Below are 117,908 nucleotides of genomic sequence, written 5' to 3' on the forward strand. Positions count from 1 at the left end.
GAATTCCATGACAGAGGAGCCTGGTGGGCTACAGTCCATGGGGTCACACAGAGTTGGACACGACTGAGCGACTATCACTCACTGAGGAACACAGTGTGTTTCTGGGACAAAGGGTCAATGCCAGGGTTTTGTTTCTGGCTGTGTTGTGCTTTTGCCTAAGCCGTCCCTCCCTCAAACAACACCTGCCTCCTCCTTGCTTATCCCTCAAGTCCTAATTTCAGCCCCTGCCTCCTCCACCAGGAAGCCTCCCCCAACATCCAACTCCCACCGGTCTTGAAGACTGTAGTTGGAACCTGAGCATGTATGTATCCGATCTATCCCCCCAAGATGAGTGTTTCCTGCTGCCCAGCCCCATCTTCTACTCACACTATTTCCTCCGTCTGGAGTCCTTCCTCGCTTTCTACTTGCCAAATGCTCCCAGGTGCCCCCTGCCATCACCGTCCCCCCACCCCCTGCTGCCTCAGCTCAGCTCTGAGCTCCTGCAAAGCAGAGCCTCCCTTGTCTCCCACTGGCCTCAGATGGAGCCCAAAGAGGCACCCCAGATCTGCTGTCTCCTTGATCTTGCCCAGGTCCTACAGCATCTGAGGTTTGTGAATGTCTGGTGGCTTCCTGTCAGGTTCAGAGCACTGGGTGGGAGTCAGGACACAGATCCAAGCCCTGATCCTGCCACCCAGTTACTGTGTGACCTCAGGCAAGTCTCTTGCCCTCCCTGAGCCTCAGTGTTTTCATCTGTAAAATGACAGGGCTGAAAAAGACACTGTCTGGGGAGAGGCCCACAGGTAGAGCCTGTCCTTACCTTGCCGAGCCTGGGGATGTCCTGCTGATGACTGGCCCCTGGCTCCCCACCCTGGGATGAGGAAGCCCTTATATTTGGGAGCCTGATTAGCTGCTTGGATAATTAAGGGTTTAATAAGGCCCAGATAATTATCTAGAGGCCCAGAGAACAGGAGCCCCAATGCTCACGTGACGATTCAGCCTGTTCCAACATAAATAGCACAGAGGACATGGATGGCTGCCCCAGGGCGGGCACTGGGGAGGAGATGCGGTCGCCAGAGAGGCCATCGGGGCTCACACTTCCCCTCCCTGAGACTCAGTGCCTCCCACAAGGCTGGACACACTGTTGGCACTCATTCCATTCATGTTTACCTAGGACCCACTGTGTGCCAGGCCCGTGCGGGGGCAAGAGATGCCACACCAAGCAAAGGAGCTGCATTTCCTATCCTAAGGGGGCTCCTGGAGCCCAGGGGGACAGGCCATCTGCAAGTGGACAGCACAGAGCCAGGTCAGTCCTGGGGAGCTGAGGGTGGTGGAAGCCAGTGAACTGGTGGGTGGGGCAGGGAGAAAAGAGGGGGTTATTCCAGAACAGAAGAGCCCTGAAGCAGAGGGTGTCGGAGCTGATACCTGAGGGGCAAGCAGAGCCAGGGCTGCAAGGCAGGGGAAGGTGTTGCAGGCAAGGAGTCAGTGGGTGCAAAGGCCTGGGACATGTGGGCTAGATCATCACGACTGGGCCCCCTGACACTCACAGGGGGCAAAGAGCTATGGCCCAGTGGTGTGTCTTCAAGGGAGACCCTCTTGGAGGGGATGCCAGGAGGTGGTGAATGCTGGCATGAAGGCTTTCTCCAAATCTGGAAGGCAATGAAGGCAAGTTGACCCCAGGGCCACAAGACTAGCTGGCCACAGAGCTGGAGTTAGACCTGGGGCCTCAGGGTGCCCAGCCTCTGCTCTGCTCCTGGCGAGACCCTTGAGGGGCATGACTGGGGGCATCTTGAAGGTGATGAAGAGTCCCAGGGGGCTGCTGGAGAAATGGGGTTTTCATCCTCCAACCTAAAGGGAGCTCACAGGTGTGGAAGATCAAGGAAGCTTCTGTGCCCATTGTGCACAGGGGGCTGCTGAGGCCAGAGAGGGGTGAAGGCCTGCCTGAAGTCCGCCGGCCAAACCAGATTGGAGTGAGGGAGAGAAGGACCCAGGTCCGCATAGCCAGTCTCCATCCTGATGTGGGCCCTGTGCTGGAGGAGCCAAACTACAGATAGCATGACTTTATCCCTGCAGATCCACCCTCTACAGACAGAGGCGCCAGCAGGCTCCGCCTCCTCCTTGCATGTAAATCCACCCGGGTGTGCCTCTCTGATCACCCCGCCCTCCCTGCCTCCCCCAGGGTGGTCCTGGGTATTGGGGGGAAGGCAGAGGCAGGAAAGACATGGGATGGTTGGGGTGGGGGAGGCTGAAGAAACCCCTTTGCATGGGTTTGGGGATCTGGGCTTCAGTCCCAGCCTCTGCGCTCACAAGTTGTGTGTCCTTGGGTAGCACCCTCAGCCTCCGTAGGCCACAGGTTTATCCTCTTTATAATGTGGGGGCATAAATAACGAAAGCATTGCTCAGAGGGAAAAGGACAGTCATGCCATCCTCTCTTTCTCTAAGTTCAAAGTGGCCAGAGAGGAGGCAATATCCCTAAAAATAAATTCCTTTAGGGACACACTGAATCTTTCCTGGGGCCCTGGGTCATCCCATGGCTTCAGGGTCCCCGGGGAAGCCTGGTTCAGCCAACCTGTGGCTAGAGCCTCTGGAAGCACCTCCGACTCAGCTCTGACGATGGTGGTAGTAATAGCAACAAGAGGGCCCCTTCACTGTGCCCCTGACCTGTGCCAGGCAGTGTGCCCAGTGTTTGATTGCACCAGTCCACTTAAGGCAGTGGCACCCACTCCAGTACTCTAGCCTGGAAAATCCCATGGGTGGAGGAGCCTGGTAGGCTGCAGTCCATGGGGTCTCGAAGAGTCAGACACGACTGAGCGACTTCACTTTCACTTTCCACTTTCATGCATTGGAGAAGGAAATGGCACCCCACTGCAGTGTTCTTGCCTGGAGAACCCCAGGGATCGGGGAGCCCCGTGGGCTGCCGTCTATGGGGTTGCACAGAGTCGGACATGACTGAAGCGACTTAGCAGCAGCAGCAGTCCATTTAATCCTGAGGACCACCCTATGAGGTGGGCACTCTGACAATTTTTTCCATTTTACAGACAGAAACAGAAGCTCAGAGAGATCAAGCCACTTGCCCAAGTTACAGCAAGTGATGGCAGAGCCAGGAGCTCCAGAGCCCAGGCCAGACATGCTAAGGCATACCCAAGGGCACACTGCCTACCTGCCGATCTCCTTTCCCTGCCCCATGCCCCAGCATCACCCTGCCTGGTCCCTACCAAAGCTCCAAATCCTGCCATCCTTCCAGGACCAGCTGCAGCTTCTTCCTCCAGGGAAACTTCCTCTGCCTCCTCCCCCCCACCCACACCCCTCAGATACTGGAGACCAGGCCAATCCTGAAGATTAGCAAGGGTGACTCCCAGTTCAGACACCCAGCCTACAGAGACTGGACTCCACACGGCTTCCCAAGCTCAGAGCTGGGTAAGCCTGGGCCAGAGCTCCGGCATATACAGAGTACAAGCATCTCACTCACCACATGCTTATTACGCACTTGCTGTATGCAGGGCTCTGGAAAGGTCAGAGAGGGGTGGTGAGGAGAGAAGCCGCAGACACTAGCCACAGTCGTCAGAAACTGAAGGGCATCAGAGTCACCAGGGCACAGGGGTTTGCACATGGCCAGGGAGACCGCCTGTGAGCTGATGGGCAGGGTGAACCAGGGCAGGTTAAGGTGGCCCAGGCAGAGCACAGAGCCCGAGGCCTAGAGGGAAAGTGCGCAAGGTGCAGGGTCGAGGTGAAAGGTGGGCCTCGAGAAGGTTCGTGAAGGAGCCAGACCTGAGAACGCACCCTTCAGTATGGGTCTGTATACAGGACTCAATTCTGAATTCTTTTCAGCACGTCTCCTTTAGCATGAAGCTAACCAGAGGACGCATGGCGGGGAGGCATGAGAGAGGAAGGGGCTTCCTGTGATTTCCGGTTGGGTCGAGGTGAGCCGTGTGGGGAGGAGACCATCCAGCAAAGCTTGTCTCAGCCACCCGCCCAGACTCGACCCCTCTGGCTCAGCCTGGGGGCAGCTTTTCTGCAGCCCTTTCCAAATAAGCCAAGGCCCTCCCCAAACCCGCACCCTCCCGCTGTCCACTCACTCTGAAAGCCACTGGCCCATGACAGTGCCCGCAGTCCCTCAGGCAGCTGCTCTGTGTGTGGCTGCCACGTCTGCAACTCACAACCACCACCTCTCCTTGCACACCCTCCCCTCCCCCGTGTGGCTTGCCCAGGGGGCTCTCGAGGTCTTTGTGACCACGCCACAGCTTGTGGGATCTTAGTTCCCCGACGAGGGATTGAACCCAGGTCCTTGGTAGTGAGAGCATGGAGTCCTAACCACAGAACCGCCAGGGAATTCCTCGAGGTCTTCGTTGCCATTGTTTGCCCAGCAACCCCAGGCCAGCTCCGACCTGGTAGCCAACCCCCCTGCTCCCCAGTACACTGAACAGCACCCTCCCCATCGAGGTCTGAGCCCTTCCAAGTCTTTCCTTCCGGGCACTCTCCCTCAGCCCTAGTGAACTGCATAGTTTCCTTCAGCTTGCAGTTACTCTTTTACCATAGTTAATAGCCCTTCAGAGTGAGAGTCCCCTGTTTTAGATATTATGCGGTTTCTACCTTCTGATTGGACCCAGGTTGCCGTGCTCATCTGTGTCCCCCAGTAGCCAGGGCCCAGCAGGCTCCTTACTGAAAGGCTGAATGGGGTCCCTCAGGGACTAGGCTGGTTCTCTTCAGACAGACCACGGCTTCCTTTTGGGCAGAGAGCTTGACTCAGCTGTTTCATCCCCCTCGTCTTAAAAGAATGTATATTATTGAACCAGGAGCATCATGGGTACAAATAAGATCTAAACCACATCACTGGATAAATGGGTAGATGTGTGGATGACAGGATGGATGGATGGATGGATGGACAGATGGGTGGGTGGAAGGAAGAAAGAACAGGAGGAAGAAAGGAATAATAGCTGGACCACTGGACTGATGGCTTAATGAATATATCTCACATATTGATCTTTTTCTAGGTATTAAATTTATGGGCTGAGTCTGTGTCTCAAAATTTTTGTCTCTCCCATATTCCATACCACCTAGCCTTGGGCTGAGCCTGTGTAAAGACCTGCTAAAGTAGGATTCATGAATTAATTCACCAGACAACCAGATTAAATAAAAGCCATGCTGTCCTGGGCGAAATCATGAGGTGGAATTTTATAGCTTGGCCCTTTCCAGCTTTCAGGACCACCCCCACCTCCTCCCACTAACACTCCGGGCTTGTTCCAGGCCCCTCGGCCTGTCACTCAGGGCCTTTAGAGTTGAACTTATAACCATTACAGGGGGAAGGTTAGTGTACCGCTGTCCCAAGGGCTTTGCTTACTGATGCTGGAAATCTGGACACCTTTACTCCCCAGAGAAACATAAACATAACCTGAATCCAGTGTATCTGGGAAGGAAGGAATATGATCTCTGGCTAAAAGATTAGCTTATCAGAAAGAGAAAAATCACATGGCTTCATCCTGCCAGCGTTTGCACCCCTCAGCCTCCCCTAGGTCATCTTGTCACCTGTGACCTACTGGGTTTGAAGAGGTTTCACAGGGAAAAGGAATAAGACATGGTCAGTGTCTGACACAGGCCCAGGAAGCAGATCCTGCCTCCGTTGAACAAAAACTCGCCTGTGAGCTGCATAAACCAAGATGGAGAAGCTGCTGGAGAAGACAGTGAGTGTCTGTCACCTGAGGCTCATGACCTAAGGTCCAACCCCAAGTGGGAATGCTGGTGATGGAAGAGAGGACTGGGCATCCTAGGTCTGAATCTTAGGAAGGTGGCAGTCCTGGGAATCTGCCATCCCCCAGCTCGGAGACTCTGGGCACACTCCCATCCTTGCTGGGCCTAATCTCTGCCTCTGTGAGATGGGACTGCATGCTCTGTCCACAGAACTCTCAGGGCTCATGAGGTTCTAGGAGAAGGATGGGATGTGACTCTGAGAGGAGAAATGCACCAGGTGAGGGCACACGCCTGAAGCACCATTGTGGCATTCGCAACTTCAGCTCGTCCACGTTGCTCCCCTGGGCTAGGAGGTGATGCTGTCAACAGATATGGTCAGCAGGGACATGGCCACATCCTCTCTCTTTCCCAGGCCAGCTTTGGGGGCTCCAGGGGCAGACAGGACCAGGCCCTGCATGTAGGGAACTGGCCTCCAGTATGCAAAGAGTTTGCCGAGCCTGGCTGGAAGTTGCAGCTCAAGAGAAGGTGTTTAATGCAAGATCTATACAGCCTGGAGGAGCTATCTGCTCCCCACAAGGACGGGATGAAGGAAGGAAGGGGGTTTGGAGGGAAGGGTCAGCATGGGATGAAGCAGCCTGGCTGGGCCAACCAACTTGCTGGTGATGACTAAGTGTGGTGATGAAAGTGTGGCTTTGACTCAGTTTCTCGAGTGGCTTGAGGCCAAAGGGTCCCCGGAGCAGCTCTCCCAGTGGTCCCACATCAGCGCTGGTACAACAGTCCACTGGACACCACGACATAGCCCTGAAAGACAGAGACAGCCATGGGCCAGGTGAGAAGCTGCGCAGGGGCGGTAGGGCCCCAGTTGCCCAGCAGCCTGGCTCTAGCTCAGGCTCTGCCGCTCTTGCTGCGTGTCCCGAGCGCAGCTACTGTCTCTCCAGCCTCGGTTTCCTGCTGACTCTCGTGGACGGTAAAGCATCCACTTTGCAAGGCTGCTACTGATAGCTGGATGCAGCCAGATCACACAGGCAGAACAGTCAGTGTGGAGCTGAGCTTGATTTGGTCTTCATACGTGGTCAGGACTGCCTCTGCTTTATGACCTGGAGTTCAGACCACTCTTCTCCAAGTCCAAGCCTCTCTAGCAAAATCAGGCATATCCCCCCCAAATGTCCCCTACTGTCTACACTGCACTGCAGAAACTTCCTGGGGGCCTGCTGACCTTTCCTTCCTTCCTTCCTCCCTCCCTCCCTTCTTTTTTCTTCCTTCCTCTTCCTCTTTCTCTTTCTTTCTTCAATCTTCATTGAGCCTCTACTACGACCCAAGCCTTGTGCCAGGTGTTGGGAACCCAGCAGAAAAATAACCAGAACCAGTCCTTGTCTTTGCGTAACTTGTACATGGTCCAATAGGGTAGCCATTAACACCTGGCTAATTACAGTTACCCTCTCTTATCCACGGTTTTATTTACCCAAGTATAACTATGGTCCAAAAATATCAAATGGAAAATTCTAGAAATAAATAATTCATAGGCTTTAAATTCCATGCCGTTCTGAGTCACATAATGAAATCCCATGCCATCCTACTCATCCCGTCCTGGATGTGAGTCATTCCTTTGCCCAGTGGATCTACGCTGTATGTGATTCCTACCCATTAGTACTATCTATCCGCAGTTTCAGGCATACACTGGGCATCTCGGAATGTGTCTCCCCCTAGATAGGTGAGACTACTGTACATTTACATTAAGCAAAATTAAGTAAGATTTAGAATTCACCTTCTCAGTTACACTGGTCATATGTTGAGGGCCCAAAAGTCACCTGCGCCCAGTGGCTGACAGTGGCCACTGCCTCGGACGGTGCAGACCTCTGTCCTTGCAGGAAGTTCTATTGGGCAGTGCTGGTCTAGGGACCTTTGACTTCAGTCCCAAGTGGCTGGATTTGGGAATGCCAAGGTGAGTCAGCCACTGACCTTGCCCGATAAAGGAAGTCTTGGGGAAATTCCCACTAAAAGCCCTGCTCCCCCGTGTGCTGATGGTTATTTCTTGGGGAGCAAGTTATTACCTGCCAATTGCCTTGGGACCATAGTTCTCAAGCAAGGAGGCCATCCTCTCTGAAAGCCCTTAGCCAGTCCCTCTTAGGGAGTGTGAATGGCACAGATGTTGGGCTTGAAGGACCTTGGTTACGTTTTCTGTCCCATGCACATCTTATTTAATTAATTAGGAAGAACGTTGTCCTTTTGTAGCTCAGGTGAAGCAGAAAGAAATGGTAGGATGTCACCCTGGGCCCACAATGTCTGATCCCGACATTGCATCATTTTAAAAGGGTCAGGATCCTCTCGTACCATCTGGCCTGTGGAAGTTTGTGACAAACCCTGGAAAGACTCCCTCTCTCATCCTCCCCCAGACTCCAGAGGGGTTGTGCCTATCCAAGGGCACAGTCACGGCACAGTTGGTCTGAATCCACTGAGTGTGACCTGGTGTGACATTTGATGAGGATGAGTGAAACCTTTGCTCCAATGTCTCCGTACATTTAGAATTTTCCATCTAATTGCAGCTGATTCATGGCATGGTCTGGGCAGGGGGGCATTCCTAGGCCTGGCTGACCATGGACCCCACTGTGTGCTCTAGTAGGAAGAGAGGGAGAGGAGTGACCCCCAACCTCCCCAAGCCCAGCCTCCCTCCAAAGATGAAGGAGGCCCCTCTGGTCACACTGAAAGGCTCTCACCTCCTGGATAAAAATCTCAGGGTTGACGTACTGGAGATTGACCACATGGGGGAGGGCAATCCCCATGCCCAAGAGAGCTGCAGGAGAGAAAAGAGAAATCAAGGTCAGCCGGTAACGAAGTGCCACCTGAAGACAGCCCTGCGCTGAGGTCTTCACATGCATCATGACACCGAGGTCCACAGATACTCAGGAGGTGGGAACTGCTATTACTATACCCACTTTATAGAAGGGAAAACTGAGGTTAGGGGAGGAAACAGAACTTAGCTAAGATCACACAGCTGCTAAACAGCCAAGCTAAGATGTACACACAGGCAGCAGGACTCTCAAAGCCACCCTCTTAGCCTCTGAGCCTGGGATGTAGGAAGGGGCCAAGATAGAGCCTGGAGCAGCATGCGGGTGGAAGGGGCCAGAGGGGCCACACGGGGCAGAGGGCAGAGCTCACCATTGAGGTGGTCCAGCAAGGGCTTCTCAAACACTTCGCCCATGAGTGTCTGGACATGGTTGGTCTGCAGCCATGGAGCCAGGGAGATGGGGACCACGGGCCCGTCCCGGCAAGGGGCCAGGAGAGACACATGAACACAGAGACAGATCAACCGACAGAGGTTTAGCAGGAGGGATGAGGGCAAGTCACCCTAGTCCGGGCTTTAAGCAGAGCCCAGCTGCTCCCAGGGTTGTGTCAGCATCAGGCCCCCAGGAACTGCTGGCCTGAGAGACATGGGCACACACTCCCCTTCCCCGGGCTCAGGGCCTGCGCCACCCAGCGAGGGGGTCTCTGGAGACCCCAGCCCCATACTCACATCAATGAAGCCCAGATTGGAGGAGGCCACAGTGAGCTGGACATCCCTGAAAGGGAAGCCAGAGGGGAGGGGTGGGAATGGGGCCTCTCACCTGTTTAACACACCAGCTGCGTCCCAAGCTCCTCTGACTGACACTGTGACAGGCCATTGCAGCCCCATTGCACAGAGGAGCATACTGAGGCTGCTGGGTCCAAGAGGCCTCACTTACCCCAGCACAGATGTGGTCCCCCGAAGCCTCACCTTGGACACAGAAAGCTGGAGGCTCAGGTTCACTGCCTGGGCACATGGGGAGAGCAGGGTCAAAGGGCACAGAACCATGTGGGAGCTCTCAGCTGGCCACCAGATATCCCAGTCTCCCACCCACACCCCATCCATTCAGGTGTTTGTGGAACACAGGCCACTGGGGAGGTGAACAACAACCAAAGAAATCAGACAAGATTCTTTCAGAGAGTGCTGGGTGTCACAAAGGAAGAGTGGTATGTGGAGGGATGGGGAATCTAGAAGCCTGCCTGGAGGAAGACTGCAGCATTTAAGCTGAGATCTGAATGATGAGGAGAAGCTAGACTTGCCAAGAGTAAGGGGAAGTGTGTCCTAGGCACAGGGTACAGCATGTGCAAAGGTCCCGAGGCAGGAAAGTCTTGGCACATTGATGGAAGCACAAGGAGACCAGTGTGGATAAAAAGAGAAGCGTGTGGGAGGAAGTGAGGCCTCCTTGAGAGTCGCCCACCTCCTGGCCAGCACCATCCAGCCCACCTCACTCACCACATTGAGGGAGAAGAGGTACTGGAAAGCCGAGTTGGAGGCCGGGACCAGGACTTCCACCAAGGGCTGCAGCCGCAGGGTGGCGTTGTCGGTGTGGAACGTGACTGTGGGCGTGGCACCCAGCCTCACCTTGAGCACCAGGGGCATGGGCTCGGGGAATTGACGGGCCACCTGGGGAGCAGAGGGGCGATAGGGAGGAGGACACATGGGGGCGAAGACTGGGTGGGCTCTTCGCTCGTCATTCCTGAGATGCTGATCAAGCTAGCGCTGTGCTATAAGTGCCCAGACCACAGAGGTGGGTCCACCCCTGACTCCCACCCTCGGGGACACCCAGTTGATGGGTGGCCACATGAAGACAGTCACAGCCTGTGATCTGTGCCAGGAGGGAGGGTAGCTCAGGGACGTGGGAGCACAAGGAGGCTCCCGGACCAGACAAGGGGTCTAGTCCTCCCGTGGGAGGTAGCCCCGAGCTTGGACTTGGATGGATCGGGGGAAGGAAGCAGAGGAGACAGTGTAGGCACTTCTTGCCTGCTGCACGGAGAGGAGGAAATGGTGTGATGCCTGGGCTGAAGGAGGGGCCACCCCAAGACAGAGGATGTGCAGATGGAAGGGCAGATGCTGAGCCCCACTAGGAGCAGATATGAGCCAGCAGAGACCCCAGAGCCCAGAGAGCCTCTCACCGCGATCCCAGGTCTCAGCCCCTGGAATGACCAGAAACATCACCCACCTCAGGAATGAACTGGCCCAGCACAGAGGTGTTCAGCGGGTTGTTACTCGAATTCTGAAATCAACTCCCAACACACAACAGGTTTTAGAACAGTCACTCCCCAAGCCAGACCACCTCTTGTCTCCCCACCCCAACTCCTCTGTCTAATCCCCATCCTACCCCTCTGTCTAACCCTTCCAATAGCCACCCTGTGGCCTCAAAGCTTCAACTGCCCCACCGACTCAGGATTTGACCTCAGCAGGGTCTCCCCAAGCTGGGCGACAGGGCACTCCTGCCCCACGTGCCCAGGGCGGCAGGACCAGCTCTCACCAGCTGCGCTGTGACGTCCAGGTTGAGCGCACCAGCCTTCTGCAGCAGCATGATGACAGAGTCAAACAGGTCCTGGGAGAGGCCCACGGTTGCCATGGCACCCTTGGTGCCCATGTGCTGTGGCAGCATGAAGGGCGTAATATCCACAGGCAGGACGATGGGTCTGCCCAGCAGGAAGAGAACAGCCTGTCGAGTTGGGGGTGAGGAGGAGGAGAATAGAAGCAGGGCCTCAATAGGCAGGCGGCTCCATGGCAGATCCTGGGCTGTGAGGTGCCACCCACCCCCGAGATGCCACGCATGCTATCAGCCTCACCCTTTGCCTACGTGCCACGCTCCCTCCTGGAATGCCATCCCAGCTCCTATCCCCTCAACTCTCCTGATGCTTTAGGAATCGTGTAGAACACCAAGGACTCCAGAGGTAACAAGGCCCCAGCTCTGAGTGGAGCAGGAGGCACTTACGTTGATATCCAAGGAAATGTAGTCGTTGGTGATGGTAGGAGTGTCAATCATGGAGTAGCGGACCTGGGACTCTGGACCCACAGGGCTGAGGCCTGAAGGAAACCAGGGTGCAGAGCAAAAGATGGCATACTCAGCATTATCCACCAATGCCTCATTTAGCCAGGCTTCCCAGGTGGCACTATTGGTAAAGAACCCACCTGCAAACGCAGGAGACGTAAGAGATATAGGTTTGATCCCTGGATTGGGAAGATGCCCTGGAGAAGGGAATGGCTACCCCCTTTAGTATTCTCTTTTTTAATATTTATTTATTTTTAATTGAATGATGATTGCTTTACAATATTGGTTTGATTGCTATCATACATCAACATGAATTAACCATAGGTATACATATGCTCCCTTCCTCTTGAATCTCCCTCCCAAGTCCCACCCATTCCCACTCCTCTAGGTTACAGCCCCAGTTTGGGTTCCCTGAGTCATACAGCAAATTCTCATTGGCTATCTGTTTACATATGTTAGTGTATATCCATCAACAGATGAATAGATTAAGAAGTTGTGGTGCATATATACAGGGGAATACTGATGCTGCTGCTGCTGCTGCTGCTAAGTCACGTCAGTTGTGTCCGACTCTGTGCAACCCCATAGACTGCAGCCCACCAGGCTCCCCCGTCCCTGGGATTCTCCAGACAAGAACATTGGAGTGGGTTGCCATTTCCCTCTTCAATGCATGAAAGTGAAAAGTGAAAGTGAAGTCACTCAGCCGTGTCCGACTCTGTGCAACCCCATAGACGGCAGCCCACCAGGCTCCCCCGTCCATGGGATTCTCCAGGCAAGAGTACTGGAGTGGGATGCCATTGCCTTCTCCGAATGGAATACTACTCAGCCATAAAAAGGAACGCATTTGAGTCAGTTCTAATGAGGTGGATGAACCTAGAGCTTATTATACAGAGTAAAGTAAGTCAGAAAGAAAAGTAAATATCGTATATTAACACATGTGTGTGGGATCTAGAAGGATGTTACTGATGAACCTGTTTGCAGAGCAGCAATGGAGACACAGACATAGAGAACAGACTTATGGACAAGGTGGGGGAGAAGAGGGAGAGGGTGAGATGAATGGAGAGAGGAGCTCTCCAATATTCTCGCCTGAAGAATCCCATGGACAGAGGAACCTGGCAGGCTATGGTCCATGGGGTCACGCAGAGTCAGACATGACTGAAGTGACTGAGCACACACATGCCCACACACCTCATTTAGCCAGACCCATACCAAGAAAAGAGGAGCAATAAGGCCCTATGAGTAAGCAAATTTAAGTTGCAAAATGCACACCCAAGAGTCAGCTGCTCACAACCTGCTGATTCTAAGACACCATTCTAATAGTTTGGGTTTCTACTTTCCCAATCGGCAGAAGACTAAAGACCCTAAATCAGAAAGGAGAAGGGTCATTCCAGGCACAAACATCCCCTGACCAAGGCAAGATGGAAGTAAAGACAAGGGCAAGAGTTGATCTTTGGTATGAACCCGGGTCCAAGGCATCTTGATAAAGACAATCCCTCTGAAGGGAGAGGGGAGAGACTAAGGCTTATTGAGTTTATTTCATACCAGACACCTAACCCGTGCTATCTTGTATTATAGCAACACATTGGAAAAGTAGAAATTTTGATTCTTATTTTTGGATGGAATGATTAAGCCCAGAGACATGGAGTGACTGCCCTAAGGTCACACAGCAAATGAGCCAGAATTCATACTCATATCCTTTGATTCCAAGTCCATTTTCCTTGGCCTCTCAGTACCACCTGTTAAGGTAATATTGGGGTTGGGGTCGTGAGGAGAGTGGGGGAGTTCAAGAAATGTTCCCCAGACTTCTTGCTGTGCTGTGAAGTGTGGACAGGATGATAGGTGGACGTGTGAGGAGGAGAAACTCCAGGTGAGCTGATTCACACAGGGTGCTGGTACCATGCTGAGACTTTAAACTCAGAGCTTCTGATTTTCCATCTACAAACTGGGGATAACGACGCAGCCTCGTAAGATTGGTAAAATTTGCCCAAGAAAGCCAAAGAGCTACCCTGGTATAAAAACATTCACTGAAGAAGTCACTACAGATAAACGTGGACCCTGCCCGACATCCTTCCTGGCTTAACGCCAGTACGTCACCCTGCACACTTGTCCCAGGCTCTGTAAGGAGTTAGATACAACCCCCAACTCAAAGGCAAAACCAACTAATGGCCTAGGGCAGCTGCCACTGACAGACAGCTCTGGATTTCGCAAAGTCAGTGATGGCAACACAGGAGAAACTCCAGAGTCCCAGGCAAAGAAAGTCCTCAGGTACAAGAAGGTGCACTTCAAACAGAAGCAGCTTTAAAAACGGGTTTGTGAAAAAAGAGAGGATGCCCTGGATTTACTCGGGGCTCACTGCGCACAGATTTCCTCCCGAGTCACCGAGAGGGTGCATTCTATGATCAGTCTGGGAATGGGTGAGTAATTACCAATGGTTCTTCAATACTGATAAATACCACTAAAAAGATGAAGCTGACCTACTTCTGTCGCTTTTAGTTACATATTGTAAATTGAAGACCTGTCAGGGGCTTTTTTCTGGAGAATGAAATGGCAGCTCACACCAGTATTCTTGCCTGGAAAATTCCATGGACAGAGGAGCCTGGTGGGCTACAGTCCATGGGTTGTAAAGAGTCAGACACCACGGAAGTGACTTAGGCCATGTGCGCATGCGTGCGTGCACACACACACACACACACACACACACACACACACACACAATATTCAAAGACTTGGTTCTACAATTTGGAGAGTTCCAAATTCCACCAATAATTGTCCAGACATCCTATGACTGATCTCCCAGAGGTCAACTCTGATGCAAAGGAGGGGTCTTTGAAGGGTCATGGGGATCCCAGAGGATTTCAGAGGCCCCAGCCCCCTCCGCAGGCTCCCAGGTCTTACCAATTAAAGTGCCCAGGTGGACATTGAGGCCTTGCACCAGGTTGGAGATTCTCAGGCACAGCTGCAGAAAGACAGAGGCGGCTCTCAAGGCTGGAGGGGGTGAGGCTGGGAGGGTCTAGAGGCCCTGGCTGGAAGACTCTCCCAACTTGGACACCAAGGCCTGGGAGCCCTTCCTTCCACCACCAGCCAGTGGGCCTCTTCCAGCACCTCCTCTGGGCCCTGAGGACTCAGAGGAGACACTGGGGCCTGTGAGCACTGAGGAAAGAGCAGGGCGGTGGGGCCCAGCGGGAGTGACCACAGCCAGGCCCAGGAAACGGAGGCAGGCAGCCTGCTGCATACCAGCCCAGAGGCCCAGCTGATAGGATGATGCTCCCTGCAGGGGATGCAGGCTGCAGTCAGCAAGAAGGGCCAGGGAGACTGGAGTCCTCCCAGCCCAGTGTGCCACCAAAAGTGGATTAAGCTGGGGCCAGTGTGACAGAAGGTGAGGCAGAGAAGAGACTGCAAGGCCGGGGGTGGTCATAGCTGATCCAGGGAGGACTTGGTGAGGTGAGGCCAAGAGGCAGTTCAGTTCAGTTCAGTCGCTCAGTTGTGTCCGACTCTTTGCAACCCTACGGACTGCAACACGCCAGGCTTCCCTGTCCATCACCAACTCCTGGAGCTTGCTCAAACTCATGTCCATCAAGTCGGTGATGCCATCCAACCATCTCATCCTCTGTCATCCCCTTCTCCTCCTGCTTTCAATCTCTCCCAGCATCAGGGTCTTTTCCAATGAGTCAGTTCTTCGTACCAGGTGACCAAAGTATTGAAGCTTCAGTTTCAGCATCAGTCCTTCCAAAGAATATTCAGGACAGATTTCCTTCAGGATTGACTGGTTTGATCTCCTTGTAGTCAAAGGGACTCTCAAGAGTCTTCTCCAACACCACAGTTGAAAAGCATCAATTTTTCAGTGCTCAGCCTTTTATACGGCCCAGCCCTCACATCCACGCTTGACTACTGGAGCAGAGGAGAGGAATATACTGGCTTCTGCCTTCCGGCCTCAGTGTTCTCATCTGTAGCGTGGGGGTCCTGAGGCCTGCCTCTTGAGGGTGTGAAATGGCACACAGTGGGTTGACTTGGTCTACATTACTGCCACTACTGGAGGTAGGGTGGGTGGGAAGGGGCAGGGAGGAAGAGTAGGTCCCTGGCCCCTGGGACACCGTTGCTCACCAAGTCAGCCACCCGCAGACAATGACAGGAGCTAACATAGCGGCCTTCACAGCAACACCCACTCTCCCCAAACTGCTGTAAACTGCACAGGTGGTAATGCACTCAGCCCCACAGCCTGCCCACCAGGGGCTGGGTAAGGACAGTGGTTCTCTGTCCTTACAGATGTGGAAGGAGGGGCAGAGGGGGGCCAGGTGACTTGTCCAGGGTCCCAGCTGGGAAGGAGGGGACCAGGATCACATCCACCCCTGGTGCCCAGGCCCTCATCCACTCCCATTGTGTTCCCTTTTCAGAAGCTACGTGGCCCTGAAAGCACTCCACTCCACATGGCACTGGGGTGGTCTGAGTGGAGGAGCCTCCCTCCCTTGCAGCCCCACAACCGCCAGGTCACTGCACTAGACCGTCAGCCCCGCCTCCTCCCCGCCCTTCTGGGGAAAGTGGAGGAGCCACAGGAGGAGCACTAACAACCCCTGCCTGCGACCCCCCTGTTCACTCGCTGCCGCCCTCCATCCTGCAGGCTCTGGCAGGTCCTTTACCTTGCTCTTCAGCACAGCTGTGATGTGACTCTGCAGCGGGGCCAGCATCGCGGGAGCTGTGCTGAGGAGGAGACAAGAAAGGGCCCCTGAGCCCAGGTCAGCACCATAGGGGCCTGTCTCTCCCCAAAGCCAGGGGTGCCAGAGAAAAGTCTGTGCCCACGCCACACCCTGCCACGTGCCAGGCATGGAACCAGCATGACTGACCCCACAGTGGAAGACACCGAGCCACCAAGAAGGGGCCATTGGTCCCAAGATTTGGAAGTGGCCAAGAATGAGGCCAAGTGGAGTGGGGACACGGAGGGTGTTGTGAAGGCTGGCTTCACAACTGGCTTCAGGGCCACTGGGCCCAGTGAGGCGGGGCTGTGGCTGGCGGGGCCCAGGTCTGCTCCCTGCATGGGCCCCATTTCTCTGTGGCAAACCTACTACAATCCCTTCCTCACTGAGCCGGGGGGCTGAGTCAGTGTTTCAGAATGGGGATCCATGAGAAGTCACGGTTCCTTGGTTCCCTAACACGCTGACATGAGGCATGGCCCAGCCTTGCTGAATGGCCTCTTGGGGAGGCAGGAGGAAGGCACCAATGTTCTCAGTGGCATCAAACTCTGGGCTTCTGTTTTCCCATCAATAAACCATGAGTAGCCCCTGCCCACAAGGACTGTGAGGGACTGTGGGGGATCATGAGTTACACAGGCTAAGCAGGGGGCCCAAGTGGGAATAGATTTATACCCAAGCCTTGTCTGAGGAAAATGTCCAGTCTTTGGGTAAATGTTGCTCCCTTTTAAGATGCTAAAATATTCAACCACCTTGAAGTGAGCCCCCATGGCACAGGAACTCGTAGCAGTGGGGTCGATCAGGCTGCCGAGTTTGAACCTGTGTGCTAGCTGTGTGCCCTCAGGCAAGTCACTTAACCACTCTGTGCCTCCACTTGCTCTCTTGCAAAATGAGGGAAATGCCTCCACTGACCTGGTAGGACTGTGAGATGACTCACAGAAAGGGCCCAGAATGTGTCCAGCACACACTGGTGCTCGGGAGGTGGAGTGGCCGTCAGCCTTAGATGCCAAAACAGGAGCAGCCACCTGACTCACGGGGAGAGCTTGGCGGGTCCCAGCCCCTCCCTGGGCCTCAGACTCCTCATCTCCGCAGGGCGGGGCAGCCCTCTGAGGGTCCCGACTGCGGCTGCCAGCCCAGAGTCCCTCTCCAAATAGGACATTAATGGCCAGTGTGCGTAGTCACATGGTGCGGAGCAGAGGTGGAGCCACGGGCTCTGGCCACACACTCGCTGTGTGACCTTGGGCATGTCCCTTCCCTTATCTGAACTTAAGTGTCTTCAGCCATTAAATAGGTATGATGCTGGTGGCAACGGGGCAGAGCAGGGGCAGGGCCGGCCCTCGGATCCATCATCGGGATTGGATGAAGTAGGAAGTTCAAGAAACAGCACCACAGCCTCCGTGTCTGGGTTCCAGCAGCCCAGCCTCCAGTACCCACCTGTTGCGGCCATCAAACACGATAGCTTTGTCGAAGATGGAAAAGCAGCTGGAGATGCTGACCACGGGGGTCCCGATGGAGCCCTGTTCCACAGAGGTGTCAGCCAGCAGCGCTATGGGGAGCAGCAGGTGCAGGGGCTCCGGGTCACTGTGGGGACACCAGTCCTGAGTCCAAGCGGCACTGCCTAGCAAGCCCACAGTGACAGATGCAAGACCCCCTCCCCCATTCAGCGGTCTGCACCTGCCAGCCCAGAGTCCCTCTCCAAATAGGACGTTAATGGCCAGTGTGCCTTGTCACATGGTGTGGAGCAGTGGTGGAGCCATGGGCTCTGGCCACACACTCGCTATGTGACCTTGGGCGTGTCCTTTCCCTTCTCTGAACTTCAGTGCCTTCAGCCATAAAATAGGTATGATGCTGACCCCTTAACACAGGCGGGGACCCTACTCAGCATGAGATGGTCCCCCCCGGGGCAGGCTGGGCACACCGCCAAACTCCACTCAGGGTCACAGACATTGCATCAGATGGCCGTGAGCTCTGGCTCCCTGTACCCTCTTATGTGAGACCCTGGGCCAGTCATTCCCCATACCAAGCCTTAGATTCTTCGTCTGTAAAAATGGACATCAGATTGGTGGTTCCTATCTCACAAGGTGGCTATGCTGAATTTTCTAGAAAACAATCATGTGAAAACATCCTACTTGAAGGCTGGCCCACTAGCACTCATAAAACGGTAGTATCAGGACAGAGGAGTTAAAATAAGAACACTCAGCCCCCAGTTTGAAAATTAAATGCATATATAGTGACTGATGCACAGAAACAAGTCTAGTATTTTATTGAGCACCAGGTGCCTGGCACGCGAAAGGGGTAATATAATTTTAATCATAGCAGTGAATCCATCCATTCAAACCTCCATTGCTTGCTAAGTCACTTCTGTCGTGTCTGACTCTTTGCGACCCTATGGACTGTAACCCACCAGGCTCCTCTGTCCATGGGATTCTCCAGGCAGGGATACTGGAGTGGGTTGCCATTTCCTTCTCCAGGGGATCTTCCCAACCCAGGGATCGAACCTGTGTCTCTTGTATCTCCTGCACTGGCAGGCAGGTTCTTTACCACTAGTGCCACCTGGGAAGCCCTCCAACCTCTGTAGACATGCTTGTTTTCTTTTGCTTTGGTTTTTTACAAAGGACGAAACAGGGTCAGAGAAGTGAAATGACTCTCTCCATTTGCATAACTGTTGAGCAGGGTCTGGATTCTCAGAAATTCTCTCACTGTCTCACTCCCCGCCCCCCATGGAGGATGGGAGAGAAGGCATTGGAGAGAGAGCATGCTGAACAGAGTTAGAAGGTCTGCGTTGGGATCTTGGAATTTGCTAAATCCCTTTCCTCCGTTTTACCTTCAGAGAGTCCTTGAAAATCCTTCCACTCTCAACAAGGAGACTGACTCACCGGAAGATCTTGAAAGTAAAATTGGTGGCTGCCAACAAGCGTATTCCGAAATTGGCAACAAATGTCAGCTGGAGGTGGGACACATCGACGTTCAGAATCTGAATCCTGCAGGGTAGGAGTCAAAGTGACAGGGCAGTCCCCATTAGACCATGGCATCAGCTCTGGGGTGTGCTCGGAGCCTATCCACACTGTTCGTATTTATAAAGGACCTCTGACAACTAAAACTATGGGATGAGGAAGAGGTAGTGAGTTCACCATCATAGGGGGCATGCAAGCAAGGTTAACCAACCTGCCAGTAGGGAAAAGATGCAAAGGGCATCCCAGCATTAGGCATGAATTAAGTGAGATGATGATTACTCAGGTCTTGGAGGGATTTTAGTTTCTGATGGAGATCTGGAAAACTGGGAAGGTAGGGAAAGAAAAAACTATGGGATCCACAGAAGGCAGAAATCCCCCTCTAGTCAGCAGCTTTGGCTCATAGCACTTTAGCAATAGAAAACTCAACTCCTTTCAAAGCTGCTTGTTCCGATTGCTCAGCACTGTCCAGCTAACCTAAGATTTCTTTTTTCCTGAATAAAAGTCTTCTTTTTTTCTCTCTCTCCGGCACAGTAGCTAGTTGTGGGAGATGGGGCACTACAAAGTGGTATAAATGTTAAAGTGAACGGGTTAGTCACTGGGTTGTGTCCGACTCTTTGCGACCCATGGACTGTAGCCCACCAGGCTCCTCTGTCCGTGGAATTCTCCAGGCAAATGTTAAAAGTCACATCAAAGCACTCTCTGTTAGCACTTGGGTGACATCTTTCCATGACTCTCCTTGGGACACAAGCTGACCTAGAGCCTGCTTCTTTTCACTTGACAACCATTCTGGATGTGTTCCCACATCTACAAACAAGGACTCCTGGCGCTGTTTTCCAACAATCGCGTGATTGAGTTTCTTTGTGGCCAGACTGCAAATTATTTAGGGATCCTTGACCTCGGGACACTGATGCTCGTGGGCCCGACATCATCAGCCCAGCCCTACCCCAGGGTCTCAAACTGGGGGCTTCCACACCAGCTGCATTTTCACCCACCCAGTGGTTGCAAGTTTTAAACGTTTTTAAAAAGAGTTGCCGTCATTCAAAATTTGGTCGATTTTTATATACACAGGTATGGTTCTGGGCTCTCCTGTGACAATGCACAGAGCGGTGGAGCCTGCCATGCTTAGCACTATTTAAAGATCGGAGCAGAAGGAAAGTCCACCGGAAGCAACTGAGAGAATCCTTCAGCAGCCCATGGCATGGGACGTTTAGCGTTCACTCCTTCCCAAGTAAATCCTTTACTAAATATTTGAGTTTGTGTGTTGTTTCTAAATCTCTTCATTGGGGAGGATGGGGGGTGGAGAGGGAGGTTCGAGAGGGAGGTTCAAGGGGGAGGGGATATATGTATACATATAGCTGATCCACTTTGTTGTTCAGCAGAAACCGACACAACACTGTGATGCCACTATACTCCAATTTTTAAAAATTAATTAAAAATAATAACAAATGTAAAAATAAAATCAGAAGAAAAAAAGCAAAACTACATAAATAAATCTCTTCATCAATTCTCTCAACACCCCAGATCAGGTTTAATTATCTCCAAGAAGTTGTTATTAAGCTCTTTTTAATGGCTTCAACTTTGTATCAGCATACCACATTTATACACTTTGTACCACAGACAGAGAGTGTAGCACCCATTTTTACAATGCAACGTACACAGAAGGAAGAAAGTACCTGTTTGTTGTTGATGACGATGATGACGGTGATGAAGAAATAAAACTGCTGCTAGCAACAGTCAAAAAATGTACATGGCTTTTTGTAAGAATATACGTATATACATACATATATGAGTTCCTATACGTGTATAGTATATATACATGCATATACATGTGGACTTTCTTGGAAATTCAGAGTCTTGGCTATAGTGAGTCTGTTTCCCACTGGGTGGGGACAATTAGCCCAGTTCCTAAAAGTGTGAGTCTGAGGTGTTCCCACCTGCCTCTGCCTTTGAGTCTCTGTTTTATGGAGAGGGGTATATTAGACTCACATTTGTGTCTAGATTCAGTGTTAGGCTTTTGGAAGAAGTAGCCAAGGTCCTGTCAGCCCTGGGGACCTAGGAGCCAGAGTCTTAGGCTCTGTACATAGAAATCTACTAATTAAGAGGCATCAGACCCCCTTGGCTGGTCCCAGCTCCTGCAGCCTCTTGTGCCCAGTCACCTGGCAGGTGGGAGTATCTAATCTGGTGAGGGAAACACTCATCTAGCTGGTGGGGGGGAAGCACTCACCTGGTGGGCTGGAAGACCCCTCCACTCCGGTCCAGGAAAAGCGGCACTGTGACCTGCAGGGCCCTCTGGAGCGGGGCTTTCCCGGCTTCAGCCGCTGAGGGGCCAGAGCAGGGTGAGGTCAGGCCGTCCTCAGGAGCCGCCAAGAGAGACCGCACCGCCCACCATCTGCCTCACACCTTGGGCGAGGAGAACTCAGAGATTGGAAGGGGCAGGCTTGTCCACAGGCGCACAGGGGGCCACCTGGGGGGCACAAACCCACCAGGCCCTACCAGACACGTCTTTCCTCTTTGCCCTTCCAAATCCCATGTATCTACTCTCTCCTCAAAAACAGTAACACCCTTTGCCCTTTTGCAAGGCCTTGATCAGTTTCCACCTCCTTGGGAGCTTCTACAAGGCCCCAAGCAGAAGGAGCAGTTCCCAGCCCTGTGGGGAGAGGATGGAAGCAGTCTCTCCTGCAGGCTGAGGGCTCAGGAGCCCCTCAAAATCTAGGTGCAAATCCACCTCTGCTACTCACTACCTGTGCGGCTTCCCCGTGCCTCAGTTTCCCTGCAAATCAATCTATGATGCTTAGAACGATAGCTGTCAGCTTTCTCAGGATCTGGCACCTCCCCACCCCCTGCACTTTCTCCAGAGCTTGACTTGGGCAACTGTGATGTATGCTGGAGACATCATGGACCTGTTGCCAGCCTAGGTCGCCGCTCCCCATATCCTTTCTTTAGGCCCACCAGGTACCTACTGGGAGCCGGCTGCTCAGCTTTTATCTCAGGCACCAGTCGAGAGCTATATTGGCCCAAGACACACACAAAAGTGCACTAGACTCCTGCAGAGGACAGTTTCTTAACTCCATTGGCAGCCAGCAGTTTTCCTTGGCACCGAGCAAGTTCCAGGGTTTGACATCGCACTGTGAATTGCTACTTCCAAGTCCCTGAAGGATTGTTGTTGTGGTTCAATCGCTCAGTCGTGTCCAACTCTTTGCGACCCCATGGACCGCAGCACGCCAGCCTACCCCGTCCTTCACTATCTCCCGGAGCTTGCTCAGATTCATGTCCATTGAGTTGGTGAGGCCATCCAACCATTTCATCTTTTGCTGCCGCCTTCTCTTTTTGCCTTCAATCTTTCCCAGCATCAGGGTCTTTTCTAGAGAGTGCATCCCCAGTGAAACATCCCTGTGACCCTTGCAACAACAGGGAGCCAATCCTCTGCCATCTCCATTAAGATCTCTGGATCTCTGCCCTCATGATGGGATGGTTCTTCTTGGACCTTCATCTCAGCCTTAGGGGTACTGGTATTCCCTTATATCTATTACTCTTGTGTTCTTTGTTCACTGACTCAAGGGACATGAGTTTGAGCAAGCTCTGGGAGATGGTGAAGGACAGGGAAGTCTGACATGCTGCAGTCCATGGAGTCGCCAAGAGTCTGACACGACTGAGCGACTGAACAACAACAGCTTGTGTTCTTTAAATTCTTCTTAACTCTTACTAGCCAACTCCCTGCTACTCCAGTTCTCTCTCAATATAGATTAAACTTTCCTTGTTCAAATCACGCACTCAAAAAAAAAACAGTGCCTGTCACATGGGGTCCTTGGAAAGACCCACTCAGTTCACAATAAATATTAGCTCACGTGGCTATTTGTAATTATAATGGCTAGCACTCCTATCATGCTCCCTTTGTCCCAGGCATTGTTCTGAGTGCCTTAGCTTTCCTCAAAATTCTATGATGTCGGTGCAATATTATACCCAGTTTACCAAGAGGTTGAGGACCCAGGCAAGAAGAAGCTGGATCTGGGCCAAGATACCCAGCCCTCAAGGCCCTGGACTTTCTCCCACACCTGGGGGGCTGGGCTGACAGAGGTGCTAATTCAACAATCAAACCTGAGTAGAATTAAAAGGAGAGGTTGGGGTGCAGGAAGGATGCATCAGAGGAGGAGCCCAGTCTGAACTTCCCTCTGAATTGGCAGAGGACCTGGGGAGTCCCTGTGTCCCTTGAGGCCTCAGTTTCCACAGACCCTGGAGCCTAAAGGTGTTCCCGAGGCCCTCTCTGGCCTGACTGTGGCTGAACTGGACTCACACCCGGGCTTCTGGACTCCGTCCACAGTGCTGCCCTGACATGGGCTTGAACACTGGGGCTTGCAGGAGGGGATGGGGAGGATATCGCAGTATTATGAAAAAGCCTCTAGCCTTGCCATGGAGGAGGTGTACAGCAGTGTGTTCTTGGCAGTTTGTTTCCACCGAGAACAAACAGGCAGCTTCAGCTGGGAGGGCTGTCTGGGGACAAAGGAGGCTCGCACAGCACGGGGAGGGGAGCGGGCCTGCGGTCATCCTCATGCCACTCTGACACGGATCACTGACCGCTTTCACTGTCTGCCCATCTGTCCGGATACAATGTTCCGGAAAGCTTCGTGCGCCCCAGGGGGGACCCTGCTGCTTCCCTGAGCCACCTGCATCCACAACCATTTGTGTTCCAGAACCCTTGAAAGTCCCCTCCACTGTCTGACCTGAGTTCCTCATGTTATCTGAGTGTGGTCTGGCCTTGGGGTAAAGAGCTTCTGATCTCTCACCTCTGACCTCTCACCAACCTTGGTGGGATCCCAAAAGCCTCCCCAGGGGCAGTTGCAGGGCAGTTTTTGTCTCACCCTGGCCTGGATGTCCTCATTTTGGCCCCCTCTCCGGGATCACACAGGACTTGGAAGGAGGGAACAGAGACACGGGGTAGACGCCTTGCCAAGAAGGGCCCAGAGAGGGGCTGCTGCTTCTCCCTGGGAGCCCAGCAGGGAGGGCTCAGCTCCTGGACGTTCCCGAGTGCAGTGCTAGGTGTGCGTCTCCCCAGCACACATGTGCACACAGCCCGCCACACACATCCCAGGATGCAGACCCACAGAGCTACACACCCTGAGGCGTGCGCCGTGGCCTTGCACACGTGCCAGTGGTTAGGCACCCTCCCGACCCTCAAGTACGCAGGTGGGCACATCATATCTCCATGGATTTTCAAACTCATACCAGACACATATAAGCAAAAGGAGCCACTCAAACTGACCCATCCTCACATCGCTTGGGCATGGCAGCCACGTGCACATGGGCATGGCCTGTACCTCCGCTCATGCAGCCACTGAATAAACATTTGTTGAGCAGCGCTTTCTGGGGCCCAGGGACACAATGGCAGAAGAGAAATCCAGGTCCCCATGGGGTTTGAGTTCATAGATACACATGTACATTTAGGATTGTACACCCACCTACAGGCATGGACGCCCAAGCTCACCCTCTCACACACACACATGGCCGACAACCTGACAACACACCTCTTACCATAGCTCAGCACTTCCTTGTTGAGTCTGAACACGGTGCCCGGCCTGGAGGCGCTGACCACGGGCAGCAGCATCAGCGCCAGCAGCAGGCCCAGCCCACACGGCCCAGGCATGGTGGCCCTGGCCCTTTCCCCCCAGGATCTGTGGGCTGGAGTGGGGACAAGCATCAGGGAACTGGTCCAGAATGGCCCCAGCCGGGGTGGCTAACCCCATCCCAACCCGGAGGTCGCAAACCATGAGCAGCAATCCCAGCCCTGCCCGTGACCCCTCACCCCAGCACATTAGGTTTTGCATCTCTGCTCTGAGAAGAATCCCCATCCCAGCCTGCTTCTTCAGCAACCGTGGTGGCATCTGGTCTGGACATGGTCCCAAGGCCCAGAGAAGACATGGCCTTGCCTAGGACCACGCAGCAAATTGGGAGCAGGTGCAGGACCCAAGTTGTGCCAGAGGAGGATGGGGGGACGCCCAGATGGGGAGACTGAGGGCAGCGTCCCATCCCCAGGAGGGAGCCTAGGCCCAGTGCCCCAAGGCCAGTGCTGTGTCGCCTGATGCCAGGGATCCAGCCTGGCCTTGTGTCTGAAGCCTCCAGGGAAGGATCCAGGATGCTTCCCATCCTCCTCTTATCCTGTGCCAGGTGAAGAAATGTCCTAAGTGTAGGCCTCTCACACGGTCCCCAGCCCCTCCCCACTCAGCCCAGCTCAGTGGACTTAGGGAGGAGGAGTCATGCGGGACCAGGGTGGGGGGCTGCTGCTCAGATAGACAACTAAGGCCCAGTGAGGTGGCACTTGTCCAGGGTCCCACAGCAAGATAAGGGATGGACCCTTCTGCAAAAGGCTTTTGGAAGTAGCATCCCCATTGAACAGATGGAAAAATCGAGGCTCCTCCCTGGAAGAGCACAAGCCCCATCTCTGTTCCTACCTCAGGCAGTTCCCAGGGCAGGTAGACTCTCAGCCCCAGCCAAGCCCTCTGCAGCCCCAAGCAGATGTGGAAACTGCTTTATGAGGCTCCCCGGTGCACAGGGTCCACCAGGGAGGGACCCAGGGAGGGGCAGGTTTGCTTGTGGTTGCAAGTGTTTTCCCTGCAAACACGACCTTTGCCAAAGTATCTCACCCTACGTGTGCAGGGGGGTTGCCACGTAGCAAGCTTGCTGCCAGCCACTGTTAGACCCTGGGGCTGGGCAGCTTTGGAACCTCAAAGACCAGCAGACTTATAGAAGGATGTCTGCCCCAAGAGGCAGGCCCAGGAGGAAGGAGGTGCCCAGAATCAAGGAGATAATCACTTATAGGTGGAATCTAAAATAAATAAACTTTTATTTCCAATATTCTGGGAAGTGGGTCATAGAGGATCCTGCTGTGATGTATGTCGGAGTGTGTTTTGCCTATGTTCTCCTCCAGGAGTTTTATAGTTTCTGGTCTTACGTTTAGATCTTTAATCCATTTTGAGTTTATTTTTGTGTATGGTGTTAGAAAGTGCTCTAGTTTCATTCTTTTACAAGTGGTTGACCAGTTTTCCCAGCACCACTTGTTAAAGAGATTGTCTTTAATCCATTGTATATTATTGCCTCCTTTGTCAAAGATAAGGTGTCCATATGTGCGTGGATTTATCTCTGGGCTTTCTATTTTGTTCCATTGATCTATATTTCTGTCTTTGTGCCAGTACCATACTGTCTTGATGACTGTGGCTTTGTAGTAGAGCCTGAGGTCAGGTAGGTTGATTCCTCCAGTTCCATTCTTCTTTCTCAAGATAGCTTTGGCTATTCGAGGTTTTTTGTATTTCCATACAAATTGGGAAATTATTTGTTCTAGCTCTGTGAAGAATACTGTTGGTAGCTTGATAGGGATTGCATTGAATCTATAAATTGCTTTGGGTAGTATACTCATTTTCACTATATTGATTCTTCCAATCCATGAACATGGTATATTTCTCCATCTATTAGTGTCCTCTTTGATTTCTTTCACAAGTGTTTTATAGTTTTCTATATATAGGTCTTTAGTTTCTTTAGGTAGATATATTCCTAAGTATTTTATTCTTTTCATTGCAATGGTGAATGGAATTGTTTCCTTAATTTCTCTTTCTGTTTTCTCATTATTAGTGTATAGGAATGCAAGGGATTTCTGTGTGTTGATTTTATATCCTGCAACTTTACTATAATCATTGATTAGTTCTAGTAATTTTCTGGTAGAGTCTTTAGGGTTTTCTATGTAGAGGATCATGTCATCTGCAAACAGTGAGAGTTAAAAGCAAAAATAAACAAATGGGACCTAATTAAACTTAAAAGCTTCTGCACAACAAAGGAAACTATAAGCAAGGTGAAAAGACAACCTTCAGAATGGGAGAAAATAATAGCAAATGAAGCAACTGATAAACAACTCATCTCAAAAATAAACAAGCAACTTCTACAGCACAATTCCAGAAAAATAAATGACCCAATCAAAAAATGGGCCAAAGAACTAAATAGACATTTCTCCAAAGAAGACATACAGATGGCTAACAAACACATGAAAAGATGCTCAACATCACTCATTATCAGAGAAATGCAAATCAAAACCACTATGAGGTACCATTTCACGCCAGTCAGAATGGCTGCGAACCAAAAGTCTATAAGCAATAAATGCTGGAGAGGGTGTGGAGAAAAGGGAACCCTCTTACACTGTTGGTGGGAATGCAAACTAATACAGCCACTATGGAGAACAGTGTGGAGATTCCTTAAAAAACTGGAAATAGAACTGCCTTATAATCCAGCAATCCCACTGCTGGGCATACACACTGAGGAAACCAGAATTGAAAGAGACACAGGTACCCCAATGTTCATCGCAGCACTGTTTATAATAGCCAGGACATGGAAGCAACCTAGATGTCCATCAGCAGATGAATGGATAAGAAAGCTGTGGTACATATACACAATGGAGTATTACTCAGCCATTAAAAAGAATACATTTGAATCAGTTCTAATGAGGTGGATGAAACTGGAGCCTATTACACAGAGTGAAGTAAGCCAGAAAGAAAAACACCAATACAGTATACTAACGCATATATATGGAATTTAGAAAGATGGTAACAATAACCCTGTATACGAGACAGCAAAAGAGACACTGATGTACAGAACAGTCTTTTGGACTCTGTGGGAGAGGGAGAGGGTGGGATGATTTGGGAGAATGGCATTGAAATACGTATAATATCATATATAGAATGACTCGCCAGTCCAGGTTCGATGCACGATACTGGATGCTTGGGGCTGGTGCACTGGGATGACCCAGAGGGATGGTATGGGGAGGGAGGAGGGAGGAGGGTTCAGGATGGGGAACACATGTATACCTGTGGCGGATTCATTTCGATGTTTGGCAAAACCAATACAATATTGTAAAGTCTAAAAATAAAATAAAATTTTAAAAAATAATAAAATAAAATAAATAAACTTATCTATGAAGCAGAAACAGATTCACAGAGGGAACAGACTTGTGGTTGCCAAGGCAGTAGGGAGGGAGGGAGGGACTGGGAGTTTGGGGTTGGTAAATGCAAACTAGTACATTTAGAATGGACAAGCAACAAGGTTCTAATGTACAGCACCGGGAACCACCTTCCCCATCCTGTGATAAACCGTAATGGGAAAGAATATTTACAAAGAACGTGTAATATGTCAGTCCCAATCTCCCATTCTCCCCTCCCCGTTATGTCCACACATTCGTTCTCTACATCTGTGTCTCTATTCCTGCCTTGGAAACAGATTCATCTGTACCATTTTTCTAGATTCCACATATATGCGTTAATATATGATATTTGTTTTTCTTTTTCTAACTTACTTCACTCTGTATGACAGATTGAGTGGGAAGCTGCTATAAAGCTCTGTGATGATGGGGGTGGGGGGGAGCTGAGGTGGTGGGGTGGGAGGCAGGTCCAAGAGGGAAGGGATATATGCATACATATAGCTGATTCACTTCATTGTACAGTGGAAACTAACATCACATCATAAAGCAATTATATTCCAATAAAAAAAGAATGTTTATATGTTTATATTGAGGCTTTCCTGATGGCTCAGACAGTGAAGAATCTGCCTGCAGTGCAGGAGACCCAGGTTTGATCCCTGGGTCAAGACGATCCCCTGGAGGAGGAAATGAAAACCCACTTCAGTATTCTTGCCTGGGAAATCCCATGGGACAGAGGAGCCTGGCAGTCTACAGACCATGGGCTCACAAAGAGTCAGACACAATTGAGCAACTAACACACACACATATTTCGGGAGCACACACATATGTGTATAACTGAGTAACTTTGCTGTACAGCAGAAATTGTCACGACATGGTAAGCCAACTACGTTTCAATAAAAAGATACAAACAGAAGCAAAGACATAGGTCAGGAGGATGGCTGACCTCCCGCCTGTACCTCCACGTGGAAACACGGCTCTTCTAGTAGGAGCAGGAGGCGATCTGAGTCCCATCCCCATCATTGGCTGAGCCCCGTTCCTGGTCACATACTTCCCCCTCATCATACATGGAGCCAAAACTCAAAGGGCAACAGAGAAGAGGGTGTGGAGGACCCAGTCCTGCTACTTAACACTCAGCTTCTCTCCAAAGGTGCATCCCAGTCATGGAGGACTGAGCCCGTCAGCAGTGTCCACATTACAAACTACAGCCTCCACCTTGGCTGCACAGGCCCTGAAGAACTGAGTGCTCCTGAAGGGGTTTGTCTATATGTGCGTGTCTCAGGGGTATATGTGTGCTTATGTGTGCATGTTTATGTGTGTAGTCATGCATACACACTGCACTAGGTCATAATTACTGATGTCAGAGGCAAGTGTGTGTTTGTGTGTGGGTGTGCACATGAAGCGAGGGTGTTACCATCTTGGTTTGTGGTGTCACTTGCCTGTTTATATGAACCTACATGAGTGCAGGTGTGGGGAGTTCTGTGTCCAATATGTTTAAGTGGACTTAGTATACTGAGTGTGTCTGTGAGGTTGAACATGTATGTGTAGGTGGATCTGGTGGTCTGTGTCCTGACATTAGGGGTGTGCATATATGTTTGTGTGTGTCCATGCATGTGTGCATAGGAGGTGATGGCAGAACTACAGGGAAGTCCCCTCCATTCCTCTGCATGGCTCTCCTGGGGTATAGGCACAAAGGGCCCAGGGCCTTCCCCAGCTCCAGAGTTCTCCATGGCTCCCACTGACTCCACACCAGCCCTTATTTCAGGCCCAGAGGCCAGGCCTACCTGTGCTGGGTCCTCTCCTAGGGCCCACAGAGCAACAGGAAGTGTAGAAATTATCAGGCCCTTCCCTCAGAGGCCAGAGTTCCCCTGGACCAGTCCTGCCTTTGAGCCCATGCTCCCCCGCCTCATTCTTGAGGCATAAAAGAATGAGAGGAGCTGGCTGCATGCTCCCTAACATCCTTCTCCTGGCCCCCACTTACCCACTAATGCATAAGACCAGCCCTCCTGGTCCTCACAGGAGCTGAGCCAAAGATCAGATTCAGCGGACAATGGCACAAATATTGACCAAAGCCACTCTCGGTGTTTGCTCTTGTCATGAACACTTCCTCTTCCTCCACATTTCAAGCACCAGGGGGTATTGGGTGATGGCCAGTAGACACAAAGGCAGGGGGTTCTCACCAGCCCCTCCTCCCTGCAGTGCCCCTCTGTGAGCACCCGCTACATGGAGGCTGGTCTGCAGCTACATCACCCTCCACCCCAGGGATAAAAGCTGGTTCTGCTCACACCTGTGCTTAATAAATACCGGTGTTTCATAAAAACTTGTTCAATGGATAAAGAATGTACCATTGAATGGCCCCTGTAATAATGACTGGCAGCATTTCAGAGCTGCTCCTTCACTGAATATTCTTCTGGGCACTGTCTTAGCTTCCTATCACTGCTATAACAAATTACCACCAACTTAGTGACTGGCAAACACAAATGTATTATCTTAACCACTTTGGATGTCGGAAGTCCTAGATGGATCTCCCTGGGCTAAAATCAGGGTACTGGCAGGACTTTGTTCCCTTCTAGAAACTATAGAAGAGAATCCACTTCCTGGCCTTCATTCCTTGGCTCATGATCCCTTCTTCCATCTTCAGAACCAATAAATTAGGATCATTATGCTGCCATCTCTCTCCTGGTCTGCCTACACTTTTAAGGGCCTCTATCATTAAGGGCCCACCTGGGCCCACCTGGATAATCTACCATATTCTCTGATTTCAAGGTTAGCTGATTAGCAACCTCAATCTCATTCGCAAGTGTTAGTTCCCCTTTGTTACGTCATCTGATGTGAAGAACTGACTCATTGGAAAACAGCCTGAAACTGGGAAAGATTGAAGGCAGGAGGAGAAAGCGACGACAGAGGACGAGATGGTTGGATGGCATCACCAACTCAATGGATATGAGTTTGACAACCTCCGGGAATCGATGATGGACAGGGAAGCCTGGCGTGCTACAGTCCATAGGGGTCGCAAAGAGTCGGACGCAACTGAGCAACAGAAGTGAACTCTTACATTACCTAACATATTTTCACGTTCAGGTTTTAGCACATGAGCCTCTTTAAAGGACAGTTACTCTGTTTACAAGTACTGAGCCTACAATTTGAGCAACTGCCATGTCCATGTGAAGTCGCTCAGTCGTATCCAACTCTTTGCAACCCCATAGACTATAACCTACCAGGCTCCTCTGTCCATGGGATTTTACAGGCAAGAGTACTGAGGTGGGTTGCCATTCCCTTCACCAGGGCATCTTCCTGACCCAGGGATCGAACCCAGGTCTCCTGCATTGCAGGCAGACGCTTTACCGTCTAGGCCACCAGGGAAGCCAACTGCCACCAGGGGGCAAAAGCGAATTAATTTTAGTTCCACAATCCAAGTAGAAAAACCATAACCAGACATTCCCACTCTGCATGCTTTTATTTTTCACTGGTAAAATGTAGAACTTTACTAAGACAACAACACACAAACATTGTTTTGTATTATGTCAAACGTCCACCAGTGAGAAGCTTGGCATTACAGAATAAATCTGTATATAGCCTAAGAAGGTAAGGAAGCCTGGGGCAGAAAGGGTCTGAGAGCAAGAAAAAGTATGGCCTGGATCTTGGAGCCCCAAGTCTTGCCCCTGTCCAGCCCCTGAGTGCCTGGCATGGCCCTTCAAGGCCACCATAAAAGTGGAAAGTTGGACAGAATGGGTTCCTCTGAGGGAGAAGTTCCAGAGCCAAACTGGGGACTGGGAAGACCACCTGCACCTGCTCTGTGAGGTCACAGTGCCAACAGTTCCACTTGACCTGGGAAAGCTTCCACACGGCACCTTTCAGGGCACACTAGGTGGGAGCAGCAGCAGCAGCCACTTCCTCCTCACCGACTCCCAGAGATCCCCACCTCCAATCCCCCGTCCTAGAGAAGGACATCGATGCCCCGGTCCTCAAGGAGCCCCGAGAACTCGTGTGACCCACCCGAAAATGTGGCCCACGTCCCCAGGGAGGTCAGGCCCAGGAGGTGAGAACGGCAGCCCTCCCTCTGCACAGCCCTTACGAAACACCGCCCCTCAGCCCTTTCTTGGAAGCCAGCTGGCGTTAGCGGCTGCGCCTACAGACGCAGCACCTGAAGTCAGAGAGACGACAGTGGCTTTCAGCCAGGGAGCGCAGGAGCGGTCATCCATTGAGCCCGTGTTTATTGAGCACCTGCTCTGTGCCAGCACTGGGCAGAGTGCTGGGACGGTGGTGTTGCACCAGATGGCCGTGCTCCCTGCCCCCGTGGAGCTCACGTGAGGGAGACATCATAAACGAGAAAGCACGCCTCTCTGCCATCTTTATCTGTAGGAGGCCTCTGCTTGCAGGTGGTAGCAGTTCCAACTCAAAACAGTACCTAACTCTGGGCCCCAGAACAGCTGTCTATCCCTAGAGGAGGGCATACAGAACAACCATACGGGGTAAGGAGAATGCTATTATAACTTCAGTATGTATTTTCTTTAGCTCATCCTCTTTTAATTTATATTCCTCAGGAAGTTGTGAATAAAGCCTATACATTTGATAGGGTAAATAATATATTAGTCCACATGGAGAAATATATACATATATATACACACATATATAAGATGTTGGGAGTATAAAAGTTTAGAAACCATTGACATGGACATGACGTGAAAGTCACTCAGTCATGTCTGACTCTCTGCGACCCCGTGGACTGTAGTCCATGGGGTTCTCCAGGCCAGAATACTGGAGTGGGTAGCCTTTCCCTTCTCCAGGCGATCTTCCCAACCCCGGGGTCGAGCCCAGGTCTCCCACATTACAGGCGAATTCTTTACCAGCTGAGCCACAAGGGAAGCCCAAGAATACTGGAGTGGGTAGCCTATCCCTTCTCTAGCGGATCTTCCCGACCCAGGGATCAAACCAGGGTCTCCTGCATTCCAGTCAGGTTCTTTACCAACTGGGCTATTAGAGACCATTACCTTAGAAATAAAGAAAAATGTACATGGCAGGGAATATAGCTAATATTTTATAATAACTATAAATGGAATATAATAAAGTTATTAATCACTATATCATATACCTGTAACATAAAATATTGTACAACTATACTTCAATTTTAAAAAATTTTTTAATTAAAGAAAATTCATCTCACATGCCAAAAGATCCCAAGATATGGATGGCTCCCAGAGAATGTTAACTCTGAGGTTCTGCAGTGCCAGCCACTCCCCAGGTTCCTGCCATCTTTTTTGCTCTCCCTTTTGGCCTCCTCTCATGGTCACAAGGTGGCTACCACCATCCCTGGGGTTGCACAGAAGCATGGCCATATGCGAACAGAGAGGAGGGTGTTGCCTCTTGTGGGTCTCAGTTTAGCAATGAGAAAATCTTCTCCCCAAGTCCCATACCCCTTTATCTACCCTACAGCTCACCCCTGCAGACTTTCCCATCCTTGAACCAACGGCAAGGGGACTGAGACAGAAACAATCAGAAACCAACCAGATCCATCTAAATCACTCGGGGGAGAAAGGGACAAGGGACCAAAATCAGTCTTCTGCCAGTAAGAGGAAGGAGTGGCTTTTGGATGACAACCAACCCTGACTGCCACAGCAAACTGAGTCCTTTCCTCTGAAGAGGCGTGCACTGAGGGTCAGCCGCACCTCAGTCTATCCCTGATTCTCAGCCTTGTGGTCTTGAGCAAACTTTTCAGCAATTCAGTTTCTCCATCTGGAACATGGGGACGCCATGCTCCTTGTGAACTGTAAAATACAATTGTGAATCTTGTCGTTGCCAGGATCATCCAACGAGGCCGGAACATCTGCAGTATGACAGAGGCGCCTTTGTCAAACGCAAGTGAGAAGGGAGGGCAGAGGGGAGCCCTGGGGTCTTTGTGGGCAGTGAGCGGCTGAAGCTCAGAGATGTCAAGTGGGCAACCCAGGGTCCCCCAGCAAGGGGCAGAGGGGAGGGGGTAGGGATGCTCCTGCGGTGTCTGCAAGCACCTTGTCCCAGAGGCTGGCACTGACATGACAGCCCTGTGCTTTCTGCAGGTGACGCCTTCCAGTTGCCTGTCCGCATCAATGCCCCAGGCCTGACCCAGTGCATGCTGGAATGTATGTGTACGTATACACTGAAGAGCCGCCTTGGCCGTCAGCGTGGTCCTGGGAAGAGGGCCCAGCCTCAAGCTGGGCTGCAGGTGGAGCTCTGGAGGTCTTCCCTTCAGAGGCGTCAGGGGTGTCATTCCAGCGAGGAATGAGGGTTGGCAAGAGGGACCGGGAGGGAGATCTGCTGTTTGGTGGAGCAGCTAACTGCCAGCACTCCCCCACTCTGCCACCGGCCTGGCCCCTGAACTCACGCGAATGGCTCCATGCAACTCACCCTCACTTTGAGGACATGGTTCTGACCACACCCTAAAGATCAGTCTTCTGTGTTCCTCCTGCCACACCTCCACTATTCATCCACTCAGTCATTTATCCAACCATCTGTCTGTTATCCATCTGTTGGAATATCCATACACCCTATTAGTTCATCCATCCATCCATCCAAGCCCTTCACTGAGTCATCCATCAATACACCCGTACTTTTGTTACCATTCATATCCATTCAGTCATCAGCCCATCCACCCTCCATCCCCCCTCTCATTCTCCCATCCTCTCATCCATCTTCCTAATCACCTCTTTTCCAAGCCATTCTCTTAACCATTCTTCCATGTATCAATGCCTCCTCCCACCTACGCACCCATTCTGAGCCCATATTTTTTGCCTAGCTTCATGCACCGCAATAGTAGGCACTCAGGAATGAACCAGACAAGCACTCTTCTACTGAGAAGCTTTCAGTGTCTGGGAATAGACATTGGCAGGGACATCTCAAACTTTTCTTGCTCCTGAGTCACTTTTAAGTATTCAGTACCTGCCAGTCACTAGTGGTTTTGTAGTTCTAGTACTCAGTCCAAGCTGATGCTTACCTATAAGTAGCTCAAAGAACTGTCCTGGGCTCAACTAGCAAATTGAGAGGGTCTCCCAGCAACAGGGTCTCTCCCTGTGAGTTGTCATAGGATAAGGAGGAGGATACAGCTGCTCACTGCTCTCCTGTCTCCTCCACAGCCTGGATCACCTGCCTGGCCTGCTTCCTGAGGACTCGGGCTCACCAGGTTCTGTTCAACACTTGCAGGTGAGCTGGGGCAGGAAGCAGGAGGGTTATGGGGACGGGAACTGTGTGCTGGTGACCATGGCAACTCCATCACTGGCTTAGACCTCTCCTCAGATAATCTATATCAAATCTGGTTTATATCAGACCCCTCACCTCAGAATCCACTGTGGCTCCCCATCAGTCCAGCACCTCAGGCTATAGCCCTCTGAAATCTTGCCTCACCCTTCCTTTCCCAGCTCCCCTTTTTCTGCTTTCTGCAATAGATCCATTGGGCCAGCATGGCTAGGATTCTTACTCCCTGGACCCACTATACCTCTTCCCACCTGCATAGGTTTGCACAGGCTGTTCCTGCCTGAAATGTCTGCTCCATTCTTTCCCTTTTCATTTCCTGCCCATGCAAAATGCCTCTGAATTCCTGCAGACTTTGCACCTCATTTGTGCATTTAAAGCTTACATTCTAAGCATTTCTTATTTCTGGCCATGCTGTGTCTTTGCTCTGTGTGTGGGCTTTATCTAATTGTGGTGAGGGTGGGCTACTCTCTAGTTGGGGTTCATGAGCTTCTCGTTGCACTGGCTTATTTTGTTGCAGAACTTGGGTTTTAGGGCTCAAGGGTTTCAGTAGCTGTGGTGCAAGGGCTCAGTTGCCCCGTGGCATGTGGAATCTTCCTGGACCAGGGATCAAACCTGTGTCCCTCGCACTGGACCTCCAGGGAAGTCTGAAACATCTCTATAATGTCTTCTCTGGGCCCAGCCTTGGCTCCACCACACATGAGCTCCCATGTGCAGAGAAGCAGACACCAAACTGTGAAATATTCTTAATGAGATAGGAATACCAGACCACATTCCCTGCTCCTGAGAAACCTGTATGGAGGACAAAAAGCAACAGTTAGAACTGGACATGGAACAACAGACAGGTTCAAAATTGGGAAAGGAATACATCAAGGCTGTATATTGTCACCCTGCTTATTTAACTTTCATGCAGAGTACATCATGCGAAATGCCAGATGGATGAATCACAAGCTGAAATCAAGATTGCTGGGAGAAATATCAACAGTCTCAAATGTGCAGATGATACCACTTTAATGGCAGAGTGAAGAGGAACTAAAGAGCCTCTTAATGAAGGTGAAAGAAGGGAGTGAAAAAGCTGGCTTTCAAACTCAACATTCAAACAACGAAGATCATGGCATCTGGTCCTATCACTTCATGGCAAATAGATGGGGAAACAGTGGAAACAGTAAGAGAATTCATTTTCTTGGTCTCCAAAATCAGTGCCGATGGTGACTGCAGCCATGAAATTAAAAGGCCCTTGCTCCTTGAAAGAATAGCTATGGCAAACCTAGACAGTATACTAAAAAGCAGAGATGTCACTTTGCCAACAAAGGTCCATCTAGTCAAAGTCACGAATGGATGTGAGAGTTGGACCGTGAAAAAGCCTGCGCATCAAAGAATTGATGCTTTCAGACTGTGGTGCTAGAGAAGACTTCTGAGAGTTCCTTGGACAGCAAGGAAATCATCCCTGAATATTCACTGGAAGGACTGATGCTGAAGCTGAAACTCTAATACTTTGGCCACCTGATGCAAAGTGCTGACTCATTGGAAAAGACCCCGATGCTGGGAAAGATTGAAGGCAGGAGGAGAAGGGGGTGACAGAGGATGAGATGGTTGGATGGCATCACTGACTAGTGGACATGAGTTGAGCAAACTCAAGGAGGTAGTGAAGGACAGAGAAGCCTGGCATGCTGCAGTTCATGGGGTCGCAAAGAGTTAGACACAACTTAGCAACTGTAACAACAGCAACAAAGCTGGGGGTGTTGAGTCTGGAGCTTGTAGGCAGAGAGCACATTTAAACTAAGCCCTGAAGGATGCATTTACTGGGGGAGAAGCTGGAAAGGGGCAAACAGTATGTAAATGGAGGGAGAGAGTGAGGAGGATGTGGGTGAACACTATGAGTTGATCTCTGATGGCCAGAGATATTGGGCTAAGGGCTTTCTTTCCTCAGAGATGCTGTGGAGCCACAGGACATGGCCAGCATCTTGGAGAGAGTGTCATGGCCCAGATAGGAATGTGCTTCTCGGGGTGCGTTCAGGGCAAGGGCCAGGCTGAGACTGTCCAGCCTGTGCAAAGCCCTGCCTCACCTTTACCATCACTTCTCTGTCTTGCAGATACAAGCTGTTCATCCACAAGCTGATAGAAAAAGCAGGCGTTCTGATCCTCTGTGCTTTTGGTACGTGTCCAGGGCCCTGTCCCATTCCAGGTGGAGGTACCTAACCCTGGGCTCGTGCCCATCCTGGGGAGGGAAAGAGCTGTGGCACCAACTATGTGACACTGTGCCCGACACTGTCCCTCTGGGAACCCCAGTATCCTCATCTGTCTAATGAGTGTTGCTGTGAGGATAAAATGATGTCCAAGGAAAATGTTTGAAAGCTAAGAAAAACTTTGAAAACTGTAAGGTTCTCCCCAAACTGTATTATATAATATTCTTATTCTTCCTCTTCTTCTTTTCCCTCTCCCTCCCTCCCTCTTTCTCCCTCTGTCTTTCTCTCTCAGTTTTTGTGGCTTCCTTCCAGCCAACACCACCACCTCTCACATTACAGCTTTGCTTTCTCAAGCAAAGAAATCTCCTCCTTCTACTTAAATACACCACCAGGTGGGGGCTGAGGGAAAGGGAAGGAAGAGAATTTCCTAAGAAATTAGAAATTCCTGGACAACATAATCCAACAGATAAGACTTTTTAAAATAATGTCTAAGGTCAATTGTACAACTGACTTTTGTGTACTGATCTTGTATCCTGCAACCTTGCTGAACTCATGTGTTACTGCTAACAGTAGGCAAGACACCCAGTCTTGAATACTTAAAGATTTCTATATGCAACATCATGTCATCTGCCTTTTCTTTCTTTTTCTTAACTAATTGACCTGGCTCAAATCCCCAGAATAATGTTAAATAGAAATAGCAAGAGCAGGGAATTCTTTGGTGGTCCAGTGGTTAGGACTTGGTGCTTTTGCTGCCAGGGCCTGGGTTCAATCCCTGGTCAGGGAACTAAGATCCTGCAAGCTTCATAGGATCAAAAAAAAGAAAAGAAATTTTAAGAGCAGACACCTTGTCTTACTCCTGATCTTAGGAAGAAAACCTCCAGTATTTCATCATTAAGCATGATGTTAGCTGTGGCTCATAAACAACTTTTATCAGATTGAGGAAGTTCCATTCTTTTCTTTGAAGTTCCATTCTGTTCTATTTAAAAACAACAAATATATTTTAAAGGTATTTAATAATGACTTGAATAATGAGATTTCAGACAGCACAGAAATCATAAAATGCAAGGAGGACCACCCCTTTTCCTTCTTTTTGCCAATTATCCCCAGCGGGATTAAGACTGGAGAGGAAGAGGAAACATAGATTACTTGGTTTATGTGAGCTGATTTGCATATATGATATCATTGGATCATAAAGTGGATTTTACTGTTATTCCCATTTTACAGAGGAGTAAACTAATGCATAGAGGGATTAAGTAACTTCTCCCAAAACTGCACAGTGCTAGGAAGTGGCAAGGCTTGGATTTGAATCTAGAAGTCTTAACTCCAAAGCCTAAGATGTAAGCTCATAAGCTTTCATCCTAAATGCTCATTCTTGTTCCCCCATGCCCACAGGATTTTGGATGTTTTCTGTGCACTTACCGTCCAAAATGGACATCTGGCAGGTAAGTGCATACTCTCTTCAGGCCCCACCCCTGACTGGCCTCACCCTAACCGGTCAATGTCACCTTCATAAGTTCCTTTCCCTCTTACCACTTCTGGACCCTACTCAGTTGCTGACTTATTCCAGATACAAATCTCTGCCTTTGTCTTGTTCCCCACCTGGAACCATCTCTCCTGTCAAAATGTGACTTTCAAGGACCAGATGCATAGTTCCTCCTCCAGGATCCTCTCCTGTCACTGTTTCCCAGAGATGACCCATCTTTCCTTTATCAAGGCCCCCACCTACAATGGGATGGTGTGGCCAAAGAACACATTTATCTCTCTATTCAAGGCAGTTAGTTCTTTTGCTCAAATGAGATGAGACCTTTACTTTGTGGTTCCTGGAGAAGAAGGAGGAGAAATCAGTGGCCAGAGCTCCCTGTCTGAGGAAAGCAGAGTCTCAGAAGGCCTCGAGAGAAGGGATCTGATGAACCTGTCCTTCCCTCACTTCTTCTCCCCTTATGAACTCCATCATATGCTTCCCTCTCCTCCAGAAATACCTAAGCAGAGGTAGTCACATTCCCCTCTATTCTTCCACAATTTTCTGTAATCATAACTGCTTTCCCAACTGTATTGAGAGTCCTTGAAGACAGAGTCAGATCTGATTCACTCCAGCAATGTCCACCTCAACACCTGGTACAAGGTGAACATGATCAATTCTGGACATTTAGATGGCCAGACGGGGTGTGATTGGAGGCAGGATGGAAGTGATGGATGTAAGGATGTGGGAAATGGATAGTGGGATAGATGGATGAATGAATGGAAGAAGGTACAGATGAGAGAGTGGATGGATGGGAGGGCAGATGGGATAAGGGTGAGTAAATGGATGGATGGATAGATAGATGAATGGATAGCTGAGTGGGACAGTGGATAGATAGGAGGGTAGATGGATGCATGCATGCATGGACTGATGAAAGGGTCGATGGATAAGGTAAGGTGGATGGATAAGAAAGATTGGATAAATGAAGGAGCAGACGGATGGGAAAGGGGGATGAATAGGATGGTAGATGGGTGGGAGGTTTGATGGAAGTGTATGCAGATGAATGAACAAAAAGGAGGGTAAATTGGATTTTGAATGGATGGCAGGTGGGAAAAAATAGGAAAGTGGATGAATGGCTGGATTTATGATTGTGGGAGAATGGATTGATGAAATTCTACTGGGCCCAGATTAGGCCATCTGAAGGAGATCCCTTGCTTTCCTCAATATCCCACCAGGAAGACAGCATAGATAGTCCACTGCAGAGCTTGAGGTAAGAAGAATCTGCTAAATAGTCCTATTGTTACCTAAAAACCAGAGCTATAGCCAAGATCTACTGGCTAAGAATATGGGGTCTGCCAGAACAACTTGGGCTTAAATCCCAGCTCCCATACCTCCTACCTGGCTAAACTTATGCAAGTCACTTCACTTCTCCTCCTTTATGAAATAAAGCATAACACCCAGCTTGTTCTTGGTAATTATGGATATTAAAGAAAATGTCATGAATAGTTCCTGACCCATAGTTAGTGTTCAGCAGATGGTTTTGGTTGTTATTGTTGTTTAGTAATAAGTCCTGTCCAGCTCTTTGCAACCTCATGGACTATAACCTGCCTCTGTCCATTGGATTTCCCAAGCAAGAGCACTGGAGTGAGTTGCCATTTCCTTCTCCAGGGGATCTTCCCAATCCAGGGAAAGAACTCGTGTCTCCTGCTTGGCAGCTGGATTCTTTACCACTGAGCCACTTGGGAAAGCCCCAGCAAATGGTAGCTGAGAAGAAATTTTAACCAAGATACACCCATGGCAGCATCCTTAAATGAAAAAAAAAAAATACTCAAATATTCAGAAGGAATGAGTTGGGTTTAAGGATAGTCAGACAGTCCATGCAGAAGTAAGGGCATGAGTAATGCTCATTGCTCTAAATTCTTAGAGATAGGAATCTGGGGGGTAGGTCCAGGGATGGGCCCATGAGAGTGGGAAGATGAGAAGCTAGCTCTCTGTGTGCTGACTGGCAGAGGTAGACGCTGACGGTGATAGTAGCAGCATCACAAGTCAGTCGCTCTCTGTTCTCACTCCTTCCCCATAAGGATGTACCAAGAGAAGGTGCGGCATCATACTGGGGAAATCCAGGACCTCCGAGGCCACTTGAACCAGCTCATTGCCAAGCTCCAAGAGATGGAAGCCATGTCTGATGAGGTGAGTTGCTAGCCATCCTGCCCCGAAACACCTGACTTCTTTGTTTGATGTCCAGCTCCTCATATCCCAAGTTTTAGTGGAACATATGCCCAAATAACTTCCTGGGAAAAAGTAAAATAAGAGGTATATATTAATTTTTTTTTAGAACATGTATGTTTGAAAACATCTTTATTCTACCCTTGCACTTGTTGATCGTTTAGTTGGGTATAGAATTATAGACAGGAAAAATTTCCCCTGAGGATTTTGAAAGAATTCCACTCTTGTGTTCTAGTTTATACTGTTGCTTTAGAGAAGTCTAATATCACTCTTATTATTTGTCCTTTGAGTGTGGTCTGTTTCCATCCCTAAGTCTGCAGGATATTCTTTTTATCTCCAGTGTTCTATATTTAATCTGCTTGGGGGATTCCTGAACTTACTGACTCTATGAGTTGATCTTTTTCAGTAGTTTCAGAAAATTATTAGCTATTATTCCTTAAAGCATTGTTTTTAACCCATTATCTATCACCTCTCCTGAGACACCAATTATAACTATCCTAATCTCTGGAGTGTTTTCCATATTATTCTTGTATTTTTTCTTTGTTTACTTGTTTTTTCATTCTTTTTCTCTATGTGCTTAAGTTGTGATGCTTTCTCTTCATATTTCTTCAGGTTCACTAATAATCCTATAGTCTGCTCTATCCAATCTACTGCTAAGCATTTCCATTAAGTTCTTAATTTCATATATTGCATTGTCCAGTTCTAGAATATACATTTGATTATTTTTCATAGATTTTAATTCTATAGTGGAATTCTCCAACATTTCATCTATATTGTCCATCTTTTCCTTTATTTTATTTAAAATATTGGTCACAGTTATTTTTAAATCCTTGTCTGCTAAATCTAATACTTGGATCGTTTATGATCTCCTATTGCCTGGTTTTTCTTTGGTGTATCAATCTTATAGTTTTGTCTTTTCATATCTGGTAATTTTTTAGTGTTTTCTGGACAATCTTTTACCAAAAAACTAGATGTTCCAGTTGAAATTATAATTTCAACTAGGTAGAGTTCTCCCTTTTCTTTGTAAGGAAGATGAAGTATACTGATCACTTCTATGCAAACATGCATTGAACTGGTTCAGACCTAGATTGTAATTTTTATAGGATTTATTCAAAGGTTTTTGGCTTAGCCTTCTAGCCTCCTGCCCATGCAGTTTCAAAAATTGATAAATGTCTTGATGGGAAAGACTGAACATATGTTTGAGGCCTCTTGAGTTTTCAAATTTTTATTGAGGTATAGTTGATGTACAATGTTGTGTTAATTTCTACTCTACAAGAAAGTGATTCAGTTGCACATATATACACTCTTTTCAAACTTTCCCAGTATGTTTGTCAGAAAATATTGAATATAGTTTCCTGTGCTTTACAGTAGGAACTCATTGTTTATCCATTTTATATATAACGGTTTGCATTCACTAATCCCAAACTCCTTCCCCAACTCCCCCACCCGCTTAGCAACCACAGTCTGTTCTTTATGTCTGTGAGTCTGCTTCTGTTTTGTAGATAAGTTCATCTGTGTCATACTTTAGATTCAACATATAAATGACATTATATGGTATTTGTCTTTCTGACTTCACTTAGTATGATAATCTCTAGGTCCATCCATGTTGCTGCAAATGGCATAGTTTCATCCTTTTATGGTTGAGTAGTATTCCATTGTATATACTTACCACATTTATTTATCCATTTATCTGCCAATGGACATTTAGCTTGATTCCATGTCTTGGCTATTATAAACAGTGCTTCAACGAATGTTGGAGTGCATGTTTCTTTTTGAATTATAGTTTTGCCAGATATATGCCCAGGATTGGGATTGTAGGATCCTATGGCAACTCTATTTTTAGTTTTTTGAGGAACTTTTTTTCCATAAAAGTTGCACCAGTTTACATTCCCATGAATGTGTAAGAAGATCCCCTTTTCTTCACACCTTCACCAGCATTTGTTGTTTATAGACTTTTTACTTTTTGATGATGGTCATTCTGACTGGTGTGAGGTGGTACCTCATTGTAGTTTTGATTTGCATTTCTCTAATAATTAGTGATGCTGAGCATAATTTCATGAGTCTGTTGGTCATCTGTATGTCCTCTTCGAAGAAATGCCTCTTTAGGCCTTCTGCTCATTTTCCAATTGGGTTGTTTTTTGTTGTTGAGTTGTATGTGCTATTTGCATATTTTGGAAAGTAAGACCTTCTCGGTCATATTATTTACAAATATTTTCTCCCAACCTGTAGGTTGTTTTTTCATTTTGTATGTGGTTTCTTTTGATGTACAGAAGCTCATAAATTTGATTAGGTTCTATTTGCTTTGAGGGGATTTTCTTTTGGGTTTTGTGGGGTTTTGGTTTTTTGTGGTTTTTTTTTTTTTTTTCCTTTTTATTTCTATTGCCTTGGGAGACTGATCTAAGGAAATGATTGGTATGATTTATGTCAAAGAATGTTTTGCCTATGTTCTCTCCTAAGAGTTTTATGGTGTCATGTCTTAGATTTAAGTCTAAACCATCTTGACTTTATTTTTGTGTGGTGTGAAAGTGTGTTCTAATTTCATTGATTTAATGAGGCTTCTCCAAAATCACTTGCTGAAGAGACCTCTTTTCTCTATTGTATATCCTTGCCTACTTTGTCAAAGATTAATTGACTGTGGGCATATGGATTTATTTCTGGACTTTGAATTTCCAATTTTGGGTACAAAATCTCTGACCCCATTGGCAGTCTTCTCTGCCGGGGGCAAGCTTGGATTCTCAGTCTCTCATTGTAATTGTAATTGGTTTAGTGCCCTCGAGTGAAGAGCAGATATAGCTACTCAGTACTGACTCAGCATTTCCTCTAGGACAGCAGTTCTCAAAGTGTGGCCTCCATTTCAGTAGCATCAGCATTACCTGAAAAAATGTTAGAAATTCAAATTAATGGACCCCACCCAGGCCTACTGAATCACATACTCTAAGGATGGGAACCAACTTTTCTGTGTTTCAACAAGTCCTTCAGTGATTCTGACAAATAATAAGGAGAATCACTGTGCTGAGTCTTTAATCTCTTGCTTGCTTTGTTTTGGCGTCTCCTTCCTCAGAGGGACTTTGTTTATTAAGCGCTGTGAGACTGGGAAATTTTATTCTGCTTTTCAGAAGCTTTTAAAGCAGCCCTTTAGTTTCTTACATAGTCTTGGATTTCAGTTAACATCTAATGAGGGAAATAAGCCATGGTCAAGGCTCCTTAAGTGTCCAATTCTGTCCTACCTGCTCTATGTAAATGCTAACAACTTTGCTGCTTTCTCTTTTGTCAGTAGCAGCCCCTGCCCCCAGATCCTCAACCCATGCACAGAATCATCAAATGCCCCACAGATTAAGAATGTCAGCATATTTCAGATTGGTTGTCCCCTGTCTAGAATTTTAGTCCATCTGGTCCTGTTTCTTTCATAGCTCAATGATGGTATTAAAACATGATTTAGCAAAGCATCTGGCTTTTTCTAGTTGTTTTTAGTGGGACCATCGGTTCTCGGTAACTTACTACATCTAACCTAGAAGCCCTACATCATCTTACCTTACATCTAAAATGTCATAATAATGTATCTATGAGTTAGCCACACTTGGCTTTCAATGTGGAAACCCTTTCAATGTGGAAACGTGTTCTTTAAGAACACATTTAAGAAATGTTCTTTAAGAAAGATAAATATCATATGATATCACTTATATGTAGAATTTTCTTAGCTTTTCTTAGTCTTTTCTTAGCTTTAGGAGCTCAGTTCTTACCTCTCTGAGTCTGTTTCCACATCAACAAATAGAGTATAATTACTGCCCTGTAACACTCTATCTGGAGAAGGCAATGGCACCCCACTCCAGTACTCTTGCCTGGAAAATCCCATGGATGGAGGAGCCTGGTAGGCTGCAGTCCATGGGGTCGCGAAGAGTTGGACACGACTGAGCGACTTCCCTTTCACTTTTCACTTTCATGCATTGGAGAAGGAAATGGCAACCCACTCCAGTGTTCTTGCCTGGAAAATCCCAGGGACGGGGGAGCCTGGTGGGCTGCCGTCTATGGGGTCACACAGAGTCGGACACGACTGAAGCAACTTAGCAGCAGCAGCAGCAGCAACACTCTATCTACTATGCTAGTTACCCAGTTACCATCCTAAAACTTAGTAGTGCAGAACAACCATTTTATTATGTCCAAAAATTCTGTGACTCAAGAATTCAGACAGAATGCAGTGGAGATGGTTTGTCACTGCTTCATGACATCAGGGGCCTCAGCTGGGAAGACATGAAGGCTGGAGATGACCCAATATCTGGGTCTGGAATCATCTAGAGGAATCTTTATTCACTTGTATGGAGGTTGATGCTGGCTGTCAGCTGGGAACTGAGGGCTGTTGACTAAAGTGCCCATAGGTGATCCCTTTGTATGGCATGGCCTTCCTTACAACATGGCAACTGGCTTCAGAAGGTGAACATCCCCCCAAAAGCAGATGGTTCACCTTTTAGGACTGAGCCCACAGGTCATATAGCATCACTCCCATCAGTCACAGGCTCATCCAGATGGATAGGGAGGGAACTGAAGTCCCATGTGTCCATGAGAAGGGTGTCAAAGTCACACAGAAGGAAGAGACAGGAACAAGAGACCTGTGTGCAATCATTTTAAGAAAATACAATCTGCTACTCTGTGAAACTTTATTTTCTTGGGCTCCAAAATCACTGCAAATTGTGACTACAGCCATGAAATTAAAAGACGTTTGCTCCTTGGAAGAAAGGTTATGACCAACCTAGACAGCATATTAAAAAGCAGAGACATCATTACTTTGCCAACAAAGGTCCGTCTAGTCAAAGCTATGGTTTTTCCAGTATTCATGTATGGATGTGAGAGTTGGACCATAAAGAAGGCTTAGCACCAAAGAATCAATATTTTCAAATTGTGATGCTGGAGAAGACTCTTGAGAGTCCCCTGGACTACAAGGAAATCCAACCAGTCAATCCTAAAGGAAATCAGTCCTGAATATTCATTGGAAGGACTGATGCTGAAGCTGAAACTCCAATACTTTGGCCACCTGAAGCAAAGAACTGACTCGTTAGAAAAGACCCTGATGCTGGGAAAGATTGAAGGTGGGAGGAGAAGGGGATGGCAGAGGATGAGATGGTTGGATGGCATCACTGACTCGATGGACATGAGTTTGAGTAAGCTCTGGGAGTTGGTAATGTACAAGGAAGCCTGGTGTGCTGCAGCCCATGGGGTCACAAAGAGCTAGACACGACTGAGTGACTGAACTGAACTGAACTCCGTGAAGGCACAGGAACCAAGATCAAATTACCAACGTTCATTAGGTCATAGAGAAAGCAAGGGAATTCCAGAAAAATATCTATTTCTGCTTCATTGACTATGCTAAAGCCTTTGACTATGTGGATCACAAAGTGTGGAAAATTATTAAAGAGATGGTAATACCAGACCACCTTACTTGTTTCCTGAGAAACCTCTACAGAGATAAAGAAGCAACAGTTAGAACTGGACATGGAACAACTGACTGGTTAAAAATTGGGAAAGGAGTATAACAAGGCTGTATATTGTCACCCTGCTTATTTAACTTATATGCAGAGTACATCATGTGCAATGCCAGGCTAGATGAATCCCAAGCTGGATCAAGACTGCCGGCAGAAATATCAGCAGCCTCAGAAATGCAGATGATACCACTGTAATGGCAGAAAGTGAAGACGAACTAAAGAGAATTTGAAGAGGGTGAAAAGAGAAGAGTGAAAAAACTGGCTTGAAACTCAGCATTCAAAAAACTAAGATCACAGCATCTGGTCTTATCCCCTTATGGGAAATAGAAGGGGAAAAAGTGGAAGCAGGCACAGCTTTTATTTTCTTGGGCTCCAAAATCACTGCAGGCAGTGACTGCAACTAGCTCCTTGGCAGGAAAGCTGTGACATACCTAAAATGAAAGTGTGTCAGTTGCTCAGTCGTGTCCTATGGACTATAGCCCACCAGGCTCCTCTGTCCATGGGGATTTTCCAGGCAAGAATACTGGAGTGGGTTGCCAAGCCCTCCTCCAGGGAATGTTTCCAACCCAGGGATCAAACCCATCTCCCACATTGCAGGCAGATCCTTTACCCTCTGAGCCAGCAGGAAAGGCCATGACAAACCAAGACAACATATTAAAAAGTAGAGTCAGCACTATGCTGACAAAGGTCCATCTAGTCAAAGCTATGGTTTTTACAGTAGTCATGTACGGATATGAGAGTTGGACCATAAAGAAAGATAAGCTCTGGAGAATTGATGCTTTCGAATTGTGGTATTGGAGAACTCTTGAGAGTCCCTTAGACTGCAAGGAGATCCAACCAGTCCGTCCTAAAGGAAATCAAACCTGAATATTCATTGGAAGGATTGATGCTGAAGCTGAAACTCCAATACTTTGGCCGCCTGATGCAAAGAACCAACTCATGGAAAAGACCCTGATGCTGGGAAAGATTGAAGGCAAAAGGAGAATGGGGGTAGCAGAGGATGAGATGGTTAAGTAGCAATGTCGAATCAATGGACAAGAATTAGAGCAAACTCGAGGAGATAGTGAAGGACAGAGGAGCCTGGCATGCTGCAGTTCATGTGGTTACAAAGAGTTAGATACAACTTAGTGACTGAGCAACACTCTTGTGAAAAATCTAATCAAATAGTGACCAGTGATTTATTGAGCACCAACTGTGCTCAATGCTTTGCAATCTTTATCTGGCAATGTAGAGGTTAAGAACCTGAACTCTGGAACCAGAGTTTCCGGGTCTGCCTCTCACTAGCTATGTGACCTTGGACAAGTTACCTTTTTGTGCCTCAATATTCTCCTCTTTAAAATGGGGGCAATAATAGTACATACTTCCTAGGGTTGCTGAGAGGGGATAAGTATGAACATACTGAAGACAGTCCTGACATATAGTCACAGCTTTATGAGTCTTAACTCTAATCCTCACAAGAGTAGGGAGTGGATGTGATTATTGTTCCAGCTTCTCTGGTGGCTCACACTGTAAAGAATCTGCCTGCAATGCAGGAGACCGGGGTTCGATCCCTGAGTCGGGAAGATCCCCTGGAAGAGGGAATGGCAACTCACTCCAGTATTCTTGCCTGTAAAATCCCAAGGACAGAGGGGTTTGGCCAGGCTATATGGGGGCACAAAGAGTCAGACAGGACTGAGTGACTAACACGTTAACTTCATAAATTGAGAAAATCAAGATTCGGGGGCAGGGGGGCACACGGGGGCAGTAACTAGCCTAGGGACCATTAGCAGGAAAGGTCTGTCTGACTCCAGGCCCCCTGCCCTGGACTTGACTGAGACTCCTGGTCCTGCATGTATGACAGTGCATCCCAGAGGGTGTGAAAGCACCGAGGAAACCCCATGGATGGGACGGGGGCGGCTCTGGACCTCCTCACAGCACAGCATGTGACAGCCCTGTGTGTGGACCAGGCAGGGGCCAGCAGGCAGGGACGAAAAGGTGTCCTGAGGCCACTCGTCACCTGGTGTGAACAGAGCTGTGGACTGTGATCTGTAAGAACATACCACTGCACAGCTTGGGTTTTCTGCCTTCACAGCAAAAAATGACCCAGAAAATAATAAAGATGATCCAAGGAGATTACATCGAGAAGCCGGACTTTGCCCTGAAGTCGATAGGTGAGTGACTTCCCACCACCTTGCCTCACCAACCAGCCCAGCCCAAGTTTCCTGAGAAACTCTTCAGAGGCTGGATTTCAGCTCTGGTCGGGGGCATATCCTGCTAACCTCACCCGCCTGGCTGGTGCTCTTGTTAGGGTTTTCCATTTTCTCCCACAGAGGCTGAGGTGGGAAGGGGAGGCCATCACCCACCCGTCCCCCTCCAAATGTAGGGGTCCACAGAGTTGTCCCTGTCTGTGCAGGGGAGACTGGCCACAGGCCTAATTACAGTCAGGAATCACGCCTTTGAAAAATTAAGCAGTGGCTGCAATACAGGGGTAGGGAGGAGCACGCTGGGTTGAGGTCTGGTAAGGAGGATAAAGTGTCTTTCGTATCAAACCACAGGAACTGATATGAAAGGTGCCCCTGTGGGGGGCTGCATGGGAGGGGGTGAGGTGGGCAGGCAGGGCGGGCTGCCTGGTGTAGACAGCACCAGCTCACCCCAGCACCCCTAGGCCCAAGGAGACACAGTGTCAGAGGGCTTCGGTCTAAGCTCTCAGACCTGGAGTCTCTTCCTCTGAGAAATGGTTATAATAAGGGCCACAGTGATACTAACTGGGTTATAATAACTAGGCTGACGTAAGTGAGTGAGCGCCTGCATCGCACCAGGCACTGCTGGAAAAAGTTTACTGTATTAACTCCTTTCAACCTCACAACAACGCCATGAAATGGATGCTCTCATTACTACTATTATTATTACTTTTGTTACTCCCATATCCCAGAGGACAACGCTGAGGTCCAGAGAGGACCAGTGACTCTTCTGAAGTGTTCCCCTGGCACCTAGTGAGACTCCCTTCCACCAGGCAGATGCCAGGGCTGCTCAGCTGAGACTCTTCCCCCTCCCCCCATCCTCCGCCCCAACCCCTCAGCTGCCATCACCTCCCACACAGGGGCCTCCATCGACTTTGAGCAGACATCAGCCACATACAACCACGACAAGGCCTGCTCCTACTGGAACTGGATCCGGCTGTGGAACTATGCACAGCCCCCGGACGTGATCCTTGAGGCAGGAGGAATGGCAGGATGGGGGAGAGTGGCAGGGGTGTGGCCAGGGGCCTGGGGGCAGGAGCTGAAGGCAGAGGTTGGGGTGAGAGTGCAGAGGGTGGGGGCCTGGGGCAGAGTAGGAACGAGAGAAAGGGAGGAGCCGAGGCAGAAAAGGGGCACAATTGATGGGGTGGGGGGTAGTAGTCTGGGGAGAAGCTGTGGTGCTGGGCAGGAGTAGGGGACAGGCCCAGGGGCAGGGACAGCCTGCTTTGGCACTGGAGGAGGCCCCTCCCCCGACCCTCAAGTCTTGCATGTCAGGGAACCCTCACTGCGCTGGGCTGAGGGGAGGGGTCATCCTTGCTGCCTACTGTCAGGGAGGCTTCCTGGATGGAGTTGGTGGTACTCGAACCAAGCTTTGTAGACAGGAAGGACTGGGCTTGTCCAGGAAGGCCAATAAGGTCTAGGGAAGCCAGGCTGGGATAAGGAATCTGTTCTTTAACCATCTACCTTCACTACATCTGCCACTTCCAGCCCAATGTGACACCTGGCAACTGCTGGGCCTTCTCGGGTGACCGTGGCCAGGTGACCATCCGACTGGCCCAGAAGGTCTACCTGTCCAACCTGACCCTGCAGCACATCCCAAAGACCATCTCACTGTCAGGCAGCCTGGACACCGCCCCCAAGGACTTCGTCATCTACGTGAGCACGCCCCAGCTGGCAGCAATGCTTAGCTGAGGGGACAGCTCGTAATGGCAGCTTTCGCAGCACTGTGATAAACCATACAATCTACGAAGCCTAGAGGGACTGGATGTTAAGGCTGGGGATCGTCAGGGTCAGGGTCAGATCACAGCCTTCTGGGATTAAGGGGTAAACGGCACTCTATTACAACCCAAGTTTTTCAGAGCCAATTGAGTCTTCAAAGATAATTGAGCCCCCATTTTACTGAAAAGGAAACAGGTTCAGAGAAAGGGCAGGGATACATCAAACCGTAGAGTCAACAGCAGTGTTAGAAGTGGACCCTTAACCTTCTGGCTTCCAGTCCAATGCTCTTTCCTATCCTTTACCTGTGCTGCAATGGAACAGTGCCCAAAGAGGTAGACAGCTCCTCATCCTGAGAGGTGTGCAAGTCTCGACTGGAAAAGGCAGCACCTCCTGGAGTTCCTGCCTGTACCTGATGCTTTATTCTTGGTTCTGATTCTCCAGGGCATGGAAGGCTCCCCCAAGGAGGAGGTGTTCCTGGGGGCATTTCAGTTTCAGCCAGAAAATATCATTCAGACGTTCCAGCTCCAGGTACGTGAGAAACCCTGCCCATGTTGGGCACCTACTGAACACACACGGTGGGCAGGGCTTTACAGGGGACCCCACTTCATGCCCCAGCAGCCCGAGATGGCACACAGTTGTCACTAACTGACTTGACAGATGAGGAAACTGAGGCCAGAGTGATGGAGCCACTGCCTAGGGCCTAGAGTGAAACCCTGAGGAGACTCATCTACCTCCATTTCCCTGACCCACTGAGGAGCCCTCCTGCTGTGGTTCCTCCCATGGACAGCAGGTGGTGAGCTGGTAGGGCCGTCAGGCCAGGGTCACTGGCTTTGAACTTAATGTCTCCATACTTGGAAACCACGTGATCAACACCTGGTCCAACTACAGGTGGGGAAGCTGAGGCCTGGAGGGGAGGGAGTTGGAGACAGAAGCAGGACCAGAAGGTGGCTGCTGGAATGGCCCTGAGACTCGAGAAAATGTTCAGGCTTGGAAATCAGACTGACCCTGGCCCAAATCCTGACCCAACCATAAGTTCTATGTGATCACAGACCATTCTCTTCCTCTCTGGGCCTCAGTTTCCCCTGGTGTAATTTCCTGGGAGGTTGAGACCATCCAGTGAGATCTCACAGGCCACTGGGCTCCATCCCCTCTGGGTTACGGGGAGAAAGGGGAGGGGGCTGCATTTACATACCACCTACTGTATGCCCAGGGCTGGTAAGCCATCTGGCCCCAAGATCTTACTTCAGTGCTCACGGCAACCCTGGGAAGCAGACATTACCCCTCTTCCTCTTATAGACCAGAAACTGAAGCCCAGAGAGGGTGTGGTTTGCCCAGGGTGCCAGAGCACACATGTGCCAGGGCCCCAAGGCTGGGATGCGTTCCCCATCACCGTCGAGCTATCTTCCGGCCTCAGCCCCTTGCATCCCAGCCCCTGAGTGACCTGCCATGTGGTTTTGGGACATTTCCCTCTCAGAGCCTCAGTTTCCCCACCTAAGGAATTGGAGGGTTTCCTTCCACTCCCAAATATTCCTCTGGACAGGCCAGATCAGGGGCTATGAGTGAGATGGCCCCTGTCTGTGGCTCTCCTTCAGAACCAGCCTCCCAGGATTTTTGGGGCCGTCAAGGTGAAGATATCCAGCAACTGGGGGAACCCACGCTTCACCTGCCTGTACCGAGTACGTGTGCATGGCTCTGTGACTCTACCCAGAGAGCAGCCTAACTAGAGCCCCCACCCCAAGAGAGATTAAAGTTTATTCTTCATGTCCAATTCCACGTGTCTTTTGGCCCCCAAAAGTGAGAGTGGCCTAGGGCTTGATGTCTGAAATTCAGTGTAGCAATTATCAATCCCATCCTGGGTACCCAGGCACCCGCACAACAGCCCCATGAGGCCCCATTTCATACATGGGGACAATGAAGTCTCCAGGCAAAAAAACTGACTTGCCAGGAGTCAGTTAGCAAATGGGAGCACCAGGATTCAACTCCAAGCTGCCTGACACCCATACGTGACTCATCTTCTGGTGTCAAGTCAAACTCTGCCACTGACCCGAGTGTGACCCTGGGCAAGACCCAGCCCTTTCAGTTTCCCCGTCTACAACAGAGACAGGATCATGGCTGTTGTATCAGATGAGGTGGGAGATGAGAAATCCTTCCTGTGACCATCACAGAGTGTTTCAACATCACACAGATGATTCAGTGTAACATTAGACAAAACACACATCCTCTCTGGACCTGTTTTTCCAGGTGTGAACATTTCTAGTCCATTGTGTGCATTGAAAGACAATATCAACAAAGTAAAAAAGGCAACCCACAGGATGGGAGAGAGTATTTGCAAATCACATATCTGATAAGAGATTAATATTCAGAATATATGGAGAACTCCTAAAATTCAACCACAAAAAAAAAACTCAATTCAAAAATGGGCAAAGCATTTGAACAGACATTTCTCTGAAAAAGATATACGAATGGTCAATAAGTACATTGACAACTTATTCAACATCACTCATCATTAGGGAAATGCAAATCAAAACTACAATGAGGGATTTCCTCTGTGGTCCAGTGGTTAAGGATCCACCTGCCAATGCAGGGGACATGGGTTCAATCCCTGGTCAGGGAACTAAGCTCCCACATACCATAGGGCAACTAAGCCCATATTCCTCAAAATACAGAGCCCACACACTCTGGAGCCCGCATGCCACAACTAGAGAGAAGCCTAAGCGCCACAAGGGAAGATCCCGTGTGCCATAACTAAGATCCAATGCAGCCAAAAATAAACACCTTTTTAAAAAGACTTTTAAAAAATCTATAATGAAGGGAATCACTGTTAAAAGAGATTGACAAAGAATACGGGATTAAAGAATTTATTAATAAAAAAAAATCTATAATGAGATCTACTACTTCACACCCATTAGGCTATTATAAAAAAAAATAAAAAGTGTGGATGAGGATATAGAGAAATTAGAACTTGTGTACTATCAGTGGGACTTTATGTAGAGCCACTGTGGAAAATAGTAAGGCATTTTACCAAAAAAATAGATTTAAAATAGAAACACCATTTGACTGAACAATCCCACTCTGGATATTTACCAAAAAGAATTAAAAGCAGGGTCTCAAAGAGGTATTTGTACACCCAAATTCATAGCAGCATTATTCGTAACAGCAGGAAGCAACACAAGTTTTCATCAACAGATGAATGAATAAGCCAGATGTGTTCTATACATACAATGGAATACTATTCAGTCTTTAAAAGGAAAAAGTTCTGCAATATGCCGCAACATGGATGAACCTTGAGGACATGATGCTAAATGAAATGAGCCAGTCACAAAAAGACAAATGTGCTATATTCTACTTATATGAGATACTTATTCTGTCAAATGCATAGAGGCAGAAAGTAGATGGGTTGCCAGCAGTTGAGGTATGGGAGAATGGGGAGTCGGTGTTAAATGGGTACACAGCTTCAGTTTTACATGGAAAGAGCTATGAAGATGGATGTTGGTGATGGTTGCAACAATGTTATGAATATATTTAATACCAGTGAACTATACACTTTGAAAAGGTTAAGATGATAAACTTTACATTTTATATATATATTATGTATATATTTGTATATATTATATTATATATAATATATTATCATATATTATATCATCAATATATTATATTATATATTAATATATTATATATATTAATATATTACTATGATTTTGAAAATTGAAAAAAGTTATAAGATATTTTAAATCCCGTAAAGGAGAAACTCTGGGATACTTTGAAAACATTGTAAGGAAATTCTATAAATTCTGATAGCAGGTCATCTCGGTATACTATTAGAAAGGCAGATGTAAATTGCTTTTTGTTTCTGTTCCCTAACCAGTCACTCATAGTTTATGTGTGTAATCTTTGCCATAGCTGAGTCCCACCTGTTCTGGTATTTACTTAAGAGCTGACAGAAGTGCTAAAGCCAGTGTCTACTGTGAGTATCTGTGGAAAAAACGCCATGGACCTCCCACGGAGCTCTCAGCACAGAGTATAGCACACAGTAGGTGCTGGGTGAATGATGGGTAAACGACCACTGTCAACCTCTGGCCCCAGGCAGGTGATAAGAGGCCCAGTCCTTGGGGACAAGGTGATGCTGTCCAAGATGGGGGCAGGCTGGTCCAGTTGGAAAGGGCACAGGAAGTCTTCAAGGGAGGGACTACATAAAGCCAGAGACAGGCAGATGGAGAGGCTGGCAAGGGCTCAACTGGGTGTTAGAAACGTATGTAAATCGGAAACATACTTGTCTCCTGAGAGATCACCCTGGACAAGCCTCTGTCCTGCTGCAGAAGCCGCCCCTCTGGCCATCAGCCAGGCTCCTCACCAGCTCCTGGGGACCCTCCAGCACATGGCCCCAGGGCCTGTCCTTTGATGGTCTCCATGGTCAGAGGGGGCTTCAAGGGGTCACAGCATCCTGACACTCCCTGTCCCTCCCAGGACTCAGTGGACCTGGGAGCCACACATATCCAACCTGGTATTATCCCACAGTTTCTATGAAAATTATTCTTGTTATTAGTAAGAATGTTATTAACACACCATATTAAGGTTTGAGGAAAAGTGAACCCAGAGACACCCCACTCCCTCCCCTAAATGCCTCTCCCAATCTCACTCTTCCAGTCATCCTACAACTTTCTTCCAAAAATTTGTCTTTTAACTTTATTCAAAGTATTTTATTTTTTAGAAAATGTTATGTGCAAAGTCAAATCAGTCTTTTCCTTTGTAGCTTCAAAGATGTATGTGTTGCTAGGAAGGTTCTGCCCAGTTCCAAGATTATGACAATATATTCCTATACTTCCTTCTAGTAATTTTATAATTTATATATGATGTATATACATACCTACACACTGTAGATATAGATATGAGCTCTTTGGTGCACACACATAAGATTTAAATGTGTACAAGCTTTATAATGCATCTGAAATTTATTTTTGTGCCTGGTGTGAGGTAGAGATCTAGTTTAATTTTAAAACTAAATTGCTTCCTAGAAACCACAATACTATATTAAATTATCCATCTTCCATCTGTAGCTTGGAAACAGAGTCAGTGCAGAGCCTCTGGGCTTCATCACTTCATTGGGTTCCCTGCTTTGTCCTGTACGAAACCACACTCTTGAAGTTACTCCAGCTTTGGAATGTCTGTTGGTATGTGCTATACTGAGTGTGTGCACGCATGCTCAGTGGCTCAGTTGTGTCTGACTCTGCAACCCCATGGACTGTCCCCTCCTCTGTCCATGGGATTATCCTGGCAAGAATATTGGACTGGGTTGCCATTTCCTCCTCCAGGAGCTATATTGAGTACCATTCTCTTTATTTCTGCTTTGCATACACTTCTCTTTCAAGGCAAACCTTTTTTTCTTTTTTTGGCAGCAATAGGTTTTAGTTGCAGCCTGCAGACTTCTCTCTAGTTGATGCATGTGGACTCAGTAGTTACGGGATGCAGGCTTGGTTGCCTCTCAGCATGTGAGATCTTAGTTCTCTGGCCAGGGATCGAACCCACATCCCCTCCGTTGGAAGATAGTCCTAACCACTGGACAACCAGGGAAGTCTGTCAAGGCAAACTTTAGAATCAGCTTGTCAAGTTGCATTTTTTTAACAGCTAAACTTGCACTGGTTTTATGAATTCGTGGATGAAAACTAAGTGTCTTGGCCACACGTCAGCTCTTCTCCTTCCGGAACATGGGATCCTACTTCAACACCTTTAGTGAAGTGCCATTGCTTTCTTCATATGAATTCTCTGCCTTTCTGGTCAGATTTTAGTTCCAGATATTTTAATCAGTTTTAGGCTGATTGTAAATGGGATCTTTACCCTCAGGGACATTCTCTATGGTCACAGCTGCTGTGGAAGAAAATCATGCAACCTCACTCTGCCATGGTCCTCTCCCTCTTGAGTTTTCTAGATGGACAAGCATATCGTCCACAAACATTCCATAATGCACAGGTGTGCTCACACTCGTCTCCCCACCTCCTCCTCACCACAGGGACGAAGCCTCCCTACAGACAAGGCAACTGAGGCACCGAGAGGTGGAGTCATTTCCTAAGGTTACGGAAGGGGCCGTGGTGGAGCTGCAACACCAACCCAGACCTTCCTGGCCCAAAGTGCTTGCTCACCCACCCAAGCCCTCTCACGTCATTTCAAATTCTAGTCGGTTCAGGTGGACTGATTATGGAAGCGGAAGGGAGGGCAGGATTCCTGGGTCTGTCCCCACTGTGCCCCAGAGAGCAGCCTGCCTGTCCCGCCCACCCCAGGCTGCTGAGTCGGCGCACAGACTGCAGGGAAGGGCACAGCCAGGGGGCTCTCATCCACGGGGAGGGGGTGGGGCTGCTCTTCACCAGGACCCCTCACTGCAGGCAGCTCAGCCCTTTGCTTTATTCAGGTCCTCCTTACTCACCACTGTCCTCCCTTCACCTGCCCCAGAAGTGTCCCTTCCATGCCCCACCGCACCCGTCCTTCAAAATCACTAGACCCTGGGTTGGGCATTGCAGTCCCCAGAGCCTTTGAACAACCCCACTGCATAGACAAGGAGACGGGCCCCTTGTTGTTCTGTCGCCAAGTTGTGTCTGACACTTTGCAACCACATCGGCTGCAGCATGCCAGGCTCCTCTGTCCCTCACAATCTCCTGGGGTTTGCTCAAACTCATGTGCATTGAATTGGTGATGCCATCCAACCATCTCATCCTCTGTTGTCCCCTTCTTCTCCTGCCCTCAATCTTTCCCAACATCAGGGGCTTTTCCAATGAGTCAGCTCTTCACATTAGGTGGCTAAATTGGACCTTCAGCTTCAACATCAGTCCTTCCAATGAACACCCAGGACTGATCTCCTTTAGGATGAACTGGTTGGATCTCCTTGCAGTGCAAGGGGCTAAGAGTCTTCTCCAACACCGCAATTCGAAAGCATCAATTCTTCAGCACTCAGCCTTCTTTATGGTCCAACTCTCACATCCATACGTGACTACTGGAAAAACCATAGCTTTGACTAGACAGAGCTTTGTCTGCAAAGTGATGTCTCTGCTTTTTAATATGCTAAGTTTGTCATAGCTTTTCTTCCAAGGAGCAAACGTCTTTTAATTTCATGGCTGCAGTCACCATTCACAGTGATTTTGGAGCCCAAGAAAATAAAGTCTGTCACTGTTTCCATTTTTTCCCCATCTATTTGTCATGATGGACCCCTAGAGGGACCCAGAGCCATCCTAGGCCCACAACATAGGCCTGCTCTGGTCAGAAGGGGGTTGGCTCTGGGGCAGCATCCTGCAGGAAAACAAAGGGGTCTCGCGGCCCACCCCCATTCCCCACACCCATTCCAGCCCACAATGCACAAGGCTGGCCGCCCTCCCACCACCTGGCCCACCCACTAGACAGGAACAGAGAAGCAGGCGGCCAGCCAGGGTGGGAGTTAACTCTCTGCAGTGACCAAGACAGAACCGGAGGTACAGAGCGCCAAGTCATCCCCCACGGTCCCCGGAGTGGCGCCTCCGGTAAGCCTAGCTCAAGCCCCAGGATTTTCATTAATCCTACTAATCCGTGAATGCCAGGCCAGGTAGGCCTGGGGCTGATGGGCAGGGCCTCCCTTCTGCAAGACTCAGAGCTGCCTGAACCAGCGATGAGGCAAAATCCTAGGCCCTGCCCCTGCCCTGAGCTCCCTCACCCTACGACCTGGACAAAGTCTCCCTCTTAGCCTTAATTTCCCCATATGCGCCCAGGAGACGCTAGTCCTCACCTCCTCCCAGAGGCCAGAGTGAACTGAGGCCCGCAGATCCTGGCGTGGAAGGCCCTTGTCGATTGTGGTGATGGCTATGAGCCCTTCACACAAGTGGAGGAAGTAATACAGCCTTTACTTCTCCAAACCAGAGCCAGCTCTGAGGAAGCACGCAGCTTGGCCAGTGGAAAGCCCTACAGTGGTCACAGTGGTTTCTCAGGCCACTTTCACCCTCCCAGGGCTCTGGGGATGACTCATCTCTACAGAGGAGGGATTGAGACTGCTGGTTACCATGTGTCATGGTCAAGGTCAGGGAGCATAAACTGGAGTGCCCCTATCCACCCCTCTTCCCCACCATGGGGCCTACAGGCTTATGGGAAGCTCTAGGTAGCCTGGAAGGCTGGCCCAGACTCTGGGGTCCTAGAATCCCCTCCATCCTGGGTGTGTGGACACCACCTGGTCCTGCCTCTCTGGTAAAGAGCCTCCTGCTCTGTTCAGTTCTCAGACACTGGCTCTGGGGCAGTTCCCTGGGGCTGGGCTCCAGGAGGGGTCTGTCCCCAACACTCAGCCCCAAGTCCTTTGAGTCCCTCAGTTTGGGCAGTGGTTCTGGAGTCAGAAAGGGGAGGAAAGGGAGGCCTCGTTCACCGCCAGAGCTCAGAACAGCAGACCTCCCGGCGCCCTCTCCCTTCTTAACCTGCCAGTTTGTCTCCCATCAATGCTACCAACCCACCATGTGGCCAAGTGAGGACATCCCCTCCAGAAAGTCCCTCTGTGACAGGAAGGAAGGTCTCAGGTGACCCTTCAAAAGAGCACAGACACATCAGGCAGCATCCTAGGATACCTGAGACCTGGGCTTCGCAAGGGAGGGGAGAAATAAAAATCACCCTAATAAGCACCCTTCATGGAGGGCTTGCCCTGCTGGACCTGTAGATGGGAACTCACTGTACCGCCCCCTGTCCTCTTCTCCTGGCAGCCCCTAGAAAGAGGCACAACTTTGGGAAACGAGAGGGATGTGGCCTGCATGTGGTCACGCAGCTCAAGAGTTGCAGGGCAGGAATTCCAGCCTGGCTATCTAGCTCTGCAGTCACTGCTGACGGGGTGTCCAGGAAAGGAAGGGCTGGTGATAGGGGTCCGTAGTGGGCACTAGGTCTCTCCTGTGGCCCCTGTGAGAAGCTGGGGGCACACGGTCTGGCATCCCCCCTGCCTCCCTCCTCATCATCTTCCTGGACAGAACTGGGCCAGAGCAGGAAGCAAACATGGATGCCACCCAAGGAAGGATGTTCTAACAGTTCCCAACTCTGCAAGGACTGAGCCCCTTGTCCCAGGAGGTATGCAAGCCAGGTGGGATAGAGTTGAGAGACTAGGATTGAGAGATCTGGATTTTCTGGATTCTCTCACCAGGCTTTAGAGGTATCTCTTTCCTCCTCCACTCTGAGAGGTCTTCAGCCCTAGACTATCTATCCAGTGTCACCCACTGAGAACACTGTCTTTTATTCTAATCTTTTAAATCACCAGGAGGGTCTGCCTAGCTTTCCAGATGGGACTGGGAGAGATTTAGTCCTGGCAGATGGTCACCCAGCCAGTGTGGGGCGAGAACACAAAGGCACCCAGGAGAGGGAAGCCGGGCTCAAGCGTCAGCCTGGCCTGGGTGCGGATCCCACTCTGGCTTCCATGCTGGATGACCCCGGGCAAGTTACTTCCCCTCTCTGAGTCTCTGTTCCCTTCTTTAAAATGGGGAGAAGATGACTACCTTCCTGGGAGTTCAGTAGGACTTGCCGTGTATAGGGCCTCAGGACAAAAACCAGCCAAGTCGGGCAAGACACTCTCTCCCCCACAGTCTGCTCTGCACATTGGCACCCCCCACCTTCACCTCCTGGCCATCCCCCTCGCCCTCTGACCAGCTCCACCATCGCTGCTCAGAGCAGCCTCCTCTCGGCTCCGCTTCAGTCCCATCACGTTGCACTCTGGCTCCAGGCCCTGCAATGGCTCCCGTCTCACTCAGAGTCACTCCAGATGCGTTTTCCTGGTCTTCAAGGTCCCACCCGCCTGGCTGACCTCCCCTCCTCTCCTCCACTGCTTCCCCCTCCCCGCTCACTCGCACCACCCACCACAGCACCTCCAGGGCTTGTGAAGCCCCTGCCCCTGCTTTGGCCTGTCACTTGCCAGCCAGCCACACCAGGTGTCCTGAGAGGAGGGACTCTCCTCCCCACGTCCCCTTGCCTAGGGGAGCACAACCCCGAATCAGAGACACAGGCCGGCGCCTAAGGGGTGAGGGACACACAGCCCAATGCCAAGGCCGGTGGGGCTTCCACATCTGAGAACATTTATTTTTCCTCCCCAGGACTCTGGCGAAGAAGGTTGGCTTCACCAGATGGCAGAGTGGGGAGAGCCAGGGCGAGGTCTGTACCCTCTGGGCCTGGCAGAGGGTAAGCCAGGGACAGACAGGACCTCATGAGCCTGGTGGCCCTGCTGGCGGACTGGAGAGAGGATGGGCCACCTCAGAGCCTAATGTGGGAGGATGGAAGGTGGGCCTTCAGAGGCCTGGAGAGCAGCCTGAGGGAGGGGCCATGGGGCAGGGAAGACACCGGCCTCTGCAGGATGTGCCCGGATACCTGGGACAGGTCCACGGGGGAGGACAGGGTGCAGGGGCGGATGGGGGCTACAAAAAGGATCGGGAGGGCTGGGACCATGAGGAAGGGGCCAGGCCGGACGCCAGGAGCCCGGAGCCCGAGGCTGACAGTGAGGGTGAGGAAGGCGAGGAGGCCGTGGTGGTGGGCGAGCTGGCCGGGTACTCAGGCACGGTCTCCCTGTAGGGACCCAAGTCCTTCCGGATGCGCTGGGTCACCAGGAGGGTGAGCCAGCTCTGCTGGTCCAGGACTTTTTGCGTCTTGAAGGCAGGGTTCTGGGTGGACGCCAGCTCATTGAAGTGCAGGCTCTGGTAGATCTGAGGTGAGATCTGCAGGGAACAGAGCAGGGGAGCGTGGAGAACAGCAGGGGCCAAGAGCAGGTTCCCAGGGAGGACGGACTCTGGGGGCTTCCTCTGAGAGAGGAGCCATCCCCAGAGTTGCACGCCTGTTGCTGATGACCTGGGAGGGACAGGGAGGCCTGGAATGCTGCAGTCACTGGGGCCACAAAGAATAAGACGTGACTTAGCGACTGAACAGCAACATTAGTGATGACCACACTCGGCCGAGCAGTGAGCCCACTGGGCACCAGGCCCAGCCCCCGGCCCTCCTCTTGGTGCTGCCAACAGTCCTGTGAGGTCAGTGCTGGACCGTCCCCATCTCACCATGAGGCCTCGAGCTGGACCCTGAGTAGGGCTCGAATGCAAGGAACTCTCCAGACATGCCCCCACCTCTCCCAGCAGCACTTGCCACACTGTGCTGGGAGGCCCATCTCCAGGAAAGGGCAAGGAAGCCAAGTTCCTTTTTGGCACTGGCCCCTCCCCAGCCTGGGGCCAGGGGGTTGCCTTTGAGTCCACACCCCAGAGGATGGGAGCTCCCCCGAGGAGGAGAAAGAGGTTGAGAGAGGCTGGGATCTGCCCAAGCAAGAGGCAGGATGGGACTCTAGGCTGGTCTGTCCAAAGTCCCTGGTCCCTTTCTCTCCCTAAGGACAGGCCTGTTCCACTCCCTCTGTCTCTTGCTGACTGTGTGCCTAGCACCGTGAGGCCCTGTGTCTGCTCCAGAATGGCACCCATTGCGACCCCATGGACTGCAGCCCACCAGGCTCCTCTGTCCATGGGATTTTCCAGGCGAGAATGCTGGAGTGGGTTGCCATTTCCTTCTCCAGGGGATCTTCCCAACCCAGGGATTGAACTGGGGTCTCCTGCACTGCAGGCAGATTCTTTACCAACTAAGCTACAAGGGAAGCCCAACAAACAAGCAGACTCTGGGAAATGCTTTGAAGGCGATCAACAGGTTTCAGGTCCACAAACAACTTCCTCCCATAGGCTTGATGAGGTTTGTCCTCAAGGACAAAAACTGTGTCCATGGCCTCAAGCAGGGCCTTGGCAAACAAACCAGCCAGACCAGCTTCATCCCAGAGCTGCCTATGGCCCAGAATCCTGTTAAGGAAAGGTGCGCCCCTCACTCCCACTGGAGGGCCATGTGGGCATGATGGAGGTGGGACCCCCAGCCTCTAGGCCCAGCATCAAAGGGAGCTAACCCCACCCTGACTCACCTGGTGCTTCATCCAGCCATACTGCACGTTGGTGAACAGGAGTCCAGGGCTCCGCGACCGCTCCTTGGGCTTGTATGCTGCTCCCAGGACTTTGCTCTCCTGCAGGGGTCCCAGGCAAGGGCGAAGGCTCGGGGCTGAGGGTTGAGGGCTTCCCTACCCACTCAGTGCCCCACCAGCCTCACCTGCTTGCCCTTGGATTCCCACTTGCACCAGGTATCCTCAATGTCTTCCGGGGAGTGCTTTCCAGTCCATGGGGACGTCGGGGTTATCTTTTGCAGCCTGGCCCAGGCTTTAGCCTCCGTGTCTGCTTTCCCATTCAGCAGATCCAAGAGGACTACCTGTTCCCGCTGCTGGTACTTCAGGGCCTCAGCAAGATCTCGCTCCTCCCTGATGTGAGGGGCTTTCCTTCACAAGATGCCCTCTGTACCACGTGGTGGGACATCCCTCCCCAGGCAGGTTTCTCCTTTCTGGGCTGGATCCTCTCCAACCTTCTCATCCCTCCCCTGAGGCTGTACAGCCCAGGCCCATCAGTGGGCAAGTGTTCAGTTAACACTAACAAAGCCCTGCTTATCCTGGTCTCCAACAAGTCCTGCGACACCTCCCACCACCCGACATCCTCTTCTATGGAGGCCTGACACCCCATCCAGACTTCCCCTGGGCCTCCCCTTGCAGAACTCCTAAACTTCCTCTCCTGCAAGGGGAGCCTTGCCTCTGTCTTGTTGATATATCCTGACAGGACTGTAAAAGCCTAAGCCTTGACAGGAGCATAGGAGCCACGAGGACTCTATGGTGCCTGACAAATTCTTACTTACATGTCAAAACCCAACTCCAAAATCTCTCTTCTATGAAGCCTTCCTTACTTGCTCCACCCAGTCAGGTGATTATCCTCTGAGCCAAGCCTCTCTTAATAGTCCTATTGTTTACCACATAGAACTGTAGCCATGGGTTACATATTCATCTCCCTCAGTGGACTGGGAGTTCTCTGAGGCAGGACCTATGTCTGGATAGTTTTGGATGTCCAGACCTAGCACAACCTAGCAGTCAGCAGGACCTCAATAAATATTTTTTGAATGACCCAAAGCTGTGGTTTTTCCAGTAGTCATGTACAGATGTGAGAGTTGGACCATCTCTCAGAAGGCTGAGTGCCAAAGAATTGATGCTTTCAAACTGTGGTGCTGGAGAAGACTCTTGAGAGTCTCTTGGATGCAAGGAGATCAAACCAGTCAATCCTAAAGGAAATCAGCCCTGAATATTCATTGAAGGACTAATACTGAAGCTCAAGCTCCAATATTTTGGCCACTTGATGCAAAGAGCTGACTCATTGGAAAAGACCCTGATGCTGGGAAAGATGGAAGGCAGGAGGAGAAATGGACAACAGAGGATGAGATGGTTGGATGGCATCACTGACTCAATGGACATGAGTTTGAGCAAACTCTGGAAGATAGTGAAGAACTGGGAAGCCTGGTGTGCTTCAGTTCATGGGGTTGCAAAGAGTTGGACATGACTTAGCAACTGAACAACAAAAAATTCATCTGAGACTTGGTCAGGAATAGGGATAGAGCACAGGTGGAGGAGGAACCTGTAGAGGAAAGAACACGTAGCAAGCAACCTGCCTCCCCCAACTCAGAGACATAACACATATGTCAAGACCAGAACCCTGGGCTCTCCCAGCAGGGGCCCTGATTCTGGAGCAGGGTCCCCATCTAAGGACTTGGGGTTTTATATTTTCTGGTTTTCACTGCTCAATCTTACAGCTGATCTGGGCTAGAACGGAGCCTCGGGCTCTGAGGCCACAGCCACCACCTGTAGAGTCAAGTTACCTGCAATTCCCATGCCTGAGACATTCTGAAGGCCCTGCCTGAATATGCCCTGCACTACCCTACAAGGGAGGGCTCCTGGGATCCAGACCAGAGTTAACCAGTTGACCAATGACCAATGACCATTGTGATAACTCACTGCAGCTCTAGATGGAAGGTCTTCTCATTGGGGTCGAAGAAGTCACCCTCCTTCTTTAATCTTTCATTTAGTTCGCCATCAGTCATCATTGGGGTATCCTGCAGCCTTTTCCAAACACTCAGGCCAAACGTCCCTGTGATTTAACCAGACCCAGTTCAGTAGCAAGGACTGGCCAGCCACTCCCTCCTCTAAACACTCTGTCCCTCACCATCCACCCTCAAGAGGCAGCCAGCAATCCCTTATTCCTGGCCTACACCTGACTATGCCCAACACATCCCAGGCATTATGCTAGCTACTTGGCAAATATCTGGAGGAGTCAGACCCTAACCCTAGGATATACTTGGAGTTCAGGCCTAAAAAAGCATCCTGCCCTACATATAGGCTAAGATGGAGAAGGTTCTATGGCAATGACTGAATAGTCCTCAGACAGGCTTTAAGTGGCTCACACATAAAATGGCAATGGTACAAGATTACAGGCATCTATCAGCCACCTATCAGATGTGAGATTAGGAATGGGTCTGTGGAGGATCAGGGCTGGGGTAGAAAGTAGGTAGTAAGAATAGAGAAATATGAGTCCTACTTCTGGGCAGGGTATAGTGAGTTGTAGGCCATTTTCATGCTGCAGAATTCTTTTTAATTAAGAAAACCAAAGCAGATGTGTTACAAAGTCATATTTTTACAAATCACTGGAGAAGAATAAGATATCACCTCACACCATTGAGAATGGCGATCATCAAAAAGAACACAGATAATGAATGTTGGTGAGCATCTGGAACAAAAGGAACCATGTACACTATTTGTGGGAATGTAAATGAGTGCAGCCGCTGTGAAAAACAGCATAGGGGGTTCTCCAAAACTAAAAATAGGACTACCATACAATCCAACAACTCCACTCCTGGGTATACATGCAAAAAAAAATAAAAAAGATACAGCCCAATGCTCATAGCAGCTTTATTTATAATTGCCAAGATACAGAATCAACCTAAGAAGATGTGGTATGTATATCAATACATATAATTGATATGTAAAAAGCTACTTTATGACTGAAAGCTACTCAGTCATAAAGAAAAAACAAAATTTCACCATTTGTGGCAACAAGAATGAACCTTGAAGGCTATATGCTAAGTGAAATAAATCAGTCAAAGACAAACATTATATCACTTATAAGTGGAATCTAAAAAATAGAACAAATTGATGAATATAATAAAAAATAAGCAGACTCACAGATACAGAGAACAAACTAGTGATTACCAGCGGGAAGGTACAAACTATAGGGTGTAAGACAGGCTCAAGGATGTACGCTGCCCAACACAGGGAATTCAGCCAATATTTTGTAATAACTGTAAATGGAAAGTAACTTCTAAAAACTGTATTTTTAAAAAATCACTGGAGAGCTATAGAAGCAAAGAAGACTAGACAAACCAAATTACAGAAAGGAAAGAGTCCTTCCCAGAAGAACTAAAATTGGGAACTGCTTTTTTCTCTGGGAGCAATTTTCTGAGTATGGACACATGGTGAGTGAGAATCAGGCTCCGTTTAGCAGAAGAAAGATACCCAAAGACAGGGAAACCAGCAGAGTTTCTAAGAGCCAATATGGCTGGCATGACAGATTAAGTCTAGTGGAGTCCCAAAGGCATGGTTGTTTTCCCTACAGGAGAGCTTAGAGAATATGACTCAGTCATAAAAAAAGATAAATCTTGCCATTTGTGACAACACGGGTGGCTCTGGAAAGTACTGTGTTAAATAAAACAAGTTAAAGACAAATGCCTCATGATCTCAGTTATATAATCTAAAAAACGAAACAGACAAATGAAACAAACAAAAAGAGACTTTGAGATCATAGGACAAATGAGCGGTCGCCACGTGGAAAGAAGATCAGGGCCTGCAATTGCTTAAGTTCTGAGGGTTGGGCTAGAAAGACAGAATGAGCTCACTAGAAGTCAAGAGTCTCACTGGAGGAAGAAGCCAACAGCAAACACAACAGGCTTTACCCTGGAATCAACTGAACCCAGAAGTAAACTAGGCCTCCTGGAGCTGCAGTCCAGCCCCAACCCAGCTCACTTCCTAACCGCACTGAGACAAGAAGCGCTATGCAGAGCAAAGAGCAACGCACTGGAGGAAAATCATGTCAGCTTCAGTCTTTGCAGTTTCTTTTCTACAAAGTTCAGGAAAGTTCAGCTTGATTTGGGTTGGGTATTTGTTTGGTTTGGTTTCATTGGAGTTTTTCTATACATGACACGTGAAAAGGCAGGAAAATATAACCAATAATCAAAAGAAGAAATAGGCGTTAGAATCAGACTCACAGATAATTCAGACATTGGAGTTAATAGGTAAATACTTTAAAACAACTGTTGTAAAAATTTTTAATAAAATAAAGGAAAATATGAATAGAATGGAGGAAAAGAAGCAGAATTTCAACCATTAATCAAAATTTGTAGGAAAAAATCAAATGAGTGTTCTAGAACTAAAAAATACAGTATCTGGATGGATTTAATAGCAGACTGCACATAGGAGACAAGATTAATGAACTGGAAGGCAGGTCAGTAGAAAATATCCAAAATGGAATGCAGAAACAGGAAAAAAAAATGTAAAGAACAGAAGAGAGAATGAGAGACATGGGACAACTATAAAATACACAATTGATCAATAAACATATGATCAATAAATACATAAATAGATATTCAACCTCTATTCATCAGGGATTCAAATTAAAACCACAATAAAATGCCACTACATATTCACCAAAATGGCTAAAATTTAATGCAATGATGATATCAAGTGGTCACAAAGTTATGACACAGTAAGAGCCGCTGTATGCAGCTGGTGAAAGAGTGAAAACTGGTGAGCACTTTGAAAGATAGTTTAGCAGCATCTACTGAGACGGAACGTGTATACTCTGTGGCTCAGCAATTCCATTATAAATACATATCTAACAGAAAGGCATACACTTGTTCAAAAAAAAAACCTGCATGAGGGTGTTCATAGCAGTGTTTGTTTTTAATAGCCTAAAATAGCCTAATGCCCACCAACAATAGCACAGATAGATAAAGTACGGTATCAACAACAGATACCACTCAGCAGTAAGAATGAAGGAGCTGCTACAGTCAATGAATGGCTGAATGGCACAAACATATGGTGTTTGAGAGAAAGAAGCCAGACACAAAGGAGAAACTATCAGATGATTCCATTTAGACAAAGTTCAAAGCCAGACTAACATAAGCTTTGGATTTAGGAATCAGAACAGTGGTTACTTTTGGAAAGGTGTAGGTAGAGTCAGTGGGTCAGGAGGTGAGGGAAGCCCTGAGTCCTGGTGATGTTCTGTTTCTTGATACAATGGTGGTTATATGGCTCTACGTTTACTTTCTGAAAATTCACTAAGCTGAGAATACTTTTGGTTTGTGTGCTTTTCATTACATATGTTATACCTCAAGAATTAAGTTTATTTTTAAAAAGAGAATGGACTGTACCTTATCAGATATATGATCTAATATGCAAAGACAGATAGTGTTGAGCAGATGAGTGAATGAGCGGATGGACAGACTGCTGAATGGACAATTGGACAGACTCACATCTTGTGATACTATTTGAGGAAAGACAGCTGCTGTGGTCTGAAACTCCCACCCCATGGGATATGAGGTTTATCCCAGCTTGTGTTCTAACAAAGTTAGGGCCAGGAAGGGCCATGGGGCATGACTGAGCTTCAGCAGGACCGTCCGTACCAATGGCGTCACCAGAGAGTTTCCAAGCCTTGACGTCCCGGTCCTGGCCAGCACTGATAACCAGCTGGAGGCTGTCCACATATAGGATGTCTGCCACACTATCCAAATGGGCCTTCCAGGTAATCAGAAGCTGGGGTGGAATCAGGGAAATGGTCTGGCCGGCCTCCACCTATAGGGGACAGTGCAAGAGAATTAATTAAACTCCCAAGACACTGGCTCGCAGAGGGCACCCAGGGCTGGAGGTAGCAGAGGCTTCTGGAAGGAGCTGGGACATGGGCCATGGTTCTAGTTCTAGATACACCCCCACATGAACTTTCTGGAGACCTTAGGTAAATCCAAGCCTTTCTCTGGCCCTCACTGTTCCCTTCAGTAAAATCATTAAAAAAAAAAAATTGCATATTGTTGTATTGCTTGCCCGCTTCCTGTGTACAGATTATTTCATTTGCACATCAGAATAACCTTATGGGATGTGTATGAGTCTCACCACTGCAGAGAGGAGAGAAGTGAGAGTCAGAAACATTCAGTAACCAGCCCAGAACCATACAGCTAGAAAGTGATGGGGCTAGACAAGAACCCAGGTCTTTTTTTTCAAGATATTTAGTTGGGCATCAGGCATGGAATAGGGTGAGAAATGGAGTGATATATCACAATGTACTGTGAAAGAATAAAATCCTACTTAATTGGAAAATGAGTGTAAATATCCAAGACTATTTTCAAATAAAACAAAATTAATGAAGGAGGACATGTTTTATCATACTCGAGTATGTTACTTCACAGTAATAAAAACCAGACGATGGAAGACAATATCTCAGAAACCAACCCAAAGACATATTTAAAACGTTGATAACAAGAATGGTGGGAAATTGGTGGTAATAGAGAACAGGATTCAATCAACAGTGTTGGAATTCCTGATAAACTAAGTAGTGAAACTTAAATCATTGTCTTATATCTTATAAGTAAACACTAGAAGGGTTGAAGAATCCTTTTTAATGAAACCATAAAATATTGAAGAGAAAGAATGACTATTATCTCTGATAAGGAAGTGATAAGCGACAGGAAATATCACAATGGGAAGAAAAATTGACCACCAAAAAATATGTTGTAATTTAAAACTCATCATAAATTAAAAGGCAAATGACAACCTGGGGGGAGGGGATGTTTGTAATACATATGACAGGCAATGAGTTAATGTCTTTTAATATGTTTTAAGATGATTGTACATCATTTATAAAAGATGGTCACCACAAAAGAAAACTGGACCAAGGACATGAAGAGGTAATTCACAAAATATATATAGCCAATAAAATAAGGACAGATGTCAATATAAGCAAAGATATTTTCATAAAATCAAAAGAAACTATTTATATCTAAAAATCAGCTAAAAGGTTTTTTTTTTCACTTTAAACATTTATTTATTGAATGCCTTCTATATCTATCAGGGGGCTCTCACTCAGATAAATACTGTTAATGATAAAAACTTTATGCTGTCAAGGATAAAGCAAAACAAACTAATAAAGTGAAAACCTACATAAACTTTCTGGAATGCGGTATGGCAGTAGCATTAAAGGCCTTAGATTGACGTCCTTTTACATACTACTTCCTTGGGATAAATTACCGGATGTGTAGATAAACAACTACAAACAAAGATTTGTAAAAAAAAAAAAACAAAACCAAAAAAGAATATTTGTCCTATTGTTTCTATAGCTTTTAAACACAGTTTTATTGAAATACAATTCACATACAATGTACCTATTGAAAGTGCTGGCTTCAGTGGCTTTTCATATATTCAGAGTTGCAACCATCAACATAAGCAATTTTAGATGGTTTATCACCAGTTGACCTATATTCTTGCCAATATTTGGCATTGCCTGTCATTTCAGTTTTAGTCATTCTGGTAGATAAGCAGTGATATCACCGTTGGGTTTTAATTTGCATTTTCCTGACAACTAAGGAAAAGGTGCTCAAATTCACTAGTCATCAGGGAAATATCCAGTGATTTCTGAACTACTTAGATGCAGTATCTGGGCTTCCCAACATGGCCTTATTGGTAAAGAACCCGCCAGGAGACATAAGACACGTGGGTTCAATCCCTGGGTTGAGAAGATCTCCTGCAGGAGGGCATGTGAAGCGACTTAGCACACACGCAAATGCATTACCTACTCAAGAAACTACATAAATATTTTCATTACTTTTTAAAGGAATTTATGACCTCAGGGCCTTCATTGCAAAGATCAAAGCCCATGGAAGGTGTGCATATGTGTGTATGTGTATACATGTGAGTGTATTTGGTGTGTTCATACTTATGTTTCACTGGTTAACAGTGACTTCTGGTGAGCAGAAAACCTTTTCCACATCAATCAGACAACCTTGGGCAGAAAACATGGAAGATTCCGAATCTCAGTGTGGGAACCATGGTCCCCAATCATTGGCGGGGCTCAGAGGCACTTTTCTCAGCAATTGCCCAGTAATCATCCTACCTTCTTCTCCTCCGGGGGACTGTAGTTTGGGAGGCTGACCTGAATCCGTTCAGAAATTAAGAACCGAAACTTGTTGATCTCACTAGGATGGTGTGTCTGCTTGTCAGAATGTGCGCAGTAATCCTTGATGTCCCAGATCTAGACACAAAGCATGGATTAGTAGCCCAGCACTCCCTGACCCCCAACACCGACTCACTCTGAGGGTCCCCCCGCAGACCATTTCTCTTCACCTCAGGGGGCTGGTTCTTACCCACACCCCCGAGGGGACCACGGCATCTTCTAGGCCAGACCTTTAGCTAGCATACAGGGAGAGTGTGACAGACCCAAGGACGGGACATTCACAACTCACATCACCACAAAGCACAAAATCAGCTCCTGAGACAGCTGATCACAGATCAGATGCACAGCTGGGGGTGAGGGAGTAGCAGGAAGAGAATTCTAAAGCACAGGACCCACAGGAAGGCTTCTGGGCGGGGACCTTCACTTCCCTGGGCCCACGAGGGCAGGAGAGGACTCTGAGGGAACCCACCCCACCACCCACTGTGTTACAAGTGAAGCAAGTGCCCAGAGGACATAGGGATGGGGCGAGGACCACCAATGGCAAAGAGGAGGCCAGAGCATGGCTCAGGCCAGCCCCTCGATCCCAGGGCCAGTTCTTCCTCACCTTGATGCACCCTTTGCAATCCCCTGTGACAAGAATCCAGTCATTTTGATCCGTGGCCATGGCACCCACAACCACGTCCCCCTCGTCTACAGAGTCCACAGGGAACTTGCCCAGCAGGCCTCCGCTCCCGTGGATGGACCAGGCATAGATGTAACCGTCCATGCAGCTGCTCAGCAAGGCAGCCGAGTGTGGCAGCCGAGGCCTGGTCTGTAAGAAGATTATCTGTGCGAGAGAGGCGAACCCGCTCAGGGGTGCTGGGAGCCGGAGCTCCCCTGTGGCACAGTGCTGAGATGCCTGGGCAAGGAGCCACACCCACCTGGTCCCCCAGTTTCCTAGACGCCCAGTGAGAACAGTGATGGAATACCACCTTACCTACCCAGTTGGTGACAGGAACGTTTGGCCAGACTATGAGCTCCCCAAGGACTGGGATTTGTATCTTTTTTGTTCATGACTTTATCCCATATGACACTGCCTGACACATCATAATAGATCAATGAACAGCTACCAAATGAAGACAGGAATACCAGACCACCTGACCTGCCTCTTGAGAAATTTATATGCAGGTCAGGAAGCAACAGTTAGAACTGGATATGGAACAACAGACTGGTTCCAAATAGGAAAAGGAGTACATCAAGGCTGTATATTGTCACCCTGCTCATTTAACTTATATGCAGAGTACATCATGAGAAACGCTGGACTGGAAGAAACACAAGCTGGAATCAAGATTGCCGGGAGAAATATAAATAACCTCAGATATGCAGATGACACCACCCTTATGGCAGAAATTGCTGCTGCTGCTGCTGCTAAGTCGCTTTAGTCGTGTCCGACTCTGTGCGACCCCATAGACGGCAGCCCACCAGGCTTCCCCGTCCCTGGGATTCTCCAGGCAAGAGTACTGGAGTCGGGTGCCATTGCCTTCTCCATGGCAGAAAGTGAAGAGGAACTAAAAAGCCTCTTGATGAAAGTGAAAGTGGGGAGTGAAAAAGTTGGCTTAAAGCTCAATATTCAGAAAACGAAGATCATGGCATCCGGTCCCATCACTTCATGGCAAATAGATGGGGAAACAGTGGAAACAGTGTCAGACTTTATTTTTCTGGGCTCCAAAATCACTGCAGATGGTGACTGCAGCCATGAAATTAAAAGACGCTTACTCCTTGGAAGGAAAATTATGACCAACGAGATAGCATATTCAAAAGCAAAGACATTACTTTGCCAACAAAAGTTCGTCTAGTCAAGGCTATGGTTTTTCCTGTGGTCATGTATGGATGTGAGAGTTGGACTATGAAGAAGGCTGAGCGCCGAAGAATTGATGCTTTTGAACTGTGGTGTTGGAGAAGACTCTTGAGAGTCCCTTGGACTGCAAGGAGATCCAACCAGTCCATTCTGAAGGAGATCAGCCCTGGGATTTCTTTGGAAGGAATGATGCTAAAGCTGAAACTCCAGTACTTTGGCCACCTCATGCAAAGAGTTGACTCATTGGAAAAGACTCTGATGCTGGGAAGGATTGGGGGCAGGAGGAGAAGGGGACGACAGAGGATGAGATGGCTGGATGGCATCACTGACTCAATGGACATGAGTCTGGGTGAACTCCGGGAGTTGGTGATGGACAGGGAGGCCTGGCGTGCTGCGATTCATGGGGTCACAAAGAGTCGGACACGACTGAGCAACTGAACTGAACTGAAGGCTCAAACAAGATTTTTCTAAAGACCTGTACTCAACTCAGAATGATGCAGAAAACAAACTCGTTCCCCTTGATATATTTGTACAGTGAGATGCCAGGGTTCGGTCCCTAGTCCGGGAAGATTCAACATGCCGTGAAGCAACTCAGCCACACGCCACAACCACTCAGCCCATGCTTAGTCCCCAGGAGTCAGAACCACTGAAACTGCATGCCCTAGAGCCCACGCTGTGCAACAAGAGAAGCCTATGCAGTGAGAAGCCTGTGCACCTCACCCAAGAGTAGCCTCTGCTTACTGCATCTAGAGAAAGGCCTGTGCACAGCAATGGAGACCCAGAGCAACCAAAAATAAAACTAATTAACTAATTTAAAAAAAAGTTAAAACCTCAATGTGACACCCTGAAGGCTGATGAGGTGAAAATATCTCCAAGACACAACAGGCAAAGGATTCATTTTCAGAACATATAGACAGCTCCAAGAAATTAACACAAAAAAGAATGGAAAAGGATATGAATATGCATTTATAATCACTGAAGAAATGCAACTGTCTAACAAAAATACAAAAAGCTCAACATCACAAATAACCAAAGAAATATCAAAAGACAATATTTTCCACCTACCAGACTGGCAGAAATGAAGACAAGGCTGATGTCTAGGACTGGCTTAGTGTGAGGACAAAGGCAGACTCATGTACTATTAAAGAAATGTAGATTTAAGAAAATAATTTTTTAACATAACAAAGGAATAAGCTGAATCCAAATCACTAAGGAGAAAACATATCCATATTATAGTATAGTTAAATTTTAAAAGCAAATGCACATAGCTATATAATTTAACATCACTCCCCTAAAAAAAAAAAAGACAAAGCTAAACCAACCTTTTCATGGTGATTGCGACCACTGTTGTTGGGGGATGAGATGGAGTACACAGTGAGAAACATGGACCTTTTATTTTTTGCTTTACACATATTTCTATTTTTTTTAACCAATACTACTTTTTTAAGTTTTGGAGGGTTTTTTTAAGCCATTTGTTTAAAAACAGAGGAAAGCACATTCAGAACCTGAAGGAGAGAAGGTCCAGCCACTGGTAGCTCTCTGCTCCATTCCACAGGACCCAGTCCCCCAGGACACTGCTCCCCTGTTCTTGAGTCCCAGAAACTGGGCCATGGAGCAGCCCTGCTGCAACCTACAGCTATTAATTATATTCTCATTGGGCTCATGGTAGGAGCCTAGGAGACCCATATAGAATTACCCTATTATTTCAGATTAAACCTGGAAGGGGACTTAGAGGTCACCTTACCCAGGGGTGACGGCAGAGGGAGACGTGTCCAAGCTCAGAAAGGGGGAAGGTACAGGAGGAGGAAGAACAGAGATAACCCAATCCCCACTCACGAGTCACGCAAAATTCAGGAGGGCATTTCACCAGTGGGTTCTGAACATGCCACATCTCCTACCTCCCAGTCCAGCCCCCCAACCAGGAAGGAACACTGCTCCCCTCCCTAGACAGCCCCACACACTGGGGACACCCCCCAAATGGCAGCCCTGTAGCCAAGATCCTGAGCACTGCCATCGTGTCCAACAGGCTTCTCCAGGTCCTGGGAGAACAAGGCTGGGCTCCCAGACCCCCAGGTGCCACATCTCCAGTCTGCATCCCAACTGTCCAGCCCCTGGCTCACAACCCAGCCCCCATGGCCAACCTTCTCCACCGATGCATTGGACTGCAGCAACAGCTTCTTCTGGAAGTCTGCTTTTTTCCTTTCAGCCTCTTTGAGAGTTGAATGTCTGTCAAGGGATAATCTTGACTGACTGAGGCTGCTAGCACTGAGAGGTTTCTGGAAAAAAAAAAAAAAAATGGGCCTCCCAGTTCAGCTTGAGACAATCTCTGGGGAACAGAGACAGAGGCAAATGCTGAAAGAGTGGACACCTCCCCCCAAAAGATACAGCTGGGTGTCCAAAGGATCCTGGGCATAAAGACACACCGACGCTGGAGAATCTCAGTTTAAGTTACCGGCAGCTTCTGCTTTCAGGGCAGAGAGCACAGTTGGCTTTTGGGGAAGCCCCCTCTTTCATCCTGGGAAAGACACTCTGGCTAGAGGTGAGGATCAAGGGGTGTGTATGTAGTTATGCAACCCTGACACTTCAAGGATGGTCTGAGAGCCTCAGAGTGACAGGCGTGCATGTATCCAGCAGGTCATGTGGGTTGAGGTGCAGACTGCCCTGTGCCTCACAAGCCCTCTGTGTCTGGGGAAGGTGGGGTTTCTCATTGAGGCCCAGCTCCCCAGAATGGGAATTAGACTGCAGGTGCTGAGACAATCTGAGTGGTCCCTCAGGCCTCTCACTGGAGATCATGGTCTTCGTGGCTAAGGGTCAGAAGCCAATGCATGCTGGGTCAGCAGGAGAGAGTAGCTACCCCCTGCTCTTCATTCCAACTCCCCTGCTCCAGAACAGGGCTGTCAGACAAGCCTGGAGAGGTTAACCTGGGGCAGAGGCCAGGACTCAGAGGAGGAGGGAAGTGGTGTCTGTCTCTGGGCTTCAGACCCCCACAGCTCGTTCTCTGGGGCAGGAGGCATGGTGGCTCATCTCTGCCTGGGTGATGGGAGCCCAAGGACAGAGAAAGGCTTGAACTTCAGTTGTACCCTTGACCCTCGAGCCTGCAGACACTAGGTCTGTACTGGCCGTGCTCCTGGAAGAGACTGGGCCCAGGCCCGAGGCAGCCATGGGCCTAATTGGAAGGGACCCCACCCGGGCCTGGCCAAGGCGCCTCCTCGGGTGGTGGGGACATGGGGCAGCCACCTTCAGGGGCACTGGCTTTGCCGGCTCCTTGTCTCTGGGGTATCTCATCATTGGAGGCGCCGACATCAGGTTCCGTCGCAGGTTGGCATCGACCGTGGCCCTCGTGCTGAGGCCTGGGGGTTGTAGGTGCGGTTTGTAAGCCCACTTCTCCTGCTCGATGCAGGGCTTGCTGGGCCTGTGGCTATCGAACACACAGGCGTCCACATCCTTCACCTGTGCGTGGGAGGGAGTCCCATGAGGTGTTGCCGTGTCCCGGATGGAAGGGAGGCCTCCCCGCCCAATGCCAACACCACGGGGCCCTCCGGGTGCATTGGGCTTGCTTCCCAAAAACCCTGTACCCTTAACGGCATTGAACCAGAGCTTAGAAGCCTGTCCCCGGGGCACCCACAGGCAGGGGACAGCGCCCAGGAAGGACTCGGTCTCCCTAGCTGTAAGTGGACAGTGCTTCCCAAGTATTTTTGAAGTAGTTTTTAGCCTGAAGGGAAACTCCAAAGTGTAAAATAGACAAAAAGCTGAAGCATCCTGGAGAAGCTGCTGTAATAGCCTCTAAGCCTCTCTCCACAAGTTTGGAAAACTACTGGACTGGGTGACCCCGAAGGCCCCTTCCAGCTTTAATCCACAAAGATACAGTCATTCAGAGACTGTGGGGGCTTCCCAAGTCCTACCAAGAGCCCAGTGAGCCCAGAGCAGTAATCTGTAGTAGCGATGGGTCAATGTGAGCCACCTTCAAAGAGATAGTAATCTCCTCGGGAGACCAGGACTAGAGCCACAAGGCTCTGGAGTCAGACAGCCTGGATTTGGATCTATTACTTGATGGCTGTGTGACCTCAGGAGAGATACTTAACCTCTCTGTGCCTGTTTCCTCATCTGTCAAATAAGAATAATTATAAGAACTACCACCTACCTCCCTAGCTCCCGAACTCCTTCAGAACAAGTCACCATCACTCCCTTCCACCTCCCAGGGTGTCCCTGACCCACTCCCCAGCCCTACATGGTTCTGGCCCACAGCTAAGAGAGCACGAAGAAGACAGCATGCTTCTGCTGACCGTACCCTCTTGGGCAGCAAGGGCAAGGGGCTCTGAGAGGCGTTGAAATTGAGGATGGGCCTGAAGGTGCCGATGTTCCAGAACAGGATGTCCCCGTTGTAGGAGGAGGTGGCGATGAACTGGTTCTGGTACTTGGCCATGCTCAGGACATCCTCCGTGTGGAAGGTCTGCCAGTGGTAGCATAAGAGCACCGGCTTGATCTTGTGGAACCTGCACACATGCCCGGAGGCAGGAGGGTGGAGCGCTCAGCCTTATTGGTATCCTGGGAGAAGAACATCCAAGCCTCCGGGATTCCAAGCTCTGACCCAGAGGAGGACCCCTCCAGAGGAGGCGTAGAGCAGAGTTGGAGTTCTGCCCGGCTGACTGCATTAACTGAGCATCTGCGATGTGCCTGCTCTAAAAGCCTGTCCTAGGGGCTTCACATACACTAATCTTACAGATTCGCCCCATTCAGACACCTGAGTAAGACCTCAGGCTGAAAGAAGGGGAAATCATGACCCTAGAAAGGCTCTCTGAAGAGGACGGGACCCTACACTTGCTATTCCTCTGCCTATAATGTCGCTCCTGTCCCCAGCCCCTCACTGCTTCACTAAGACCTCTCCTGCTCACTCTTCAGATCCCACTCCACTCACAACACCTCAGATGACCCTTTTCTGATGGCCCCTGACACTAGATCAGATTTCGTCCCCTCCCCATAGAAACCTGTATTGTTTTTTTCATAGCACTGAACAGACTATCATTATAAATTAAGTTATTTGATTAGTGTCTGAGTTCCAGGAGGATGGAGACTTCATGTTCTTGCTTATATCCATTCCCAGGACCTAGTACAAAGCCTGTTGGCCTCATGGAGTGATGAATAAGTGGACAGATGAGAGGACAAAGCAGTAAACCTCACCCTGCACTAACTTCCTGCTTGGTGTTCCAGCCACCAGCAACGTTAGGGATGGAGGAGACCATCTTTAGTAAAGAGAGAAGGGCCAGCTGCCCGCACCTCCCACGTGCGCCCTGGCTGGTGGCAGTGATTTCCTCACTCAGGCATGTCCGACTCTTTGCAACCCTGTGGACTGTAGCCCGCCAGGCTCCTCTGTCCATGGAATTCTCCAGGCGAGAATACTGGAGTGGGTTGCCATTTCCTTCTCCAGAGGATCTTCCCATCCAAGGGATTGAACTCGGGTCTCCTATGTTGCAGGCAGATTCTTTACTGTCTGAGCCAAATCAGGGAAGCCCTGCACCCTGGCTACTCACGTGTAATAAGTGATTCTCTTACTCCATCCAGTCGTGTAGAACACTTTGTTCATGTGGACAATCCCACTAATCTATTGAAGAGGAAAGGAAACAGAACACTAAGGTACCTCAGAGAAAATGGGCCCAGGCCCCAAATGTCTTCCTAACCATACCAAGCAGGAAATCCAAACTCTCCATGATAATGAGACTTCCCCTAGCAGTGAAACCACCATATTTTTTTTTCAGAGTGCTCTCACATCCCATTATCCATGTGATGGACTTGGAGGTGGCAGATCGGGTAAGTGTCCATGTCCATCTCATAGGGGACAGGAGGGAAGCCAAGGTCAAGCCTGGCTAAGGTCACACAACTGAGTCATAGGATCTGGACCAGTCCCTAATCCCTGGCTTCTTGGCCAAGTGCTCCTTCTGAGTTTCTTAAAGAACTGTGTCACAAGTTTGTAATAGGCTCAAGTCCCAAAGAGGAACTGCTGGCTTTGCACTTTGCCACACCCACAGATCTTCCTCACAACCCTGGCAGGCATTTCCCAAACAGGGGTATGGGTGGCTCTGAATCACAGGACCCCACTGCCAACGATGCCACCTAAAGCCCTAAGATGTAGGGCGCCTGTGTGCTCAATCGCTCAGTCGTGTCTCTTTGCGACGCTATGGACTGCAGCCCACCAGGCTCCTCTGTCCGTGAAATTCCCCAAGCAAAAATACTGGAGCAGTTCGCCCTTTTCTATTTCAGGGGATCTTCCTGACTCAGGGATCGAACCCACTAACTCAGGACTTCCTGAGTCTCCTGCATTGGCAGGTGGATTCCTTACCACCTGAGCCACCTGGGAAAATTCTCCCAAGATATAAGATGAGAAGTGCTAACACACTAAAAGAGCAAGAGCAGCTGACATCTGAAGAACATTTGTGGAGGACAGGCCCTATTATCTATCTTCATTTTATTTATTAAGATTTTTTTTATGTGGACCATTTGTCTTTATTGAATTTGTTACCATATTGCTTCTGTTTTATGTGTTGGTTTTTTTTTTTTTTGGCCTCAAGGCATGTGGGATCTTGGCTCTCTGACCAAGGATCAAACCTCCACCCCCTGCAATGGAAGGTGAAGTCTTAACCACTAGACCTTCAGGAAAGTCTCAACTAGCTTCATTTTATGCACAAAGGCTCAGGGAGGCACAAAGCCAGGGAGTCTGTGTGCACAGCCTTTCAGGGAGACATGAGAAATAGCCCATGCTGGGGTCACAGGAGCTGTGCGGGGCCCCCAGGCCCAGCCGATGGGCCAGACTGACCTCTAACTGGTCCGCATTGGGGAAGGTCAGCAGGCATTCGCCAACGCTGTAGTTCCACATCTTCACGGTGCCATCACGCAGACCCGTGAGCAGGCACCCCTCTGACTCATCCAGGGACATGGCGGTCAGTTCCACTTGCTGGTCACCCGTCACTGAGAACTCCATCAGCCTCCTGCCCGTCACGACCTCCCACACACTCACCATGCCGCTCAGACAGCCGCTCACCACCTGTGGGGGGCGCACACAGCCGGGGCTCCTGGGGAGGGGAAGGCCCCCACTCCCAAGGGCAGCCGCCAGCTGGCATGACTGCTGGTAGCCCAGCCACCACTCAGTATACCAAGAAGACAGGCACTCTGGGCCCTCCTGCTGCAGGACAACCCACTCTCGAAAACAGGCCTTCCTCTGCCCTGTGCAAACTGGCACAGTTCTTTTAGAAGGAACCGCTTGGTGAAATCCCCTTTAACTCTTAAATGGAATTTATCAGACTCTTTCCAGAGAAAATCATATCGAATCCAGAAAAGACACTTACTGAAAAAGCATTAACATGGAGGATAGGAAAAAAACAACAGGAAATACACTAACAGCCCCCTAAGCAGGGAAATGTTGGATAAAGATAGGTCACCCCACCTGAAGCAACATCACAACTGTGACGATGAAACAGCAACAGGGGATGTTCCTTCAGACTAACCTTCCCATTGAGAACATCTAGAAAAGATGGATAAGGGGGATTTTTTTTAAACTGGTTAAGGGCATTGAGGAGCCTTAAGGTATGAGGAGTGGTGGTGCCAGGAGCCAGAACGAGAGGGAAACCCAAAGAGGTAAGTGCTGGCCTCCCACCGCCAAGGCCACGTTGCAGCAGACAGAGCCGCCCTACCCAGAGCCCCAGCCAGGAAATGGGTACCAGTGAGAGGGGGCAGAGGCCCAGGAGCCCTGCTGTCCGCACACTTCAGGATCTACATGCCTAGTTGCTCTGCCCAATGCAGAGATCCTTGCTCAGGACCACAGCCTGGGCCTCCCTCCCCTTCCATAACAAAGTTGAACTGCGATTTCCCTGGAAATGACCTCCAGGGGCAACACCTACCCCAGGAACCTCAAAGAGCATGTCACACCCCGTGTTCCATCACACACAGTGGAAAGAAGGCTGCCCAGAGCTGACCTGGGATGGTAGCCAGGGGCACACAGGCTCAGAGGAGTTTGGTGACCCAATGGCCACTTGGTGGAGCTCCAGTCTCCCCCAGGGCAACCCCTGGGCAAGACAGCTGCTCGCCGACCTTCCGCTGCCCCGTACCACCACCCAAGCTCTGAGAGTCCTGCCCCACCCCGCCCCCTGTGCCTGCTGCCAGCCCTAGAGATAAGCTGCTGCCCACTGACCTGCTTGAAAACCTTGCTGTAGAGGACGGCGCACAGGGGCGTGCTGTAAGTCGTGGTCTTCTCCTCTGCTCTCCCAGGCCCCTGCGTCTCCAGGTACCCTTTCAGGATTCCAATCTGTAGGGGAGGAGGGGCAGAGAGTTGGGCAGTCAGAAGGGCCCGCTGTCAGGGACTGGCCTCAGGGAGAAACTTCCAGTAAACCAAGACACCAAGACATCCTCAACCGCATGCAGATTTTCTGACACCTCACGCCAACTCCATGCCCCTACTTCCTGAGATCAGAGCTTCCAAACCCTAGAGCTCCTACAACCCCAAAGCACAAGTCCAAGTCCCTTTTATAACTTCTGAAAAGCATAAGGCCTCGATCTGGTGTCCCCTCCTCCAGGAAGCCTTCCCTGACTGCCTTAGCCTCCAGCCAGGCTCAGTATCCTTTCTCTGTGCTCCATGAGGCACCCAGCACACATCTTCATCATAACACACAGCATTTTCTATTAAAATTATCTCTTATGCTACTCCCCCATGAGTTCCTTGAGGGATGGGCCAGTGCCTAATTAATATACTCTCTGCTTTGAAACGGACTTCCAAGGTCTGTTGAATTCAACAAGCACTGACAGCCGTCCTGACAGTCAGCAGAGGGGAAGGAACCCACCAACTCCCTTCTCAGGACACCTGCCGTCTGGGAGAGTCAGCCAACGGCACAAGGACACTGAGCGTGTCAGCTGGCCAACAGAGGGAAGAAGAGCCATGTAGGGCTACCACTTCCTCTCAACCACAGATGACACCCTCGTCTCCCTTTCTGGATCGAACCTCTTCTACTGGCTGCCAAGCATCCCTGTAGCCCCCTAACTTGTCACATCGCCCCCCTCCACTGGCACCGTGGACAGTCAGCCCTTTGTGCTTCTCCCAGGCTATCCCACCCTGAGGGGTTCAGGGCAGACCTCACATGGGCACCAGCTGAGTCACGGCTCACAGGCAGGCTTCACGGCAGGTCCCCCCAGGTTCTTTCCTTCACAGGGACTGCTCGAGTGTGGGTGTGGGCCCTGCCCTCCTGGGGTTCATGATTTGGCAGGAAAGACAATCATGTAACCATGACAGGACAGAGTCAGAAGGGCTGTGATCCAGGCCAGGCAAAGGAGCTTGGAGTGAAGGCTTCTAACCTAGCCTGGGGGTCAAGGTGGGCTTCCAGAAGGAGGGACTGGAGGAGGCAAAGGTCAAGAGAGCAGCAAGAGCAACATAGAGGGTGACCACGGGGGCCTAAAGCAGTCCTCCAGGAAATCACAGGGGATAGCACTTTGAGGGCCAGGCCACAGAGCCCAGCAGCTTTGTCCTCATGGCAGAAAGCAGTCTCGGTCAGGACAGGATGTGACCACCCCTCGGTGTCCCATGGGTCAGCAGACCATGGCCCCTCCCCTCCTCGTGCAGCCATGGCCCGCCTCCCTCCCGCACAGCACTCACTGAATAGGTGCTGCAGATGAGCGAGTTGTCCTCTTTGTGGAAGTAGACGCTGGTGATGGGGCAATGTCCCAGGGCAAAATGCTTCCCGCAGAAGGACTGAAGACACTGGTAGTCTTGCATGTCCCACACGCGAATATTCTGGGGGTGGGAAATCAGCAGAGAGGTCAAGAGTGGGTTCTCAGGGATGCGGCTGGCCCAAGACCTGGGGGTGCTCCTGGGAGCACAGCCACCGTGCTGTCACGGCCACAGACCACAAGCCCATGACAGAGACACCATGCATGTATGCCTGGCTGCTCAGTCATGTCTGACTCTGCGCGACCCCATGGACTGTAGCCTGCCAGGCTCCTCTGTCCATTGGATTTCCCAGGCAAGAATACTGGAGTGGATTGCCATGCCTTCCTCTGTGGGACCTTCCCTATCTAGGGATCGAACCCACATCCCTTACATCTCCTGCATTGGCAGGCAGGTTCTTTACCACTAGCTCCACCTGGGAAGCCCAGACACATCGTTCAGTTCAGGTTCAGTTCAGTCATTCAGTTCAATTGCTCAGTTGTGTCTGACTTTTTGCAACCCGTGGACTGCAGCATGCCAGGCTTCCCTGTCCACCACCAACTCCCGAAGTTTACTCAAACTCATGTCCATTGAGTCAGTAATGCCATCCAACCATCTCATCCTCTGTCGTCCCCTTCTCTTCCTGCCTTCAATCATTCCCAGCATCAGGGTCTCTTCAAATGAGTCGGTTCTTGGCATCAGGTGGCCAAAGTATTGGAGTTTCAGCTTCAGCATCAGTCCTTGCTTATGGTCACATAAGGCAACTGAGCCATACACACCACTCCCAGTCTCCTCCTCCCAAGGCGTCTACCCTGCTTGAGCACCTGCTGCTCATCAGCTGAGGATGGAGACCTCATCAGGCAGCCCACGCCCACCAGACACTCAGCTCCCACCCCGGCATCCCTCCAGTAAAGCCAGGCAGGGCAGAGATAGAACTGCCAACTTAGTTGCCCAAAAGGCCAGCCTGTCCCCCTGGGTTCCTCCCAAGTTGAGGAAGTGTCCCCAGAGGGGCCCATGGAAGTCCCTGCAGGACACTCCTCACCCGGGGGCATCAGCAGCAAACCGGACAGGGCAGGGGCTTGAATCCACAGGCCCCATCCACATCCTGGCTCCACTTATCACTGACCATGAGCGTCTGTTTCTGTCTCCCCACCCCTCCAGTCTCAGAGTCTTCACCAGAGGGGACGATGCCCAGCTCCTGGTGCTGCCAGCAGCATTCCAGACAATAACAAGTATGGGGTGTGCTGGGGAGCATGTCCTGGTGACCCAAGGGCCCTGCCTGCTCCTGATCTACCGAGTCCCAGAAGACACAAACTTGTCCCCTGCAGGAAGACACCTGGGACTGTTGACGTGCAATCCCCAGTGGGTGGGGAGAGATCCTGAACCCATAGCTCAGAGGAGCAGAGTAACGGACCTGAGCAGAGGAGCTCGGGCATTTGAGAAAGGTCCAGCCAGAGCAGGCAAGAGAGGTCACTGGGAGAGCTGAGAGCAGCAAGTCTGGGTCTGGGGGAGGGGAAAGGCTCACCTGTGTTGTACACCTACTATGTGTCAGTCAGGCCACTGCTCCTTTACCACCTGCCCTTCTCTAAACCACTCAACAGCCATTCTCTGGGTGAGGAGACTGAGACCCAGTTAAGCGAAGGGCCCCGGCCAGGACCACAAACCACGTAGCCAGGCTGGGCTACATGGAAAGCAGCTCTAGTGGGCTGCTCAGAGCTGGGCTCAGGCTTCTATTGTGGTGGGGGGGTGAGGTGGTCAGAGACCCATGGTGCCACCTGGGGTACCCCCCTCTAGGCCTTTGGGCAGGGGTGGGACCATGGGCAGGGAGGTCCCACCACTCCCTGAGCCTCTCCAACTGGCAGCCCCCTGGCTGGCTGAGCTAGCTCATTATCAATGGGCCAGCATCTTTGGGAAATGGGAACTTATGGGCCGGGGGGCGTCAGGGCTGGGCTCCCCCAGGGTGATACCTTGTCCTTGGAGACGCTGAGGAGGATGCTGCTGTCCTTGCTGTTCACAACGATGTGTGTCACCGAAGTCTGATGCCCCCTCATCATCCACACGGGCTTCCTTGAGAAGAAGGGGTTCCACAGGCGGATGAGGGGGTCATAGCCACCAGTCACTGGAGTTGAAAACCAGGTATCAGCCACTAGGGGCTTGTGCTGGGACCTTGTCCTGGACAGGCCTCAGACTGCCCTCCCCACCCCCATCCCCTCCACCACCAAGCCAAGCAAGCCCGTGTCACCACTCCACCCCAGGTGCCCATGAGCGGGCACCAGAGCGGCCAGAGGCCAGATGCCACGCGGCCTCCCCCTCAACTCTGATAGCTCCCACAGCCTCAGCAGGCCTCACCCTCATTCTGCCAGACCAGCACCTTCCACGTGATACAAAGGTTACTTACCCAGGACGTTCTTGTCTGGGCAGTAATCAAAGCAAAGAATGCCTTTTCTCAAATTCAGCACTGACACCCTACAACAGCAAAGGAGGCAGGGGTTCCGGGAAGGTCAGGGAGAAAGTCAAGCCCAATGGCCTCACAGGCCCCAGAGCCCTAGAAGCTCTGTGCCTTTGCGTGTGCTGTTCCCTCATGTCCACACATCCTGCCCCACCAACTCTTTCTACTCAAACTCTCCCTTCAAAACTCAACTCTAGGCCTTTACTGGTGGCACAGTGGATAAGAATCATCCTGACAACACAGGGGGTATGGGTCGATCCCCAGTCCAGGAAGATTCCACATGCTGTGGAACAACTAAGCCCGTGCACTGCAACTACTGAGGCCCGTGTACCTACAGCTTGTACTCTGCAATAAGAGAAGCCCCTGCAACGAGATGCTACCGCACTGCAGTGAAGAGTAGCCCCCACTCACAGCAACTAGAGAAAGCCCGCACATAACAATGAAGACCCAGCACAGCCATAAGTAAATGAACTCAACTCCAGCATGTTCTCAACCAAACTTGGCCCTGAACTGCTCCTCTGCCACTGGGGGCCTAAGCCTGGTTATCACTGTAGAGGCTCCCTCTCCTGAATTCCCATTATTCAGCCGAGCCCCAAATCCTCTTTGCCCACATCCCACCAGGGCCCAAGCCCCCTTCACTTCTGTATCAGCCTCCTGGAGTGGGAGGCTCTTAACCTCCTGCCTTTCTGCCACTTCCCTGTGCTCCCCACTCCACAGCCAGAAGGATTCCTCTAAAACTCAAAAGTTCAAGAAAAGCATATGAAATATCTGTGTTGTCAAACCAGATATGTCTCCCTCCACACTGAATGTGTGCAAAGAAATATTCTGGAAGAACTGTCACAAACTATTACTAGAAATTATTTCAGGCTGATTCACCCATCTATTCAAGGAAGGTTTCCCAGTTCCTGTGCCCTTCCAGGATGAGCAGACAGGATGCTCCTGCCTTCACTGAAGCTTCCCTTCTAGAGGAAAACCACCTGAGAGAGTAAAGAATAGAGAGACAAGGAAATGGGCATGTACACATCATGGCAAGTCCTGCAGGGAAATAAACAGACCGCTGGAGGAGACCAGATCTGCAGGAGACTTCTGTGTGAAGAAGAAATTGGAAGGTCAGGGTGTGACTCAGGGGAGAAGTCCACAAGGCCACTCCAGAGGCAGAATTTGGGTTGACAGTGCCGGCCCCACCTGCAGAGGGCATCACCTAACTCACTGGAAAAGACCCTGATGCTGGGAAAGATTAAAGCAGGAGGAGAAGAGGATGACAGAGGATGAGATGATTGGAAGGCATCACGGACTCAATGGACACGAGTCTGAGCAAGTTCCGGGAGTTGGTGATGGGCAGGGAAGCCTGGCGTGCTGCAGTCCGTGGGCTCGCAGCATTGGACTCAACTGAGAGACTGAACAAGAGCAGTCAATGGTGTCACCTGCTGGCCAGGGCGTGTACTGCACTCACACATGAAGAAAGTGGGTATGTGCACATGTGTATAACTATATATTCTGCAACCCACCCCTAAAATAAATCTTGATGTCCACTCCTGGGGGACTCCAGGCCACCATTGTGTGTGCCCTGAATTAATACAGCGGCATCCTTACTGGTGTCCTTATTTCCCCTCCTGCCCATATACAGCTTCCCTCTTAGCTCAGTGGGTAAAGAACCTGCCTGCAATGAAGGAGACCCGGGTTAATTCCTGGGTCAGGAAGATCCCCTGGAGAAGGAGACAGCAGCCCACTCCAGTATTCGTGCCTAGAGAATCCCATGAACAGAGGAGCCTGGCGGGCTGCAGTCTATGTGTTCACATGTATACCTGTGGCGGATTCGTTTTGATATTTGGCAAAACTAATACAATTATGTAAAATTTTAAAATAAAATAAAATTAAAAAAAAAAAAGAGTTGGACACAACTTAGCGACTAATACCACCACGACCATCACTTGCAACAGAGCAGCCAGAAAGATGCTCCGCATGTCAGACCACACCATTCCTCTGCCCAGAACCATCCTAGAAACCTTGCCCATATCTAATTCCAAATAATAATAAAAAGATGTTTTTGAGACACTTGGGTAAAGATTAACTTGGGTAGTACTAGGAATATTAAAGTGTTAGTTGCTCAGTTGTGTCCAATGCTTTGCAACCCCATGGACTGTAGCCCACCAGGCTCCTCTGTCTATGAGATTTTCCAGGCAAGAATACTGGAGTGGGTAGCCATTCCCTTCTTAAGGGGAATCTTCTCAACCTAGGGATCAAACTTAGAAAGCATTATACTATGTCTTTACTTCTATTTGTTTGAAATCTTTCATAAAAGGAAAAATGTTTCAAAAAAAAAAAAACAAAACAGGCAGAGAGGAGCAATGCAAAGGCCTGGGGGCAGGAACATGCTTGAACCACGAGGGGGCCAGTGTGGCTAGAGTGGGAAGGCAGCAGGGCCAGCCACCGAGGCCCTCGTGGCCACAACGCAGTAATCCCCATGACAGCCTCCTGCCACTGAGACCCAATAAAACAAGAAGCTGAATGAAAGACATATCACCAACATGAGGTAATACTCCCACCAAATCAGAGGAACCAAACCGACAAACCAGCTCCAAGAAAAATGCCACCACACCACTCCACTCAAAGCACAAAAGCAAGATGGAAGCCGCCCCACCACCTCAGGCATATGCTCCCCTCCTCCAGCCTAGAGTTAGTTTGAGGACTTGAGGACTGGATAAGGGAGCGGGGAGGGGACGGGGCCCCACAAGATTCCAGATGTTTGAATCTTCTTTACATATATACATATACCTATATGACTAACAGCTGATTTTATTTTCTTGGCTGCACAACGCAGCTTGTGGGATCTTAGCTGTCCAATCATGGATGAAACCTGGGCCCTCAGTAGCGAAATCGTGGAGAAGGCAATGGCACCCCACTCCAGTACTCTTGCCTGGAAAATCCCATGGATGGAGGAGACTGGTAGGCTGCAGTCCATGGGCTCGCTAAGAGTCGGACACGACTGAGCGACTTCACTTTCACTTTTCACTTTCATGCATTGGAGAAGGAAATGGCAACCCACTCCAGTGTGCTTGCCTGGAGAATCCCAGGGACGGGGAAGCCTGGTGGGCTGCTGTCTATGGGGTCGCACAGAGTCGGACACGACTGAAGCGACTTAGCAGCAGCAGCAACCACTGGACCACGAGGGAATTCCCATCAGTTGATTTTCAAAAAAAAAAAAAGGCAACAGAAGAAAATATCCCTCCGGGGTAAAGGAATCAAACATGAAGGAAATATATTAGAACCATCTCCAAAGAATTAGTGTGGCCAACTGCCGAACACAGGCCACATACGGCGCTCGTTCACCTAAGCTTTGAGGTAAGTGAAGGGCTGTTATCGTCCCCTTTGAGAACAGGAGGAAACTGAGGTTCACAGAAGTAAAGCAACCCACATTCATCCCTTCACTCAGAAAACATTTTTCTGACTGTCTCATACTATGTGCCAGCCTTTGTGCTGAATTTTGTGTATAGATTGGTGGATAAAAGAGACCTTATATTTTTGCTGCTGGTGGCAATGCCAGAATGATTAAAACCAGACTCCATAAAAGTTCTCATCGCAGGAAAGGAAAAAAGGAACGTGTAACTGTGTGTGGTGATAGATGTTAACTAGACTTACTGTGATCATTTCACAATACATGTGTTTAGTCACTCAGTCATGTGCGATTCTTTGGGACCCCATGGACTGTAGCCCGCCAGGCTCCTCTGTCCATGGGATTCTCCAGGCAAGAGTACTGGAGTGGGTTGCCATGCCCTCCTCCAGGGCATCTTCCCAACCCAGGAGTCGAACCCAGGTCTCCCACATTGCAGGTGGATTCTTTACCAACTGAGCCACCAGGGAAGCCCTCACAAATTATATATGAGTATCAAATCATTCTATTGCATACCTGAAACTTAATATAATATTATATGTCAATTTTCAAAACTGACAATCTCAAATTTAAAAAACGAAAAACAGACTCCAGAGCCCATATTCCAGCCACCACAGCCCACTGTTGGCTCTCAGGACATACAGTGATTCTTTGTACCCAGCCTGATCCACAGGCCTCTGTACTGCCCACAGGAGATGCCACCGTGCTAGAGGCGGGCCCCTCTCAGCAGGGACGGCCACGTGTGGCTGAAGTGAAGCCGGCACGCCAGAGACAGTGTCACCACCCACCCTCTCCAGGCCCGCCACCTCCACCTGGAGATGGGCGCCCCTTACTTGAGGCTGTCTGGGACTCTGGATGGCAACACTGTCAGCACCAGAGATGACTTGTCAATGGCTGAACAGGAGGCCACCAGGTTCAGCTGGGGGATGAACTTGACCTGTTGACACCAGTTGAGGTGGAGAGCCTGGAAAGAGAGCGATGGTGGTGGGAGACCCAACCCAAGCACAGTCGTCCAGGCCCAGCCCCACCTCGTCCAGGCCCAGCTCCCAGAAAGTGGCAGAGATCGGGGGCTGGAAGGGCCAGGAGATCCCGCGTCTAGTGCTAGTGATCAAGGCTCTGGCAAAGAGCTCCGGCCCCGCAGTTCTAGCCCAGGTAATGTGACCAGGACAGTATGGCCACCAGTTGTCAATGGAACAGGTGAGAAGCACTGAAATCTCACGTGAACTCTTATTTATAGATCAGAGGACAGGCTAGGTCAAGTGCATACTAATAATACCATTCTCTGTGGCCCCATCCCAAGGTGGGAGGCAGGATGGGTCCAAGTCTGCCTAGTCCACAGTCCCTGTCATCCACCCTCATCCCTAGTCGACAGGGAGCCAGCGCTTCCCAGCTCCCCAACACCCGCCTCGTGTTTGTCAGGATGAGGTATGCAGAACACGAGGATGTCATCTGGTGCAACTTGGGTGGAAAAAAGGCTGCAACCCACAGGCCAAGGGCATGGCCTGGCTGGATGCACTCTGAGGTCTGGCCCTAACGCTTGGCCTTCCAGTCAGGACATTTTCCTCTCCAGGACAAGAATGGACAAGATGACTGGAGGGGTCGTCAGGCACTGAGCTGGGTCTCACGTGCGCTGTTTCACCAAGTGCCTGTCACGGTGAAGGCTGGAGGATGATTTGATTACCAATGGCTGACAAAGGGATCAGTCATGCCTGTGTAACAAAGCCACCATAGAAACCCAAAAGGATGGGATTCAGAAAGCTTCTGGGCTGGAGAACGCGTACAGGGAGAGTGGGGACCCAGACAGGGATGGGAGCTCCACCCCCACTTCTGCCGTGCCTTCTGCATCTCTGCCACCTGGCTGTTCCTAAATTACATCTTTTTATTTAAAACAAAAACAATAGTGATCTAGTGAAGTAAAATGTTTCTCGAAGTTCCATGAGCTACTCTGGCAAATTAATCGAACCCAAGGAGGGGAGTCATGGAAACCTCGTTTATGCCGGTGGGTCAGAAGCACAGGTGACAACCTGAACTTGCACTTTGCATCGGAAGTGGAGGGCAGTCTCGTGGGACCCTTAACCCGCAGGGTCTGAGGCTATCTTTGGGTACACAGTGTTAGGATTGAGCTGAATTGTAGGAAAGCCAGCTCATGTCAGAGAACAGCTCAGAGGCATGGGAGAAAAACAGTCATTGTGACAGGTGCCACAGTCCTATATGCCAGGGGGTACCCGACCTCCAGGACCTAATGCCTGATGATCTGAGGTGGAGCTGATGTAATAATAATAGAAATAAGGTGCACAATAAATGAAATGCACTTCAATCACCCTGACCCCATCCCCCACCCCAGTCAATGGAAAAACTGTCTTCCATGAAACCATTCCCTCATGCCAGGTTGGGGACCACTGTTATCAGCGCTGCAGTGCAGGGATGAAGGCAGAGGTGGATGGCAAGCAGGGCTGTGCTAGGCTGGCTGCTTAGGAACCAAAGCAAGTAGAGGGGTGTGTACAGTAAGTGGGGGGAGAACACAGTAGCCTAAAGGAATGGCACGTGCCAAGGCCCTGCCGTGCCAAGGGCTTCGCACTCAGAGAACAGCAGTTTGCTGGCATTTCTGTGGCAGAGTGAGGAGAAGCAAGGTAGAAAGCAAGACCAGAAACAATCCAGGGGCCAGAGCCCTTCCCGTCCTGATGGTCGTGGGGTGCACTTGAGACTTTGTTCAAACAGGACAGCTACTGGGATTTTGAGCAAAGGAGTGACCTGACTGTATTTCTAGCTCATGATTCTTTAAGTTGCTGAATGCAGAAAGCACCATATGGAGAAAGGAATTGGGCAATGGTGAGAAGCCACCCAGGAGGGGCCGCAAGGAAGGTGTTGAGAGAGACCAGCCTCGCCTGGGGATTCTGCAGAAAGAGCCGGCGGGATCCAGCAGGTGCCTCCACCCCCTTCCCCGGGGACCAGTGCCCAATGCCACAGACCCAAGGGCAGATCCACCTGCTGTATTTATTTCTGAGTGGTACATGTGTACAGCTAGTTACCATGGAAACAGCCAAGGAAAGAGCCCCCTTACCTTCAGCCGGTAACTTCTATACATAGGGGACTTCTCACTTAGAAGCCTCCGGGTAGAAACGCTGATCCAGTTATCTGATAGGGGAGAAAATCAAGGCCCAGGTCACCAGGTCTTCCCACTTGCAGGACAAACAAGACCTCAAGAGCAAGACCCCTTGAGCTGGTTTGCAACTCCCATGCATCTCAAAAGGCTTTCCCATACAAATGCTCGCTCAAGCTTCCCTGTGTCCTGGCAAGTTCAGTGCAGACACTGAACTTGGCACCCAGGAAACAGACCTGAGCCAATAAACACTGCTGCTCAGAGTTCCCCCGTCAGCCCCTGGCAGAGCTGGAGCCACATTTTAGAGACTCAACTCTCCCCTGTTGAGTCTCCATTAGAGAGCTCAGACTCTGCAGGAGCAGAGAATGAACTGAGATCCTGGGCTCTTATTCATTCTGAAAACAGTCATTTGGGAGTTTGTCATTCTGCTTCAAACTACATGCCCCATCTTGTCTGGCAAATACAAGTTCCAAGAAGTTGCATGCATGCGTAGTAAAGCAAGCATGTCTGGAGCCTGCATGGTAAGCACAGCCCTGCCCTCCACTTTCTCTCCTTCCACCTTCTAGCAAATCCATGAACTGAATGTGCTCATTCCCATTTGAATAAGGGAACTGAGGCACAGAGAGGTTCAGCCACGGGGTCCAGGTCACACAGAGCTGGTCTGTCCAGCCCCTCCCAAGTCAGCACACTGCTGGACGCCCCTTCTTGTTTGTCCCTGGCCTTCAGGCAGCATATGGCGTGGAAGGACTCCCATCCAACACTCCAGCCTCATCTGCCTCCCTTCCAATTTCCTGTCCACCACTCAGCTCAAAGACCACCACAGCCTCCTGTGCCAATCTGCAGGGTGGCACAGTGGCCAGGGTGGGCTGGCTCAGGGCAGGGTGGGCACCAGGGGTAGAGGCTGATGAGGCAGGCACATGGGGTGCCAGACCCCTGCTGCGTCCAGGGCAGGACCCGTCTTCTGCCTGGCTGGTAGTGAATGCTGCCCAACAAGCTAGGCAGGAGGTGTCACCAAGGCCTGGGAGCCCCTGGAGAGAGTCCTGCTCAGAAACTCTGGAAGCCCAAGTGGCCACTCTGGAATCCTGGATGGAGGGGAGTCAGTGTTCCTGGGGGCTGGGGCCCCTAGTGGCCTCCGCCTCCTCTAGATGGATGTGGAGCGGCCTGGAGGACTGCCACTGCGGGTCGAAGCCTCGATCCTGGGCAGGGTCCAGTTCAGACAAGCCCGGACAGCCCAGGTTCCGAGGCCGTGGGATCCCTTGCTGCTTGGCAGAGCATCCCCAAACAGCACCCTCCAGCATTTAGTCAGCTTGAGACACAGCCCAGCAAGAGGTTCAGGTGCCAGCTCTGGGGCAGACTGCCTGTCTGGGATCTCAGTCGTCACTGTGGGGCCTGTGCACGCCTTCACCCCCTTTACCCTCCCCTGCTCCTCCCTTAACAGACTGTGACAACATCAGTCCCTCCTGGCACAGGTAAACTGCAGGAGGTGACGTGCTCAGCCCCTGAGGGCTCAGTGAAGGTCACGTGCTGATTCATGGTGTGGAGCTGGGCTTTCCTCCAGGCCCTGCAGAGCCCACCTTCAGGGCAGCCCCTCAGCTCCACCCTACTCCCCACCTACAGGCAGCTCCCAGCCATAGGGAGCAGAACTCTGCTCACATGATGAAGGAAGCATGCCCTTGTCCCAGAGCCCAGAGGGGTCATTCAGCTGCCACAGGTTTTTTCTCCCTAGGATGAGGAGGGTTCTGAAGACTCCCTGCTTCAGCCCCCGAACCAGCCCTCACAGGCACAATTTCCCACCTTCAGAGGGACTGCCTGTGTCCTCAGCCCTGTCCCTGCCCCGCGGTCACCCATCCCCTACCCCTATAGTGGTTCTGAGCTGAGCACACTGGTGTGCCACCTCCCCAGGGATGGGACGGGGAGGAGCTCCCAGGACAGGACCGTCTCCTCCGACTCCCCGCGTCTCCCTACCCCATTTGGAGGTCCTGGGGAGGACTCGGGGGTTGAAGAGCCCGGTGGTCACATCGTCAGAGGTGAAGATGATGACATTGCCTTTGGTGTCCCCGTAGCAGAACACAGCCCTGTGGTAGTCTGACCTGGAAACGGGGAGACAGAGGAGACCATGGAGCAGCTGGGCACGTCCGGCAGCACCGCCCACCCCTCCCTGGCTCCCGAGGCCCTCCTCCACCTCAGAAGTAAGGGCAGAGCCCACACAGCTTTCCAGCCTGGACCCCAACAACCGACAAACATGGGCCCAGCCACCCGGATCCAGACCATCAGGGAACCAGGTCCAAGAGAAATCAGCACATTTTTAAAAAAGCAAAATAAATGGCTCCCTGCTCCTTTGGCTGCTCTTTGCCAGGTCACCCTACCAATGGACCATGACGTGCTCAGAGCCCTTAGGCCACAGCAGGACAGGCCAGTTTGACGGCTGACCCAGTGTGAGAGGGAAAGGAAGAGGAGCCGATGACGACTCTGCGGTCTGAGTGACCGCGAAGAGGGGCCTGAAAGAGGAGCGGCTTGGGGGAAAGAGGACACAGGCGCAGAGGGTGGGGTCACTCCAGAGCCGCTTCCAGAGAGGTTTTCTGGAGACCCCAGCCCCACTGAGTGATGCAGCTGCTGCCAAGACCCTGCAGCACTCTCCCAGGAGACTCACCAGTAGTTCATGGTCAGGACGCAGCTGTCCAGATCAGTGAAGGTGAAGACCCGGGCACATTTGTGGCTACTGATATCAAAGAACTCTGGGGAAGAGACAGAGGAGTAGGCCCGCATGGGAACCCAAACCCGTGTCCTAGGCCGGAGGCGGGGGGTGGTCGTCTCTGGTGACAGTGAGCAGCCTCACTAGTCACCACCCAGCAATCCTCCCAGGGGCCTCCAGTCCAGCTCATGGTTGGCTGAGCGACAGATCTCTCCCAGTGCAAATGCATGGCTGCCAGCGGCCGGGTGCGGGCCTGCGGGGCGGCGGGGACTCACCTATCTTCTGGTCCGTGGACGCAATGGCCACCAGGTTCATGTTGTGCAGACACACCATGTCGATGACCCACATCTGCTGGCTGTGGGACGGGTGGATCTGGTAAAGCTGCCAGAGGGGGACAGAGGAGACCTGGTCTGGGGCAGCTCGCCCGGGAGAGCACAGGAGCACAGGGTCCCCACAAACCCTCTCCTGTCCCCTGAGGCCCCAGAGCCGGGCGCAGACCTGATGAGCCCAGCCTTACCACCAACTACAATGGTGGGCCTTGGATAAGCTTCCAATTTAAAAACCAATTTCCATGTCTGTAAAATGCTTGCTCCTTGGAAGAAAAGCTATGGCAAACCTAGGTAGTGTATTAAAAAGCAGAGACATCACTGCGCCGACAAAGGTCCGTCTAGTCAAAGCTATGGTTTTTCCAGTAGTCATGTATGGATGTGAGAGTCGGACCATAAAGAAGGTTGAGTGCCGAAGAATTGATGCTTTTGAACTGTGGTGTTGGAGAAGACTCCTGAGAGTCCCTTGGACTGCAAGGAGATCCAGTCAGTCATCCTAAAAGAAATTAACCCTGAATATTTATTGGTAGGACTGATGCTGAAGCTAAAGCTCCAATACTTTGGCCATCTGATGTAAAAAGCCAACTTGTTGGAAAAGAGCCTGATGCTGGGAGAGACTGAAGCAGGAGGAGAAGGGGATGACAGGGGATAAGATGGTTGGATGGCATCACCAACTCAGTGAACATGAGTCTGAGCAAACTCAGGGAGATAGTGAAGGACAGAGAAACCTGGCATGCTGAGTCCATAGGGTCACAAAGAGTCAGACATGACTGAGTAACTGAACAACAGAAAAACAAATTGGGCTTACAGAACACTCAGCCTCACAACCCCTTTTTAGAGCAGTTTGACAAGCTCATCCAAGTTTTAAATGTGCAGTTTGTGATCCTGGGATCCATTTCCAAGAGGCATCTATGGATGTGTCTGCAGGTATTCACAGAGAAGCGTAAGCAGGAACGGGCACTGCTGCCCAGCTACAACAGCAACAGGCCAGACGTTGCCTGGAAAGGACGCCCGACATAAACCCACACGCCAACCGCTGCCCAGACATTAGGAGCGTGCCTGGAAAGGACGCCCGACATAAACCCGCACGCCAACCGCTGCCCAGACGTTAGGAGCGTGCCTGGAAAGGACGCCTGACATAAACCCGCACGCCAACCGCTGCCCAGACATTAGGAGCGAGGGAGCTGTGTACATACAAGGCAGAATAGTTACCAAGATCTATTATTAAGTGAAAAAGTGAGGTGAAAAGCAGCATTCTATTGTGCTACCATTTGTGTATTTAAAAAGAAAGGTGGGGTGTGTGTACAGGCTGTCCATGGAGGAGCACCCCCTAACTGGTCACAGCAGTTGCTTCCAGTGAACAGAATTAGAGTCAGAGAGAGACAGGGAAACTGACTTTTCCACACCTGCCCCTCTATGCCTGAATCTTTTTTCTCCAATTTTTACTGAGATATAATTGACACCTAACATCGGTATTCATTCTGTTTGTCTTGCCTGAATCTCGTTTCCCATCTGCCAGTGTCACCTGGCTTATTAACGAGAAACCGACCTGCCAGGTTGTGAGGAATGAATGGAACCATGACAAATAAAGCATCTGAGTGCTGCCTGGCATCAGGGGGAGCTGGGCCAGGCAGGGGTGCCTCCCGCCCTGGTGCCAGCCTCGCACAACTCTTACACAGACAGAACCTGAGCTGGCATTCCCGGCGGGGGACACCCGTGCAAAGATGGGTCAGCAGAAATGAGCTGCACTGTCCAGGGAAGAGGAGGAACTTGCATTTTACTCTCTGAATAATGCCACGCAGGCTCTGAACTGTCCCATCAGAACCCAGAGCACCAAGAGCAGGGGCCTGCACTGACAGCAGAGGCAGTGAGGACAATGGACCAGGGCCCCAGAAGCCCCTCTCTGGCACCAGGCTAGGGTCTCACCCACACACAATGGAGGTGATGGTAACGCCCATCACCCCCTCTACCGCCCCCCAACACACACACACACACATGCTGGTGTTCAGACTAGAAATGGACCCCTGGGAAGTCTCAGAGACTTGCCCAAGCTTGTACAGGTGGTAAGTGAAGCCCAGACTCTGGGGCTTTCAGTCTGGACGACTGTGGACCTACAGTGAGTGTGTGAGGCTGGTGCTTGGTGGCTCATTCTTGCCAACATCCACTTGCCCAGGCAGCCCCTCAGGGAAGGAGGCCCACATCTGCGGCCCTCTACAGGAGCCTCCCTCTGTCCTCTTTGGCCCTCCCAGGCTATGGCCCTCGGGAGCGCCGAGGTGACCACGTAGGAGCCACAAGCAGAATCTCAGGCTATAATGTGTTCCCCCAATAAGCACACAAGAGAAAAAGAGGGTGGAATGAGCCAGAAACCCCAGCCTCAGGAACACAGAGATGAATTATCAGGAGCAGCTGAGCGAGTTCCTGGAACTTCAGGCCTCGGGTCCCTCCATCAGCCACTGGGGATGGGGGATGACCCAGAATCCTCCCAGCCCAAAGGATGATGTGACCCCCAACGCAACCAGGAAACGCTCTGCAGGCACACAGCATGCTCACTCAGCCTCCCCTGAAGAGCAGCCTTCCTCATCTGCTGGAGGAGGCTGGACTGGCCTGGCAACGCCAAGTCCACAGCGGGTGTTCCTGAGCATTTTATCATTCACCGCACTGGGCTGGGAGCCGACGGCTCAGACGACCGTGATGATGACAATGTCGGCTTATGCTGGTCGGGTGCTTACTGTGTGCCTTGCCCTACTCCAAGCACCAGGCATGGGTTATGTCATGAAATCCTCCTGGCAGCCCTGTGTGTAGGGGGTACTACTACTAAGCCTACTTGACAGATGGGGAAACTGCTACACGGAGGGCGCTGTAGTCACTTCCGGGGTCACACAGCTGAGAGATGCTGCAGTCAGGCAGCATCTACGCCTGGCAGTTGGGCTCCAAGGCCCATGCTCATAGTCACTGTGACTTCCTCCCTGGTCCAAGCAGAAGATTTGAACCAGCAGGACTTGGTGGTGGAGCGGGTGGGACAGGGACAGGAGGTTGATCACAAGAACCTTGGTGGATGGCGATGCCATTCACTGCCTTGGGGGGCACAGGACAAGGAAGTCTGGTGGACAAGGTAGGCTACAATTACAGTCAATTTGGACCACGTGGGTTTAGGGTGTCTGTTGGGCATACAAGTGCAGTGGACATCCAGGTGGAATCCTAGTCTCAGAAGAGAAGTGTGAGGCTCATGGCCCCACAGGGAAGCCAGACCTGCCCCCAAGAGCAAGCCTAGCCCACAGGCCCAGAGAAGCAGCTTGCTGGGCGTGAAGGCAGAGGCTTTTCAACCACCCGTGTGGGCCCTGCTCACCCTGAAGGAGCTGGTCAGCGTGAAGGATTCCGACCAGAACTGCAGGATGCCATCCTTGGTGACAGTCAGGAAATGGCCAATCTTCTTGAGCCGCTGGACTAAGAACTCCACTTTCACGATCTCACACCCATGATTCCTGTGGAAGGTGATGAGAGGGGAGCCCAGGCCAAAGCGGAAAAATGCCCAGAGGACAGACAAGCTTCCCACACCCGTACCCCGAGAAGCTCTCTCCTTGAGATGCGGACTCTGCCTCTCCCCCAGGGGACTGTCACCACTAACAATGGTGGGCAGAAAGAGAAGAGACCCATGAATGACGCTGGGGTGACGCGGGGATCCCAGAGTCATAAGTTTAACCCGTGAAATAGCGAGTCAGCTTCCTCATGATGGGAAGGGCCAGACAAGATAGGGAATAGACGTTCTTTTAAGGGAAAAACGGCCCACGGAAGGCAAGTAGAGTGGACTTCTGATGAAAACTGCAAAATAAAAGTGTATCCAGCCACAACTCTAGTGCTTAGAGATGGAGAGGGGACTCAGGAAGGGGCACAGGTACAGGCCGGCCCCAGCCTTGTCCAGACACACCCTTCAGCCCAGGGAGAGGCTCCTTACAGGGGGATGATCCTCATGGGAAGGTGGAAGCGTAGGCGGTACTGGCCCCTCATCATTTTCTCCTGCCCCTGGAACTCGCGCATCACGTAGTCCACGTACTCCTGCTGCCTCGGGAAGAAGCGCCAGCAGGGTGGGTGTCGGCCAAACCAAGCACCGGCTTCCAGTTTCTTCCCCTTCTCCCCCAGCCCCTTCCAAGGGTCTCTGGGAGCCCCCGGAGGCTCTGGTGGAGGGAGGCCACCAAGCACCGTGCTGTTCTTTGATCTACATTGTGCAGAGGGCCTATTTGCACATGTAAGTGAAGATGGCACAACAGTACCTCCCACCTTATCTCATGTCTGTAAGCAAATGATCCTCACCTCGCTCCACAGCTGGCATCTCCTCAGAGTCCCTTTATTCCTCCCACTGTACAGATAATAAGACTGAGGCCCACATAAGTACAGATGCGTTGCCCCAGCTCATATATCAAGTCAATAGCAGAGAAGCACCCATACGCCACAAGGGCACTTCTAGGCTCTATTGACCAGCCTCCTGAAAATACGGCCAAGGCCAGAGCGGACCACCAGGTGAAGCCATAACAAGAGACAGGGAGCTCTGAAGAAAGATCATGGTGTAGATGACAGAGTGCTAGGAACATGTTTGTTATAGAATATTAAGAGAAATGGGCAGTGGAGGTTCAAGAAGGAAGGGACATATGTATACTCATGACTGATTCACATTGTTGTGTGGCAGAAACCAACACAACGTTGTAAAGCAATTATCTTCCAATTAAAAGTAAATTTAAAAAAAGAAATGAAAGCAAAAACCACATATAAAAACAGAATGCACATCCATGCTTGGGGGGAGGTGTGACAGAGCTGTCTACACATGGACTCTTGAAGGAAAATCCCTAGGTCTGAAGACTGACTCAGCTAAAGTAACTCTGTAAGCTTGGGCCAGTTTATTCTTCTCTTGCCTCAGTTTCCCAGTCTGTCAAATAGAGGTACATTACCAGCACCTACCCCATAGGGTTCCTGCGAGGTTTGAGTATAATGATATTTAGACTGCTTAGGTCAATATCTGCTATTAATGCCAGGTGGCATTGTCAGCATGGCTACATCAATACATCAGACTGATTTTTTTTCTGTACTTTACTGTGTTCTGCATTGTTAAATGTTGTATATGCTCATTGTAGAACATTTAAAATTGGGGCAGGGGGTAGCGTTATTATTAATATGCTCTAAAACCCTGACATTTTGTGATTTAACAGACACTGTTAAATGAGTGAGTATCAAGGGCCAGGAGATGGTTGTGGCACTGGCGGGAACCCGCTTAGCCAAACGGGAGGCCGGTGTGCAGGAGCGTCACATGACAGCTGGAGGCCTCTGCTGCTCACAGCTAGGGCACAGCCGGCCTCATGCAGGGGTCACCAGCCTTTGTTACACACTCTCCTGTCCCCCGAGGGGAACAAGCTGCAACGAGTCCAGCTCTCAGGAGTCTCAACAGGGCCCCCTTGAAGACTCCAAGTGTTCCCTCTACCCAGAAAGTCCCCCAGAATCTGCCCCCCAGATCCTCAGCCCTCCTTGTGCCCCTCTGACCAGCCACGGCCCATGCCTCCCAGCCTCCCCCAGCTCTCGGAGGCAGCAGGGGCGCCCTCCTCACCCAGGTGATGAAGCCGTTACAGTTCAAGTCCACCTTCAAAAACAGTGCCTCCAGCATCTCTTCTGACGTATTGCTCAGAATCTTCTTCACAGCCTTAATGAAAGTTTTCATGTCCAGGGCTTCAAGAGAGAGAAGGGAGAACACCATCCTCTTCATCGCAAGTCCCCTGGCCCCATCACCAGCCACAGTGTTCCTGGACTTCTGGGTGTTGGGGGGCGGGGGGTTGGGCACACAGGGTCACGCTGCTGGGTCATCTTTTCCATCTTATCTGTTCAACATTCGATCACCCACAAATCCTGGCTCCACACCTGCTGCATGAGAGCACTGTGGTGGCCCCAGAGCAGTGATGGGGGACGGGTACTAAAAAAGATCAGATGCAAGATCAGATCCCATTTCTGAGCCAATAAGACAGACCAGGCACTGAGACAAAGAAAACTGATGAAAACTCATAAATAAATAAATAGGAAAGGAGAAAAACTTCAACAATGGCAACAAAGAGACATAAATAAATCCAAAGCTATAGAGGGAGAAGAGATGTGCATCTTTTAGAGGCAATTAAAATGCAACCTTGGGCTGGAGAGAAAGATGGGAAGGGGAGAGGAGCAAGGAACAGAAGGACAAGAACCAAATCCTTTTCCCCTGCTGGGTTTTGTGGCTACAAGGAAATCTGTCTGCAGACGGGTCAATTACTCCTGTCTAGGTTTTTAAAAAATAATCACGGTCTTTAAAAAGCGCACTCTATGGGGTGCTCCCTGCTAGTCCATGCTCCCAGTGCAGGGGGCCTCGATCTGATCACTGGTCAGGGAACTAGATCCCACATACCGCAAGTAAAGATACCCAGTGCCACAACTAAGACCCACTGCAGCCAAAAAAATAAATAGAAACATTTATTTAAGTGCTTCTAAAAAGCACTTAAAAAAGCACTTCAGGCCGAGGTGGAACTCTCACCTAGGCCTGAAGGCTCTTCTCTAGGACCTCACCTCCCACCACTGTCCCCTTCATTCTTGGCTGCAGCCACCGTGTCACCTCAAGGCCTTTGCGCTGCCTGGTTCCTCCACAGGGAAGCCTTTTCCCAGAGACTCTCTAAGGAGACAGCACACCACCCTGCCTGGTTCTGCTGCCCCCTAACCTTCCTCATTACCACCCTGGCCGTGAGCTCAGGGAGTACAGGGTTAAGCCTGATCCCTGCATGACCGAGTCCTCATGGATGTTTGTTTGTTTGAAGCAGATGTTTGTTCCCTGAGTGTTTCCTTCAGCCCTGGGGGATGTGATGATGATGACTGAGTACCAGTATCATCTGAGTTTATTCACACTGACTGGCTGATGGTGGCGGGGGGCTGGGGGGCGGGGCATGAGGAAACTGTGACACAAAGAGGTGGGCTGTGAGCCCAAGGTCACGTAGCTGGTGAGTGGCGGCACCGGGCCATTCCCAGCGATCTGGGGTCACGCTCTCACCCTGCTCCGTGCTCCTCATCACACAACCGGCTCTGTGCCACAGTGACAACTCTCATCGCTCACGGCTACACTGAGGAACAGATGAAAGGCTGAACGAAAGGCGCCCTGCTTAAAGAGAGATGCAGCCTGCTCATCTGAAGTGATAGCCAAGAGCTTTATACATTTGAGTGACACGTAACGGTCCCTCTGTGTATCAGACGGACGTCAGCCCACGAGCTCAGAGTCGTCCCCTCGGGGAAGAGCTGGCAGTCAAAATGCCTTTGTGCAGAATTAATGAACAAACTCCTCTTGACAGCACTACAGGGAGAGGCCTTTCACCGCTGGTTAAGGACCTATATATATTGTTCACTGCCGTATTATTTTCATATTCTTCTTCTTAAAAACAGCTAACATTCAGAAAACTAAGATCATGGCATCCGGTCCCATCACTTCATGGGAAATAGATGGGGAAACAGTGGAAACAGTGTCAGACTTTATATTTCTGGGCTCCAAAATCACTGCAGATGGTGACTGCAGCCATGAAATTAAAAGACACTTACTCCTTGGAAGGAAGGTTATGACCAACCTAGATAGCATATTAAAAAGCGAGACATTACTTTGTTAACAAAGGTCCGTCTGGTCAAGGCTATGGTGTTTCCAGTGGTCATGTATGGATGTGAGAGTTGGACTATAAAGAAGAATAGAAGAATTATAATAGAAGACTATAATAGAAGAATTGGACTGAGTGCTGAAGAATTGATGCTTTTGAACTGTGGTGTTGGAGAAGACTCTTGAGAGTCCCTTGGACTGTAAGGAGATCCAACCAGTCCATCCTAAAGGAGATCAGTCCTGGGTATTTATTGGAAGGACTGATGCTGAAGCTGAAACTCCAATACTTTGGCCACCTCATGCGAAGAACTGACGCATTTGAAAAGACCCTGATGCTGGGAAAGAGTAAGGGCAGGAGGAGAAGGGGACGACAGAGGATGAGATGGTTGGATGACATCACCGGCTCAATGGACATGGGTTTGGGTGGACTCCGGGAATTGATGATGGACAGGCAGGCCTGGCGTGCTGCGGTTCATGGGGTCGCAAAGAGTGGGACATGACTGAGCGACTGAACTGAACTGAAAAAAACTGTTGAGTATAAGAAGAGACTAGACACAAAGGTGTCCTGGAAAGGATGGGTACACTGTGGGAACCAGTCAGGTCCCCTGCACATTGCTGCTAAAAAGAAACACTCACCCAAGCTCACACGTATAATGAACAAATGGTTCATTAATAGCTCTTGTGGTCCAGTGGTCAAGAATCTACCTTGCAACACAGGGGACATGGGTTCAATCCTTGGTTGGGGAACTAAGATTCCACCGGCCAAGGAGCAACAAGGCCCACGTGCTGCAACTCCTGAAGGCCGCGTGCTCTGAAGCCCATGTGACACCACCTGAGAGAGTCTGTGCGCCGCCAGAAAGATCCCGCATGACGCAACTAAGACCTGACACAGCCAAATAAATACACAATTTTTAAAAATAGCTCTTGGAGCACAAAAGTGAAAATATCATGTCCCTGAGGAGGCAGGGAGGGAGGGAGTGAGAGTCACTCAGTTGTGTCCAACTCTTTGCAACCCTATGGATTGTATGTAGCCTGCCAGGTTCTTCTGTCCAGACAAGAATACTGAAGTGGGTTGCCATTTCCTTCTCCAGGGGATCTTCCTGACCCAGGGGTCGAACACAGGTCTCCTGCATTGCAGGCAGATTCTTTACCATCTGAGCCACCAGGGAAGCCTGGCTACCCTTAATACATTCCCTAGGATCAGCATTGTAAAAATACTGTTATTTTTACTGTTGTTGTTAAAAAAAAAAATAGTGGTCTACTTCAAAAAGAGGGAGAGGTGATGGCACTTTATAAATTTTGACCTGTGTGAATATATCACCTGTTCAAAACAAAATGCAATAAAAACTGTGGCCAAAACTGTGACTGCCAGGTCCTCCAAGACAGGGGTGGCACCTCCTGGCCTCCAAACACCAACACCCAAAGAGCTTAGAGGAGGAAGCATCTCAGCTTCAAGTCAGACACAAACCGCCCCTCCCCGGCCTCACTCCGCTCTTTATAAACAGGCCATTTGTTACCCTTCCTGCCCACATCACAGTGTGGCTGTCCAACTCAAACTGACAGGGCAAGTAGCCATGGCCCCAGCATTGGTGCTCCGAGTCTACTGGATAGAAATAAAGATGCCTTGAAGAACTCCATAAGTAAACTTTATGTGTATTTTCCCAACGGGAAAATTCAAGCTCTGAAGTGAAAAAAAAAAAAAAAACTTATGTACAAAGGATGTTCTTCACAATATTATTTAAACTTGGTAAAAATCTAAAAGTTGGGGACTTCCCTGGTGGTCCAGTAGTTAAGAATCGTTCTTGCAATGCAGGGGACATGGGTTCAGTGCGTGGTCAGGGAACTGATATCCCGCATGTCGTAAGCCCATGCACTGCGACTGCTGAGACTGTGTACTGCAGGATCTGTGTACTCCACAGACCCTCTAGCGCACACCACTAGAGGGTCCGTGCACCGCCAGGAAAGATCCCGTATGAGGCAACAGAGACGCCAAGAGCCACAACAAATAAACAAATGTTTAAAGAAAAACTAAATGTTTCATTTAGGGAAATGGCTTAGTCAACCAGTGGAGCCCTTGCATTCACTGCTAATGATGGTTCAGCAGATCACATAACATATGAAAAAAAAAACCCTTAAGGAATTATCATTAAGAGAACAAGGAGGGTGGGGAATTAAAGTATGGTTACAGACATGTGAAAACACACGTAGTCATCTGGGGCAAAGAGACTGAAGGTGACCCAGACCTCCTAGCATTCACGCCCCGCTGAGTGTGGTGGAACCTATGCTTCTGACCGACGGAAGACGGCAAAGGTGACAGGCTGTATGGGACTGTGTGTGCAGGACTCTGTGATGGCAGGGCACCTCATGCTGATTTTCTACCTCCCTGCCTGGCTTGAGTGTTGAAGTCAGCCTTGTTGGTGAGTCCCAGAGGGCCGGGAACTGGGCAGCTCTAAGAGCTGAAGACAGTTGCCCTCCAATAGCCGGGACAAAATGAGAGCCCTTCGTCCTGTAGCTTCAAGAAACTGAATGCAGCCAACAACCTGCATAAACTTAGAAGTGGATCTTTCACAAGGACTTCCCTGACAGTTCAGTGGCTAAGACTCCATACCTCCCAAGGCAGGGGCCTGGGTTCGATCCCTGGTCAGAGAACTAGATCCCACATGTCCCAACTAAAGATCTCACGTGCTGCAGCTGAGAGTTCACACGCCTCAGCTAAAGATCCCAAATGCCACAACTAAGACCCAGGACAGCCTAATAAATAAATAAATATTCAAAAAAAAAAGAAGCGAATCCTTCCCAATCAAGCCTAGTTGATACTGCAGCCCCAGCTGACTCCTTGATCACAGCCTAGTGAGACCCTGAGCAGAGGAGCCAGCTAAACTCTGCCCAGACTCCTGACCCACTGAAATGGTGAGATAGTAAACGTGTGCTGCTTTAAGCCATGAATTCTGTAGAAATACCGTTACACAGCGATAGACAGGAAGCCATGCATATGAAATTGTTCAGTTGCAAACATGCTGAAACGCTGACAGTGGTTACCTAAGTGTCTGGATTAGGGGTATTTTTTCCCTCGGTCCCAAATAGCCTCTAGTGGGCTTACAATACTCACAGAGCATAATGATGAAAAGTTTTAAAGGACATACAGGATGCAAAAATGCCTATGCAGCCTGCACCCTCTGCCCAGACCGGGTCCTGGGTCCCACCCTGTGCAGAGGCCAAAGGCTGGGCCCATGACATAGCCTCACCTCCAGTCGAGTTGACCTCGCTCTGAAATGTCTTCTCCATCTCAGCCAGGTGTGCCTCAGTGAACAGCTGAGATTCATACTGGAAGTCAGACGTCTGGCTAACAGAGATGGATGGTGCTGGGGAGCTGAGACCCTCTTTGCTCTTCCCGGGTCCACCTGCAAAGGACACCTGGAACACAGATGAAGACAAGAACCAGGCTCTGAGAGGGGTGACTTCCAGAGCCAAACAGTTTTAAGCACATCTATTGAAAGAGAACATCTGTGGGGTACGTAGTGTTATGGTGTGTTACTTACTGATGCAAACAAGTAGGTCTGAGCCACTTTTAGCCCTAAGAAGTCCAAGGAAGGTCTGACTGCATCCCCTGACTCTGGGAAGTACACTGTTGCTCCTTTTTTACAGATGTGCTGTGATTGAGACTTAGAGGTTAGTGGCCACAGCCAAGATCCCACCTCACACATCACAGGACTCTAATTTATAAGGTGCTTCAGTTTGGTAACTATATAGTTCCACATCTTCAGTGGTCGGAATTCAAGACCCCAAGGAGTCCGGCTCCATCTTCCGCAGCTATCACGATCTTGTCCTGACCAGACCAGACACGCCAGGTCAGATCAGATCACCTGCGCACACAGCCCAGCTCACGCAGTCCCTGCCATCAGGGACTCTCAGCTTCTTCCTCCTCCTGCTCACCTTCCCACATCCCCTACCTAGCCTTCCCCAGCCCTCCACGATGCTTCTGCTCTGCAGCCCCTACACAAGACTCATTTTGACACTTAGCACAGTGTTTCAGGTTACTGGAGGCTCAGGTCATCAAAGGCTGCCTCTCCCAGAAGACTCCAGGTGTGGACTATGTGATAACCGTTGAGTGTTGCCCACTGAAATACACTGCTTTGGGTGCTGGGCAGTCAAGGAGACATCGGTCCAGAAAGTCAAAGACAAGCAGAGGTTGGATTACTCACTCTCACTATGCCAAGTGCACCAACCACAGAGCTCATCCACCTGCAAATCCAACTGTGAACTTGCCCTCATTCACTCAGGGTCTATGCACATTTGTTGAGTCCCAGACACTGTGAACACACCAGTGAACAGAGTGGAGACCTGCCTTCATGGAGCCCAGCAGACGAGCTGGTTAATTCTCTCACCAGCCATGCAGCCCCCAGATTAGGCATCCCAGCACCAACTTTGGCTCCTCCCTCTGCCTCCCTTGCATTCTTACTGACCTTCATATTGCTTCTTACTGTAATCCAGTTCCTACATCTAAACCTTCCTCTCCCCCACCCCTGCCCCAACTTAAGCCCTAGCCTTCTGCTGGGACAAGTGCCATGCCCTTCCCCAACTGGGACCAGAGTTTGTTCTTCCCTTCCAATCCACTGCCCAACACTGGAGCCAATCTTCTTTCTGGAAGGCAAGTCTGATCGTGACTTGACCCCAGGTGACGCTTTCCAGATTACTCCCATCATCCCCATCAACTCCTGAGCATGGCACTCAAAGCCCTTTGCCATGCAGCTCTGACCTGTTTCTAGTTTCATTGCACACACCCCGGTCCAGGCACACCAACTGCTCTCCACTGCCCCACAATCACAGCCAACATTCCACATCTACTCGCGTCTTTCCCTCTCTGCGACACAGACCATCAACTCCAGAGGTGAAGTCCCACCCATTCTTCAAAGTCTGGCTCAAATGCACCTCCTCCGAGGAGCTCCTCAGTGACTTTCAGGTTGAGAGTCATCACCGCCACCTCTGTGCTCCCAAATTCTTTGTTCCTATCTGCCGTGCATACATGACTCCTGTGTGTGCCTGTCCATACATGTAGCAGCAAGGCATGGTGGGAAACATGACGGTAGAGTCCCAGATCTCTGGACTAGGATTCTGCCTGGCTCCCAGGCTCATTTAGCATGGGCTTATTAACTCACTTTTCTGAGCCACAGAGAGAATCTCTCTCCCTATTAGCCACCTTGCAGGGCTGTAGTGAGACAAAATGACATCTGAACACACGTGAAGCCCCACCACATTGTATCACACAATCCATGAGAACTGTTATTTCTCTCCATCTCACAGTGAGCTCTATTTATTTATTTTTGGCTGCACTGGGTCTTCCCTGCTGCACACGGCCTCTTTGTTTGGGTGCACAGGGGCCTCTCTAGTTGTGGAGCACCAGCTCTTGGGTGCATGGGCTCAGTAGTTGTGACATGCAGGTTTAGTTACCCCATGACACATGGGATCTTAGTTCCCCGACCAGGGATCCAACCAACCCACATCCCCTGCATTCAAAGGCGGATTCTTAACCACTATACCCCCAGCAAAGTACCAAAGTGGGCTCTTTGAAGTCCAGGGCATTTTAAATTTTATCTTCATTTAATCTACTTTAGTGGTCTTTTCCCAGCCCCAAGCACACAATGGACACTGAATACTCATCTGACTTGATAATACTCTGTACAGCCCACCCCACCGTTATCACAACATGGCTGGACAAAATTAAGTAGAGTCCAAGTAGATACTACAAATTGGTGACCTCAGATGTATTGCATTTGGCCCATGAAGTGCTTCAAAAGGCAAAACCAGCCTACTGCAGCTTAGACTTAAGTTATCAACATTTTGTAAATATCTAAGCTTGCAACCCCTGGTGCGGAGGCTGATGACCTGATAATCAACAAACGTGGATGCTGTCTGGCAGCTCTGGAATACCCCTCCCATTATCAACTCTGATGATTTTCTTACCTTTCGAGGCAGAGGCTTGTCTCTTAAGTCCTCAGAAGACACAGCTCTTGACCTAGAATAGGGAATCATAGTGGCTTTAACTCTGATCTTTGTAAGGATCATGCGGAGGCTGACCTAGCTGAATCACAGGAGGATGAAAAAGAAGTTAAGGTCAAGGGAGAAGGTGGCTGCCCCAGGCCTATAGACCCCCAACTCGCATTTGACAAGCACCCCACGTCCCATTGGGGCTCCTCCAATACAGAGCTTTTCCAGAGCTTATATCTGCAAGCCTTCTTTCCGCTGATGGGAGAGCTGTCTTCCTGATGACCTGAGGCTTCTCAGGTTACTATACTCCTGGCTTCATGCCAGCAGCTTCCTAAAGGGGGTCACCCATTTTACAGAAGTAGAAAAGGCTTAGAAGGTCATGCGGGGGTCCAACTGTAATCCACAGATTAGGGAAATAAGGTCTGAGGAAAGCATGTCTCCAGAGGGTCAAAGGTTTCCATTCATCAAAGGTGGGGCAGGAAGAGCCCCTGACTCTCCACGACAGGCACCCCCACGCCCAGCCCTCGATGTCCTTGGAGGCAGGACTTCTTTAGGGAGCTGACAGGACTCCCCGCACGCAGCACGGGGGCAGATGCGAGTGCATGGGAGAGGTCTGTTCCATGGAGCTCTGCTCTGAGAATACAAAGGGCACACTGCCTGGGTCAACGGACGTCCACAGAGGGCGGAAGACAGCGTTGTGTTAGGGTTATAGGAGCATCCATCCACCCCATCAGCAAGTGCCACCAGCAGGAATCAAGGGGCACTCCAGGATGGCAGGGGAATGGCCACGAAAGAGATGAGTCCCAGACAGGCTCAGGGGACAGAGCAAATGAGCCAGTTTGGCTAGACAAAGGCCTCCTGGGTGGGAGGGGAGGAATAGTGCAAGAGGAAGGAGGAGAAAAATGGAAGCAGAATCTTAAATACCTTCACCAGGAAGTCTGAACAGGACGAAGGGCAGTTATGAAAACTCACCAGCATAAGATGTGGGGAGTGAGGAGGAGGAAGACTAGATGACCGTCCGTCCAATGGTGTCCTAACCTAAACCGTGTCTCGGTGACAGCCCAGATATAAGTACCAAAGGGGAGAGAAGAGCCAAAGGAAAGGAGACTTGGAAGCCAGGAACCAAGTAACTGAGGGAAATGCCAGAAACATTTCCAGGAAAGGAAATAATGAGGGAAAGTGGTTTAATGCACGTGATGCTGAGCTATACGATTAGAAATAAAAAGCAAGTTCCTAGAAATATGGGGACTGAAAAATGGCTACACTGAGGGGATAGAGAGAGCAGGAAAAACACACAAAAGGCAGGGTGGGTCAACTGAAGTCAGGGATGCTCCAGAGTGAGCCATGGAAGGACACTGAACATGGCGATGCAAGGTTACCAGTGAGAAAGCTGCAGAGGTGTATTCATGAGTCCATTTCTGTTAAGAATATTCCATGGAGGTGTTGGCACGTGCCTAGAGAGAGAGCCTGGAAAAATATACTCCAAAGGTAATGGCAGCTATTTCTGGCAGGTGAGATCAAAGAGAATGTCTATAGTATAAAACCATGCATTTCTCTTTATTTTTTAATTCAGAAAAGATTCATGGTAATCTTGAAGATTTAAAGAGAGTGAATGGTGGGTACAATTGAGCCATCTGTGAAAGCTCACAGGACAGGCGTGCTGGCGGCAGCGTCGTTCACAGCATCAGGTACGGCGGACGCCTCTCAGTAGACGAACGCTGAGGAAGTCAGCGCGCCTGCACTCAGGACGCCACCCAAGGAGCCAAAAGGATGAACCAGACCTTCAGCAGACGACCAGGGGGAATTTCCAGGAGACACTCAAAAGAAAAGCGTGCACAGAATGAGGCCAATATTTACAAAAGGATGATGAATAGGTGAGTGCTGATACACAGAATGTGCGTGTACACGTACACACATCTGTAAACAGGTCTCCCCTAATAGTTACGGGGCCAAGGGCAAAAGAACAAATACTGGTCCACACAGCAAGTCTAGTTACTTAAAATGTTCATAGATCAATATACTGTTAAATAAAACACATTCACGTGCCTTCACAAATACTTTTCATAACCACCTGGAAGGCCTCCAAGCCCTCTGTCCTGCTGCCCTCTCACTCCTGCAGGGGGGGTGGGGGGGGTGGGCGGGGGGCTTGTAAATGGTGGCATGTGGACGGCCACCGTCACCCGTACACCCACACATCCCATGCCTCCACGGCTCCGTGGCCACCGCAAGCCTAGGCAGGGCTGCCCTCAAGGCATGCACTGAGCGACTTCCCTGGTGGTCCAACGGTTAGGACTCCGCACATCCAACTGCAGGGGGCGCAGGTTCCATCCCTGGTTGGAGAACTAAGATCTCATATGCTGCAAGGAACAGCCAAAAAATAAAAAGAATTTTTAAAAAAGGTTTTAATGATGCACTAAGGAATAGGCCCCCAGACTCTGGAATCAGGTTCAAAGGGATTTGGGCAGGTAATTCCAATATTGAGAGCAGTGCGGGAACAGGGGCAGCGCACCAGCAGGGCTGACCAGCCATCCTCTTAGCCCCTGGGACCTCCCTCATCTAGTAGAAAGGGACATAGACAGGGGACAGAGTAGGTTGCCTGGCTCAGGGCAGGGGCCTTTCTGGCTCCTGTACTGTCAGTACACACAAAACTATCAGCATCATGGTGAGTAGGGGTCCAGTGTGGCAAAAAAGGTGGGCCAGGAATAAAGGAATACAAAAAGTCTGCACTAAGAGAAGGCGCATATATCATCCCATTTATATTAAGAAGGCAAGCTACAAAAAGTCTGCACTAAGAGAAGGCGCATATATCATCCCATTTATATTAAGAAGGCAAGCATGTGTAGGTATTCAGAAAATGACTCTATTCTCTTTTGCTTTAAAGTCTGGGTTAACAGGTAACTAAAGTCAACATCACTCATGAGGGAGCCAAAGGCCATGCCTCCCGGAGTGCTGGACTCTGGACCACTGCTTCTGCGCTACAAACCCATAACCTGACAATCCCAGGTTGAAGGACGTTCTACCAAGTAAGTGGGCTTCACTCTTAAAAATCTTAGTGTCATGAAGGACAAAGATTAAAGCACATCGAAGGTGGCTGAAGAGAGGTAACAACTACAGGCAATGTGTGATCTGAACTGGATCCTCGACTCCGGAAGCAAAAGGTCGCGGGGCCATTAGGACCATCAGTGAAATTTAAACATGCCTTTACATTTTTAGGTGATCCTGATGTTGTTTCCTGCTTATTAGATCTGGGCAAAGGGGAGTTCTTTATACTATTCTTAAAACTACTTAAAATTTTATTTCAAAACTGTAAGTTTTATGAGAGAAATATGAGTTTAACCAGAAGAGTGGAGCTGTTTGTGTTCAAGGACTGAGGCCACAAAAGGGAAAAAATACTGGTGGAGGACAATTAATGATACCCAAGAGCAAAGCACAAGAAGCAGAGAGAAGTACTGGCAGGAAAAGAAGATTCAGCGGGAGAGTTAAATACCCATGTAGGATGAGAGCAGATGAGAGGAAGGAGGCTGGGGTTGGGGGGCAGGGAGGGAGGGGGGCGGTTGCTACAAACCTGGAATCAAGAGTGAGAGCTTAGAACTTCCACTAGGGGAGCAGGCGGACAATGGGAGAAAAACTGGTTTGCTGTTTGTAAGCATCTGTAGCAGAATGTGACTGAAAACCAAGTGCAGTAAAGCTGCCCTGGAAATCGAGCTGAGAGAGGCTCAGCTCTCCTGTTTGGCCTTGAGTCTCAAAACTGACTCATCAGAAAAGACCCTGATGCTGGCAAAGATTGAAGGCAGGAGAAGGGAACAACAGAGGACGAGACAGTTGGATGGCATCACCGACTGGATGGTCAGGAGTTTGGGCAAGCTCCGGGAGATGGTGAAGGACAGGGAAGCCTGGTGTGCTGCAGTCCATGGGGTAACAGAGCTGGACACAACTGAACGACTGAATACTGGATCTTAGGGCCCAGGGGTCCAGTGTTTTAGAGACTAACCCCAGACTCTCACTCACCCTGACCCAATCTGCTCTCCCCAGTTAATACTGCTCGTTGTATTTAACGGAGACTTATTGGCTTTCAACTTCCTCCTCAACTGAGACATCTTGGCAGCCACCCCCAAGTCCAGAGTGGCTCCTCTGTGAAGTCGCTGTGGAACTCTGAAGGACTCCACAGACTGCGGGGCCAGTTGGCCACACTTAGAACCAGGAAAATGAGACAGAATTCCACACGCAGAACACAAAATGGAACGTCAGAATCCATCCCACAAACCGTTACCATGCGGCCATTTTTCATCCAATCTGAGACATTCTTGTTATTGATGAAGTTGAACGAGAGCAGACAGTCAACAGGAGGAGCTCCAGTACTTGGAGCCAGAACAAATATGAGTGGAGGACAATACACAGGACAAAGGCAGCACAGAGAACCCACCTGCCACGGAAACCATGGAAAATGCCAGCAAGTCTAATGATAAATCCAGAAGGCCAAATGGCCCCACAGTTGGGAGACAGTAGAAGGCACAGCAGCCCTCTAACATGAGCTGCACAAGCTCCAAGTCTTCATTTGGCTGCATTGGGTCTTAGTTGCAGCATGCGGGATCTTCATTGCCACTGGTGGATCTTTTGTTGCAGCGTACCAACTCTCTAGTCGTGGCTTGAGGGCTCCAGTTACCGTAGCTCAAGGGCTCCAGGAGTTGCGGCTTGTGGGTTGAGTTGTTCTGTGGCAGGTGGGATCTTAGTTCCCCAATCAGGGACTGAACCTGTGTCCCCTGCACTGCATGGAGTATTCTTAACCACTGGACCACCAGGGAAATCCCAAGCTCCAACACAGAGGAAGGTGACAAGAGACCTGTGTGTAACACGAGGGTCTTATAAACCCAGACTTCATGGCAGGCCTGGACTTGAGGCAGCACTGTTCAGTCTTAACCCTGGCACAATTCAGCAGCATCACTTGGTCAAAGGTAAATCTCTTGGGGGAGAATTCAACCAGGGACATGGATTCCACACTGAGTCACATTTCATGATCACCTAGATGTTACCAAAATGTTAACTGACCACCAAGCCAAGACCCCCCTCCCCAGATCTTCATCACACAGGGACCACCCACAGACAGAAAAAAATTCCTGCTCCCATTTCATCAACAGTGAAGACAAAAGATTTCATCATATTGTAAAACATGAGAAGTAGAGTGGCTCAATGAAATGTCATAAAAGAAGCAGGTCTTTTAAACCAGTTTTATTAAACTAGGTATTAATAAACTAGAAGGGTTTATTTAAAATTAAAAAACAAAACAAAACAAAACTGATGGTGCCACCTTTGATGGTTCCCCACTGTTTCTTTGACTCGAAGCTTTCATTTTCCAATCCAATGTTATCATTTCTACTTACAGCTGTCCATGTTTATCCACATTTTTTATATGAGTCTAAAACATGTTAGATTCATTCACAATAAATATCATTTTCCTTCCCAAACAAGAAACATCAGAACAGGGAAATTAGTTAAGATGTATTCCATTTTTTAGGTAAGAAACACTTCAGAAAACCCCCTAAAAAGAAAAAAATCATGATAATCAATAACTCATTTAAAAACAGAAGCAGGAGGAAAGGTGTTGAAGGAAAAAAAATCTCCCAGACAAAACCTCTGTACAAAACAACCCTGGAGAAAGTGCAAAGTCCTACTCAATGCCTACAAGTTCGGGCATCACTTGCCAATGCCAAGGAGACCCTACTCTGCTCCCTAACAGTGGAGATGGGATGGGTGCTGCTGGAAGGCTTCAAGAGCACTCAAGGAGATGGCTGACTCATCCAGGGAAGGTGGCCCCGCTCTGCTCAGAAGTGGTACCAACTCTGCTCTCTTCAGCTTTACCACTGCAGTTTTTAAAATGTCGAGAATTGTATCCTGGGACCTCCCTGGGGGGTCCAGTGGTTCAGACTCCACATTTCCAATGCAGGGGGCTCAGGTTCAATCCCAGGTCAGGGAACTACGATCCCTCATGATTCACAGTGTGGCCCCCCAAATTTTTTTTAATTTTAGAAACTTATATCCTAACATACTTTTTTTTTAAATTTATTCCTTAATAAAGCTAACAAAAGTGAAAACTTGTGTCCTCAGCTTTTTGTACCAAAAATTTTAAGGTACAACTTGATGCTAAGGAGAGGCTTTTTCCTTTTCAAAATCAAATAAACAAGACAGAAGCCGGTAACCGTTGGGAACTGCAGGGGACCCAGATTAATGAATGTTAAGATTACACCTTCAGTTGAGACCAACAACTCAGCTCACATGTCACTTAAAACAATGCTCTTCCCACCACACCCCACCACCAGAGAGAATTCGCAGTTCAAATACCAAAGATTTCAAAATACCATGCATGATTCAAGAAAACAGTAGCTTCTTGGGGTGTTTTAGTACCTACTTACCCACTTCCTCCCAAAAAAGAATGAAAAACAAAAATTAAGTCAAGAGAGCTACAGATGCTCGGGGAATTTTTTTTAAAATAACTTTATTTCATTCAACATATTTGTTTCTTCTCTCCGCCTTTAAAATTAGTAGGGAGGGAGGGGCACACACAGGGGCAAGCTGGGATTCACCTACAGCTACCTGTAAAAAAGTTTATTCCATTCTTCTTGGTAGCATTTAAATTTCAAAGTAAAAACAGCAGTCATATATAATTACACATATTTAACTCACATTATTTTGTAGAAAAACACATAAAATACAAAAAAAAAAAAAAAAGGCAATATCAGGTGAGAAACCTTTAGAATGCAAAAAACCCAGATGACCCTGAGGTACGCTGGATCTTAAAATCATTAGAACTACTCCAAAATATATAAATGAGCCCGATCAGGAGAAATGTAAAAAAAAGAATTTGACAAAGTAACTGTGAAGCAAGCAAGAGAGGAAAGAAATGTGAAGGTCACTCAAGATTAGACAAGGATAAACCATGACAGATCTGGTGGGAGCAATACATTTCTATTCCTGCACTAAATGGCAGGCCAGGAAAGGCCATATTAGCAAAGCTCTCCCTGCAGCTTGCAGCCTATGGGGGGAAGGCGGGGGCAGGAGACAGCCAAACTCACGTGTTGAGCCACTTTTTATCTCACCTGTCAAAATCTCTTCTTTCAGGGTCAAAAACTTTTATTAAAACACAAAAGGATGTACACTTTACAAACCATTTCACTGTCAGTGCAAGTTTTTTCAAAATTTCACACACAAAATGTCACTGATGCTGAAAAACATTGTGCTTTTTTTTGAACCAAAACTGTTTAACTGATGAAACCTGGCCTCCAGAGGCAACAGTTGCTGGAACTGGGCACTCTCCCACTCCTGCTGGCTCTGGTATCCTGCTGGCTTCTACAGATCCAAGTAATTTTTCCTGGCTCAGAAGGGATCCCAGGGAAAAAATCCTCACTCATCTCCTAACTGAGGCAAAGAAAAGCTCTGCAGAACAGGGATGCAGGGCCTGGAGGAGGACACTGGTCTCAACTCCTGGCCCTTGGCCTCCTGATCACAGCACTTCTCCTTCGTTCCTCTTGATAAAGGTCAGAAAAGGGCTCCAGTCACATATTCCCTTTATATATTCAGTCCACCCACTTGCATGCTTGAGCCTGGCTTAATTTTATAATAGTCTACACTGCAGTCTGTGAATCATCCATGAAGGTTGTCTTAGAAACCCATCTTTGTCCCTGCCGAAAACTAGTGAGAGCCATAAAGACAGCTTTGTTAAGACCTAGCCTGGTGGACTGAACCTCATTAGCGGCTTCCCAAATCTCATTCTCCCACTAGAAGTGAAAATTAAAGACATCAGCAAATACAGTAAATTGCTCTTTCTCCTCTCCTTCATACCTGCATCCACCCTATCCTCACCAATTCCTACAGAGTGTGAAAAATATTCAGTTGTCCAGGAAGAAGGGAAAAATTTTTTTTGAAATTTTAAGGTAAGATGTCTTACAGAATATCAAACTGCTAACAGATCACTCTGTAATTCTAAGTCTCTCAATACCATTTCTGAAGTTCTAGGCTAACTTGCTTTGCTCTTCCTATGATCACAAGATAAAGATCTGCCTCTTTTTTTTTTCTCATCCTACCCCGAGAAACATGTTTGTGAAGGCTACGTTCATTTTACATTTCAGAACCTCGGAGCCTCCAATTCAAAAGAAATATAGGTTATTTTAATTTTTTAAATTTCTATATGTATATATACATAGTCCTGGAATAAGGGCCCAGAATTCCAACTCTAAGGTTAGACCTGCATATCTAGATAATGAATTTAGTGAAGCAACCCGACCACAACCTCAATAGAAGGCTGTGCGCTAGGCTAAGGTAACACTGCTTTCCAACTCAGATTAAGCTAAAAGGGAAACAGACCTTTACAAATTTTAGCTACTTAACAATCTGGCTGAAGGCATGTGTGACAATGGTCAAGTTCAGTGTAAAAGCACAGAATACTTCTGTGGGCTTTCCTTCAGTAAAGGACTCTGCGTACTCAAGTCTCACATATGAAAACTGAGAAGAGTAGCAAGTGTCAAAAATACACATGAACTCACCAGGTTTTAAAACTTTGTAACTGGAATTCAAAACTACAATATAGGCCTGATTTTAAATCAACGGCAACAGTGCCAGACCAGCAAAATGACTGGTGATTCAAGAACACTGACCACAGACAGGCTCAGGCTCAGGCTCAGCTTGGCTCAAAGCAATCACTTCCACTCTGCTGACAGCAGTCAGATTTGGGTCACCCACATACCAGCAAGCTAATCTGATCAAGCTGATCAGGCCTAAAGCTGAGGTTTTGTTTGTCGACTATGCTGAACTATGGTAACCATCAGAAAAGGAGTTCTTCATACCAAATCTCATAAAACAATCCTTAAAGAAAAATTTCCCTAGACTTATCTTGGTTACAGCAAAATTAAACTGCTTCCTTTCCAACACCTTATTACATCCTGAAGAAAACACTTATCTTTAAATCAATAAATCTGAATTATTGAATCACCGAATCTTCATTCAAAAGAAAAAGGTGAACGGTGTGTTTAGACCATTATTTCACTTGGGGGGAAAAAAGGGATGAAAATGATAGTCCCAAAAGAAAGGAGCTGCACTCATCAATCGCCCAAGCTGAAAAAAAAATTAGAATTTGTTACTTATAATTTTACAAAATACTCAAAGCCTATCTGAAGAATCGCCTGCCTGAATTCTCAGGATACACAACCCCTGGCCTAAGCTTTTCTGATCCATAAGCTTCAAAATGGATCTGAAGAACCAAGCAGTGCTTTCTAACGCTGTGGCTGCCTTTTCTGGTCCTCAGCTCCTGATGCAGCAGCCCCGGGCGAGGGGCAGCACTCACCAGTGTCATCCTCGATTTGCAAGTCAGAACGAGCGATCAATTATTAACAACGTCCGAGTCCCAGAGCCAGGAGCATCTACAGGAACTCTAACCTGACACCCCCTGCCAGCTACATTTGTGCTCGCAGAGATAAATGTTACGACCAAAATTAGCTCTGAAGACTACATTAAACCAGGTCGTCTGAGGCATATAGTAAAATGCAGATTTCTAATCGCCTAACTCAGAATTTCTGCCAACTGGACTTCAGAAATTTTATGTCAGTCAAGTTTCACAGGTGATTTCTGAAACCCATCAGTCTGAGGACCACCAGCACGAGTGAATCCTAAATCCAAATCCAGCCATCTGTTTACCTATCCTGCACACAACACAGGCCTTGCCAAGCAAACCAAGCAGCTTATTCAAGATCACAGCACCCATGACCTAACCTAAATGAGACCCATTTCAATACTACGTGCCTCAGCCTAAATACCCAGGACAATGGACTTACTACGTCAGAAGTACACACAGTATCAGCTTCACTCTTTCCAAGGTAACCTCTCAGCTGACAATACTCAACATTTTATTCACAAACTCCATGCACTCCTGGACGTATCTTCTTATAGATTATCAACACACATGGTATCCAATCCCTTCTGAAGGTGTGTAACATTTCAGCGAAGGCATCATACTGTTAACTTCTACAGGAAGTAACATGGAAGTAATTCTAGTGAAAATCATGAAGTTTGGTTTACAAATCATCCATAACTGTGGTCGGTACCCTAAAAATCATACTGAAAACTACCTTCTGCCCATTTAACTTTA

The 117,908-nt window shown here is 49.5% G+C and overlaps 3 protein-coding genes and 1 non-coding gene across 4 annotated transcripts; 2 read left to right on the forward strand and 2 right to left on the reverse strand.

Moving 5' to 3' along the window:
- Positions 1-6,195: 6,195 nt before the first annotated feature.
- Positions 6,196-24,757, reverse strand: BPIFB2 (BPI fold containing family B member 2). The gene is made up of 15 exons (XM_044927471.1): positions 24,646-24,757; positions 21,344-21,437; positions 19,042-19,146; positions 17,600-17,746; positions 16,118-16,178; positions 14,379-14,439; positions 11,430-11,521; positions 10,971-11,156; positions 10,662-10,715; positions 9,931-10,105; positions 9,381-9,444; positions 9,173-9,218; positions 8,818-8,881; positions 8,376-8,452; positions 6,196-6,462 (listed from the first exon to the last, which is right to left on the reverse strand). The coding sequence occupies exons 1-15, from the start codon at positions 24,755-24,757 to the stop codon at positions 6,421-6,423; spliced, it is 1,380 nt and encodes a 459-aa protein (XP_044783406.1). The 3' UTR covers positions 6,196-6,420.
- Positions 24,758-31,957: 7,200 nt separating this feature from the next.
- Positions 31,958-52,316, forward strand: SUN5 (Sad1 and UNC84 domain containing 5). The gene is made up of 13 exons (XM_006064395.3): positions 31,958-32,105; positions 33,867-33,925; positions 34,120-34,188; positions 35,173-35,239; positions 37,381-37,442; positions 38,866-38,915; positions 40,168-40,202; positions 41,014-41,122; positions 48,704-48,782; positions 49,712-49,827; positions 50,337-50,504; positions 51,009-51,095; positions 52,160-52,316. Exons 1-13 carry the CDS (start codon positions 32,020-32,022, stop codon positions 52,289-52,291), a joined length of 1,119 nt encoding a protein of 372 aa, XP_006064457.1. The 5' UTR covers positions 31,958-32,019; the 3' UTR covers positions 52,292-52,316.
- Positions 38,186-38,257, forward strand: TRNAK-UUU. The gene has a single exon. It is a non-coding gene; the product is annotated as a tRNA-Lys (tRNA).
- Positions 52,317-60,597: 8,281 nt separating the features above from the next.
- Positions 60,598-106,763, reverse strand: EFCAB8 (EF-hand calcium binding domain 8). The gene is made up of 26 exons (XM_044927380.1): positions 106,721-106,763; positions 105,037-105,249; positions 99,749-99,867; positions 98,111-98,214; positions 97,505-97,640; positions 94,108-94,213; positions 93,791-93,875; positions 93,106-93,230; positions 91,102-91,175; positions 88,874-89,004; positions 84,599-84,666; positions 84,168-84,319; positions 82,150-82,287; positions 80,698-80,811; positions 79,327-79,554; positions 78,047-78,117; positions 76,807-77,011; positions 75,756-75,968; positions 74,660-74,794; positions 71,286-71,507; positions 70,622-70,759; positions 68,145-68,313; positions 64,426-64,558; positions 62,652-62,856; positions 62,470-62,568; positions 60,598-61,246 (listed from the first exon to the last, which is right to left on the reverse strand). Exons 1-26 carry the CDS (start codon positions 106,761-106,763, stop codon positions 60,950-60,952), a joined length of 3,723 nt encoding a protein of 1,240 aa, XP_044783315.1. The 3' UTR covers positions 60,598-60,949.
- Between the last annotated feature and the right edge of the window lie 11,145 nt (positions 106,764-117,908).

The sequence above is a fragment of the Bubalus bubalis genome, chromosome 14, assembly GCF_019923935.1.
Source record: "Bubalus bubalis isolate 160015118507 breed Murrah chromosome 14, NDDB_SH_1, whole genome shotgun sequence".
Lineage (NCBI taxonomy): Eukaryota > Metazoa > Chordata > Mammalia > Artiodactyla > Bovidae > Bubalus > Bubalus bubalis.

What these genes read in the sequence shown, in the direction of transcription:
- BPIFB2 (XM_044927471.1), bottom strand. Translation starts at nt 24,757, where the DNA reads ATGCCTGGGCCGTGTGGGCTGGGCCTGCTGCTGGCGCTGATGCTGCTG. An exon ending in TTTACTTTCAAGATCTTCCG is followed by an intron (nt 17,747 to 19,041) that starts GTGAGTCAGTCT and finishes GTGTCCCCACAG; the next exon opens with TGACCCGGAGCCCCTGCACC. An exon ending in GGGACCACATCTGTGCTGGG is followed by an intron (nt 9,219 to 9,380) that starts GTAAGTGAGGCC and finishes CTTCCCTTTCAG; the next exon opens with GGATGTCCAGCTCACTGTGG.
- EFCAB8 (XM_044927380.1), bottom strand. Translation starts at nt 106,763, where the DNA reads ATGACTCTCAACCTGAAAGTCACTGAGGAGCTCCTCGGAGGAG. An exon ending in CCCCAGGACCTCCAAATGGG is followed by an intron (nt 91,176 to 93,105) that starts GTAGGGAGACGC and finishes CTCCCCTATCAG; the next exon opens with ATAACTGGATCAGCGTTTCT. An exon ending in ATGGCTGGATGAAGCACCAG is followed by an intron (nt 61,247 to 62,469) that starts GTGAGTCAGGGT and finishes TGTTCCCTGCAG; the next exon opens with ATCTCACCTCAGATCTACCA.
- SUN5 (XM_006064395.3), top strand. Translation starts at nt 32,020, where the DNA reads ATGCCCCGGTCCTCAAGGAGCCCCGAGAACTCGTGTGACCCACCCGAA. An exon ending in GTGCATGCTGGAATGTATGT is followed by an intron (nt 34,189 to 35,172) that starts GTACGTATACAC and finishes TCTCCTCCACAG; the next exon opens with CCTGGATCACCTGCCTGGCC. An exon ending in AGTCCACTGCAGAGCTTGAG is followed by an intron (nt 40,203 to 41,013) that starts GTAAGAAGAATC and finishes CTTCCCCATAAG; the next exon opens with GATGTACCAAGAGAAGGTGC.